The following is a 125,283-nucleotide window of genomic DNA, read 5'->3' as shown; positions in this document are numbered from 1 at the left end:
TGGTGTTTTGCCTCTCTTTGCTCCATCCTCTTCATATCTCTGTGTATTCTAGAAAACATGGGGGGGGGGAGCTAGTCACAACAGGAGGGGAAGATTCCCTGGCTTCTTCAGCAGCCTGCAGCCTTCATTCGGCCTCTCCCCCCCCCCCCCGCTTCTGCCTCTGAGTCATAACTGTGCTCTGCCACAGCCTCTTCCTGTTCAATAAATCCTGTTACCTCTTCAGCTTCTGACACCTCCTCCTTCCAGTCTATTACCTCTTCCCTCTCTGACCACTCATTGTCATCCCACCGCCAATCCCCTGGCTAAGCTTTCTTCCCCTGGGGGTTCCCTTCGGGGTTCCCCAGCTGGTGCCTCCCACCACTCATCCCACCCGTCCATGACATCTGGATAGAAGATGTATCCTTGAGTTACTGAACACAACTGACAGAAAATAGTTGACTTAAGTTCCATTGAAATCAATGGGATTTAAGATGGATTTGACTAACATGTTCCGCTAATTTCATTGAGACTTGAGGACAGCTACGAACCTCTAGATTAAGATGTACACATTCCCACACCAACAGAAACTGACCAAGTGGAAACTGCCATCTTATCTTCTCTATACCTTCTAGTGCTTTATCACATGCGGGAATGTTTTTGCATTTCCCCCAAGCCTGGGATGAGTGTTTTCAATGAGTGAATCAATGCTGAATCAATGTTGATTAAAAAAAAAAAAAAAGAACCAGCCTTACCTTCTCCAGATACCTAACCGAGGGGTCTTCCATGCCCTTTCATTCCTTGCCCATAGCCCCCACCTCCTTTCTGGCTGTAATGAGTAACTCTGGCACATTCCATTTAACTTAAGAAACACCCAGTTTATTGCACAACATATGGATGAACCACGAGAAAAGAAGCTGCCTGCTTTACAGATGGCTCAGGTGAAAAGGTTAATGCAAGCAGCTAGTTACTGTACAGGTGGGGAGGAACGTTATTTACAAAATGGATGAACAGTCTGAGCATCATGCACCCTTGGCAGCAAACGTCTGAGACACTTCAAGACGTCTGAAAAATCTAGTCCCCAATAAGAAATGGCATCAGGGTGAGGGTACATGTGAGGGAGAGAAAGTGCTGGTAGAGCATAGTCTTCAGCAACAACTGGCCTCAAATCCAGTAAACAGATGCAGCAGGGAGGAAAGGATTGTAGCAAATGACTAGATGTGACCCTGGTTTTGGTTCTCCACTGTGAAACTTTCTTTGTATAGTAAGGTAAAGGTAAAGGGACCCCTGACCATTAGGTCCAGTCGTGACCAACTCTGGGGTTGTTGCGCTCATCTCGCTTTATTGGCCGAGGGAGCCGGCGTACAGCTTCTGGATCATGTGGCCAGCATGACTAAGCCGCTTCTGGCGAACCAGAGCAGCACACGGAAACGCCATTTACCTTTCCGCCGGAGCGGTACCTATTTATCTACTTGCACTTTGATGTGCTTTCGAACTGCTAGGTTGGCAGGAGCAGGGACCGAGCAATGGGAGCTCACCCCATCGCGGGGATTCAAACTGCCGACTTTTGATTGGCAATCCTAGGCAAGCTCCACTGCAAGATTTCTATCCATATATGGCATATTCTCGGGTTGACAGGGCTAGTTAAAGCAAAATAGCTTGGCCACCAGGATGAAACTCCTTTGCGCTGAGATGGAGGTGGGAAATGTGCTCTACAATGGAGCGTTGGCAATGAAAATGTAGAATTGGGGTGGAAAGCAGGAAGACTGGATTTAGGGTAGGGTAAAAAATAAAAAAAAATCAGTTCCATGCAACTCATCTTCCTTTCCCCTTCTGGGATCCAGTTTGGAGCCAGAATCGGAATTTGTTTTTAACTGGCATGCATCATAAGGTATTTATTTATTTTTAGGATGTGTACAAACATCGCTTAGGAGCAACTGCATGTGCTTCTGTCCTTTTTTTGCAGGTAAGACAAGTGGGGAAGGCAGGTCACAAGCCACTTAGGCAAGTATTGCACCTTGATAACAAAATAGATACACATTGACTAGTCTTAAGAGACACTTGAAGCCACCAATCTTAAGATGCATGTCCATGAGCAGTACCTCAGAGCCTGGGTCTAAGTTCTACATATCAATGAGTCCAAAGACCTCAAAAAGACTCATCAAGCATAACTGCTTGACAAACCTATCTGTATGGAGCGTGTCTCAGGCGTATTGCCAGATGGACCACAGAGTGCCCAATGTGATGCTATAGGCCAGCACAGCTACTAGGTATGCCCGGAAAAGAAGAACATCCAGGACGTAGCCCACCTGCAGCCATTCACGGGCAATGTCACGGAATTCATCCCGCTTCTCCAGAAACTGGCGGATGGCTGCAATCTCTTGCAGGATACTTTCAACCACCAGTGAGCTCTCCCCTTGTGGCTGGGTCATAGTACCACTTGCTCCTCCTTCGAAGTCACGTGTGCTTTCACAGCTGTAGTGGTTCAGTTTGGCTGGAGAGAGGTAAAGGAAATAGTCGGTAAAGCTGAAACAAATATGAGGGACACACTGGGGAGCTGTGTCCCAGCCTAAGTGCCCTGGATCTGTTCACAACAGCTCCCCACTTCGCTCATCGCAATCATTTCAATAACTTAATATAACAGCAATGATCATTCGGTTAGGAACCTAAGGGTGGCCGCAGCTGACAGACAGCCAATCAAGATAGGTGGCGGTGGAGGAGGTGTTGTCTAGCAACCAGCCAGGTTGGCATGATCCTTGCTAAGGTTCTGATTGGCTATGTAAGGTAAAGGGACCCCTGACCATTAGGTCCAGTCATGGCCGACTCTGGGGTTGCGATGCTAATCTTGTTTTATTGGCCGAGGGAGCCGACATACAGCTTCCGGGTCATGTAGCCAGCATGACTAAGCCACTTCTGGCAAACCAGAGCAGCACACGGAAACACTGTTTACCTTCCCGCCGGAGCAGTACCTATTTATCTACTTGCACTTTGACGTGCTTTCAAACTGCTAGGTTGGCAGGAGCTGGGACCGAGCAATGAGAGCTCACTCCGTCGCAGGCATTGCCACCTGGCTATGTAGTTCTGAGGAAATTTTACCCTGTATGTTTGGTTGCATGTCTACCCCTGCTGTCTCCAAGGCCTATAAATAAGATCAAACCTCTCTGTTCATTTCTCCCCATATTATGTCCTGTTTTTGTTCAGTTTGTCCAGTAAAATATTAGCAGCTATTTTCTCTCTCGCTCTCTGCGCTCCATCTGCTTTCACTCAGTTAGCATTTCTATCCCCAATAATGTACCATTTGATATGGGCATCCGTCTGAACAGAGTGTTCGCATGCTTCCATTCCCATTTAGGACTTTGATCTTGCTCTTACCTGTACTGTCATTGTTTTCCATGTTCCCGGAGATGTCAGAGCTCTGAGTGTGGACCGGACAGAATGTGTTCCTGTCTTGGATGCAGAGCAGGATGGTGGCCCGTTCCAGCACCCAGCGCTTCACCCAGTCAGGTACATGAGGCTGTAGATCTTGCTTATGCACGAGTCGCACTATGAGGATGGTCTCGGTCAAGCTAATGACCAGCAACGCCATGCACACCACAAAATAGACCCCTGTTGGAGGAAAGCCATGACCTTCAGCCAAGTCCATTTCTGAGCTAAGTAGCTCAGTTGGTTAGAGAGTGGCGCTGATAACACCAAGGTTGCAGGTCCCATCCCTGCAAGGGATAGCTGCATATTCCTGCATGATCCTCAGGGTCCCTTTCCCATTCAAAGATTCTATGAGATAAAGCTTCTAGCAGCAGAAACAAGCCCTCCATTTCTCACACCCCCTCATCTCAGCCTTTGGGGCTCCTCAAAAACCCTGTGTGGGGCTGTTGTTCCTCCCTCAGTGAGCACTCCTTTAACATTTCTTAGCCTAGATTCTTTCTCCCTTTCCTCTTTGAGCCGAGATCTGCACCTCAACCACACCTTCTCACACATGGAATAATGTTCAGATGATGCTGTAGGTAGCCCAAGCTGTGCAGTTCATTGGCCATGACCCACACTTCAGGACCGCTTGCAAAAAACCTCAAAAGCAGGAAGGCATACCTAGCAAACTTGCCAATAATCCCCATGGAGCACACCAAGGCTTTTGTATATCCTGATGTATTTAAGCATTTTCAGCCTTTGCTTTTGGGGTTTTTCTGGAACTGAGACATTTTGGGTATGGAAAGCAACTAATAAAAAAATAATAATCATAATATGACCAATGTCATGAGCACATCTGAACCATTTCTTGTTTTATCTCGCAACTGACTGAACACAAGGCACCACCAGCCATGCTGCACAATTCATCTCATTCATGCTTTTGTCAATGGGGCTGCTGTGATCTTACCCAGCCCAGTATACCTGAAGGAGCATCTCCACCCCCATCGCTCAGCCCAGACACTGAGGTCCTCCTCCGAGGATCTTCTGCTGGTTCTCACATTTCAAGAAGCTACAGGGAACCAGGCAGAGGGCTTTCTTGGTAGTGGCGCCCTCCCTGTGGAACACCCTCCCTTCAGATGTGAAGGAGATAAAGAACTACACAACTTTTTGAAGACATCTGAAGGCAGCCCTGTATTGGGAGGTTTTTTAATGCTTGATGTTTTATGTCCCCACCCAGAGTGGCTGGGGAAATCAAGCCAGATGGGCAGGGTATAAATAATAAAATTATTATTATTACCTATCAGTGGGGTCCCAATAGCCGTGGCTGGCAGTGTATCAGAGACAATGATCAGGAAAACAGAGTAGCCCAAGAGCAGGGTGATCTTGAAGGAGACCCTCTCTCCACTGTCAGGAGGCAGGTAGAAGCCCACAATGTCCATGACCATCAGAAAGATGCTGGGAAGCAGTAGGCTGACGGCGTAAAAGAGGGGGCGTCTTCGGATGACCACCTGCCAAGGCACAAGGAGTCAGGCACAGGCTTTGGGTCTAGCTGAGACATGCTCTAATGGGTGGCTAGCTCTCCCTCAAATTCATCGTCCCATTTAATGCTTCCTAAGCTGCTGCAAAGTGGCACAAGCCAAGGGCTCCATTGGCACCAGGCGTCTGGCTAAGCTGGCAGGGGGGCATCAATGAGTCCTTTGGGATGTGCATCGCTGCCCAGTCTTTCCTCCTGCTGCTGAAATATTTATGCCCTTTGCTTGCTGCAAAACTGCCTGTCAGGCAAGGTTAACCCTTCCTTCCCTGGAGCGGTGCTGGCTGATTCCACTGCCCATGGTTTCGCAACACATGGCCCCAAAATGTTCACCTTCATCATATTAGAAAAGCACCAAACTGCTTTTGCAAGGAATTCAGGAAAAGTCGCACTGGGTTTGCAAGACCTCTCCAAGCTGAGTATAATATTTCAAAGTTGGGAATCTGGTGAGGTAAGTGCTTTTTTTTCCTGAGGGTAATCAAGGGTACACAGTACCAGCACCTTCCCTTGCCAAAAAATTGGAATGGAATCCATTCTTACAAATACTGTAGTTGGTTAAGATCTCATGAAGTACAATAACAACCTTGTAAAATATACAGCTTTGGGTGTGTGTTTTTCCCTCCCCCCTTTATTTTCCTTTCTACACAGGTTCTGTTTCTCTTTCTCTCTTTCTCTCTTTTATTTAAGTCTTGCCATGTTTAGTGCACACATAATTATGTACTCTTTGAATTTCCAATAAAGATTAAAAAAAAAAAAAAATTAAGTGTGGCACTTACTGTAACAACTTCAAGGTGAGTACCAGCATCATTTTCCCTTAAAAGATAGCACTGGGTAAGATGATTTTAAAATATATATAAGTTATGAGATATATTGCGGGAAGAGGCCCCATTTTCTCTGAATGTGCATTTTAAGAAAGGAATGCTCAGGGAAAAACCAGGAAGAGAAATTAATGATATCTTAGAAATTCAGCCTTCTAAGAAGTCATCGAACATGATGTTCTGCAGTCCTGAAGCACAATGCCACAAAGCAATTGAATGCTTCTACATGATTTAGTGACCAAGGACAAAAGAGGGAAAATGAGGGTGAGGGTGGATGATGTTTGGCAAGCAGTGCCAAAAATCACACAAAAATTTGGGGGTGCCTTTTGGTCTTTCTGAATGAATTGTTTCAGCTGAGCTGTAGTTCCTGTGGCTTGCCTCCAATGACACACCACACTCAGAGTAGACCACTGAGATTAAGGGACATGGATAACTTAGGCTCATGAATTTCAGTAGGTCTGTGCTGAGAAGAAGTTAATAGGCTACAACCCTGTGCTTCTATAAGGTATAGGTCACAATCTGCAGCAGATTGACTCTCCTCATTCTGATACTGAAGCATCTTTTTCCCCCTTCTGGATTCAGGTAGCTCCAGTTTAGAGAAAACCCATTTCGGGGGGCCACTAGGGGGCGCATCAGAAGATGGCTGACAATAACATCTCTCCGACCCACACGAGGTAATTTGGAGGCTATGATGGGAGTAATTAGCCTCCCTACCCCCCCCAGGATGGTGGGGGGACTGCCCTGCCTGCTGTGCCCTATACCACCCCCGAATTTGTGGGGATGGCGGCACTAGGCACAAAGCCCTCCTGTGGAATTCCAGTGCTCCTGGACGCCGTCCCTGATCCGTCCCTGATCCGCGCCACTAGCTGCAAGAACTTCGAAAGAAACAATTTGGATGAAGGAATGCACATATTTCGAGGAAGGAGTAAAGACTGCTGACAGAAGAGATCTCTGATAAAGCAAGACGAGTCGGAGGAACAAGAGAAATCATGAGAAGATACGCCAAGACTCAGTATGGCAAATGACTGATGGGGGAGGGGGAAAAACTTTCCTTTCTTTCCTTATATGATTAAACAAGAATCCCCTCCCCTCACGAGTCAGAAATGTCGTTTTAAGGACTTAAGCTGTGGATTTAAGGCTGTGTGGAGATAAACTTTCGAACCGAAGCATGTTTTAAGAAGAGCGTGGAATGTATAAGAGCTTTGGAATGACGCAGTTAAAAATGCCGTCGCCATATTGGGAAGTTCTGTCGGAGGACTTAAGTCTGAGAGGAGAAATAGAGAAATAGAGCTGTTTTTATATTGTGGGTGAAACTCCTCAGTGGGACTTAAGAGCGACAGTTTTGTGAGATTAATGATGGAAAGAGCGATGTTATCTATGAAGGCAATGATATATGGAAACCATCTTGATTTGAGGATTGGAAGAACGGAAAAATTCACACAGGATTATTATTGGTGTTTATCGGCTTAAGGAGACTATCAGAAGAGATCATAAAGAAAAAAGGAAAATATATGAACAAGATGTGATGTGGAAACAGCAAGATAAGACTGGATAGAATTATGAACTCTGATTGGACTGATTTGGACTGATTTGGACATTAACGCAGTAGCAAGAAGGTGATCAGAATCCCCCTTCGGATCTTGAAATATGGGTCCCCCCAACAAAATTTAAAATTCGGCTTTGTAATTCAGAATTTATGTGATGTGATTTAATTTGATTTGATTGGCCGGTTAATAAAAAATATTTTTTTTAAAAAAAGAGAAAATCCATTTCTCCTCGTTCCTTCTTTTGAAAACTAGCAAGAAACCTGCAGCAGCAGCTTCTCATAGCCAGAGCTTTGCACCACTCTTCCACCTCCAGCCTTCTTTAACAAATAATATGCACTGAAGATTCTGTTTCTGGCTCCCACCCACCACCCCTGCCCAGGCCCACCAAAACTTCTTACGAAGAACTTCATCTCAGCATAGAAGTCACTGTCACCAACACTGAACTCTCGGAACTGGCTGAGAACGTGCAGAAGCTCCCATTCCCCCTGGTTCATGAAGACACTCTTGTCATGTTTCACTTCCTCTGGGGTCCGCCACAGGGAGATGTTAATGTCCCGGACTGAGGAACAGAAGACAGGAAGAAAAGTAGGATAAGGGTGCCAAAGATATCATCCCCTGCAGGAATCCCCTCCCTTTCCCATGCTACACCCATCTCCAAGTGATTTGTTGACCTTTCTGTGTCCCTTCAAAGACATAACTTTGGACTGATGGCAACACATGAAAACCCCACGATGCGGGTTCCAAAATGAGAGCCCATGATATTAGCCATCCAGAGTGGCTGGGGCAACCCAGTCAGATGGGTGGCATATAAATACTGTATTTTTCCATGTATAAGACTAGGTTTTTTCCCTTAAAAATAATGTCAAAAATTAAGGGGCGTCATACTCTGGACCATCTCTCCCCTTTTCTTAAATCTGAGTCCCCCAAAACAGGGGGCATCTTATACATAGAAAGTCTTATAGATAGAAAAATGTCTTATAGATAGAAAAATCTATAGTCTTATAGATAGAAAAATGTGTTGTTGTTGTTGTTGTTGTTGTTAGTCACTGAAATGCCAGATGAATGGGCCACAACTCAACAAGCTAAGATGAGTGCATGCCTAGCACTTGAAGGAATGGGACCGTGTGAGAATCGGGTTCATTTAAAAGGTATTGGTGGCCATAGAATCTGCCAGGTTGGATCACATAAAAGGTCTGACTTAAGCCACATATACACCATACATTTAAAACACTATGATACCATTTTAAGCAGTCATGGTTTCTACCAAAGAATTCTGGGAGCTGTAGTTTGTTAAGGGTCCTGAGAGTTGTTAGGAGACTCCTTATTCCCCTCCTGGAGCCACACTTCCCAGAGTTCCCTGTGAAGAGGATTTGCTTGTTAAACCACTCTGGGAACTGTGGTTCTGGGAGGGGAATAAGGTAAAGGGACCCCTGACCATTGGGTCCAGTATTGACCGACTCTGGGGTTGCAGTGCTCATCTCGTTTTATTGGCCGAGGGAGCAGGCGTACAGCTTCCGGGTCATGTGACCAGCAGGACTAAGCTGCTTCTGGTGAGCCAGAGCAGCACACGGAAACGCCGTTTACCTTCCTGCCGGAGCTGTACCTATTTATCTACTTGCACTTTGACGTGCTTTCGAACTGCTAGGTGGAACTCCTGCGAGCAGGGACCGAGCAATGGGAGCTCACCCCGTCGTGGGGATTCGAACCACTGACCTTCTGATTGGCAAGTCCTAGGCTCTGTGGTTTAACCCACAGGGATCCCCTAATAGCTCTCAGCCTCTTTAGCAAACTACAGTTCCCAGAATTCTTTAAAATGGTCTCATAGTGCTTGAAACATGTGGTGTGGATGTGGGTGCTCTGTTCAGTGCTCTATTCCTGGGACACCTCTAACAGTTTGCTCCTGTATTTGCTACTTGGAGGTAGGAAGCATATTCATATGATGCTTGTATTTAGCCATCACAATAAGCAGCTATTGACAAGCCTATTCTGCAGGGAGGAGGTTGAGGGGAGATGGCCTCTTCTCCCAGCATGCAACAAGCCACAGGGCAAAAACAACACAACTGCTCACGTACTGTTATGCAGCCAGCTGGTGAAGGTCAGAGAGCAGTTTTGCACATCAAAGGGGAAGTTATAGATGTCCAGGCTGCAGGCAGTGACCACCTGGACAGGCTTGAGGTTCCGCACTTCCCCATGATGGAGGATGTAAACATAGGGAATATCTGGGGATTTCCCCACATCCACACTGCAGGAAACAGAGAGTGGGGGAGCCAAAGTGAGGGGAGAGAACATGAACCATTTGGGCTGCAGTCAAAACCCACCAAGTGATGGAACTCCTCCATCCCAGATTCCAGATGCTGAGCTACAAGTGGTTACCGGTAACAAAACATTGCAGCGTGCTCCCTGTTCAGGATTCCAGCCGCTCCACCACATTCCTCCTCTCCTACCCTAGATTTTCATTTGTCCTCTGGTCTCCTAGATCCTAGTCCAACACTCTGACCGCTATACCACACTAGACACAGATGGACCATAGGTCTGGCTCAGTACTGAACAGCTTCCTATGAATCCTGTAATTCTCCCCCCCCCCTTCTCAATTAGGTTCTCTCTTGTGATGACCCATTAAAATAATGCACCCATTTTCCAATGAAGCTGTTTACCTTACAAACATGAATACGGAAAGGGAATTTTCCTCTCCTCCCCAAAGGGGCTTTCTGATCCTTGCTTAGGTCTTCCAGTGGTCACAATAGAAGGAGGGTGGTTTAGAACAATAACTCCATCCTCCCGCCTTTCCTTCCTTCTTTCCCTCTCTTAGAAGTATGCGTTGACGGCTCCACAGCTGCCCCTCCATTGTCTCTCCCTCTCTCTCTCTCCTCAGAAAATTTGAATCCCACGCCCAACACAGCAAGGGTAATTATGAGTGTTTATAGTTTTCCACTACTGGAACCGTCCCAATTTCTCAGCCTTCTCCCCATCTGCAATATACAGTACACAGAGGGGCAAGCCAGAGGAAAAGCATTGTCAAGAATACAAAGTGGAGAGGTTGGCTTAGGAAGGGAGGAACGGTGAGAGAACAGAAATAAATCCTCACATTCTCTTCCATCCCATATTTTCGGCTTCCACAATGTGGAAAGAGGATGGGGGGGGGGGAGAACCCAAGAAGGATGGTGCACTTACAATTCATTGATAAGAATGTCTGGGACCCAGATGGCTTCCGTAGGGACAGACATCTGGGTGATGTTGTCAAAGTCCCTTGGATTCCACTGCAGAAACTCATCGATCCAGTGCTGCAAAATAGAGGGGAGGATCTGACACAGTGGTAGATGGAAATAAGTAGGTGGGGTGCTGTGGTGAACCACTTGTGGATAGGTGTCAACTATTCTATTCTGGGATCTGATTTGAGGAAAGAATGGCTCTGGAGAGTTGCTAATCTCTTAGACAGCCAGGACTTTCACAGACAGAGCTATACAACTGCGTAACTGTAACTTTAAGACACTTGTTACAGGAAGGTAGCCGTGTTGGTCTGCTGTATTTGAAACAAAATAAAAATATTCCTTCCAGTAGCAATACCAATAACAAGCTTAGTTGGTCTCCAAGGTGCTACTGGAAGGAACATTTTTATTTTGTTTAAGAAACTTGTGGCTGAGTTTTCTGTTCCCCTCCTCCCTGTGTGAACCTGGTTTAGAGGAGAGGAATTCTTCAGTTTCCACCCCATTTCAGTCACTTTGAAAGGGGGAGCAGGGGTACTGAGATTCCTGTGGAGCGGAGAGCCTCAGTGGAGGCTGTGGAGGGCTTTGATCAGCCAAAAGGGAAGGCTGAACAAAAGCTTACACAAGAGGGTCCAGTCTTGTCATCTAGAACCAAACACCACCTTCTTAGATGGAAGCAGACCCACCTGCCCCAACAGAGTGTTTGCCGGCAAACTCAACATCACCACAAGGCAAGCAAGACTTGTGAGTGAACACGCCTTGCCTTGCCTCACCTCATCTTTAAAAGCAGGAGAGGTGGGGGATCTTGTTGGGACATCTCCATCACTTCTGTCTAGTTCTGAACTTCTGGCCCTGCTTTTTGGCTCCTAAATTGTGACTCTCAAGCAGCATATCTGCTGCTGAGCTTGTACTGTTACTTGTCTGAATAAATATATCATCCTTACTTCCAAGTAATAGCCTCTGTCTGTGTTGGGTGGGAGCCAAGATGCTCCCTATCATTCATTTTTTTCTCATTTAGCATGCTTCTCTTTTCTTTTTTCCATTGTAAGATGCAGCCTTCTGACCCACCTGCACCTCTGAGGGTGAGTCCTGTTTTATTTATAAGCTGGTCACATCATGCGCTCTCATCTTCCCTCCTATGCTACTTCATCCCTCAAACATGCTGTGGGGCAAACTTCCTTCTTCCTTTGGTACCCAGAATAGTGACATTCTAAATTGCTGTACAAACCATCAGCGTGCTAGCCTAGCCCAGGCTTGTGCCCCAGGGTCACGTTGGTGCTACTAATGCAGTGGTGTGACTCCTCCCCCAGAGGTGCACACCATTGTCTCTAGAGACAGTTTGATGCCAAAAACAAAGTCTGAACACCAGGAGCAACTTGTATTGGGGAAAATGGGGCTTAATTGCCTCTCTATGCTGTCAAATGCTTAGTGCTTATGGCAGATGCTGCCTAGCTTTCCAGTACAGAACCCCAGCCACATAGTCTGCAGAAGCCAGCACAGCAGAGGGGGACTATGGAGTCCAGTGAATGGAAGGTTGCATCCTACGAATCAAGAGACCTATGTGGTGTCAGTGATGAGAAGCTGCTATGTCAAAGGGGTTGGGCAGGAAAGGAGGAGAGCAAATTGCTCCCATTGGCACAGCCTTCTTACCTGTCTGTACCAGATATACGTTGTCAGGACTTGGTTTTTCTCATCCTGTTGTTGAAAACAGAGAAGCAGAGATCAGGCTAATGAAACCAAAGGGTCGGTTTCACTATTGACCTCCCTATATGGCTGGCTGCAGGAAAGTAAGGTGACACCTTAAAGAATTTGCAGGGAGCCCCCATAAGCAATCAGACAACAAACAACACAGTGCATTCAGGCACAGTAAGAAAGAAGAAGCAGCCAGTCCCAGCACTATATCTCTAACATGCCTATGTTTTCAGACTTTTTTGGTATATTTACAGGGTGTATCCAGCATAGCACTCAGCAGCAACTTCCATCAGAATAAGGATTTCTGCTTGTGCAAAGAAACTTCCCCTCTGTCCTCTCCTCACCCCTTGCACCCCTAAATCTGTTCTGAAAGTTCCCCCAACCCCAGTGGCGTAGCGTGGGGGGTGCAGGGGGGGCCGGCCGCACCGGGCGCAACTTCTGGGGTTAGGGCAAATCCACGGGTTAGGGGGCGCAAATCCACGGGTTAGGGGGTGCAAATCCACGGGTTAGGGGGCGCAAATCCACGGGTTAGGGGGCGCAAATTACTTGCCTTGCCCCGGGTGCTGACAATCCACGCTACGCCACTGCCCAACCCTACAGAGGGAGGTTGTGGGGCATACACAGGAAGAGGAGAAGGGGAGTTCTGCTGCACAAGTAGAAATCCTTGAGCTGATGGAACACCTAAGTTCGGTACTGCCCACATTTTGCATTTTTTTTTTACATGCATAGAAACACACCATGGATGTACCCATCTGGAAAGAGAAAAACAATCCTAAGTGATGCTTTAGAAGTGAACCCCTCCTCTTTCATTAGTCACTTAAAATCAACAGATAAATTCCAATTCTGTCATGTGAATCAGGGATGGGAAGCTTCTGTCACACACACACACACACACACACACACACACACAAACATCCTGACATTGCTGGGATCCAACTCCCATCAGTCTCCCCATCTACCCCAACCAGCATAGCCATTGGTCAGGGATGATGGGAATTATACTCCAGCAGCATGGGGGGCACAGGTGTTCCCCATCGCTGATGTGAAACATTGTGGAGACCAGCTTCTTTAAATGCCCGAAGCAGAAAACCTGGACACGAGCGGGAGGGTATTGTTTTCATTTGTTGCTACGTTATGCATTTTTGTGTTTTTATATCATAAACCTCCTGTGATCTTCGGATGAAGGGTAGTATAGAAATTTAATAAATTATAGTAATAAATAAAAATCTTGTATCTCCCTGGGAGATGGCAAGGGCTACCTAAATTCAGGTGGATCATGTCTGTCACCTTGCCCACAGTGATACATGGGAACAGGAAACCTGGACCGTTTGAGAGAGAGGAGGAGGAGGAGGAGGAGGAGGAGAAGAAGACCTACCACACTCAGGATGGCATAGACCATGACATCGATAGCCACATTGGTGGTCTTCCTCCAGTTCCGAACAGGACGGACATCCTTTTTGTAGTTGGAAAATAAATAGTCAGAGAGCAGACGGAGAGCAGGCTTAGTCAAGTTTGCTTGTTTGCTGGCTGTTTTATGATAAGCTGGAGAAGCTGGAAAAGAAAACAATGTCTGTCATTGACCGTATCTTCTTGGCAGTAAAACTCCCTGAAGGTGTTTTTCTGCAGAGGTGGTTTAAGACTGGCATGACCTGTGCAGTGGCACTAGGCGCTGGACTGCAGAGGGCACTACAACAATGCTGCTGAATGGAGAGAAAGAGGTGGGGGGTGTGTGCCGAATTTTAGCGTCACACAGGGTGCTGCTGATATTTGAGAGCCCAAAGCCTGCCACTGCTTTCTGCATGCAAAAATAAAAATGAAAAAAATCCAATTTATAATCCAGCAGTGGAGTCTGGTTCCATTAGGTGAAGGGGGCACTGCTTCAGCAACCTCAGTCTGCCCTCAGCCACCCAGATTTACCTATCCTAACAAACAATCCTTACACTGGCTGTTGGCTTCCTCTTCTTCCTTAGTCTCAATGCCACTTTTGTAGAGGAGTATGGGGCAAATTGGCTCTGGCTCCATCTACTGTTGGCCTCCTGCCTTACGCCCCTCTGGCCCCAATGAGCACCAGGCACTACTGCAGCACCCCACCTACCCCCAACTCCACAGTTAGACTTGGAAATGCCTCCTATCTGTCAGGAGTGTGTGCAGGAGCCAAGCCCTGTGACTGGTAGGGCCTCGCAGGACTGGGGCCTTCCCGAGTTTGGCCTGGAAGGGCAAGGCGCGGCCACACAGGTGAGGCTTGACAGAAGACTCATAGCACTTGGTGGCAAGGGCCAGGAGGGGTATATAAGACCAGCATTTCCCTCTGGCTCTTTGCCACAGCAACACGCTACCCGTCCAGTGGTGGAGCTTCATGCTCTGGCATTGGGGGCGGGATGCACCACCCGCAGGGGTGGGGCGCTTGTTCTGGGGGTGGGACGCCCAGCGGGAGCAGGGGGCAGCCACGATGGAACCGCACCGGGATCATGCTGCCGGGAGCGGTGCACTCCCCCCGCCGCCCTCTTCCTCTGCCACTGTACCCACCTAGCTGTGCTTCGGCTTCCTGACTCCTGGTTTCCTGACTCTTGGACTCTTGGCTTCCTGACCCCTGGACTGCTGATTCCTGCTTCCCGACCTCTACCCCAGTCCCAACGTACCGAGCCGGGACTCCGACTGCCTGTAACCCAGACCATGACACTATCCTAGTAAATAGGAGGATCCTCCCCCCCACTCACAGCCTAAAGGAAATGCAAGAATGGTTGGGGTGGAGGGTGCAGTTGCGGAGGGAAAGGTTAACCTTCCCATCTGCATGCAATGAGATACCTTCATTGAGAATAGACTATGTGCTACATTTAGGCTTGATGGGTGCTCCAGTCGGCTCTAATTGAGACTGTAAACAGCTTTGTGGTGGGCATGTACACTGGTAAAAGCTTTCTGGGAAATGACATATAATGAATTAAAGAAAATGTTTAAAAACACATTTGTTTAAAAAACCAGAAGCTTTTCTGTAAGGTATGATAGGTGAAGAGATACCAAAAGAGGCTAAAAGACTTTTTATGTATGCAACGAAGGCAGCGAGAATGCTTCTAGCCCAGAGATGGAAGGAAGGAGAAGTACCAACAAGAGAAGAATGTCAGACAAAACTGATGGAGTACACAGAGATGGCGAAACTGATGGGGAACATCAGAAACCAGGAAGATCATGTATTCTTAAAAGACTGGAGTAAATTCGTAATTTATTTAAAAGACCACTGTAAACAGTTAAAATCATTGGCAGGGATATAATGACACTTGTTATGTGGAATTAATTATGGTAACTATAGATATTTAACATATGGATAAAGGAAAAAGAGGCAGAAAATGTTATCTTGAATATGGAACCCATGGAGGGAGGGAAGGAAGTCCAAAGGACTTTTTATTCAAATGTTTAAAAGGGTTAAAGTTAAAATGTATAAAATTATGTAAAACAAAACAAAAAAGTTATATATATAAAAAAGAGAAAGACTGTAAACATCTTGCAGCAGAAAGGCCTGTGGGTTGGTTGGTTGTTTTCTCTCTAGCACTACTCAGTAAGATGCCATGTAACCTGATGATGCTATATAGATAAACCAGAATAAGTAACATGTAGCTCTGCTGATTCTGTATCTAAAGCAGAGGCGGAATCTCTCCCGTGAACCTCTTGATCTTTTCCACCAGATCAGGTTCTGTTCTGTCACGAAACAGTGGACCTTATGAAGACAAAGGCTTGCTACCATCTTGTTAAAATCGGTGAATTGTAATGAATTGATGTAACAAACAAACAAACAAACAAAAGTAGCATCGCCCACCTCTACTTTCATAGTTGCGGCTGTTCCAGCATTAATAGCACCAAAATTTGCCTTTGAGGCAAGCTTATCTTGCAAGGCAGCTCACAATGGGAGGAAAAAAGCCAGGTCAAAACAGCAGAGCTGCTGCTTGCCTGCCTGCCTGCCTGCCTGCCACGTCTCTCCCTGAACATGACTTCCTAAGACTGGGGCACAATTCACACTTTGCAAGCAGCCCCTAATTGGAATAGATCTGCAGGTGCTTGGGGGAGAGCATCCTTAGAGGAGGCTTTTCACGCAGACCCCTCTGCCTTTTCATACCATCCATAATTCCTCTAAGCTAGCTGGGCGCACGAGCTTCAGGCAGCTGGAGGGAGAAGACAGGGAGGGCCAGGCAAAGAGAAGAAAACAAATTAGGGTAGTCTGCTGAAAGCAGGCTGGCTGGGTAATTCAATGGCAGATTTTGCCTTTGTCTCTTCCAAATGACCCTTAAAGATCCAACTGGCATGCAGCAAGGTCTACAGCTGGCTAGGGTTGGCTAAAGGATTAGCTCTTGGGCCTTTTGCCTCTGCTATTGAGGTTTTTTTGGGGGGGGAGGGGGTGGTTTATGTACTCTTGCTAAAATGACAGAGAGAGGATTTGATGGGTTGTCCATGGTCCAGCTATCAGGAAGGGAGGGAAGAAGCTTGGAGGACTCATAGATTCACTGGGCTCTTGAAAACATCATGCCGAAGAACTCAGTCCCAAGATGCTCCTGGATTCTGCAAACTGAGCATGGTGGTGCATGTGCTGAGCCAAGGGCTAGTGGACTTGGCTTGTTCCCAGCCAATGGCTTTGGGGACCTGTGGCTTTAGAAGGAGCAGGAGTGAGGTCTTTGGCACACATTTCTCAGCCCTTTTCAAAAAGACTCCAGCACCTAGGAATAAAACAAGCTTTTCTATCTCTTCCACCCCCATATTTCCTGCATGCAGCAGATGGGAGTGGGATCTGTTTTTTTAGGAAAAAAATAAAACAAAAAAAAGCACATTGGGGTTTGTTAGTTTTTCACATGCCAGGAACACAATGAATGTTGTTTTTCACCTAGAAAGGGCAAAGAGGTGGTGGAATTTGGAGCAGCCTTGGGCTGACTGATGTCTGGCAGGGATGCAGACTGAGGCAAGCAGGGCACCCTCTGATGGAAGGGAAGAATTTCATTCAAATCCATCTTCAAGAAAAGTGGCAGTCATTTGAGGGAGCTGAGTGGTTAAGAATGTAAGAACAAACCCGATGGATCAGTCCAGTGGCCCATCTAGTCCAGCAATCTGTTCTTACACTGGTCAACCACATGCTCCAAAGAGAAACCCAACAACACTCTCCTCTGTTGTGATTTCCAGCAACCGAGACAGGCATACTGCTGTGGAGCTAGAACACAGCCATAATGGCTAAGAGTAACTGGAAGCTTTCTCCACCATGAATTTATCCCAATCCTCTTTTAAAGGCATCCAAGCTGGTGGCCATCACTGCCTCCTCCTTCATCCAACAACTATGTGTTGCATGAAGAAGTCCTTTCTTTTGTCTATATTGAATCTTCTAGAGTTCAGAGTTTAGGGTCTCTCTCCCTCCCTCCCTCTCCTCCTCTCTCTCTGGCTGATTGATCTCTCTGGCTCAGGAGTAGCCAACATAGTACCTCCTACATGTTGTGGAGTCCAACTTCCAGCATCATGGACTATTGCCTGTTCTGGTTTGGGCTCATGAGAGCTGTAGTCCAGAACATCTGGAGGACACCCCATCAGCAAACCTTGTCTGAGCTTCTACCTCACTGGCTGTGTCTTCTTTGAAGGAGAATGTCCTGGGTGAAAATACCTGACACTCTGACCAGCAATGGTTTCAGGTTGAAGGACTGAGAAAAGTCCTTATATATCTGAGAGCCTGGAGAGTTGCTACCAATCATACTGAGCTAGAGCACGATTCCCTAACCTAGTGCCCCCCACAATATTTTGGCTTCATAGTCAGTGGCTGTATACCAGTTTATGGAAACCACAGGAGAGAAGAGTGCCCTTGTGCTTGGGTCCAGCTTGTGGGCTTCCTAGAGAAGGCATCTGGTTGGCCACTGTGAGAACAAGATGCTCAACTTGATAGTCCATTGGCCTGGTACAGCCAAAGACAACCACTCCCATCATCCCTAGGCAGCATGTTCAATGACCAGGGATGATGGGAGTTGTAGTCCAGCAACATCTAGACAGCCCCTAGAATAGCCTGCTGGATCAGGCAAGTGGACTATCAAGTTCAGCATCTTGCTCTCACAGTGGCCAGTGAGAAGCCCAAAAGCAGGACATGAAAGCGATAGGAAACCACTCCTGTGATTTCCAGCAACTTGTACTCAGAGACCTCCAGCAGTATATTGTAAGGCTGGAAAAGGTCCACCAAAATGATGGGAAGGGCTGTAGCTCAGCTGGTAGAGCACCTGCTTTGTATGAAGAAGATCCCAGGTTCAAGTCCCATCATTTTCAGGTAGGAATAGGGGAGACCCGCTGCATGAAATCCCAGAAAAGCACTGCCAGTCCCTGTAGACAATGCTGAGCAAGATGGACCACGGGGTGTGACTCAGCATCAGGCAGTTTCCTATGTTCATCTTGGAAGGATAAAGCACCTTCCCTGCAAGGAAAAGCCAAAAGCATTTTGGGGCTTTTCAGTTGGGCGGGGAGTATCTTGGTGAGGGTGAGGTTTATCAAATTATGTATGGTGTTGAAAAAGTGGATAAGAGAATTATTTATACCCCTTCTTCCATTTTCCTAATACTAGAACTCGGGGTCATCCAATTAAATTCACTGGCAGTAGGTTCAGAACCGATAAGAAAGTACTTCTTTGCACAATGTGCAATTAATGTATGGGATTCTCTGCCACAAGACGGGCTGAGATTCTTCTTAAGGGTAAGTTATTAGGCAGGTTCAGGAGGGTGAGTTTATCAATGGCTACTCAGTTTTGATGGCTGCATGGAAATGTCATGTTCAGAGGCACTCTATTTCTGCATGCCAGCTACCGGGGAACAACAACTAGAGAGGGCTGTTGTTTTCTTGCCCTACTTGTGGGCATCTTGGGAGCTTAAGACTGGCCATTTTGAGAAACTGAATGTTGCACTAGGTGGACCTTTTGGTCTGGCTCAGCAGGACTCCTGTTATGTTCTTATGGATTATTTAGGTAAAGGTAAAGGGACCCCTGACCATTAGGTCCAGTCGTGACCAACTCTGGGGTTGCGGCGCTCATCTCACTTTATTGGCCGAGGGAGCTGGCGTACAGCTTCTGGGTCATGTGGCCAGCATGACTAAGCCACTTCTGGCGAACCAGAGCAATGCACAGAAGCGCCGTTTACCTTCCTGCCGGAGTGGTACCTATTTATCTACTTGCACTTTGACATGCTTTCAAACTGCTAGGTTGACAGGAGCAGGGACCGAGCAATGGGAGCTCACCCCGTTGCAGGGATTCAAACCGCTGACCTTCTGATTGGCAAGTCCTAGGCTCTGTGGTTTAACCCACAACGCCACCCGCGTCCCTATGGATTATTTACAGTATCCCTAATAATTCTGGCCACAGCCCTGCTGAAAATGTGCCCCAATCATGACCCATTGGAACAAACATGTTGTGCTCACCCGACCTTCTTTCCATAGAATCATAGAATCGTAGGTTTGGAAAGGACCACAAGGGTCATCTAGTCCAACCCCCTGCAAGGCAGGAATCTTCTTATCCAAGGTGGGGCTCAAACCCACAACTTTGAGATCAAGAGACTCTAACTCTACCAATTGAGCTATCCCTCGTCCAGGTTCATTTCAACGGGATTTTGAGACAAGGACTTCAAGACAGTTTCTGCCACCAATCATGAAACCACATGTGCAATTCTCGATGGAGAACCTGTGGCCTTCCAGATGTTGTTGAACTATATCTCCCATCAGCCCTGGCAGCCATCATGTCTACAACCAGGAATGATGGGAGCTGTAGTCCACCCAGCAACATCTGGAGGGCTACAATTTCCTCACTTTGTCCTGTCATTCCACATTTTGGTCACTTTTCCAGAATATTAACATTGTGCTAGTTTACATTAAGAGGAGGGATGATCCCAAAATGAAAGCCACGTTCAAACCTGTCTTGGGATGGCAACCAAACAACAGCAGATGTCCACCTGTCAGTATTTTCCAACTCCTCTACATTCTGCTCCCACTGCTTAGCAAACCAAAGAGCCCCTAACTGACAGATGATCATTAGCTAACCCGGTCCATTGTGTTGTCAGGAACAGGAAGCCTGAGCAACAACACAATCATCTGTTCTCTGCACCGTTGCTGCCGTCCAAGGATTTCAACCCCCGCCATTCTGAGCAATGAGTGATACACAGAACTGGGTTTTCCAAGTTCAACTTGGCTCAGGCAACAGGTTCTGAAACAACATGTCCCCACCCCCCACCCCAGTGCTTTATTGTTCTCCGCAGGTCTGTGAATAAATGTGCACTTTTCCATCTCTCCAGTCTCCTCTGCCCCCAGTTAGTTCAAATGATAAGAAACTTGAAATTAGAATAAAAAGTCAAAATTATCTGTTCAAAACTTGGGGTGTGTTTTTAAGGTAGCAAGCCTAAATCATTAAAAAAAGTAAAAAAAAGTTGCACTTTACTTGCAAAAACAAAAGGTATTGTGATTCATCCACACAAATATTAAATATTGCTTTTAATATCCCATGAAGAAAAGCACCTCTTCATCCAGATCCAGCACTTTCTATTAAAAGAATGTGGAAGACATAAATCACTAGAGAACCAGGGGTACCATCAGATCAGAATGTTAGGGCAGATGCCCAAGGACTCTATCAGCAAAACTGAGCAAGAGGAGCCCCAAATACAGCAGGGCTGGGTTACAATATTTTGAAGTTGTGCATACCTGTATTATTGTCATCTAAACAGTGGGGGCATAAGGCCAGTAAGTCTGGAGTCTGCACCAGCCTTCTCAACCTGCTGCCCTCCTGATATTGCTGGACTCCCAAACTCCCACCAGCCACACCCAGTATGGCCAGTGGTTAGGGATGAAGGGCGTTGGGTCCAATCATATCTAGAGGGCCACAGGTTAGGGAGGCTGCTCTAAAATGAGATAAATGCACCACAAAGTAGAAAAGAACCCTGCTGAACTGATGATGCTTTAAGCCGATCATTCTATTTCCAGCAGTGCAATAGCTCACGTGAAGGGCATGAAAACAATTGCTCTCTTCTTCTTCTTCTTCTTCTTCTTCTTCTTCTTCTTCTTCTTCTTCCCCCACCCACTACACCTGGGATTTGGAGGTAGACTTCCTCTGAATCTGGAGGTTTCATTCATTAGCCATCAAGTCTCATAGCCACTAGCAGACCTCTCATCCTCCTGTATAAATGTGTCTTGTGCCCTTTTAAAGCCATCCAAGTGAGGAGCTGCCTTTGCAGCTTGTGGCAGCAAATTCCAGAGTAATCTTTTACAAGAAGGCTTTCCTTTCTCTCTCTCTCTCTCTCTCTCTTTAGTTTCAACTTATCCTCGCCTCCCCTCCCCTCAATTCAAAACTCAGTATTGCCCTGGAGCAATCCAGTATTACTGAACAAAAGCTAGCCATCAATGTTCTTTCATAAACATACAGCGACACAGGACCCAGAGTTCAGATGATTCGAGTTGCACCGCTGTCTTTAATACGAAACATTTGGCAACCGCTCCGAATCGACCTCGCAAATGCGGACAGCACCCCCTGCCCCCCTACAAAGTCTCTCCTTCAGCTCACAGGCACAAAACAAGCAGCCTTTCAAACTTTTGCTCAAGTTTCCTTACCTTTGCACTGCAGCACAGAAGTAAAGAACAGCAGGAGTAGAGAGACTCCCAGAACAGAGGGAGCCATGAACACCTTGGGAAGCATGGAAAGCACTTTATGGCTCAATGTGTCTTCCGATCGCCTTGACACAGCAGAGGAAATCTTATGGTTCCCTCTCGCACCCCTTTCTTCCACTCTGTCTTTGCCTCTGCAGAGAAATTAAATGCAATTAAGGAGGCAGAGCGTACTTTATTCCCCTCCTTTCTTGTTTCCCCCTAACTGTTGGATTTTTTAAAAATGCATAATTAATGTTGCAATCAGTCTCCCTCTGCTGCCTCAAGTTTCAGGCAGAGAGGACTCCAAGATTTTCACCCACCCACCCAAGCTGATGTCACGCAAAGATGCTCAGGGATTGATGCTCATCACTGCTGCATCCCTTTGGTTATGGGGAGGGCAGGGTACCACTGTCTGAGCTCTCTGTGCGAGGGTAAAACCGGAGAGGCCGTGCAGAACCTGAGACTCACTTGAGCGCTGGTCCTGACAAATCGATGAGGACATTTCAACGATAATTTCTGCATTAACGTATCAAGTGCTGCGATAAGGGTGCGGCCGGGAGCAGATAACGTTAGCACAATCTCCGACAGGACTGAAACACCGAACCTCAAGTTACACAGTGCGGGAATTCAAGCCACAGAACCACAAGGCATCCCTCTGTGGAACAAAAGTTATTCAACTCACAATGTGCGTGAGACGCTTAAGACAGACCTAGAATGGCTGCCACATACAACTGACTGGCTATCGTCTGTGCAAGCCCCATCCATATGTGGGAGGTGCTTGGGGTGAGTGAACAGAAGCCAGAGGTCACGTTAAGGGGCCCTTGTCTCATTCCCCTCGACCTCCTCTGCTTTATCCCTATTCCTTTTGTGTGGGGAAGGTGATGGAGGACAAGGCTGAGGCCCAAACCATGAGGGAGGAAATCGGGTATGGGAGGAAACTTGCGCTGTGAACTTCAAAACTTGCTGGGTCTCTAAAGCTGAAGTCTGAAGTATCCTAGCCTTGAAGTAAGAGGCAGTGTCTACCCAGAGCAGAAATATGTGGTAGAATGAGTCCCAGACCCAGAAAGTGTCCCTATTTTCCAGGGACAGTCCGGATTTACAGAAGCCTTCCCAGGTGCAAACTTGATACAGTGGTACCTCGGGTTAAGAACTTAATTCGTTCTGGAGGTCCGTTCTTAACCTGAAACTGTTCTTAACCTGAGGTACCACTTTACCTAATGGGGCCTCCCACTGCCGCCAGGCGATTTCTGTTCCTATCCTGAAGCAAAGTTCTTAACCCGAGGTACTATTTCTGGGTTAGCAGAGTCTGTACCCTGAAGTGTCTGTAACCCAAGGTACCACTGTAATGAGAAATCACGTTGGTGAAAGATGGAACTCCACAGCGCCATCTGGTGTCACAGTGTTATAATGCACATAAAACACTTTTTCTTTACTAATGGTAGCTGAGCCCCCAGTTTCTGGTTTGATCCCAGAATGTTAGGACATTCCTATTTTCATCAGAAAAATGTTGGAGGGTATGGAATAGGATGTCCCTATTTTCACTGGAGAAATGTTGGAGGGTAGGGAGTTATGTGACCCCTGAGTCAAGGAGATAAGTAACTATACAACCATTAGAAGACATCAGAAGGCAGCCCTGTATAGTTTTATTATGTTTTTATATATGTAGGAAGGTGCCCAGAGTGGCTGGGGCAACCCAGTCAGATGGGTGGGGTAAGAAGAAGAAGAAGAAGAAGAAGAAGAAGAAGAAGAAGTCCCTATTTTCATTAGAAAAATGTTGGAGGGTATGAAGTCCTCAGGTGGTGGAATGGACTGCAGCATTGCAAACTGCAGTTTGGAGGACATCATTCTTGAATGTTCCCTAATGTCAAAAACAAATGCCTCTCAAGCAGAAGATCAGCACAGTGAGAAAGGGCTGGGATACAATCTCTTTCAGGTTTGCTATTTGGTGGCTCTGTGGGACGCAGGTGGCGCTGTGGCATGTGGGTGGTGCTGTGGTCTAAACCACAGAGCCTAGGGCTTGCCAATCAGAAGGTTGGTGGTTTGAATCCCTGCAATGGGGTGAGCTCCCGATGCTCAGTCCCAGCTCCTGCTAACCTAGCAGTTCGAAAGCACGTCAAAGTGCAAGTAGATAAATAGGTACCGCTCCGGCAGGAAGGTAAACAGCATTTCCGTGCGTTGCTCTGGTTCGCCAGAAGCGGCTTTGTCATGCTGGCTACATGACCTGGAAGCTGTCTGCGGACAAACGCCGGCTCCCTCGGCCTATAGAGCGAGACGAGTGCCGCAAACCCAGAGTCGTCTGCGACTGGACCTAATGGTTAGGGGTCCCTTTACCTTTTTATCATCCAAAAACAGGAATGCCTACCCACCAGAATGCGGCACATTCTGCCACCTCATGCCCACTTCATTCTGCCACATGTTTAAACTTGCTATCTGGCCCATACTGTGTTATTATTAGTGATAGTAGTAGCAGCAGACCTGTGTCTGTGATACTGGGGAGATGGAATATATCGTGCATTACCTTTTGCACTGTTGCTTCTATAGAGATTTCAAAGCTCATTATTTGGGAGACCTTTTGAGAGCAAGAGTGGGCTGGACCCTGATTGATATTATTTGCAAACTGTTGGTAGACTACAATAAAACCATGACAAATAAGGAGGCCAGTGGCATAGCATGTGGGGAGGGGGGAACCAGGGGTGGTTGCCCCAGGAGCAAAATTGTTAGATCCCTTCTGTGCCTTCTGTTGTGTTTACTAGAGACGGGGAAAGGAAAGGACTTGATGGTTCTTGGAACACCCAATTCGTGTTTTCATCTGCAAAATGCAGGAGGAGAGGAAAAACAGAATGAGCCAGTAAAATCCCAGAGTGATAGACTGGATTCAGTTCTGACTGCATTTAAAAAATAAAAAATAAATCCTTATTACCCTGTTACAGAGAGGAGAAGGAGGCCATGGGCCTGAAAAACAGCATGCAGATAGATGATAGATAGATGATAGATAGATAGATGATAGATGATAGATAGATAGATAGATAGATATAGATAGATAGATAGATAGATGATGATAGATAGATAGATAGATGATATAGATAGATGATAGATAGATAGATGATAAATAGATAGATAGATAGATAGATAGATAGATAGATAGATAGATAGATTAGATAGATGATAGATAGATAGATAGATAGATAGATAGATAGATAGATAGATGATAGATAGATGATTGATAGATAGATAGATAGAGATAGATAGAGATAGATAGATAGATGATAGATAGATAGATAGATAGATAGATGATAGATAGATAGATAGATAGATAGATGATAGATAGATAGATAGATAGATAGATAGATAGATAGATAGATAGATAGATAGATGATAGATGATATGTTGTCGTGATCACATTCCTTAATGCTTCCTTAATACTTTAAAAATAATAATAGTAATAGTAACAACAACAACAACAACAACAACAACAACAACAACAACAACAACAACAACAACCTCTCCCTGCAAGTAGAGCAATTAGCACATCACGGAGAGAGGTGGCAGCCCTTGCTGTGCTAATTTTCTCCTTGCCTGGATTCTCATTTTCCAACTAGAAGAGTATTCAAAAATGTGGGCTTCTCCCTTCCACTCCCTTCCACCACCTTAGGTCGTCCTGGGCTAAACCTCAGGTTAATGGCATATGCCTATTGCTTAAGCATCCTTTCCACTCAGAGCCCCTGCAAGGGCAATGGCCTACAGGAACTGATTATTTGGAAATCAGGTGGAGACGAGCGAACCAAATTGAGGAAGCTTGTTTCTTCCCTCTCATGGTGTTTATTCTGACGCCCTTCTCCTTCCAACAGAACAACAACCAGGTCTTATTTTTCCAAAGCCTCTCCCTGCCACCTCCCCCACCTTGCACCACCCAAAACAGAGATGTCCTATTAATGGAACTGATGGTAAAACAAGCAGAAATTGGAGCCCTCGGCCACAGCGCAGGGGCAAATTGCATCAGATGGCAGCGTGGAGTCACTTAGAGAAGATAAGAAATTAGTGTGGAGCCCTGATGAACTCAGCCCTTGACTGCCAATACTTGTGTCATGGAGAAAGTGAGCGTAAAGCCAGCGCTAATTTGATTTCTTGACTCTGTTAGCAGATGGCAAGCCTCCTCCCCGTGGAAGTGGAGACGGTAGCTCAGAGCCGTGCGCTCTTATTGAATCTTGAGAGCCAGCAGCAAGGAGTGGCTGGCTGACGCGAGGATAGGTCCCTGGGAGGCTGGCGGCTGCCGCCCTGATTGGAAGAGCCACTGTTTGTTTGGCGGCACTGTACTTTAGCAGCCAGAACAAGCTCCGTGGTCGGAGGGGCTTTTACCCAGGGACAGAGACGCTACATAAAACAGAGCTAGCTTCTTCAATAAACACATCATAAAGTGATCCTCCTATAAGGGACGTGGGTGGCGCTGTGGGTTAAACCACAGAGCCTAGGACTTGCCGATCAGAAGGTCAGTGGTTCGAATCCCCGCGACGTGGTGAGCTCCCGTTGCTCGGTCCCTGCGCCTGCCAACCTAGCAGTTCGAAAGCACGTCAAAATGCAAGTAGATAAATAGGTACCACTCTGGCAGGAAGGTAAATGGCGTTTCCGTGCGCTGCTCTGGTTCGCCAGAAGCGGCTTAGTCATGCTGGCCACATGACCCGGAAGCTGTACGCCGGCTCCTTCGGCCAATAAAGCGAGATGAGTGCCGCAACCCCAGAGTCGGTCACGACTGGACCTAATGGTCAGGGGCCCTTTACCTTTAAAGTGATCCTCCTAGTGAGGGTGGCAAACAGGGATCATCACCACTTACAGAGAGCCTCAGTGCCTCCAACACTGCTGAGATGAAAATAGGGAAAGCCTATTCCATACCCTCCAGCATTTCCTTGGTGCAAATGAAGATACAGTTTAGTTTTCGAACAGTTTAGTTTTCGAACGTTTTGGCTCCCAAACGCCGCAAACTCGGAAGTGACTGTTCTGGTTTGCGAACTATTTTTGGAAGCTGAACGTCTGACGGGGCTTCTGCGGCTTCCGTTTGGCTGCAGGAGCTTCCTGCAGCCAATCAGAAGCCACACTTTGGTTTTGAATGATTTGGAAGTTGAATGGATTTCCAGAACAGATTCCATTTGACTTCCAAGATATGACTGTAATTCCCTCCAACACTTCTCCGATGAAAATAGGACATCCTACTATACCCTCAGATATTTCTCTGATGAAAATAGGGACGTCCTAAAGAAAAGTGGGACATTCTGGAGATCAAACCATAAGCCTTTATACTTGGTGGGTCTGATAGAAGAGGGCATCCTGAGTGTCTTCTGTCCATTTGGCATCCAATGGAGCTACATTCTGGGAGATTCAGAACAGACGAAAGAAATGATGTTTTCATGGAGTGCATCGTTAAACTATGGAAGCAGTGATGGCCACCAACTTGTATAGCTTGTACAGTGGTAGCTCGGGTTAAGAACTTAATTTGTTCTGGAGGTCTGTTCTTAACCTGAAACTGTTCTTAACCTGAAGCACCACTTTAGCTAATGGGTCCTCCTGCTGCTGCTGCGCTGCTGCTGCTGCGCTGCCGCTGCGCGATTTCTGTTCTCATCCTGAAGCAAAGTTCTTAACCTGAGGTACTATTTCTGGGTTAGTGGAGTCTGTAACCTGAAGCGTATGTAACCCAAGGTACCACTGTATGGGTTGGAACCATTCATGGGGGATGAGGCCATCATCCCTGATGCACTGGCACCGCCACACATGTGACGCACACATGTGATGTCATGCGCATTAGAAGGAGGCTGCCCAGCAAGGCCCAGCATCACTGTGGGGAGACTCAGAGAGGCCCGGTCCCTTAAGAGTGGGGGGGCTCAGCCCCATCCCAACATACTTGGGGGTTGGCATCTATGCCATGATGGCTTTGCTCTTCCTCCACAGTCAGTATATTTCTGAATGCCAGTTTCTGGGAGCTGCAGGAGCAGGGAGTTCTCTTGGGAGAGGGCCCCGCTTGTGGATTTGCCATAGGCATCTTGGTGGCCACAGTGAGAACAGGATCCTGGCCTAGGTGGGCCCCCTTTGGCCTGATCCAGCAGGCTCTCCTAATGTTCAAGGGACTCTTCTCAAGATGTCCCACATCAAACTTCTGGAGCTGGAAGGAGCTGTGCCAATTTCTTGAAATTCAGAAGTAAGTCTCAGTGACTGACTTCACCCCACACCAACTCTCCATTTTAGATTTTCTACCAGTTTAACCATCATGGCTCCACCCCCGACCCCCCCCCCCAAAAAAAAATAATCCTTGGAACTGTAGTTTGTTATAGGTGCTGAGACTTATGGGCTACAATTCCCATCACCTTCAACAAACTACAGTTCCCAGTATTCTTGGGGGGAAGCAATGACTTAAAGTGCTTATAAAAGTGCTTGAAATGTTTGGTGTGGAGGGTGACTATATATTAATTATGCTGCAGTACACATCTCCAAGTGGCAAGTGACTCCTTGGAATGAAGGTCAATGGAGACTGCAGTGGCTCTAGGATATATGGTTTTATTTGCACATGTATACAACCTGAGCATAGGAGGGGCTCACAGCATTAACACTCCAGCAGATTTTGCCTCCCCATTAGGTTTCTGGAGAAGCTGCAAGCCATAGCTTTGCTTGCTAAATAGAGCAAGACAAGCCTCTGCATCTCCAGCTTGAAGCATCAGCCAAAATTCATACACACACTCTTGACCTACTGTTCTTCCTTCTAGGATAACATGGCAACTAGCCAAATGGGAGGAAGCCCACCCACTTGTCTCTATGGCAACAGAGCTCAGTCTTTTGGCATGTTAATGGTGGTGTTTAACTGGCCTGCTAAGGCCATTACCTTAACGAAAGAGCTGGTTTGACCAGTTAGAGATTCTTACCTCACAGATAGAAGAGAAGAAGAAGAGTTTGGATTTGATATCCCGCTTTATCACTACTGTAAGGAGTCTCAAAGTGGCTAACATTCTCCTTTCCCTTCCTCCCCCACAACAAACACTCTGTGAGGTGAGTGGGGCTGAGAGACTTCAGAGAAGTGTGACTAGCCCAAGGTCACCCAGCAGCTGCATGTGGCGGAGCGGGGATGAGAACCCAGTTCACCAGATTACGAATCTACCGCTCTTAACCACACTGGCTCTCACACAGGACCACAGGCCTTGAAGATACAAAAATGTTGTGTCCAGCTTACATTTTCATAAGCCATGCAAGGGATCCTTTGGGGCGAAACATGCAGGCTCTTAAATAGCTGTTATAGGTTTGAGGGGTCAATCTGGATGATATCCAATTGAGCAGCAAGCAAGAAGCCACCTGTAGCTGGCCTGCCACTCCAGCATCACCCATATTAAAGGTAAGCAATGACCATGTAGTCTTCCCCACTCCAGTCCAGGGAGCATTGCAGCCAGCTGTGGAGGGGCCTCAGCTGTTGATCTAAATGCAGGGATGGGTACCTGTAAAATGAGGCAGCCCTTCAAAGAAGCGGGCGGCGCCAAAAGCAAAAGTGGGTGCAGCAGCTAATGCACAGGGGGTCACTTCTACACACACCCCTCTCCATCCAGATAAATGAGAGGCATGATCAGTGTTCAAGGACACATCTTAGGAAGGCAAACAACAACAACAACTGGGTGCCAAGCAGAGCTAGAAATGGGTGTTGTGGGCCTGAGGAGAGTTCCAAGGGACACAGAGAGAGGACTGAGGGCCCACATTTGGACCCGGGACCTGAGGCTCCCCATTCCTGCACTCAATGTTATGGAGGGGAGAGGAGGCACTGTGGAGCTGGTACTTAATGGCCTAAGTTGGAGACATCATGAATGCTGGTGGGGTTTATGTGCCATCCCTAAATGGAGCTTCTCCCTTCCTCTGGCCCTGCTTATTTTGGATATCTAATTAGCCGGATGGATTGTCGTTTCGTATTACCCTCGCGTCCGCGCCTTTGCCCCATCCATCTCGAGCTGTTAACAGGATGCCTGCCAGAATGGATGCATTCTTTGTGGGCCATCAAAGATAAATTGGCAGCATCCCGATCAGATTTACTTTCTGAAAATGGTATAATGGGATTTTATTAGCTCTCTAATCTGCTGTTCAGTAATTGGTTTTCTGGGAAATCAAAGGAACTTGGTACCTAGAGACTGCCAAGCTTGGTGGAGGCGGGGAGGGTGGAAGGAGCCCTCCTTGAGTCGTGGCAAACTTTGCTCATTTGAAGCACACAACCCAATCACTCGGCAGCATCCTACCTGAGGTGAGGTCTCTCCTCTCTTTATTTTGAATTTTTGGAGGATGACTTGCCACCCATTCCCCATAGTTTAATGGGGCTGTGCTGCAGCTCAGTGGTAGAGCATCTGCTTTGCATGCAAAAGGTCCCCGGTTCAATCCCTGGCAGCAACTCCAGGCGGAACTGGGAGTGTCCCCTGCTCAAAACCTCTAGAGGTTTGCTGCCAGTCAGTGGAGACAATACTGAATTAGATGGACCAATGGCCTAACTTGGTATGAGGCAGCTTTTCCTATGTTCTACCCACAATTATAGCAGGGAGGAGAAAGATCATAGCAAAGACAGTCAGAGCAGAGCTCAGTTGCAGTGCACATGTTTGGCATGCAGAATGCCCCAGGTTCAGAATGTGGATGGTAAAAGGTAAAGGTAAAGGTACCCCTGACCATTAGGTCCAGTCGTGGCCGACTCTGGGGTTGCAGCACTCATCTTGCTCTATAGACCGAGGGAGGTGGCGTTTGTCCACAGACAGCTTCCGGGTCATGTGGCCAGCATGACTAAGCTGCTTCTGGTGAACCAGAAGCTCACAGAAACGCTGTTTACCTTCCAGCCAGAGCGGTACCTATTTATCTACTTGCACTTTGACGTGCTTTCAAACTGCTAGGTGGGCAGGAGCAGGGACCGAGCAACAGGAGCTCACCCCGTCATGGGGATTCGAACCGCCGACCTTCTGATGAGCAAGCCCTAAGCTCTGTGGTTTAGACCACAGTGCCACCCGCGTCCCTTTCAATGTGGATGGTACCTAACTTTATTTCTCTGCTTCATCACATCCAGGTGAAGCAGTGGAAATGTAGGATTCGTGCCTGGCTATCTGTGCACTCCTCTGGTTTGCCAGAAGCAGCTTAGTCATGCTGGTCACATGACCCGGAAGCTGTACGCCGGCTCCCTCGGCCAATAAAGCGAGATGAGCGTCGCAACCCCAAAGTCGGCCACGACTGGACCTAATGGTCAGGGGTCCCTTTACCTTTATCCCACTCCCACATCCCTGCCAGGAGGGCCAATAAACTGAAGCTCAGTTTGGACAAGGCAGGTGGGTGACCTTTCTGAGGAAGCACTGCTCACCCTGCACTTGGTGAGGTTGCACTCCCCCTGAAGGAACAGGTTCAGTGCTTTGAGATTCCTCCTTGATCCACCTTTTCCCACAGAAGCACAAGTTGCTTCTGTGGCAAGGACTGCCCTTGATCAGCTGAGCCCGGCATGCCAGCCTTGACCCACCTGGCTAGAGATAAGCAGACCTCACTTGGCAACTTCCAGGCTAGACTACTGCAATGCACTTTCCCTGGAGCAGCCTTTGAAGACTGGGTAGAAGCAGCAGTTAGTACAGAACATGGCTGCTAGGTCGCTAACTTGGACCGGGTGTTGAGATCCTCAGTTTGGTCTCTGCACGAGGCAAATTTTGAAGTGTGTCCTCACTGGCAGATCTTGAGACTCCTTCAGAAGGTGTTCCTTGAGATGATCAGATCATCGCAATCTGGTGGCTCCTCCGCATATAAGAAGAATTCTCAACAAACAGAAACTCAGCACATCAAGGAGGCAATAGTAGCTCAGGCTGTTCCCAGCTATGCTAGACCCCAACCCACAACCCCGCAACTTCCAGGGGGTTTCTTTATACAAGGGAGGACTTAAAACTCTCTCTCTCTCTCTCTCACACACACACACACACACACACAGAGAGAGAGAGAGAGAGAGAGAGACTGGCAGCCCAAAACCATCAGTTTCTATCTACCAGCTCAGGGCTCTAACATCTTATTCTGATGCAGGGTAGAACAGGGTCATAGCTGCTGTACTATTATTATTATTATTATTATTATTATTATTATTATTATTATTACTATTACTACTACTACTATACATTTTATTCTGCTCCTCATTGTTTCCCACAGGACAAAAGAATAAAGAACAAGTGAAAGATTTTATTTTATTTTTTTTGTATTTTGGCCAACTGAAGTTGGCCTGATCCAGTACAGGAAAGTCTTTGAGTCTTTGAGTACAGACTCCAGCAAATTATTTGAGAACTGGAGGGACCTTTTTATCCTTCACCACCCTTGGGGTTTTGTTTTGCTGTGGATTTTTTGGGGTGGGAGGGGGACTGTTGAATTCCTTGTCCTGAGATGCGGTGACATTTTTCTGAGCGACTCAGGAGGAAGTGGTTCAACCTGATTACTTACAAATGCACAGAGACACAAGCATTTCTGTACATACACATTTTCCTTCTTCCAGCGTCCTTAAGGACTTTGTTTGGAAACCTGCCCCCACTTGGCTTTCCCTCAAGAGAGGCAGGCAAAAAAATATGCATATCATTTCAGAAATGACCCTTCTGGGGTTTTTTTTTCCCCCTGGTTGTAATTCTAATTCTAATTAGAGGGAGAGAGAAATGCAGATGAAAATTAACAAAAGCACTTGTCAGATTTTGCTGACATCATCGCTTTCTTCTCACAGTTTCTTTGTGGCTGTCCTCCTTACCTCATGGCCAAACAAAGCTTTAAGAGCAGGGGAGGCTGGTCTTTTGGGGCCGAAGGGCCGTGTCCACCCTCCCAAAAGCCTTCCAGGGGCCACATGCCAGCGGTGGGTGTGACCACTGCTGGCTTTTCCAATAAAGACTCAAAGCACATGCAATGAGATTTTGTTGGTGCGTCCTTCTAACACAGGTCAAAGATGCTGTTCTTTGGCTATCCCTCATAGGCAAGTAAGATTGTCTTCCATGAACATGGTTTTAACAGTCTGTGACTGGAGGCCAATTCTGCATCCACACGTACTTCCACAGTGGGGACATAGGTTTCCAGAAGGGAGCTGATCACGGTGAGGGTTTGCCAAGTGTGCCTTCCTCTTAGCTGTGTTTCTCCCTTTCATCCTGAGTTCAAGCATCTTCAAAGCCCATGACACCTTTGGTAAAGGCTGTTCTCCAATTGGAGCAATTGCAGTCCAGTGTTTCCCAATTGTCGGTGTTTATACTACATTTTTTTAGATTTGCCATGAGGGAGTCTTTAAATCTCTTTTGTTGACCACCAGCACTATGCTTTCCATTGAGTTCACTCACTGGATCATCACCTTGTCGTGGTGAGTGGGCTTGCACGTTCCTATGAGCCTTGTGAGTGAAGCCATCGGGAGCCTTATACTCCCAGCGGGGTCACCCAAGGTGGTAAGATCAAAGGGGAGGAGCTAGACAAAGAATGATCCAAGAAGTCCTCAATGGCAGAACAGGCGGAAGACAACAAGCAGTATGTTATAATGACTATCAAGGCGGATGAAGGCTGCAGCAGCTAAGAATCTACTGGCCGTTGTGATACTCATGCCATCAGAATTGAGCCTTACTGTGAAGACTGTCTGCTGGTCAGTGTGCACTGATCTCCACACATAAAACAAATTCATGCACAGGCCCATCCTAGACACAAACCCCCAAAGTCCCATGGTGATCGGCAAATGGTAATGGGGGCAGATCAAAGCAATGTTTTGTTGAGTCAACTTCAACTAACTCTCCAGAATTTTGCAATCAGAAAATCTTGGAAGAAGTTATTTTAATTTCAGTGTACGTGTGAGATTTGTGTCATTTTCTATTTTGAACTGTATATGAGGGCAGTACCGCAATCTATTCAGTGTTTAGGCCCTTTTAAGTTCTTAATCCAGCGTTGGGTGTGGCCGTGTGTGTCCACCCCACAAAGGGCACACAAACATACCTTAGGCAGACAGGCTATCACCCTTTGCTGCTCATCAAACGATCGACTTGACAACTGTCAGAGTGGGTGGGTTTGCATCTCCATCAGAGCTCTGTGCTGAGTGGGATATCGCAACTTCTCCACGCACCCCTGGGCTCTCCCCACCACCACCGCTTACATTGAGAGTGGGGGTGGGCTTAGAGTCTAAAAGTAAAGGATATTTCACCCAAGGTGCTGGGGGGGGGGGAGAAGAGGATTCTGTTTTCAAAACAGCCCAATGTGTTTCGGCCAATTACCTTATTTTTTGCTCTATAAGATGCACTTTCCCCTCCTAAAAAGTAAGGGGAAATGTGTGTGCGTCTTATGGAGCACTGCACAGCGCTCCCTCTAGCTGTTCTAGCTTCTGGCTTAGCCGCGCGAAGCCTCCGCAGGGCAGCAAGGAGCCTTCATCCCGCTGCCCTGCAGAGGCTTCACACAGCTATCCCTGGCTTTTGTGGGAGGTGGGGGAAGGGACAGAGCGGTCCCTTGGGGCCATATCCAAACACAAACACCAGTGCTGCTGTTAGTCATCCCTGCTTTGGAGGAATTAGTTGGTTAGAGCATAGTGCTGAAAACACCAAGGTTGCAGGTTTGATCCCCATATGGGACAGCTGCATATTCCTGCATTGCACGGGGTTGCAATGGACTAGCATTGGACTAGATGATCCTCAGGGTCCCTTCCACCTCCACAATTCTATCATTCTTTGTTTCTCCCAGAAATAGTAGGAGAAGAGGGAAATGGCTATTCTTTGAGTCCCTCCCTGAGCTTCCCACATTCAGCTGAGCAGAAGTGACCCTGATCCTGGTGTCATCTGCGAGGGTTGTGAGGCCAGGTTCCCTGTGGCTGCACTCCACACTGCCTCGCCAACATGTCTGAGGTGAAACAGAGGTTTGTCAATGGCAGCACGGCCAGCTATTCCTTTCTTTGATTGAGACAAGCTCCCCATAAAGGCTAATGGGTTTTTGAAGGATATCAGGCACGGGAGGATATGTAGGGCCATTCAGTCTTCAATTTTGCGGGAACTTACACTGCCTTGGGCTTACATTTCCACAGGCTACGATGTTTCCACTGCCACTTGGGAAGTCCTCAAATGGTAGACGGGTTTGGTTGGCCCAAAGGTCAAAAGAGATGAGATGCGAGAGAGATAGCCTCTGATGCTATGGATCTAGAGTTTGAGCCCACAGTAGTCTCCGGTGTCCTCTCTGCCAAGCAGACATCATCCAGGGCAGTCTCTCGGGCCTGTAGCCACTTCCAGTGAGAGCATGAGCAAAAACTCCTGGGAAACCGAGCAATTGACAGTACTTTTCCCTGCTCCTCTGCATCTTAATTCTCCCCTGCCTCTTTCCCTCTGCGGCCTCCTCTTTAATGCATCGCATTCGGGGAGGCAGAGAGCAACTCTCAGTGGGCTATTAACATGGTGCTGTATCAACTGGCCCGGAGAGGCAGAAAGCTTTCCCAGAAGCCCTGGGAGAGGGATTTCTCCCCTCTCTCTTATCCCCAGACCCCTGGGGATGGTGTGGCTGTAATTCACTTTTACTGCGCTGCCCAACGAAGCGCAAATTTAAGTGTGCGTTCTCCCCCAATCCGATCCGCATAAAACCTGGAAGGCTTTTGCCAGCAGGACGCTGAGCTGGGGGTGGGGGTTCTGCTACACACGGCGCTAATCTAATCGCTGTCATGGGTCATTTCAGACACTGATGGGTTTTTTGCTCCCTTGCTAAGAGGCAGGCCGTTGCCAGCTTCCCGGGGCCATGCGTTGTCTTGCTAATTATGAAGCCATAAATGTCTCTTTAGGTAAATAACTCACCATAAATAGAGGTGGGCTGAGAGATGAGGAGCGAAGTGGTGGCCGCCTCAAGGCGGTTACAGTCTTGTTCTCTGGGATGTCAAAGGCACCTGTGCCAGGAAGGTGTAAACCACCCAAAGGGATGGGAGGAGCTAGCGATGGCAGGAACTTGACCCAGAGACCAGTGCCAGAGCTTAGTGCTATGGCCACGTGATACAAAGTTATGGACCCTCAGGGATTTCCTGTATTACAGAGGGTTGGACTAGATCAATAGGACTGCATCAATAGGAGTATAGCCTATAGGAGTATGGGCTGCATCAATAGGAGTATAGCATCTAGATCAAGGGAAGTAATAGTGCCACTGTATTCTGCTCTGGTCAGACCTCACCTGGAGTACTGTGTCCAGTTCTGGGCACCACAGTTCAGGAAGAACACTGACAAACTGGAACGTGTCCAGAGGAGGGCAACCAAAATGGTCAAAGGCCTGGAAACGATGCCTTATGAGGAACGGCTAAGGGAGCTGGGCATGTTTAGCCTGGAGAAGAGGAGGTTAAGGGGTGATATGATAGCCATGTCCAAATATATAAAAGGATGTCACATAGAGGAGGGAGAAAGGTTGTTTTCTGCTGCTCCAGAGAAGCGGACACGGAGCAACGGCTCCAAACTACAAGAAAGAAGATTCCACCTAAACATTAGGAAGAACTTCCTGACAGTAAGAGCTGTTCGACAGTGGAATTTGCTGCCAAGGAGTGTGGTGGAGTCTCCTTCTTTGGAGGTCTTTAAGCAGAGGCTTGACAACCATATGTCAGGAATGCTCTGATGGTGTTTCCTGCTTGGCAGGGGGTTGGACTCAATGGCCCTTGTGGTCCCTTCCAACTCTACAATTCTATGATCCAGTGAAGGGAAGCTTCCGTCTATGCTATGCACAAGTCTCTGTCCACTTCTGTTCCTCCCAACTTCTCATTTTTGCAATCTTAACTTCAGGTATCTATATTTCCCAATCGGTTTGCTTTGGGGGGGTTTTAATCCTCATGAAAGTTCATCAGCAAATTTCTCCTAATAGGTATGTATGTGTGTAGTTTTGACTAACACACATATTTTTTGCAAACAATTTCCCATAACACAATGCATTTTTGTCATTTGTTTTCACCAATATATGCATTTTTATGCATACATTATCCTAGTACATACATCTCTGAACATATTACTTGGCTGGAAAACTGCAAATTTTGAAAGGGGGCAGTGTTTCAGTTTGTGCACAGTTTTGAAAAGTGCAAAAAAAAAAATTGGTAGGTTTGTCTTTGAACAAGAACTGAATCAAATTTATCCTGCACTGGCATGGTGTCAGTGAGCAGAGTCATAGCTTCTGTTTATCATTTTCCAGCTCTTGTTCTTCCACTTAGAGCTTGGGAGCCAAGAAACGGAAGCCAGAATTTCATTTGCAAAAATATTGAACAAGTCAGGAAAACTAGAGAATGTGCTCAAAAATGGAAGCTGAAAGGAAGAAGGAACATGGGGAACAGTGATGCTGTTGATATCATTTATTGAATTAAAGTCCTTGTGTACACTCTTGAAAGTGTACAACTTCCTCTTACTCTAATGGGTGAACATAACAAGAGTCATGCTAGGACAGATCGAAGTTCCATCTGGTCCAATGTCCTGGTATGACAGTAACCAGCCGGATGTTCATAGAGACGCCACAGCAGACATAGAATCATAGAATCGTAGAGTTGGAAGGGACCCTGAGGGTCATCTAGTCCAACCCCCTGCAAAGCAGGACTATGCAGCTGTCCCATACAGGGACAAACCTGCAACCTTGGCATTATCAACACCACATTCCAACCAACTGAACTACACATGAAAGTTAACAGCCCTCCCCTGCTTTTTGATCCACTTTAATTGGCAATTCACAGGTATAGTGCTTCTGGGTATGGAGGTTCTGCTTCACTATCGTGGTTTCAGTCAAAGGCATCTCTTAAATCAATTACATAAGTGGAGGCAAAATCCGCCATCCCCTCTCCCCAGATAATGGTGACCCACAAAAGTTGCCTTAATTTTAAAATCATTTTTTTATCCCAGGACTGGAAGAGGCTACCCTGGGGGGGGGGCATTTAACTCCTTTAACTTTTATGGGAGAGAGACAATGGGGAGAGTGTGCACCCCCTATAGGAGAGGAGGGTTCATTGCATCAGAAGCCCAGTGTGACTTAAAGGAGTTTAATATAATTCTTTTTCTCTCTTAATGTTGAGATATTTTGACATGGTTTTTTTTCCCCTGCTGAAACTCTTGCAAGGATGGAACTCCTCTGTTTCATGGCCTTTGCTATTAGCAATTGCTGGAAAGATCCAGGACGCTGGATTGCCCCCTCAAGCACCTTTCTGCACAATCGAGATTGAGCTGACCCCTGCTTTTTGTCGTTTCCATTTCTTCCGCCTGCCATATCTCCCACTTTCTTAGGCTTTTACGAGGGAGCCTGGCTGAGAAAAGAAGTGCATAATGGCTTCCAAATTTATTTGCACGGCTCTTTGGAAATCGGAATTTATTATAGCGATAAGAAAACTTTCCGAAGTCGCATTCACGTCCTTAATAACAAAAGTGAACAAGGCTAATAAATCACGTGCCCAGGGGGCAAAGCGGGGATTCGAACGGCCGTGGGATTGGAGTAAGGGATTCTACTGTATTTCATTGTTTAATTATCAGCTGCAGCAGAGCCAGCATTGGGGGCATTTAATTCATGCTTTACTTTTATTTCAAAATGCTGTAGAGCAGCCTTCACTAACCTGGTGCCCTCTAAAGTGTCAAATCCCATCAGTTACAGACATAGGAATGTAAGATCTTTCTGGATCAAGCCAATGGCCTATCTAGAACAGCATCGAATTTTCACCGTGGCCAACCAGGTACTTGTGGGAAGCCCTTAAGCAGAAGCTGAGCACAAGAGCAATCTCCCTCCTGTGGTATCCAGCAACCGGCATTCAGAAATATTATTGTCTCCAGCCATGGAGGCAGGGCATAGGCACCATGTCTAGTAGCCATAGATGCCACTCATATCCAGAACAATAATAGCCACTACTGAGTCATCACCAGCCACCAGAAGCAGCAGAGAAATATGTCGGGGAGAAGCAGAATGAGGTTGAAAGGTGAGCATGAGGAGGCAGAGGGTTTCAGGAATAATCAGAAGAGCTTGCCGTAGCCCCCACAGCTCACCTCCTGAAGAAGTGGGATATGGGGGTGGTCACCCATGTTGGTGGGGTGAATCCGCCAGTGGCTATTGGATAGAGAGGAACTAAATTCTAAGACAACCTGATGTTCTCCTGCTGCTTTGGATTACAGCTGCTGGCTGTTGTCTGAAACATCTGCTGATGCCAGGCACCTACTAAGGAGTAGTCACCAGGAGAAGCAGGGTTGGAGACTGACGTGGAAGGAGTCTCTTGGGAAAACCTGTAACAGCCAGGAGACAAGAGGCAGAGGGAGGAGAAGCTGTGGCGTTGGAGAGTGAAGAGGTAAAGGAAAAGGACCCCTGGATGGTTAAGTCTAGTCAAAGGAGACTATGGGTTTGCGGCTCTCATCTCTCTTCAGGCTGAGGCAGCAGGCAATTTTCCACAGACAGCTTTGCAGGTGATGTGGCCAGCATGACTAAACCGCTTCTGGCCCAACAGAACACCGTAACAGAAACCAGAGCTCATGGAAATGCCATTTACCTTCCCACCGCAGTGGTACCTTTTTATCTACTTGCACTGGCATACTTTCGAACTGCTAGGTTGTCAGGAACTGGGACAGAGCAACGGGAGCTCACCCTGTTGCGGGGATTTGAACCGCCAACCTTCTGATCGACAAGCCCAAGAGGCCCAGTGGGGTAGACCAAAGTGCCACCCGCATCCCTAGAGTGAAGAACAGGGGCAGGAGAAGGGAAAAGAGAGAGATAGGTCAGGCAGGTGTGTAGTCAAGGACTTCCACACCACCACCTCCTCCTTTCTCCACCTCTCCTGCTTTGCTGCCTCCCAGGACCAGAGGAGGATTGAAGTGGGAGGAGCAGGTGGAGTCTTTGCCTGCTTGCACACAGCTCGGATAGAGGAGATATGTAAGCCAAGGTCAGGGGCTGTGCCTCTCTGTTGTGGTAACTGCTTCATCAGGTGCACACCTGGGAGTACATGAGAGATGCAGGACTGCAGAACGCACCTTCCCTTAACTTGTAAGTGAAGAGTTAATTTGTCACTCTGGACATTCTGTGCCTGACAGCATGGTGACAGCAGGGGAAAGCCTTCCCACCCAAGTTGGGGAAAGCCATGGTAAAGTTTCTCTCTCTTCCTCCAGTCTATGAAGTCCAAGCCTGTCAATCCAACACCTCCCACTCAGCTAAATTCACTTTGCAAAACGGCCAGTCCAGAGAGACTTCTTCTACCTGCTGCTGCCTCCATTAGTGCTTAGCACTAATTGCCCATGAAATGCTCCTACCACCGCTAATGAAACGATGAGAGCGCGAGGCAGTTTTCAAACCACCTCCACCAAATAATCCCCCCTCTCCTCTTCCAACCCTCCCTTTTCCACCTCCTCCAGCTCTGGAAGAGGAGGCAAGGAAGAGGACACAGAAACCCCTCTCAGGGCCTACTTGATAACAATGATGGGCTCTGTGTCCCTTGTGCTAAGCCTCTGGGAATCACCAGCATCCAGCAATCGATGCAAGCTGAAAACTGTGGAATCTGATACCTCGTAGAGCAATGGTTGCTAAGCCTTCATTTTGGGCTGACAGCCAGATTCACCTTTGATTTCTCCCCTATTCCTCATCATGGCTAAAATCTGAAAAATGGGCAGGCTTTGAGTCCTCAAGGGGTGCTGCTGTTGCATCCCATAATGCTCCTTCCTTATCCCCTCATTTGATGCCACTTCACCTAAACTTCTGATATCCCTATTTTTCCTTCTTTCACCATATCTTCATCTCCCCATCATTTCGTATATCATGTTCCGAGTGAAATATGGAAAACTGAATAGTTGTGATTCCACAGAGATCCAAACCATCTGAAGGGTTAAGGAAGGCTGCCCTATGGAAATCAGTGGAGCTAGTGACTCATGGCTAGCTGAAGTCTCATTGGTTTCAAAACTAGTATGTTTATTGCTATAAACTTATTACAGTTCATTACTGATTTCTGCAAACTGCCCCTGCCAGGAAATCCTAATGAAGTGCCGCTCAAAGGGTCACCTCATTTTTCTTGATCATCCCAAATGCATTTGCATGGATCTTATGAGCAAAATAAGCCCTGGAGATGAGGTTAATGATGCCCCATTTGATGCACTGATTGGATTGGGTTTGGGAATGATACTGCAATCATGACTTTGTGGAGAGACATTCTATAAAGCATGACAGCCGTGGAGTCAAAGACATGGTGCCCACTTTATCCACCCCATCATGCTTTCTCCTGGGGTCCCTGAAGCCCTGCCAGAAAGACCTCTGTGATGATACTAGTTTCCCAGAGAGCTGAAGGCAATATAAGAAAAGAGGTATTGTTGCCCCCATAGCATCAGGAAGGTGTCCTCCAGATTTGATGGACTCCAACTCCCATATCCCATTGATTCAACTGATTGGGGCTGATAAGTCCAACAACATCTGGATGGCAACTCATCGTCACATCCCATTGGTACTACCCACTGTGTGTGGTTTTAACCCTTAGCCCAGTAACAAAAAAGTGGGGAGCTGGAAGGAGAGATGAGACAGAAGCAGCAACTACTGTAGATATGACCTTAAACAAGTCTTGGCCATTAATACAAGAACATAACAAGAATCTGGATGTTGGGTCAGGCCAAAGGCCCACTTAGTCCAGCGTTCTGTTTTCGCAGTGGCCAAACAGGTAACCGGTAACCCTGAAGCAGGACTTGAGTGGCACCTGAGTGCAGGTTATTTTGTGGGGCAATAACACACATAACATCTTCTGGAAAGGAGGGACTGATATTTGGCACTACTGCAGCAGGAACTGAGAGGGGCTTTGAGCATTTCCTGCAGTCCTGAGGACTGTCGCTTCTCAGAAATAGAAGGAAAGCTTCAAATTCCCGCTTCACATCTGCTGTGATCCCTATGATTATTTCATCTATGATTATGGATGCTATCTGCATATTTAATATATATATACGCATGCATGTTAAATTCATTTAACTAGCATAGACTAGTCAACAGAGAAAGCTGAGACAGTGCTTGAGTGCCAAAGGTGATGCCCCACATTTTAAATTGTGCTCTCCAATGCTGTAAGTGGGCATAATGATTTGACTGTGGATGTCATTTAAAATGTCCATGTGGCCATTCTTCAGTGCTATGTTGGACTGCCTTGCCAGCTGCCTCTACTGGGAGCTCCACTTCCCCCAGAGAGAACCCATTGTGACTGCATACACAGCCAGCACTAAAAGATAGGCCCGGAACAGGAGTTTGTCAAGCTTGTTTGCAAGAGAGAGCCAGTCGCCGTCCACTTTGGCAGCAACGCCTAGGGCACGAAAGTGGGAGCTGATGGGGAGGAGTTCTCTTCGGATCTTCTCCATTGGGGGTGTGGCTGTCCCAGTGGCATGGTCTTTTACAGATGAGTGTTCCCAGGACAAGGGTATCCCTGCAGAAAGACAGAAGCACTTCATCATGTTGGAAGAAGAGATGAATGAGGGCTTGCTTCACTTTCGTTCCTTACCCAATCCATTCTTACAACTCAGTCCTGGGCAGGCATAGTTCCTTGTTGACCTCATGCATTGGACTGGATGACCCTCGGAGTGCCTTCTAAGACTACAATTCTAGAGTTTTACCTACAAATCTATGAGGTTTGTGCCTGGACAGTCCTTAAGAACATAAGCAGAGCCGTGGGAGGTCAGACCAATGGGCCCATCTAGTTCAGTCTTTCCCAGTCTGGCATCCTCCAGATATTTTGGTGTGTAACTCCCATCAGTCCATGCTGCCTGGGGCTCATGGGATTCATTGTCCAAAATATCTGGAGGATACTAGGCTGGGGAAGTCTGCTCTAGATTCAAGCTGGTTCCCCACAGATGCCTCCTAAAATCCTGCTAGTAAGGCAGAGTGAAGGCACAGCCATCCTTCATCATTGCTCCTCCACAGTGTTCAAGATGTAGACTGCCTCTAAAGTTTCAATATAGGCACCATGGCTAATTGCTATTGGTAGACCTATTCTCTTTCTTGAAGTTGCTCCATCCTCTTCTACAGTGGTACCTCTGGATGCGAATGGGATCCGTTCTGGAGCCCCATTCACATCCTGAAGAGAACGCAACCCGCATCTGTGTGTCTGCACCTGCGCATGACGTCATTTTGAGCATCTGCACATGCATGAGTGGTGAAACCCAGAAGTAACACGTTCCGTTACTTCCAGGTTGCCGCGGAGCGCAACTCAAAAACACTCAACCTGAAGCAACTTTAACCCGAGGTATGACTGTAAAGACATTTAAGCCAAAGGCTATTGCTCCATCTTGTGGCAGTGAGTTCCACAAATTAATGATGTATTGTGTGAAGAAGGGCTTATGTATGCTTGTAATCCATCAACAGTTAGTGTTACGGGCTGACACACACACCCTCCGCTCCAGTTCTAGTTTCATGAGGTGTGGGTGGGAAGACTTCATTTCTATCCACTTTTTTTATAGTTTTATAATCTCGTTTTCTGTCTCCCATTACTTCTTGGCCTTCTGTACCTGCAGCAGTGCCAGCTGTTTCTCCTGTGCTCCTAGCTGCCTTGGCGTTTTCACCCGTGGCGTCAACAGTGTTCCTGCAGCAGTAAGAAGCAAAGGGCTTATCCCGTGTGCAGTCATCACCCAAGTGGAGGAATTTGATGAGGAAGATGGATTTGGATAGGCTGAGGACCAGCAGAGCCATGCAGATGGTGAAGAAGGCACCTGAGACAGAGGTAAGAGGAGGAGAAGATACTTGTGAACCATTGGCATTGCTATGATCCAGCACACAGAGCCCATATAAAGGGACTTCTCCAATGAGGATGATGACCACAAGCCAAAGGCAATTATCCAGAGACTCTTGCATTGCCCCAAATCTATCAGGTACGGCGGGGGGAGTCAGTGAACTCAGTGAACTGGCTGAGGTGCTTTGTTCTCTGCACTATAGGGCAGCTAGCAAAACCAGCTGGCCAGCTCCTTGATAACGGAAACCCGGACAGGTTAGCTGATCCAGGGAGCCACATGGAGCCCTGCTGCTCTTATCCAACAGCTGCTTCAGGCTTGGCTCCCCAGCAACTCACCTAGAGAACCTGCTGCCCAGCCACCTGCCTGCCTTGGGCTATGTTGGCACTGCTCCATCACCATTGGTTTACAACCTCAGTGAGAATTTTGATGCCTGCTTTCAATCCTTGCTTCCTCCTGCATGCCCTCGTACGGCTCGTACAGAAACAGGACAGGCACACAAGAACACACACCTGAAGCATTGTGGGATATTTCCCAAGAGGGGCTGCCCGTGTTTTGAGACCTACTTTAGCCAAGGTTATTGCTGCAGAAAAGCTCATTTGGCACCCATGCATTTTGCCTGTAGCAGAAGATTGGTTTTCTGCTATGACTTATTTCGGTGCAATCACAACCCGCTCCTATTGTCCTGGTAACAATGCAGTGGCTGGAAGAATGAGCTCTATACCTCCTGGTGCTCCAGTAAGAATATTGCCCCTGCTGGGTTTTCTTTAGGTAAACTACAACCTCACTGCCTCAGTGCCTTCACCTGTAATATGGGCATAATACTATACCTTTTAAGAATTACCCCTTTACACATGTGAAACAATACGAACCCTTGTGCTATTATTATTAAGTTATACTCATATTAGTGCTACCCTGTTTCCACTCACTGATCAGAGATGTGCCAATCCCAGTGCTTGGCAGCTCGTCTGACATGTTGACTTTGAAGAGAGTGTAACCAACCAGCACGCTGGTTTTGAATGTTATCCTTGTTCCAGAATTCGGGGGCAGGTAGAAACTACCCAGGTCCACAAGGAGCAGGAAGATGCTGGGAATCAGCAAGCTGACCACGTAGAGCAGGGGACGTCTGGTGATAACAATCTGGAGGAATCAGATGGAGAAAGAGGTCTGGCAATTAATGAAACTTCAGAGATAAGGAATTTATACTGCCTCTGGGGCAGTGATCTATCTTTCTCTACTGTTCTGCCTCAGCTGACCAACTGGGCCACAATGGTGACACCAGTTTCCTTAAGGGCATAGGAGTTCACATTCTTCTGGAAAGCCTGCTCCTGCTATTGCTCCCTAGAGACTGATATCCAGGGACCTCTGAACTTGGTGCTTCTGTATAATAGCTGTTCCACTTGCTTTTAGTGCAGACAGTACAAGTCAGATGTGGCATCCAGAACAGAAAAGGCAGCATGTTATAAATGTTTCCAATCCATGCTGTTCTGCACTAAATTCAGTTGCTTACACAGATATGCCAAAGTTTGTGATGGAGTTATTCTAGAGAGTTCTGTTCACAATTCTGCTGTTGTTGTTGCTACAGCTGTTGTTACATTTAAATCCCTTCTTGTCTTGAACTGGATCTCAAAGTGGTGTACATAGTTATCCTCAAAACAACCCTGTGAGGTAGGCTGGACTGAGGGATTGGTCCAAGATCACCAATGAGCTTCATGGCTGAGTGGGGGGCTAGCATCGTGGTCTGATACTTTAACTGCACTGGCTGGCCTAGGAAACATGGGAGGGAGGAGAGAGTAATGCTGACATTGGTCACTAGCTACCAGTTCCTTATTTCATTGAGAATTTGAAAAACCACAAAATTAGAAAATTTTGTGTCGATTGAAAGCTTATGTAGTGTCAAACCCGCAAATAGGCTTTGCTTGGCCCTAGACAGCATGTTAAACAGCAGAGACATCACCTTGCCAACAAAGGTCCGTATAGTTAAAGCTACGGTTTTCCCAGTAGTGATGTACGGAAGTGAGAGCTGGACCATAAAGAAGGCTGATTGCCAAAGAATTGATGCTTTTGAATTATGGTGTTGGAGGAGACTCTTGAGAGTCCCATGGACTGCAAGAAGATAGTGAAGCTGAGGCTCCAATACTTTGGCCACCTCATGAGAAGAGAAGACTCCCTGGAAAAGACCCTGATGTTGGGAAAGATTGAGGGCACAAGGAGAAGGGGACGACAGAGGACGAGATGGTTGGACAGTGTTCTCAAAGCTACCAGCATGAGTCTGACCAAACTGCAGGAGGCAGTGGAAAACAGGAGTGCCTGGCATGCTCTGGTCCATGAGATCACGAAGAGTCAGAAATGACTAAACAACAACAACATACTATATTCCTCCATGAGTGGGAGCCTGATTCCTTTGAGAGGCACAATTGTTTTCTCCAGCCAAAACCATTGTGTCTGTCGAATGCTCAGAAATTTGAGATGACCCCACATGGCGATTTCAAATGAGGACTGTGGGGTATGAACCCCTCAATAAGATTTGGGGCACCCTGCATAAAACATCCTCACCAGGAACTGGTATTAGCCAATGGCAGCAGCATGTTCCTTCAGAATCTTCAGCTCTTTTCTGGGCAGGGTTTTGTGGAGGTGTCCATGGTCCTGAACTGCAACCTATGATTCTCAGCAACCAAATCCTTCCCTTCCCATCCTGTCTAACAGGCGATGGAGCTCATTGCCTTTAAATTCCCCAGCACAAGGAAGGAAGCAAAAGAGCGCTTTCGATTTAGTCGTGTTTGCCATTAGACACCCTTCAGGTGCTAGCAATATTATGCCACCATTTCATTATCCATTAACGCCAGGTAATAATAATAAGTACACAAAAGGTATTTGCAGCCCATTGGCGCTAATGAAGGGAATCAATCTCATTCGGTGCCCGTTCAGCAGCTGCAGGCTGGAGATGGAATATTACCCAAGGTTAGGTGCCAACTGTCTTGCTGGCGGAGGACCCCACCAGCACTCAGTCTTGCCTAGCTGCCTTCATGAGGCGAACGGGGGCCGACAGTCAGACACAGCTTTGCAGCTGAAGCTGGCACCTTTCCCTTCTCATTTATTCAACAAAGAAGCACCAGATAATGGTAAGTTTGTAGATTCTGTGCAAAGGTAGCATTTCCTGTGCTGGAGTGAGGAGGGTTGAAATGCTGGGTGTGTGTGCTGAATTTGTGGTGAATGTCCATGTGTGGTAATTGTGTGTGGTTTGTTTGTGCCATGGCCACTGCAGACATGTGACACTTGAGGCTCTCAGCCTATGTGAGTGTGTGTGTAAATGTGCATAGGTAAAGGTAAAGGGACCCCTGACCATTAGGTCCAGTCATGGCCGACTCTGGGGTTGCGGTGCTCATCTCGCTTTACTGGCCGAGGGAGCCGGCGTACAGCTTCCGGGTCATGTGGCCAGCATAACTAAACCGCTTCTAGCGAACCAGAGCAGTGCACGGAAATATTGTTTACCTTCCCGCCGGAGCGGTACCTATTTATCTACTTGCACTTTGACATGCTTTTGAACTGCTAGGTGGGCAGGAGCAGGAACCAAGAAACAGGAGCTCACCCCGTCGCGGGGATGCGAACCACCGACCTTCTGATCAGCAAGTCCTAGGCTCTGTGGTTTAACCCACAGCGCCACCCACGTCCCTTATAAATAGCGGGGTGCAAAACTGGGAGTTTGACCTGGGTGAAATAAGGCCTCTGCAGCACAGTCATCTGAAGAAGCAAACAGGATGAGTGTAGAGGAGGATGGAAGAATTGGAAGACAGAAGCAGAAGAAGCATGAAGAAAGAAGAACCAGGAAGATCCTTACTAGGTGCAAACCAAATTTCTCTTACTCCTAGCACTGAATCACATTACACGCCGATTGGAAATCTTGGGTTCCTAACAATTATCACATCATTGCTGATTTCAAAGTAAAAAAATGTATTTTTATTCCACCCTGTACCCACAGGGCACTCAGAGCAGCTTCACAATGTGAGGATTATTATTTTTTAATCAAATGCAAAAGTGTCGTTTAAAAAACACAACTATAAATGAATGAACAGCAACCATCTAAACTACAATACAAAAACCAGGCAACAGTAAAGCTGAAGGACCAGGTTTAGCCAGGAAGCCTTTGTGAACAAGAGATGAGAACAAGAACAAGAGGACATGGGGGCATTAAATGATGCCATTAAGGGAAGAGAAAGGAAGAGGAGAGGATAGAGTGACCAGGTCACAATGTTCCAGGTACTCACATGAAACCGAATCTGAGCAATGCTCCCAGTCTGAGTTTGCAGGATATGCCGCTCAGAGAGAACAGAGACCAACTCCCATTCTCCATCATTTAGAAACAACTTCTGGTCACTCTTGATCTCCTCATATCTCCTCCAAAAAGCAAGATCCACATCCTGAACTAAAAAGGATGCAGTGGGAAAAAATGACAAAACTATTAGTCATGCACATTTAAGATCAAGTCCAGTGGTGAACAAAATGTTACGTTACAGCCTCACTGCACAAAGATTCCTAGGAACTGTAGTTCACCCCCCACAGAAGTACAATTCCTAGCCCTCTCTGCAAACTAAACTTCCCAGGATTCTTTTCCAGTAATGTGGAGAACTCAGAAGGAACAAACAGAATGAAGAAATTAATTCTCATGATGGAGAGAAGCCAGACTGTGGCTACCTATCTTTCCAAGGTATATCTCCGTGCTCCTTCCCACTCAGAGCCAACTCTTGTCCTGCAAAGTAAGGCAAATGTGAAGCAAAATAAAGGCAGCCTGTATCCAACACAAGAGTCTAGTCTCCTAGTTGTTAGAAGAGCAACCAATCCTGCCCCAAAAACCTGTTTGGGTGCTTGGATTCTCTCTGGTCAGTTGAGAGGCATCTCATCTGGTCTGACCAGACTCCCTGTAGTTCCTCCCTTTGGCCAGCACTGGGTGGTGGTGGTGTTGTAAAAGCAATGATAGAAACTGAGGAAGCAGCCTCAGACTATTGGTTCATCTAGCACAATATTGCCTATACAGTGTTCTTCAACCTTGAGTCCCCAGATGTTGGTAGCCATGGGCTAAGCTAACTGGAGTTGATGGGAGTTGTAGTCTAGCAACATCTGGGGGTCCAAGGTTGAATAAGTGGCTCTTCCAGTCCTACCTGGAGATGCTGGAGATTGAACCTGGGACCTTCTGCATGCAAGGCAGGTACTCTACCACTAAGCTACAGATTTTCCCCCTAATAACACCCAGTCCCTGGGTTCAGAAGTCCTGACTCACCTGTGTGCAAAGCACTGCTGAAAGTCAGGCTGCAGTTCTGTGTGTCAAATGGGAAAGTGTACATTTCCAGGATGCATGCGGACACCACCTGCATGGGTTTGTAATTCTTGATCACACCACTGGCATTCAAGTAGACAAATGGGAGATCTGGGGATTTGCTGGCATCCACGCTATACCAGGAAGAGAGAGAGAGCAGAGGGACAGTCCACGATGTATTGTACATTACCTGGGAACATTACTTCCACTGCTAAATATTGCATTTTTGTTCAGGCATGAGTGACATTTGTAGCCTCAGAGCTTGGAAAGAAGGGAATGGAACAACTCCCCTCTGAGTTACTCCATTCCTTACTTCCCAAGTTCTGAGGCAAGAAATGTCACTCATGAGTTGTCAAATGTCCCCTCTGAGTTGTTCCATTCCCTTCATCCTTTTGGTCCTTCCTTCCTTTCTTTCTTTCTTTCTCTTTACCATATATCTGCAGTAGGCCTCCAAGGAAGCTAAAACCAATAAACCATATTTATTACTATAATATAATAAAATGCCACTGAAAAGCAACAATATCAAAACATATTCAGCTTAACAACTGCAGCCCGAGGTGAAACCTACTTAAGAGGAGTTTATGAGACCCTGAGTCACCATCATCTCAAACCAACAAGGTCCACACTTACGATTCACCAACAATAATATCAGGAGCCCAGATGCGGTGAATGGGCAAAGAGATTTCTTGGATCCCATCATAACGACTGGAATTCCAGGTGAGATACTCATCCTTCCAGATCTGCAAAAGAGAGAAAGGGGCATGTCTAGCTATTTCTAAACTGTACTAAAGTCAAAAGTATCATGATGGAAACTGAGATGCGTCTGTTTAGTTTTTGGTTAGAGAAGTGGGGGGAATGGGTGGAGAGTTGAATTTAAAAATGGGGGGAGGAAGAGAGGGCTACTTGGGTTATTAGGGAGGCCTGGCTTACTAACAATTAATATCTGGAGCACCACCTCATACAGCAAGGATATGGAAGCTGTGGCCCTACAGATGGGGGGGGGGACAACATCAGCCCCAGTCAGTATTGTCTTACCTGCCGATACCAAATGCTTGTTTTCAGTTTTTGATTCTGAGCATCCTGGAAAGGAAAAAGATGTAAATTGTGCAAGACATGCAGACAACAACAATCATTATGATGGAATGCAGTGGAATCAGGAAATTATCATTGTTGCACATTTGCCTAGAGAGTTAAACAGGTTTTGCCTACTGTTAAACAGGATGTTTTCATGTGGCTTCAAATCATCTCCATCCCTGTCTCTCCCATTGCAAATTCAAACAGTATGACTTGTATGGAACTAGATCCACTTATGTGTTCTAGGGACATGGCTCAAGAGCCCAGCTGGTGTTGGACATGGTGGCCAAGCCATGCCAGAGTGGGGTGCAACTCTTTTGCCTCTGTCTCTGGTCAAAGGTGGGAACTGCAGGGAGACCTGCCTGAGATTCTCTTAAGAGCAGTAGGTCAGAGCAGGTCAGATGTTACTTTATGACTTTCCTGCAGGAGGGATAGAGAACCCGGGACCCTCTGTATGTTGTTAGACTCTAACTCAGGGGTCAGCAACCTAAGGCCCATGGGCCACAAGCAGCCCACGGGGTCGTTCAACTGGCCCATGGACCCCCACCGCCCACTTGGTCGGCTCTTGTGCGCCACCCTAAACCGTCAAGGAGTAGAGTGGAGACCGCCTTCCGCTATGCTGGCTGGCTTCCCAATGAGAAGCTGCACACACCTCCTCTGCGCCAGAAGGAGTGCCGGAAATAGCGTTTGCACATGTGTGCGCACACACACACACACTGGCCCACTGTGGCATCTGCGGGACCATAAACCAGCCCAAGCCACAAAAATTTTGCTGACCCCTGCTCTAACTCCCAGCAGCCCCAGCAACTAGTATGGTCAGTACTTGGGGGATGATAGAAGTTGCACCTGGAGATCCACAGATGCTCCTGAACCTTGTTCTGGGTTAGGTTTGTATGCAGGTTTAAGCAATGAAGAAACAGCTTTGCCTGTTTCTTGTGCTGGCTAGAATTATTCTGCCTTATCACTTTGCTGCCTTGCCCCATCTCCAGATTTGCAGGAGCTGCACCTGGAATCCAGCTAAGAAAGAAAAAGGAGAACCAATCAATTTTGCAAAGTGGACAACTCTCTGGAGGCCCATCTCCATCACTGTCTTCTCCTACACCTGGCTGGCGCTGTTTTGTTGACCCTCGACTCTCAGGTACCCCCCTCTGTCTGCTGCTCCTTACAGTAAATTACCATTGACAAAATGGCACACCGCTGCCGGCTGTTGACACTATAAATGAATCACCCATCTCTCCCTCCCTACCACCCTAATTAGTTACTCTGACATTAATCAGGTTGCTAAGAATAATGCATATTCTCTACAAAAGCAGGGCTTGAAAACTGGGCAGCGTTGATTGCCTTCTTCTCTGGAAGGTTCACAGTTTGGAAGCATCCCTTCCTAGCAAGGAGAATAACAGAGAAATAATTGTGGGGGGGGGGGAGTGGGGAGTAAGAGAGATATTTTGCCACTGTGCTGGTGAAATGGCCACCATATCTCATGCATGCTCAGGCTGAGAGGAAAAGGGGGGGGGGCAGCTCAGAAAATATTTTGAAGTTTAAAAATGGTAGTCCCACTTTCTAAGGAACCCTGCCACAGTCGTCCCCCCCCCCACACACACACTTATAGCCTCGCAAGTGGCAGGATGCTTATTCAAGGACACACTTCAGCCCTGCAGAAGCACTCAAGGAGGGCATGAATGGGGCTGGTAAGGGGTGTAGCCCTAGGGAAAGGAGGGGCAGCTTGGGGAGAGATCCTGATGGCCAGACAGAGAGGGCTGAAGGGCTGGATTTGGCTCGCAGGCCTGAGATTCCCCGCCCCTGTTTTAAGTCTTCTTATGCATACCCCCACATTGTATGAACAGCTAATTCTTATCCCCATCTCTGCTTCCAACACCTTTCCTGCTTATCACTGCTGTATAAGCACTCTTTGCTTTGGGCAGCCCATTGGCTGTTGACGTTCCCTCCATCCCTAGTGCCAGAGTTGAGGGAGTTGGGGGGGGGGGTGAGTCAGAAAGTAAAACTTGACTCCCCTTCAGAGTTTTCCTCCATGCCAGCTGGCCAATATAATTGCTTCTCTCGTTGTGCCATTTGAAACTATTCCTTCCTCTCTCGCTTTGGGTGTGCATGTACGGATCCCCTTCCATCTTGCTTGTTAAAAGCAAAGGATATTTGGGAGAATTGGAATTCATTAGTCTCCCTAACATAGGAAGCCTACTTTAGTCTTAAATTGGTGGTTAGCAAACATGCAGATAATTCCTCCGCATTCTTATTTATCTTTCCCCCAGTTCGGCATCCTGTTGGAACAGCTGCCTCGGCGTCTGTCTGGGAGGCTCTAAGTCAGTGGAGTGGAAGACGAAGGTGCGTCGAATTCGGCACTGACGAAACTCAATCTAAACAAATTGGAGCTCTTTCTCCGTTGACTAGATTATCGGTCTAATCAGATTTCCCCAAGGCCCTCCTAATAACTGGAGAGTCTCAGACTGCTCCCCGCCTTTTATGTGCGCGGAACAGGAGGCAAAAGATCAACAAAAGGAGTCGCAGGCGACAAGGAAGATGGGGCGGGAGCACTTTGCGTGCCGCAATGCCTGCCGAATGGCTCCTCTATTAGCGTGCACACCTGCCGAGGCCTGGGAGGCATTGAGCGCTCTTGCAGAGCCAATGGCAGCATCTGACAACAGTGATTACACAGCCAAATCTCTCCTCTGATCACCGGGGGGTACAAATATGGTCGCCTTCCGTGTAAGTTGATCGTACAAAACAAAATGAGCAAAGTCAGTCCCTTGCAAGCTCTGGGCCTTGTGGAGCCACTGTGCTTTCCATCTTATGGGCATGGGAACCTGCTTGATATGGAGCCAGACGAAAACAAAGTCTGCCTAGCTCAGTACAGTGGTACCTCTGAAGTCGAAAGGAATTCATTCCGGAAGTCCGTTCGACTTCCAAAACGTTCAGAAACCAAAGCCGGTGGCAGAGGAACCCTCTCCAGCATCTGGGGTGGAATGCCGAGGGGCAGGGCAAACCGCCCAGTGGCGCACGCACAGTGACCGTATGGACTGCGCATGTGCGGCAATCCCATACGGCCTGCAGATTTGCAGGATCCCGTACAGAGTGTGCATGCGTGGCAGCCCATATGGTAGCCTTGTGAGAGGCAGCCCATACAGACACCAGTATGGACAGCTCACGAGAGCGGCAGCCCTTACGGTCGCCGTGCGAGAGGCAGCCCATACGGTGCCCATTTGAATGGCGTGCGAGAGCAGCAGCCCATATGGACACCGCATGAGCAGCGCCCATACTGACTGCATGCGCCCTCAGCTGCTCTACAGCTGGGGGGAGGCAGGGGCCATCTTATCACCCCCCAGAGTGGGACCCAGGGTGGACCGCCCCCTCCACACCCCACTCTGAACACCCCCGACCAAAGGGCGGCTTCCGATTGGCTGCAGGAAGCTCCGCTGGACATTTGGGTTCCAAAAACGTTCGCAAACCAGAACACTCACTTCCAGGTTTGCGGGGTTTAGGAGCCAAAATGTGTGAGTACCAAGGCGTTCGGGATCCAAGGCACGACTGTATTGTCACTTCTGACAGGTAGTGATTCTCCAGAGTTTCAGGCAGGAGGCTCTTCTGGTTCCAGCTGGAGGTGCTAGGAACTGAGTTCAGGACCTTCAGCATGCTAGGCAGATTCTCTATACTGGGCTCCAGCCCTTCCCTCTTACATAGTGGTCAGGGGGTTGAAGACCCCTTACTGTTGCCACAGCAGTGTCCCAGCCTGCAGCAACTCAATCAGTATGAAAGGGAGCTTTTTAGCAACTATATACTCCAGAGATAAGCATTTAGGAACACTGAAAAAGCAAGGTGCCTCAGTTTCTAGAGAATGGTGTGCAAATTCTATTATGTATGATGAAACTTCTCGGAAAACACAACTTGAGTCACTGTGGAAGGAGATATTGGAGCACTCCAAATCATTTGCCCAGGTATGTGCTTTCAGAAAGGAGGAGAGCTTAAAAGCTCTTTCCATGGCAGGAAAACCTGGTGTGGAAAGGTCTCTCTGCCTTGCTTACCAGGCTCTGGGAAGATCTTGCATAGCCTCTGGAGGCCATGAAATCTCGTATGGCCCTGTAAGATCTTGCAAAGACGATGCCAGACTTTCCCAGAACTCAGTAAGCAAGTCTGAGAGCTTAAAAGCTCTTTCCACACTGGGAAAACCTGGCACAGAAAGAGCTTTCAAGCCCTCAAACCTGGCACAGAAAGAGCTTTCAAGCCTAAAGCTGCAATGGGGCAAGTTAAACGCACACAAGCTGCAAGTCAACTGTACATGCATTTTTGCACACATCACTTAGCCGGAGGCCAACACTGCAAAGTTTGAATTCTGAAAGATGGTTTTGTTTTAGTTTGTGTGTTGTTTCGCAAAGTTCCTTTCCGAGTAGGTTTGCCTTTAAAATGCTGACTGAATCAAATCCCTGGTCTCTGGAAGTGCTGCAATATTCTTCTGCAGGTCTTCCCAAATTGCTGTTGCAGACAGGTAATAATTACAGGGTTCAATTTAATGCAGAGCTACTAGCACCCAACCCACATTTAGACCTCAATGACTACAGAAGCACATCACACATGGGCTCTAGCCCCTGTTTAAAGGTCTTCCCCTTGCAGAGACTTCATGGCTATTCTACCCTGCAGGTCAACAGCTTTAAATGAGCTAGAAGCTCTCTTTACCACGTCCAGTACTGCATGCACAAAAAGGTCAAGATAGACGATGGTGGGCTTGCTCCAATTTCTGACAGGCCTCACTCCCTTGCTGTACTTCTTCAGAAGCCGCCGGGTCAAGCGGTGCAGTGTGGAGTTCCTGGGTCGCTGAGTGGCGGCAGCCAAAGTACCTGGCAAGCAAAGAGACTCAGGTAATTAGGTGTGATGGGAACATGACAAAAAGCTGACAACACTTTCTTGGGAAGGGCTGTTCTTCCTGAAGGGCTTGGACCCTTCAGGATGGGACAAAGAGCCTAACAGAGAGGTATTAACTTAAAGCCAGCAGGCACGTGGACTACCACCTCTGTTGAATAAGAGTAGCAAAAATGCAGCCAATAAAAAGGCTAATCTAAAAGAAAATGTAGTATAAACACCGACAACTGGGAAACACGGGCCTGCGAGCGCTCCAACTGGAGCCTTTACCAAAGGTGTTGTGGGCTTTGAAGACACTCAAACTCAGGACAAAAGGGAGAAACGTGCTAAGAGGAAGGCCCACTTGGAAAACCCTCACCATGATCAACTCCTGCCTGGAAATCCATGTCCCTACTGTGGAAGGATGTGTGGATCCAGAATTGGCCTTCACAGTCACTTACGGACTCCCTGTTAAAACCATGTTTATGGAAGACAATCTTACTCAGCTACGAGGGATCACCAAAGAATAAAAAGAAGATATATATGACTGATGCCCTTCTTTGGAAATTAAACCAATGTCCAGACTTTAACATTCAAAAACTTTACTTGCAGAAGCTGACACTTATAGAGGAATTAAAACAATATTTACAGTCACATGCTTATCCAAGCATGGGCTTACAGTCTCCTGTTTCCAGAGCTCAGCCCTCAGCCATCTGTATCCCAATGAAGCCATGCCTTGCAGGTCCTATGAGAGATTTCCACCTTCTTCTGCATTTTTGCTCTATTTCTTACAAGCAGAGAAGAAACACTTGAACACACTACAGTATTCAACTTAGCAGTGTTCACAGTGGATTGTAAAAAAAAAAGCCATCTCACCTCAGATAAAATGGAGTCTATCCTTCACTAGATACCTCCCATGTGACTAACGTTAGCCAATCACACAAGAACTACTAGAGAACTCTCTAGAATTCCGTTACCAACCATCAAATTTAAACACATAGTAATTCATACATGCATTTACAATTTCAGTGAATTAAATTACTATACTTAACAACCCCCACAGGGTCCTATCCTCTTTCTAGTCTCAGCCAGTGTGGTGCAGTGGTTAGAGTTTTGGATGATGACTGGGGAGATGGGGTTCAAATCCCCTCTCAACCCTGAAGCTCACTGGGTGACCTTAGGTCCATCACTGCTTCTTGGCCTAACCTACTTCTCCCTAAACCACTTTCTCCAACTCCTTGACTGAAATGTGTCGTCTTCTTCTTGGGCAATCACTCATAGTCAAGTAAGATTGTCTTCCATCAACACGGTTTTAACGGTGAGTCCGTAAGTGATGGTGGAGGCCAATTCTGGATCCACCCATCCTTCCACAGTAGGGACATAGGTTTCCAGGCAGGAGTTGATCATGGTGAGGGTTTGCCAAACGTGCCTTCCTCTTAGCACATTTCTCCCATTCGTCCTGAGTTTGAGCATCTTCAAAACCCAAGACACCTTTGGTAAAGGGGGTTCTCCAATTGGAGCGCTCTCAGGCCAATGTTTCCCAATTGTTGGTGTTTATACTACATTTTTAAAGATTTGCCTTGAGAGAGTCTTTAAACCTCTTTTGTTCACCACCAGCATTACGCTTTCCGTTTTTATCTTTGGAATGGAGTAGTTGCTTTGGAAGATGGTAATCAGGCAACTGCACAACTTCACCAGTCCAACGAAGTTGATGTTGAAGAATCATTCATCCTCACCACCGCCATATCTGTATCCAAAGCTGTGATCCTGTGTATACTTAATGATTTGGATGTTATAAATTCCCAGTGAACACAATGGAACTTGCTTCTGCACAAATATACTTTGAATCAGGCTTTGTGATCCTTAAGGCTTCTGTCCCTACCAAGGGAAGCAGAAGGAGTAAAGCTCAGTCTGCTAATTGGATACATTTGGCATCAGTTGTCAGGTGCAGAGGTTGCCTGTGGTTAGGAAAGAGAGTGGTGTTGGTTTGGCCTTTGCACTGCTTTTGCCTTTCTCCTCTGACAGCTCATGTCACCCGACAGCCAGCCGACTGCCTTTCACCAAGCTCTGAAGTCACTTTAATTTTTAAGATAATAGACTATGTGTTTCCAGTTAATGGGCTTTTTCTTTTCATTCAGTGTTCTGCGGATCTCATTCAGGAATCTAGACCACAGAAGTGAATGTGGAATAGGAATTAGCGAACCCCGAAAGCCACATGGTTTGGGAGCTGATGAGATTGTGCCTGATCCTGTACTCAGATAATTTAGTTCTCTCTCTCTCTCTCTCTCTCTCTCTCACACACACACACACACACACACACACACACACCCTCCAACCCACCCACCCTTTCCCCCATATGAGCAAGCTTCTTTACTGGAACAAAAAAATAAAATCTGTTTGCATAGCAGGAGAGAAAAAGAGCCAGGGATGCGGGAGCATTTGGGCGGGGGGGGGGGAGGGAGATACGGAGACCCAAAATTGCATGTGACACATTCCTGAGTGGCCCCTCAGAAATGCAAAAAGATTCTCTCCCCCGCCCCCTGCTCACTGTTCCAGCTGGCCCTTGGGGAGCTCAGCCTCACCAACTCATTGGGCTGAAGCAAATTGGCAACGTGCGTGAGCAAAATCTAATCTGCAGGGTCCGAGATGTACGCTTTCTCCCGCTTGCCGGGCCTCTGATAGCTGTTTTGATGAGCTGCTGAAGGGACCAGAGTTCCAGCAGGAAACTGTAAATGAGATGTCCTCTCTCAGCACGCTGAGGCTGCTTATGTCCATTTTTTATGAAGGATGCCATGTCAGAAGCTGGGCTGGGAAGCGATCCCTATCTTTGATCAATGTCACAGCAACCAGAATGTTACGGACAGGGCTGCAGGTGTGTTATCCTCAGCAGAGCCTGTGGAATAGCAAGCCCTGATTTCATCTCAGCCAGGAGGCAAAAGCATATTTCCTTCCTCCTTAACTGGAATCAGAATGATAAAAGGAATGTTGTAAAGGGGAAACTGGAATCAAAGTGGCCTGAAGAATAAACTTAGTTTCTAAACTCAGGGAATATACCCTAGAACAGGCATGTCCAACAGGTAGATCATGATCTACTGGTAGATCGTGGGGTGTTCCTGGTAGATCCTGGTAGATCTCTGGCCCCTCAGTGATCCCCTCCCCCCAAAAAAAAACTTCGGCTTCGGCTTTCCCAAAAAAGCTTGACAATTATGGCTTTCAAAAAAAACTCCACAACTCTGACTTCCTAAAAGAAGCTCAACAACTTTGCCTTTCCAAAAAAAGTTCAACAACCTCAACAACTCTGGTAGATCACTGCCAGTTTTTTTTTTTATACTGTGAGTAGATCGTAGTCTATTAGGAGTTGGACGTCCCTGCCCTAGAAATATGGTTTGTGTTCTTGTTAAAGACTTGGTTGGGGGATATGGTTAGAGTACAGACTAGGACGAGGGAAACCAGGGTTCAAATCCCCACTCAGCCATGAAGCTCACTGGCTGACCTTGGGCCTGTGTTCGTTAGAGAAAGAGTTATGATATAAATCCATGAATCAATCAATAAATGTGTCAGCTGTTAAGAGAGCAGGTGCTCAAAGTGCCAAAATATTTTATTATGCACAACATCTTTCAAAATTATGAACTTGATTCATTAGTGGCTGTGCTTCCCACCACCAACCTGTAAATATAAACACCTGTGGCTTTCACCTTTGCTGTTTTATACCGCATCGATTGATTTCATAAAATTCAAAAACCACTTGATTATAAGAAACTTCTTTTTTAAAAAAATAATATTTATTAAAGTTTTGAAAGTTACAGAAAGGAAAAAGAAAAAGAATTAAACATAACAAAACCATACAATACAATACAAAAACAAAAATATTACATATACATAACAAAAATAAAACAAAAACAATTTTTAAAAAAAGAAAAAAGAAACACAACCTATACTTTCAATGTTATTAACTTTCTTTTACTTGTTTTAGCGACCTCCTCGCACCTCCCTTTTTTTGTATTCCACGTCGATTAATTGCTTCAGCAAATCCTTTCCATCTTCCTCAAACTTCTGTCCTATCATTTAACTTAACAAATTCTAACATTATTTTTTCCTTTAATCCAATTACAATCTATTATTAGAAACCTCAAAGTGGTTCATATAAGATAAAACAGTAAAAAAATAAATTGTAACCTTACTTTAAAGTACCTAAAACTTAAAATACGAAAACAGATTAAAATTACCTCAACTTTCTTAGCATCTGTGTAGGCTTGTCAAAACAGAAATGTTTTCAGGAGGCACCAAAAAGAGTACAGTGGAACATTGGGTTGCGAACGTGATCCATGCGGGAGGCACGTTTGCAACCCGTAGCGTTCGCAACCCGCAGCGCCGAGTCTGCGCACGCATGTGACGTGATTCAGCACTTCTGCACACAGCGCCGAAACCCAGAAGTAACCCATTCCAGTATTTCCAGGTTTCGGCAAATCCGTAACCTGAAAACGTGTAACCCGAGGTACCACTGTACAGTGAAGGCACCTGCTTAATCTCAATAAGCAGTGAGTCTCAAATATGCACACTGTGCTGGTCCCAGGGGGAGGTTACCGTGAGGCGTGGTCAGAGTCCGGTCCTGGGTCACGGGTCTAGAGACAGTCCACCCAGGACGAAGCGGGGTCCAAAGCAAGAAGCTGGGCGTGGTCGGGAACTCTGAAAGAACAGGACTGGGTGCTGGCAGTAGCAGGTTTCCAGCGACGTTGCTCCCGCAACCTGGGACCGGGCTGACTGGCCTTTATCTTCTCTGAGGCCAGGGGCGGTCCTGGCCCCCAGGTGACCTGCCTCTTCTGGCCTTAAGGCGAACACTCCTCCTGGGAGAAACCAGTTCCCTCCGCCTCTCTGCCCTGAGCCTCTGCAGCTCAGGAGAGGCTGGAGGGTTACTGGACCCAGGGGGAGACTCACCTTCCCCTGGCAGGGCTGGGAGAGGCGCACCTGTAGGCAATGTGTCCTCCATCACCTCCGGAGCCAGAGTGGATTCACCTGGTGCCTGCTCCTGAGGATCCGGCACAGGTGCAGGCGCTTCAGATGCAAGGCCCTGCCCCAGCTCAGCCGGCCCTAGAGGCGGGGACTCCTGTGCAGGCCGGGATTCCTCCGGTTCAGCCTCTGAATCGGATTCCCAGGCCATCACACACACACTACGAATTGCAGTAGTCTTAACTTGGAAGTTGTCAGATGTCTCTGCCCAGGAATGGCTGTAGCAGCTGACTATCAGGCTGCTGCCAAGACTCCCATGGCCCGGTTGCCCAGGAATGTACAAAGACAAGGAAATGTTTCTTACCACTCACTTTTTATTCCGTATTTACAGAGAGAGGCTATAGAACCCAGCCTCTTGGATAATGGCATTGTCCCGAGTGAATCTCCATCCCCCATCTCTCCCACTTCCTCTTTCGTCACTTCTATGGGTGCTGCTACGTGCCCTTTGTCTTTGAGCTCTCTGCTCTCCTACTTTCAAGGCTTGCCAGGTTCTGGGAGGGGGAGTCTGGAATGCTTTCTAAAGACACTGAGCCCATCAGCTGTCGCCCCCTTGGTGCTCCCTCTTCCTCCTCCTCCTCTCCCATGATTTCCCAACTTTCCCCCTCATCTGCCTCTGAGCTGTGACCTCCCTCAAACCCCTGTTGTAATTCTAAACCGTCTTCCGCTTCCTCCTCCCTGGAAGGGTCAAGCTGGGGAGGCAGTCTCCACCATTTCTCCTCTCCCCAGTCCCTGACACTGACACACCAGTCTCATCTGGTAAAGGCACTCTACCACACCTGGGCCTCTATGACAAAGCTGGGCTGAGGAGCACCCCACATTGTGAACCTGATCTTTTGGGACAGTTGTTCCAAAACTCTTCCCATCATGGACGAGCAGAAAATTCCTGAGGATCTTGGAGAACCACTTAAAGATTTTTTTGCCCACCGTAGCAATTGGAGAGCACAATGCTAAATGATGCGTGCTTTTTAATTGTGCTTTTGCAGACACAGACCACCCGACTGAAGCTCACGGACCACCAAGGGTTCACAGACCAGTTTGGGAAGTCCAGCTTCGTGGCACAGACGGGGAATCTGTGGCCCTCCATATCTTGTTGGACCACAGCTCCTAACACTCCTGCCCACTGGCCAGGCTGGCTGGGGCAGATGGGAGATGGAGCCTACCAACATCTAGAAGGCTACAGCTTCCCCATCCCTGCTTTGGGGTAAGTGCTGCCCCATTCATAAATACGGCTGCCCCATTCATAAAATCCGCATCAAGCAGATTTTTAAGCTTGATGCAATCCCAAAAACAGTGCAATGCGTGGAAGTCCTGCTGAAGACTCAATGCCCGCTGTCCTGTGTCCAAAATGGAACCAAGTTAGAGACTTTAACCTGCTACACCGATTCAGAAATCAAAACCGGACGTTTCCATGGGGACAGCAATGCTCGATGGAGTTAATGATGGTGCTAAAAATAAGCCTAATAATGATCAATTGTCGGCTGTGGCACAATATCATTGCGAGCTTTGTGCCCACCTGTCCCCATTGTGGCTACCACCAAGGAACGTGATGCTTCTGGGCTGCGTTCCAGCAAGAGCTGAGGAAACAAGCAACGTGCTTGAGCTAATGTCAGGGACAGAGACGGCTCTCATCATTAGCAGCTGCACATTTCCTTCGGCAGCCTGGAAGCGTTGCAAATGAGGCTCCTAAAACTCAACTGTCAACGGAGCTAAACGAATAGACGTTGTTGATAATAACAACACCTCCCCTGTGTAGGAGCACACAGGGAAGTAAGGCTGAAGTGGCCACATTTCAAAGCTGCAAAGTATCTTTGGGGTATTAGCCCCCTGTAGCAAACATTCACATGCTCTAATCCTACCCTCTTAGAGTGTCAGAAACATTCCTCGCCAGTTTGGCCGCAGCTTGGGAGTTTTGTGCTACTTCAGTGAGGCTCTGGGTTGTGATAGAGAGATACCACCAGAAGCGTGATGCAATCAAGGGAAGGGAGATGCTTACACAAGACCTTGGCATCACTGGAGCAACTTGGAAAAATACTTGCTCCTCATCAAGAACTAGGAATGTCCACTTGGTTTCTCATCCTTGAGATTTTATTTATTTCATAAGATTTATACACTTGACGGAGGATGGGGGGGGGGACCTCAAAGTGGTTTACAGAAAGAATAAAAGGATAAAATTGTAAGCAAGAAGAATTAGCAACAATAATTTAAGACTTTTGAAAAGTTAAAATAACAATAAAATAAAAACAGATTAAAGCTTGCATCAGCTTTCTAAAGATCTGGGCAGGTTTGTCTAAACAAAAAAGTTTCATCAGATGCTAAAAAGTGTGCAGCAAAGATGCCTAATATCATTAGGCAGGGAGTTCCAAAGGGTAGGTGTTGCCCCACTAAAAGACTGAGTTCTTACAAATGCAGAATGAGTGTTACGTGACACCTGTAACCCTACCAGTTCTACCAGTCAAAGCAGTCAAAAGGGAGTATATGGGGTAAGGCCATCTTGTAGGTGCCTGAGACACAAACTAGATTTAATGAACACTCATTTCAGAGTGCTTTGTAAACTGATAGTCATAGCCTCTTATATACTAACCTTTTATGCTCTTCCACTTCCATTTAGTGCTCCTAACCCTTCTTTTAGATTCTTATAGTACCTTCTGTTTTAATAATTTTAGCTCTTCAAAATGTTTTACAGATTTTAAATGATTGTACCCCACCCTATTGATGCTGGTCTATGACCGTAATAAAGATTTGATGATGAATCTTGAAGGTAAACTGGTCCCAAGTTGTTTATATACTAACACCCAGTGCTATTTTTCTAGAAAAAGAAGTGCCAGAACTCACTATGAACACCTCCCTTGTTCTCTTCTAATGGCAATGGCGCCCACCTGAGAGGTGCCGGAATTGAGTTCCAGTGAGTTCTGGCTGAAAAAAAGAGCCCTGGTAACACCTTGAACTTTGCCCAGTACCAAATAGACAATCAGTGCAGGTCTCTGAGCACAGGTGTAATATGCTGACAAGGCCTCACTCCCATCAGCAGTCATGAAGAATCACTCTGCACTAACTGCAGGTTCTGGATCAAGCACAAGGAAAGCCCCACAGTAATCTAGTCAAGAACTAAGCAACGTATGAACTACTGTGGCCAGCCTTTCCTGGGTAACTGTATTCTGCACTCATGACTCCCAGTTGCCTCTGTTTTGTGCAAAATCATGGGTTCACACACACAGAATGTCCTGACTATAATAGTCTTGCACATAGAGAATTTCCTTCCCTAAAGGGGTTGAAATCCAGCATCTCTGCACTCATTCCACCTCCTGCAAATATGTGCGAGGCATGAGTCCTGCGCATGCAAACCTTTCCGTAGGCTGTGCCACTTCAGACTGCAGGGGGAGACTGGCAGTTTCGGATGCCCCCATAAAGAAAACAATCACCCTGCTTGTATTGGTTTGTTTGCTTGCTTGTAGCATTTGTACGGCTGCCCATCATTCCCTGAACAGCTCACAAGCAAAAAGCCAGGAAATGTAAGATGAAACTATCAAGATTTTAAATATAAAACCCAGCAAATGGCAGCATAAATATTTGATCAGCAGAGAAGAGTAAAAAAAACCAGTTCTGCAGCAGAAGTAACAGTAACATGATGGTAAAGAGGGGATTACAAGTGAGATACTAAAATCACAATTTTAAAAATCCAGAGAGAACAACACTAAAAAGTATTCAAGAGGCACTCACGAGGCCAAACTGTAAGCTCAAAGCAAGCCTCATGGGAGTGGAGTAAGGGCAGGTGGATTTTACGACCATCAAAAATGTCTTCTCCTTTGGGTGACTGCTCCATCACCAAGAAAAGAACAATGCACATCACTTTAAAAAGAGGACTAAAAGGAGACACTGATTTGCATGTAAAAAAATTACATAGACTAAGTTATATGTATAGATGTGCATTTGGAGACTCTAGAAATAGAAATACAGTATATCTCCCCTCAGTGGGGAAGGCTAGGGGCAGGTAGCCTGTGTTTATGTTCAGTTTGCTGTCCAGGTGCTGAAATTTGTTGATAGGCAACATCTAATTGCCCCTTGCTCTCGCTCTGTAGAATTCTATAAACTGGGCAGCCCATCAAATAGAGAACTGTCTTCTGTACAGCAAACCACATGGCCACCCTACTTTGGTAGCCTCCTGTTGCACCCCACTTGACAGGACACTCAGAGTAGGGCCTGGGAAGTGGATCTTGAGTTTCAGGTGGAGGTCTCTATGGGAGAAGACGATCTTTCAGGCACCCCAATGCCATGAAGGCTTTAAAGGTGAGAAACAGCAGCTTGGACTGGGTCTGCAGATGGACTGGGAGCCAGCGCAGCTGACAAAGCACAGGAGTCATGTGATCAAATCACCCAATCCCCGCTGTATTATGGACCAAGTACAGTTCAGATACATGTAAAATCCGGCATGTTTGAAAGAAGGGCTCTCACCAGCAACCAAACTTTTTGCTTGCTTCTACACCTCCCCCCACAAACAGCACTAAAGCATGCAAAGTTCTACATTCCAGGTCAAGCATTATTGCCACCTGATTTTGCTGCATGTGTGAACAGGGGCCCTAGTGGCTATAACATCAAGAAGAATTCCACCTCCTTATTACCTTTCAGGGTGGACTTCTGGCTAGCTTGCTGGTTCCTTTTCTAGATCACTGGTTGTTTTGTGTGTATTTTAACCTCTTGCATTAGCTGACACAAACCACCCTGGACTGTGAAAAGGTGGCTCAGAAGCGTGCTAAATGAATAACTTATGACTCGCATATTTGACTGCTCAGGCGTTCAGCTGAGAGTCATCACCAAGTGCCAAGTTACTGAACAAGAAATGTGAGTGTATGAATTGACCCAGAGACCAAATCTTTCCCTCCCTTCCACTCTCTCCCCAAGTACTGTAGTCAAAACTGTAGCCTCCTCAGGGCAAGGACCTGCTTAGGTTGCCCTGAAAGATGTCATGTATACAGATGGCAATGTAATAATAACATACCTGAAATCTTACCTGCAACAAAAATGAAGAGCAGGAATACCTTCAGCATCATCATAGCTACCACCTGGTAACTCACAGAATCTGATTTTTCCCAGGAAAGGACTGATTCTCCAGCATCTCATCAGAGGAGCAGACAATTCTTAAGCAGGAAGTTCACCTTCTCTCTTCTTGTCCGTTTCTTCATTGCACATCAATGAAATGTCCAGCACCACCAGTATTTCAAGCTCTGAAAGCCTTTCTGCACTCCCACGAGATCTAACACTCGCCACCTCTTCTGCTTGGGAAAGTGATCACAGACAGCATTTTAATTCCGCTGACGTGCTGGTGCTAAGTGGCTGATGGCAATTGGTCTGGAGATGGAGAGTTGAGGTTGTGGGGGGTAAGAAATCCTACTCCTAACAGGATTTCGCAGAATGCTTTTACCTGGGAAGCTGTCTTATGCGACGGTCTTTGCAATAATAATAATAGCATCCCAAATAGATCCTCTGCATCAGACTTATGCACCGGCATCTCTGGCATTGACAGCAATTAACCTCACTGTCTTGAATTACCTCGGGTAATGGAAGCTTTCTATTGTCTAATGAAGAACAATCACTAACACCGTAAGCCAAGGAGGAGGGAGGCTGGTGTTGGGAGATCCAGACTGCATGTCATCTTCTCGTCTCAACTCCCTTTAATTAAAAGACATGCTGTGCTGTGATGGATGGGAGAACTTAACAGCCTCATCTCAGAAAGGAAAGGAGAGCCCTCTTTTCAAGCAAGGTTATTCCAGGGGACCTGTCCTCTACCGGACTGGCACTGAGGTGCTGGCAAACACTTTTTAAAAAACAAGGGCAATGTTTTAGAGGGAGCCAGTGACTTGGGGAGCAAATCAAAGGGGTATCATCTATTGCCTCTCTTCCCATGTGTACCAATGTAGGAGCAAAAGACTCTTTAACACACACACCCTTTCCACTTTGATGGACCAACTGTTCCTTCTTATCCACTCATTTCACTTAGATTCTTACAAATGGGGATGGCCATTTTAATTACCGTAATTTTCTTGCCCACCCTCCACCAGTAAGTCCCAGCACAGGTTACAACAATTTAATATTATTTTTTGAAATTGTTTTTATTTGATTTTACAAGTGTAATGTTATAACAATACCAGGTACGTATCCATATATAAAGATTTCTCTGAATCTCGAGACTTCTCGCCATCCCCTCCATGGGTCCTGTTGTCAACATTTTCAACTGCATACTATTTCATAATCTATATTTTGTATCTGCCCATATTGTCTGTAACATTTGTTACATTACAAGCGTTATTAGAATCCTGCTAAAGTTTTCATCTGCTTACAGTGCTCTCCTAAATAAATTATAAATTTCCCCATTCTTTCTTGGAGTTTTGTCTTCTTGGTTCCTGAGCTTTCCGGTGAGTTTCGCCATTTCAGCATAGCCCAGCAGCTTGTTTTGCCGTTCCTCTCTGGAAGGGACTTTCTGTCTTCATTCCATCTCTGGGCTAGAGAAATCCATGTGGCTGTTGTCACATACATAAAAAGTCTTTTCTGCTCCTCAGGGATGTTGGCACCTACAATTCCTAATAAAAAAAGCTTCTTTTTTTACAAAAGTTATTTTGAACATTTATTTTTTTCCAATTCATTATATATCATTTCCCAGAAATCTTTTATTACCTTACGCGACCACCACATATGGTAAAAGGTACCTTCTTTTTCTTTACATTTCCAGCAGGTATTTATACTTGAGGCTACAACAATTTAAAATACAGTATCAAAAACAGTTAAAACAAATGACAGTCACATGAATTTGGGTGGATCCAGAAACCACATATCTCAAGTGTCAAAGACCAGGGCAAAGAGGTGTGTTGGAGGCCTGGCTGAGCCTCTCTGCCAGGTCTGGGGAAACGCAGGGCCAGGAACTGCATGCAGCCCCCAGGCCCTTCTATCCAGGCCCTGGGACTCTCTCAAGACTATGCCTGCTCTCCCTGGACTACATTCTTCACTAGTCCTGCTCAATGTCCTCCTTCAGTTCTTTAGCCTGGCAGGAATGTACCCCTGAATTGCTTCCCGGGATGAAGATTGAGAGATGCACATGTATAGATAAACTTTGGGCTTTTGCATGGCTGGAATTTAGGCTCCTCTGCAAAGGTGGAAGTCACGCCCATTGCTGTGCCCACTTCCGCCTCTGGCCTTCCCTGTTTGATGCGCTTTCCCTCAAACCAGTTTCTTTCTTCTTATATATATAATTTTTATTCAATTTTCTGTTTTGCAATTTAGAATATTCATTTATACAACTTTAAAATATCAATGACTTCCCTTCTTCTCTTTCCATGGTTCATTTTACACAGCATAAATCCTTGCATATTTTATAGAAACTAAACCATTCAGAATTTCATTACAGTCATACCTCAGGTTACAGACGCTTCAGGTTGCGGACCGCCAAAACCCGGAAGTACTGGAAAGGATTCCTTCTGGGTTTCGGCAGTCACACATGCGCAGAAGAGCTAAATCATGCTTTGCACATGCGCAGAAGTGCCAAATCACAACCTGTGCTTGCGCAGATGCGCCGCTGCGGGTTGTGAATGTGCATCCCGCATGGATCACGTTCACAACCCGAGCGTTCACTGTATTACTTCCATCAAAACTTATTTACACTGTTGAATTTATATTCATGCTGACAACATTTTCAAGCGTACACAATCCCCCCCCCCATATATTCAGTGAACATTTTCCCAATCTTCTTTAAAAGAATGTTCTTCTTGTTCTCTTATTCAATACGTTAGATCCGCAAGCTGCGCATATTCCAACAGTTTAAGTTGCCATTTTCCTTTGGTCGGGACCTCGCTTGTTTTCCATTTGGGGGCTAACAAAACATGGGCCGCCTTAGTGGCATACATAAAGGTAAAGGGACCCGTGGCCGACTCTGGGGTTGTGGCGCTCATCTCGCTTTACTGGCCAAGGGAGCTGGCGTCCAGCTTCCGGGTCATGTGGCCAGCATGACTAAGCCGCTTCTGGCGAACCAGAGCAGTGCACGGAAATGCCGTTTACCTTCCCGCCGGAGCGGTACCTATTTATCTACTTGCAGTTGACGAGCTTTCGAACTGCTAGGTTGGCAGGAGAGTGGCATACATAAATAGCCTTTTTTGACACCTGGGAATTTCCATCTGACACTCAAACCAGTTTCTATCTGATTAGGAAGCAGAAGCCACGGTTAAGCCGAGATGTGTGTGTGAGGTTTTTCAGGCAGCCGTTGCTCACGTGTGGATGACAGTTTTAGTGAGCTGGAGTTCATCACAGAAAGATAAATCAGAGAATGCAAATAGGGCGAAGGCACACACAAACACTAGCAATGAAAGAAAGCAATTTGTAATACAACCGGCGGGGTAGGGTGAAGTGACGCCTTGCTGCATTTCTAGCCGCTAACATGTACATAGCCTCTGATCCCGCCAAAGTCAAGGGCTTGGACAGATACCCTTTGCCATGTGCCTGGGATACCCCTGTGGCTCAGGACTCTGAACCATCACCCAGCGGTGGAGCAAGCCGATTGGGCACCTGGGGCAGCATGCGTGCATGCCCTGCGCCCAGGGGTGGGGCCACACGCATACTAGGGTGGGGCCAGCTGCGGGGGTGGAGCTGGGGCAGGGCCTCTGAGGAGTCTGCCTGCCTCCTCCCACTCAGCTGCCCTACAGCGGAGGGGGAGGCAGCAGGCAGACAGTTTGGGGCAGCATGGAGCCTGCAGGCACCCAAGCCACCGCTTCACTCCCAGGAGAGATGCATGGGTCGAGCGCGCTGCAGCCCGGCATTTTGTCACCCCCATCAGTGGTGACCCCCATGGTGGCCCGCACCCACCACAGCCCCCTTCCTCTGCCCCTGCCATCACCTCCTGCACCCCAAGGGAAAAGGCAGCAATGAACCCAGACCAACTCCACAATTAGCAGTGCTGGATTGCCCAATAGGCAGACTAAGTACGTACATGCTTATGGCACCAGCAAAGCAGGGGCACTGAAAAAAAGAAGAGAAAAAATGATAAGAACTTTGTTCAACTTCCTTACACTCCGCTACACACTCTTCCCCAATTTTTCTATTCTGTTTCTAATATTTATTCCCACACACCTGTATGTGTCCTACGAACGTAGATCAAATTAATGTGGGGAGATCAGATTCTGTCATGTGTTGCAATAAATCTTTGTTGTTTTTATTTTAAACTTTTATTTCACAGCTTACTGTTGCTTTTATTTTTGCATTATCTAATGAGGGGGCCCCATATATATATATATATATATATATATTTAGGGTTTCAGCCCCTAAATGTCTTAATCTGGCCCTGGACATTGTAGTGTGGAGAACTGTCAAAAGTTCATCAGACTCTGCTTCTGAAAATGAAGCTTTGACTTTGTGGTTCCCAATGTGGGGCACATGCCCCACAGGGGGGCAATTTGGTTTTTAAGGGGGGCAATTCAAGAATGAGTTATTAACAGTGAATGGCCTTTCAGGCTTCCTCCATGTGAATAGGAGTTCACTTTTTGAATAATAAGAATTATATGTCATGGGGGAGGGGGTATCAGGATTTTAGAGATGCTTAGGCGGGGCATGGCCAAAAAAAGTTTGGGAACCACTGCTTTATATACTTCCAGGATCAGGACCTTGGTTGGAAGAGACCTAATAGAGGAAGCCTTGGTTCCTTTCTTGCTGGTGCAACACTTATCCTCCCTAGTTCCGCGGGTTCTTAACTCTCTTGTGGACAGTTCCTTGGCTGCACCTGCTGTTGCGCCCAACCCCTTGACTCTAGTAGGTTTCCCTACTAGCCTGACAGCTCCCCTATCTGGGTTCCTCAGGCTCCTTCGGGAGGAAGGGCAGGACAGCAGTGGAAGAAATAAATAATAATCCCCCTTGCAAACTGCAACATGGCTGTCTTACCAAGAGCAGAAGTAGCTGGCTGCTTCATAAATCACAATTTTGAAGGATCAAGACAGATGATGAGATCATGCAGCCAGAAACTCCCAAATGAATAATGGGCAGCAGATCAGACTAAACCAGCTTTCCCCAATGTGGTGCCCTCAAGCTGTTTTGGACAGCAACTTCTATCAGCCACAGTCTAAAGATCCAACCCTGGCAATGGAAGAAGAAGTACAGATTCTCTGAACTGTATCCATTTGATCATTCAGCCTGAGTCTACGTAGCCCTTGGGTTGGTTTGTGCTGTACATACAAAGAAGATCAGGATCTGCTGAATCAGGCCATTGGCCCATCTAGTCCAGCATCCTTTTCCAGTGGCCAACCAGGTGCCTATTATTGGAAGCCTGCAAGCAGGACGTTGGTGTTAACAGCAGCCCTTTCCCTACTTGCATTTCTATGCAACGGGTCTTCAGAGGTATATTGCCTTCAATGTTGTGGCTAGTAGTAGCCTTACCTTCATGCAACCATGATTTGGGTTGTCCTCACAGCACCCCATATATATATCTGGTGCCACTGTTTGGAGCAGTGAAATGTCTCGGGCGTTTGGATGAAGTACTAAAAGAGAGAGGTGACACCTTGTTGAAGACCTAGGAAGATTTGAACCGCATTTTGTGGGTTTGCAAACAAGGCCAGTTCAAGACATTTTGCTGCCCACAGCAATGGACAAGGTGGCAACCCCTCCTGGTTCTGTGTACAGAAGCCAAGAGGACTGACAACTGAATCTTCCTTAAGAACATAAGAAGAGCCCGCTGGATCAGGCCAATGACTCACTGAGTCCAACACCCTTTTCTTACAGTGGCAACTCAGATGCCTATGGGAAACCTGCAGCGTAGGAATTCTCTCCCCTCCTGTGGTTTTTAGCAGCTGGTATTCAGAAGCATCACTGCCTCTGACCCTGGAGGCAGAGCATGGCTAGTAGTCACTGATAGTCTTATATGCCATGAATTTGGAACTAGCTTGGTATCATTTACACTCAATGGCATTTCAGACTCTCCCATTGCTACCTGGAGATACCAGGAAATGAACCTGGGACCATTTGCACTTTCTCAAGGCACTTTCTCTGCTCTTGAGCTATGGTCTTCCATCCCTCATCAATATCCTAGAGGTTGAGGCTGCCAAGAGAGGAGTTGGGTGCATGGGGCGATCTCTTCCATTCCCTTCTAGGATCTTCTGTGTGCCTTCTCCCTCTCTCTCTCCCAATGCTGCACCCTTCATGCTGCTCAGTAGGAAAGCAACAATCTAGCCCTGGCCCCTCCGGAATGGCCATCTGAATTATCGAGATGGTGAAAGGTTTATTATGCAAACATAATAAACGTAATAAGGGACGTGTTTATTATGCAAACAGCAACTGAGTTATGTGTCCTTTAAGACTACTAAATAGTTTTTAATTACTGCTATATCAGTAAATCCCATAAATATGCAAATGCAATTAGTTCACAAAATAGGCCCTAAATATCTTTATTCCTCTCCAACAAAGTTCTTTGAAGTTAATCGCCAGCTCCCTTTGTTCACTCCCTTGGCAGCAGAGCCGAAAATGATGGGAATTATGACAGATGTACACATTTTTGGGAGGGGAGAAGTGTATTTTTCCACCCCCCTTCATCCAAATGCCACATCTGGACAGGCAGAGATGGGATATGGAGGAGGGGAAGAAGAGATGGATGAGAAAACACCCCCTCCCAGAGAACAACTTCAGCATTTGGCTCACAGCAAAGTGTTTTGTGCTGTGCACAACAGACATATCACAACAAGTGGGTCTTGCAACAAGATGCAAATGCACATAGTGTTCCCTTTCTGGATTCCAAACAGTTTAATTTCCTCTTCCCCCGGTTTTTTGTTCTCCCCCACCCCCAAAAAAGAGAGAGAAGCCTGTTAGCATCCCATACCCTCCAAGCATGCTCTGCTCACATTGACCCATTTTAAGCACACAGATGGTTGCACCCCCCGCTAAAGTTTTTGCTGTACCTTTGGAAACCTTGAAATTCTCCTAAGTCTCCTGATAGCTCCTGTGTGTGTGTGTGTGTGTGTGTGTGTGCCCATTTGGCTACATAAGGAGCAACACTCAAAGACTTGGGATCATTTCTTCTTCTTTGGTGATCATAGCCAAGTAAGATTGTCTTCCATGAACATGGTCTTAACAGTGAGTTAAGTAAGTGACTGTGGAGGCCAATTCTAGATCCCCACGTCCTTCCATGGTGGGGACATTGGTTTCCAGGTGGGAGTTGATCACGGTGAGGGTTTGCCAAGCGTGCCTTCCTCTTAACACATTTCTCCCTTTTGTCCTGAGTTCAAGCATCTTCAAAGCCCATGACACCTTTGGTAAAGGCTGTTCTCTAATTGGAGCGCTCTCAGGCCAGTGATTCCCAGTTATTGGTGTTTATACTACTTTTTTTTTAGATTTGCCTTGAGAGAATCTTTAAACCTCTTTTGTTGACCACCAGCATTACGCTTTCCAATTTTAAGTTTGGAATGCAGTAGTTGCTTTGGAAGATGATAATCAGTCATTCAAACAACACGACCAGTCCAACAAAGTTGATATTGAAGGATCATTGCTTCAGCACTGGTGATCTTTGCTTCTTCCAGTACACTGGCATTAGTTCGCCTGTCTTCCCAAGTGATGTGTAAAAATTTTCGGAGACACCATTGATGCAGTTTATAAGTGGTCCATGTTTCACAAGCTTACAGTAACATTGGTAGTATAATAGCTTTGTAAACAAGCATTTTGGTTTCCCTGCAAATGTCCCAGTCCTCAAACACTCTGCACTTCCGTTGGGAGAAAGCTGCACAAGAGGTATCTACAGCAAAATGTCACCATACAGAATGCATCAATTTCTGTTCAGCATGCCAGTGGTTCCATCCCATTCCACCACCAGTTTTCCATCCTCTTCCCCCAAACAAGTCAGCATTCTGTGCCCACTGAGCATGCTCAGACCTCATCTGGCTGTTTTGGGTGGGTGTGTTTGTGCACCAGTGTTCACTCCTGGCTACATTAAAATCTCAGGTTTCTCAATTGATTTCTACAGGCAGCATTCACTTGTGTTCCTGGGAATGTTCAAAAATAGCTTCTCAGGCAGGCTGAACCAAAGAATTGCCTAACCAGAAAAGGAGAGAATTCTCTCTGACTTTTTAATATCTGTGTGTATCTCTTCCTCCTTTTTTCCAAGATAGTTGACCCTCTCTTTTTTTGCTCCCCCCACCTCAGTCACCATTGCACAGGCACTAAGTAAACACATTTCTCATTAGGGGTTTTCTTTGGGGCGGGGTGTAACTTCTTAGAGGTTTCCCTCCTGAAACTTTGTTGTAATGGTGCATATAACACCGGTCCTGAAAGACTTACATTGGCTCCCAGTATGTTTCTGAGCACAATTCAAAGTGTTGGTGCTGACCTTTAAAGCCCTAAACGGCCTCGGCCCAGTATACCTGAAGGAGCGTCTCCACCCCCATTGTTCAGCCCAGACACCGAGGTCCAGCTCCAAGGGCCTTCTGGTGGTTCCCTCGCTGTGAGAAGTGAAGTTACAGGGAACCAGGCAGAGGGCCTTCATGGTAGTGGCGCCCACCCTGTGGAACGCCCTCCCATCAGATGTCAAGGAAATAAACAACTATCTGACTTTTAGAAGATATCTGAAGGCAGCCCTGGTTGGGGAAGTTTTTAATGTTTGATGGTGTTTTTAATATTCTGTTGGAAGCCACCCAGAGTGGCTGGGGAAACCCAGCTGGATGGGCTGGGTATAAATAAGATATTATTATTATTATTATTATTATTATTATTATTATTATTATTGGTAAAGGTAAAGGTACCCCTGCCCATATGGGCCAGTCATGACTAACTCTGGGGTTGCGCGCCCATCTCGCTTAAGAGGCCGGGGGCCAGTGCTGTCCGAAGACACTTCCACGTCACGTGGCCAGCGTGACGAAGCTGCTATGGCAAGCCTGCACCAGCGCAGCACACGGAAACGCCATTTACCTTCCCACTATAAAGCGGTACCTATTTATCTACTTGCACTTAAGGGTGCTTTCAAACTGCTAGGTGGGCAGGAGCTGGGACCGAACGACGGGAGCTCACCCCGCCGCGGGGATTCGAACAGCCGACCTTACGATCAGCAAGTCCTAGGCGCTGAGGTTTTACCCACAGCGCCACCCGCATTCCATTTATTATTATTATTATTATTATTATTATTATTATTATTATTATTTAAAGCTTGAGGTCCTCCTGTGTATGCTGGTGCCTTCTGCTTGTGGCATGGGTAGCATCTGTGGCAGGTGCTGGGTGGGGAATATCAGTAGCCCCCTATTTGTTCCTTCTGAGTCCCCTGGCTATACCTTTCTTTCAGAGAACAAAACTATGAGTCATGCAGCTCCAAAAAGCGCCTGCTGCTCTCATGTGGGATGGAGGAGGAGGACAGTGTACTAGTATTGAAATAAGTATTGAAATAACTAGTATTGAAATAACTAGTATTGAAATAACTAGTATTGAAACTAGTATTGAAATAAGATCCAGCTGTCAACCCTGTTGGATTCTGTAAGTGGGCCACAGGTTCCATCTCGACTTTTGTTGCAGTCAACCAAATGCCTTGGCCAGTTCTAATTAGAAGGAGCTTGTCTGCCAATTTAAACTGCAACCCTATGCCAAGCATAATTATGCTGGAGTAAGTCCCTTTGAAAGGGCTGCGGGTGGCATTGTGGGTTAAACCACAGAGCCTAGGACTTGTTGATCAGAAGGTCAGCAGTTCAAATTCCCGCAACGGGTGAGCTCCCCTTGCTCGGTCCCTGCTCCTGCCAACCTAGCAGTTCGAAAGCACTTCAAAGTGCAAGTAGATAAATAAGTACCGCTCTGTCGGGAAGGTAAACGGCGTTTCCATGCGCTCCTCTGGTTTGCCAGAAGCGGCTTAGTCATGCTGGCCACATGACCCTGAAGTTGTACGCCGGCTCCCTCAGCCAATAAAGCGAGATGAGCACGGCAACCCCAAAGTCGTCTGCGACTGGGCCTAACAGTCAGGGGTCCCTTTACCTTTACCTTTTAAGTCCCTTTGAACAGTACAGTGGGACTTAAATCTGCAAAGATGTTCATAGGATTGTGCTATTAATTAGGTAAAATGGTCCTAGGGAGAGGTGTTCCCATGGATCCTCCTGCAGAATTAAATCAGCCTCTCCTAGCATGGGACCTTCCAGATGTTATGAACACCAGCTCTCAAAAGTCCCACCCAGCATGGTCCTGCTCCAATCCATCCTAGCATGCTATAGCTCTATGGGATGGTGCTGACATGGGTTGCAGTAGAAACAATATGAAGGGCACCAGGCTGGGGAAAGCTGACTTCAATTCAAATCTTTATTACGGTCATAGACCAGCATAAAAGGGTGGGATACAGTCATTTAAAAACTGAAAAGCGTTTTGGAATGCTAAAAGGTATTAAAACAGAAGGTGAATATAAAAGTCTCTAAGAATTTAAAAGAAGCTAAAAGAATATGAGCATTGTGGTGGGTGTGGAAGAGCATAAAAGGTTGATACAGTGGTACCTCAGGTTACAGATGCTTCAGGTTACAGACTCTGCTAACCCGGAAGTAGTACCTCGGGTTAAGAACTTTGCTTCAGGATGAGAACAGAAATAGTGCGGTGGCAGCGCGGCAGCAGCAGGAGGCCCCATTAGCTAAAGTGGTGCTTCAGGTTAAGAACAGTTTCAGGTTAAGAACGGACCTCCGGAACGAATTCAGTTCTTAACCCAAGGTACCACTGTATATAAAAGACTTTACTAATTTACAGTGCAATCTGATATGTTCATTAAATCTAGTTTGTGGCACAGGTCATCCTCCAACAAATTTTGAGCGCTGCTGTGCAGAATCTAGCAACATTGTATATTGTAGCAGGATTGGTATCTGAGAGCAGCAGGAAGGTATAGGATTGCCCTGTGCGCCCTGGGTATTTATGAAGTAGTGGGGAAATCAGGCTAATATGAATGTCTCTGTAATACAGGCACTGGAAAAGGACATGCTCTACCGTTAAAGCTTAAAGCTGACTTAGAGAAATGTACTCAGACAGCTGTGAGGCGGCAACACCCTCTAGCCCCATTTATTGATGTGTTGGTCAGTTGGGGGTTTTTTTAAATGGAATTTCTACCATCAGCAGCAACACCTCTTTCACCATAAAACAGCCTCAAGGTGGCATATAATAATAAGATACAATAATAAATAGAATTACAGAGAAAGATAAAATGGAAAAGCAGTAAATAATAAGACAGCACGTTAAACCAGCAGATAAAAGCCAAGGGGAGGTCTGGGGCAGTGCGTGGTGTAAAGGGTTGCTTCATCCAAGTTCAGTTTTAAGGTAGCAATCCCAAAGAAGGAAGAAGAGACCTTGCAGTTGTCCACCTGGACAATGAGAAAACTAGGAGGACTCCACTGGAATCTGAAGGGTAAGAGTTGGTGATGGCATCTGGGGAGAGAATTTTATAATGTGGAGGTCTCCAATAAGTACCCACCTTACATTAGGAGGCAGTGGCAGCTGGAAAAAGCCCTCTGTTGAATGAACCAATGCATGGATAGTGAGACAAGGTTTTAAAGGTCAAATTCAGCACTTTGGAAACAAATTGGGAGCCAGTGCAAAGCTGCCCAGGGGCATATGGAAAGGATAAGTGTGTAGAAAACATTTAGTGGACCTGCTGCATGTTTTAATATTCAAAATATACTCCTGTCCTGTTCAGAATTAATTTGTTCTCCTTAAAGTTTTTGCAAAGCTACTGCTGCCGTGCACATTTTGCATAGTCAGAGTGCCATCTGGGGGCCAAATTGGATTTTTCTGGTGTGTGTGATTTGCTGTCTGATAAATGATGGGATGACAACACAGCATGTCCTGCTTTCATTTTAGGTGCCATTTGTTGTGTGATTTTAATCAGAGGTGTCATTATTTTGTTATTGAATCACTTCACTTGATAGGGGAACCCAGAGTAGGACCCCTGAAGTGGATCTCAAGATTCAGGTCAGTACATGTGGAAGAAGGCTATGTCTTAGATATCCTGGTTCCAGGCCATCAAGGGTTAAAACCAGCATTTTAAAATTGGGCCACAAAAATGGGTTTGAATTTGTAGGAGACATTTTCCCAAAATGGCGGTTGGCCATTCTCTTGCAACCCTGATCACACTAACCATGGTGCCTAAAAGCATATTTATTTATTTTTATCAAAGTTTATGTTTTGGGATGTTTCAATAACAGTCAATCTATTATTATAAAATAATATAATTACATCAGGAAGTACGAAAGAGAGTCAGGGCTTGTAGATGGGGTCTCTTCTAGCCCTGCCTGGGGATGCCATGGTTTGAACATGAAACCTTCCGCATGCAAAGAGAGCCACTACATTGTGTAATGGATAGAGTGTCGGACCAGGATTCAAATCCCCACTCAGCCATGAGGCTCACTGAGTAAACCTGAGGCCAGCCAATGTTTCTTAGTCTAGCCTACCTCACAGGGCTGTTGTGAAGATTAAATGAGGAGGGGGAAACCTCATTCACCACCTTGAGCTCTTTAGAGAGAAAAATGAGATGTAAAAGCAATAAATATTTTTTTAAAGAATGTGTGAGCAATGGCCTGTTCCTGGCAAGATAAACAGAAACACACCTGAGACCTGGTCAAGTGCTGTAGCAGAGCTGCGGGAGACAGAGACGAAGCACTACTATTTAATTCACAGAAGGGATGATAATGTCATCTCCTGGGGTGCTTATTTGCCAGTCCTCCGCATGCCAAATAGATAAGCTTTTAACAGAGAGAAACACACCAAATAAGCTAAGCAGAGGAAGAAAGATAGATTACAATACAGTACATAGCTCTGGGTTAAACTGACATTTATATTTTGGAAATTTCCAAAGCCTCTTTATTACAACCAACAAAATGGTTCCAAAATAATGATAAAGCACTTGAGTCCACTAGAATGCTTCACCATGTTAAGCAAGGGGCAGGGGAAGGATGGATCAACACCATATTATTAATTATTATTTATTGAATTCATATATTGCCCTATACCTAGAAGTCTCAGGGTGGTTCACATAACAAAAACAAACTATAAAACCACAAAATATATAATCAAAATAAAAACAACAGCCCAATAACGCCCCCCAAACCCTACATTTTAAAAGGGCATAGGATGTCATACTACCCCCCACAAAAAGATCTTGGGAACTGTAGTTTGTTGAGGGTGCTGGGAATTGTAGCTCTAGGAGAGGAAAATACAGTTCCTGTGAAGTCGTGTGCTATAAACGGGTGCTGAATGTGCTTTAAACGTTAAGTGTTATTATCTGTCCAAAGCCGCTGGGTACTGAAGCCATAAATATTCCCTGGATCCTTTCCCCACTAATCCATCAATATTTCCCCAGATCCCCCCCACCCCTACTCCTTCGCAACTCTCCAGATCCTTGATCCAGTTTTCCCACATAGGGCTACCTCGAAATGATGCTGGACTCCAACTCCCATTAGCCCCAGCCAGTGTAACCACTGATAGGGCATGATGGGAACTGGAGTCCAGCCACATCTCAATAGGTGGTTGTAGGCTGGCTACATTTGACCCTCTTTCCAAAATGAGAGGGTGTTTTAAAACAGCAATAAGCACAACTCCTGTTGTTTCAAACTGCCCACTGCCCTGAAGGGTCTTGTATTGAATGGAGATATAGAGATAAATAGATAGATAGACAGATGATAGATAGATAGATAGATAGATAGATGATAGAGACACACACACAGAGTCATACCTCGGGTTACAGATGCTTCAGGTTGTGCGTTTTTGGGTTATGGACGCGCCGAAACCCGGAAGTACCGGAACGGGTTACTTCTGGGTTTTGGCGCTTGTGCATGCGCAGAAGTACTAAATCACGCTTTGCACATAAACGCCAAATCGCAACCCACGCATGCACAGACGCGGCACTGCGGGTTGCGGACGCTGCGGGTTGCGAACGTGCCTCCCGCACGGATCACGTTCGCAACCCGAGCATCCACTGTATCTCCATTATTATTTTTGAATACAATTTTTAATTAAATTTTCTGTTTTACAATTTAGAATACTCATTTTTACATCCTTAAGATATCAAGGACATCCCTTCTTCTCTTTCCATTGTTTATTTACATATCATAAATCCCTGCATATTTTACAAAAACTATACCATTCAGTATTCCATTGTTGCATCCACCAAAACTTATTTACACTGTTGAATTTATCTTAATCCCGCCAGCGTTTTCAGGTGTACACAATTTTTCTCCATATATTCAATAAATGTTTACCAATCTTTTCTAAACGCATATTCTTCTTGTTCTCTTATTCTAAGTCTGCAAGTTGTGCATATTCTGTCAACTTAAGTTGCCATTCTTCTTTGGTTGGGAGGGACCTCGCCCATTTTCCATTTTGGGACTAACAAAACACAGGCCCCAGTAGTGGCATACATAAATAACCTTTTCTGCCACCTGGGTATTTCAGTCCGAATTATCCCCAACAGAAAGGACTGTATGTATCTGACATTAGTCATTACTCTGAGGAAGGTTACTGAGAGCAATGGACATGATTTAACTTAGGCCCATTCATTTTGATGTGTTTGCTCCGAGTAGCACTTTGTTGGGATTCAATTCTGCTTTGGGGCGAATAAAAAAGAGCTGTTGGGTGTGAGGCGACTGGAAGGCGTCCATATGGCATTTGAAAAAAAACGACAACAGAAACCAGGATGGATAGAAATATTTTTTTAAAAAACAAAACAGATTTTTAAAAATTTAAATCAGATTTTTAAAATAAAATGCTGGGGGGGGGGATCTATCTAAAAATAGTTTTCTATTTAAGTTACATTATAGTCCAAAGGCTATTCACCAGGAAATAAGGATTTATTTTAAGTTTTTCATGTGTGCTAAAACTGTCTGGTTGTTGTTTTTTTGTCGTTTAACCACATCAGTTAACAAACATGGATACATATGCTATGTTATTGTTTTAGTTAAATAAATTGTTTGAATTGTTATTAAGGAAATGATTACTTTTCTCCCTCCGATAAAGTACAGCAGAAAAGTTGTCCAGTTATAAACAATAATTTCATAATTATCTGTCTATGTATTTCTAATAGTACAGTCATACCTCGGGTTAAAGTTGCTTCAGGTTGAACGCTCCGCAGCAACCCGGAAATAATGGAACGCGTTACTTCTGGGTTTCCCCACTCGCGCATGCACAGACGCTCAACATGACATCACGCACATGCGCGGCAAATCGAGACCCAAGTGAACAGAGCTCCGGAACGGATCCTGTTCGCATCCATAGGTACCACTGTATAACCAAATCAGTAGTTTTTGATATACTGTAACTGTAAAAACTACTCTGAAAATTTATTATTCCAAATATGAAACCTTCATCTGGTTGTAGATATTAAGATTATACCAGCAAGAATGAGTCTTTCTGTGAAAAAATGATTGAAATCAAGTCTCACTGACTAATGATTTAAATCAAGTCTTACTGACTAGTGATTTAAATCGTAATCTAAATCGATTTGATTCACATCAAATCCACCCTGACAGAAACCCATTCTGATGTGCATAAATATTTATTGAACGCAGCGCATTAGAAGAGCTAAAGTAAATGTACCGTTTCTGAGGGCGAGATTTAAAACTTTCGCCTCACGTTTAGCGGGGGGCGGGGGCGGGGAGGATGCGGACTATTACCGGCCTCCTCGAGCGAAGGCGACTGGTCGTCGGGAGCGAAGCGGCCGCGAGGCGGAGAGACCCGCGCGGCGTTCGGCTCCCGCTCAGCCAAAACGAACAGGAAGAGGCGCTAGGCAAAAAAAAGTTATCTCGTGGGCATGCGCACCTCGCTTCGAGGGGAGGGCGCGGCCGGAGGAGGCTCGCGCGCGCTCCTCTTTTCGGAAAGATTTGTTTTCCGTTCGGGTAAGGGGCGGTGTGCGCCGCCCTCTGCCGCGCGCTGATAGGTCGGCGGCGTGGGCGGGGCTTGGCGTGGGCGGCGGTTGCGGGGAGCGGGGAGCGTGGAGAGCTCGCGCCGCCTCTGTGGTGGCTGAGGAGGAGGCGGCGGCGGGCGCGATGACGGCCGAGCTGCAGCAGGCCCAGGAGGGGGGCGCGGCTGCCGTCGAGAGCCAAGGACCGGTGAGGGATTGGGGGCCTGTCCGGGGTGGTTCCTGAGAGAGAGAGAGAGAGAGAGAGAGTCCGAGTTGGGTCGCCTACTTTGGTCTGCCCCCCGCGACGGTATACTGAGGAGAGGGAAGAAACCCGCGCCTCCTTTCCTTTCACTTCTCTGCCTTCTCCCTTCTATCATCCCCCCACCACACAAAAAACCCCAAACCCTACTCTGGGTCTCAGTCTGTATACAATCAGATATAGCCGTTAATATTAGCAATATTCATTAGTATTGCGATTATTATTTATTGCTGTTATATTCATCGCTGGTCACCTATCTATATAACCTTTTCCTGTAAACACAAAATAGTCTGCTGGTTCAATATTGCGTGTAGATTTGTGCTTTGAGCGCCCTAAATAGAGCGCCCTAGATACTTGATGGATGTCAGTGGCAGAAGAAGAGGAGGGCCTTCATGGGTTTACAGGACTTTTTTTTCTTTGTGCGTCTTCTGTTTCCCTAAACGGAAAACTCTGAAAGTAGGGTCGTATCATTAGCAGGCAAACAAAGAGGAAGGAAGAAATTTCAGGTGCTGCGAATCAGTTTATTGCGAGATGAGGCGGGTTTTTTGCCTCCCTTGCAGACACTTTTTCAAAGTGCTATTTTTCTAGAAAAAGAGATGCCATAACTCACCCTTGTTCTCTTATAATGGCAGTGGCAGCCACCTGAGAGGTGCTTGAACTGAGTTCTGGTGCTTTCCAGTGGGGAGGGGAAAAAGCCCTGCTCTTCTCTAAACTACTTAAAGTATCTTAATACTTGCTTGCTGTTTTTTCTTTCACACACCTCAGAGATGTACGTCTTCATGGTGTATGTTAGTTTTGTACACAGTTTTCTTTTGCCAGCTGGGTTTTGCATTTCTCCTGCACCTTTGACATTTATAGATGCGGACCTCCCTTGCTGCTCCTCAGAATCCCCTTTCAGCATTGCTGCATCACTGTGGGGAGGGGGAGAATTAAAATTTATGGCTGCTTTAAATGGATTCTAGATGTGTGATTTTAAGGTGGTGGTCTTACATTGCTCTAGATCTCTTTGAGGACCTTGGGCCCAATGAAAGTAGTACTGTAAAGACTTTGCTTTTTATAGGAAAGTTCAGCTGGGCAAGCGGCAAGCAGTAGGCATGAGCTCGCTCTGATATGTAGGAATATTGCAGATCTGTTGATTCTGCCTTGTGGATTTCAGTGGCAAAAATTCTGCTAAGCAAGATGCACTTTGCACACTGAAATGTGCTGCTGGTGGTGATGCTGTTTGAAAAAGGTAGCTGTGACTTTATCTGTACATAGGTTGCAAACCCTGTGGTTGGATTGCTGCTTGTGGTGGTGATGCCCAGGTAATACAACCATCCCTTAAATTTGTGGAGCATATGACGTTTTTTGCTCCTGTTAAGACTGCCTTTGTTTCATTTATGTCAAGATAAGGTGTCTATACACTTAGTGGGAAAAGTGGCTGCTAGGCTGCTAAGTGGGGCAGCCCAATTGGACTATGGGGTCACCAGTCCTGAATATGCTACAATGGTTGGCAATGACCTACCAGGCCAAATTCAAAGTATTAGTCCTTGCCTATGAAGCCTGTCCACCATGTCTGACCCTACAATTGGCAGGTGAGACCTTATTGGTGGTGGTGCCACTCAGGGCTGCCTGGTTGTTGACCTTTGATAGGGTCTTTTCAGTGTCAGTTCACCATTTTTGGAATGTCATCCCTAATGTGGCACTTCTCTATCTCTTATCATTGACTTTCAGGAGAAAATTTAAAACATTCCTGTTTATTTGGGAATGAATATTTATTCAGATGACTGAAATACACTGCTTTTGGCCATGCCAAGATCGTTGGAAGGAACTGTTTTTAGATTGCTTTTTAATGTTTTATCATTGTTTTGTCTGGTGTCATGGTCTGCTTCAGGAGACGGGCATGATATAAATCAAATGAATAAAATAAATAGTTAGATAAAACATACAGGTGATGAGCAGGATTTGTTTTTGGCTTGGCAACCCATTTTGTGGTAGCAAATGAAGCTTGTGAATCTGATAACTATAAATATTTTTTATTTATTTGAACTTAAGATGTTTCCTAGTCACCTCAATGGATCTAAGTTGAAAGAAAGAAAGAAAGAAAGAAAGAAAGAAAGAAAATTGCTATAGATTTTAAAAAGATTAATTAAGCCATATTTGGGTCTGGCCTTCATTCTTCTAAACAGAAGTACTTTACATAGTTTTCACTAATAGCAACTACCAATGTGGTTTGACCAAACAGTGGTAGGTCAACTTATCACCGAACTTAAAATAAAACTTACTAAACCTCTGGGTAATGAAATTCCTTTCACAGTTGCTTGTTACAGTGAATATTAATCATAGTCTAATACTAATTTTAATTATCTGTCATGATGATGTCAAATTATTTTCTGAGGAGCAGACAGCTTTTTGGCAGGCTTGTATCATCTTCACAGAATGATGGTGTTCCCAATATTACAAAAATGACTTGCTGTGTGCCATTCAATGTTGACCAGTTGTGTGTGACGCTCAGTGTATTATATTCCTGTGATTAGGATTTTATTGAGCTAGATGCTTATTTAGTGGTGATTTTAGTGTTCTGTTCTGATATTTTTTGGAAATTGTCTTGATGAGGATTTCGGCCCTTAAGGACATCTTATAAATATTTCAATTTGTTTTTTAAAAAAGAAACCAGTTCCTGACAAATAATTTAACAGGGTGCCTTAGGGACATAAACTGATCTAAATAGGTTGGAACTTGAATGATGTCTTTGCATCTGGATTATACCCTTTTTGGGGGAGAGGGGTTGGGTGAACATAGTGAGAGTGGGATAATTATGTATAATGTAATGATTCCTAAACTGTATTTTATTTTCCTTCTGGGACTCTGGATGCGAGATTCATAATTGCCAGTATCTGAGTAAGGGGGTTCCTTACCAGTCAGTTTGTCTTTACCTGTTTTCCTTGCTGTTTAAAAATGTTACTCGAATACCCACCCTTTCTGAAAGCTAGCCAAACTTTTCTGAAAATCAGCTATTTGATCTCTGGTATTTGGGCCCAGCTTGGTTTGTTAATAGGTGAATTTGCATGCCTTTTTCATATTTTGATAAAAAGGACCAGATTACTTTTTAGACCTTGGGAATTAATGAGACCTGGTTCCTGACTTTTCCCCCCTCATTACCTGAATGGAAATTTATCAGTGTGGAATATTATACAGTCACACCTTGGGTTAAATGTGCTTCAGGTTGAGCGTTTTCAAGTTACGCTCCGCGGCGACCCAAAAGTAACGGAGCGCGTTACTTCTGGGTTTCGCCACTCATGCATGCACAGATGCTCAAAATGACGTCATACATGGAAGCGGCGAAACGCGACCTGCGCAGATGCGTCTTACGTTCTACTCAGGATGTGAATGGGGCTCTGGAACGGATCCCGTTCGCATCCAAGGGTACCAATGTATTTTGGGTAAAATTTGGAGTAATTTGACCCTAGATGCTGCTATGCAACTACTCCTTAATATGCTTGCCTACTTCATAGAACCTCTAGAGTGAAGAAAAGCTGTGTTGTTGTTGTTGTTGTTTAGTTGTGTCTGACTCTTCATGACCCCATGGACCAGACCACGCCAGGCACTTCTGTCTTCCACTGCCTCCCACAGTTTTGTCAAATGCATGTTAGTAGCTTCGAGAACACTGTCCAACCATCTCATCCTCTGTCATCCCCTTCTTGTGCCCTCAATCTTCCCAACATCAGGGTTTTTCCAGGGAGTCTTCTCTTCTCATGAGGTGGCCAAAGTATTGGAGCCTCAGCTTCAGGATCTGTCCTTCCAGTGAGCACTCAGGGCTGATTTCCTTCAGAATGGATAGGTTTCATCTTCTTGCAGTCCATGGGACTCTCAAGAGTCTCCTCCAGCACCATAATTCAAAAGCATCAATTCTTTGGCGGTCAGCCTTCTTTATGGTCCAGCTCTCACTTCCATACATCACTACTGGGAAAACCATAGGTTTAACTATACGGACCTTAGTCGGCAAGCTTATGTCTCCGTTTTTTTAAGAGAGAAAAGCTAGATCATCCTATCTCCACCAGCCAACTGGTTACAGGGCAGTTTGGAGAGGGTCTAGCGTGCTGTATATCTTTGGCACCTTGTTGTAAGTGAGAAATGACAAACCTAAATGGCATGTGCAGCCAGCTTAAAATAGCTCCTCATCAAACCCCTGCAAATTCCTGGACTGCTTATGTCTGATAGCATATGCTGCTGCTTTTTGGTAGAATAAATATGTAGACTGCTGGTCCCTCGCCCTGGTAAAGGGATATTTGAACTGGTATTGCTTAGGCCTGGCTATAATTCCTCCTTTAAAGGGCACATGCTCCTTTCTAATAAGGAGCTAGCTTTCACTGAGGCATAAAATGGAATACCTACGGGTATTTGGAGAATATGTAAGCTTTTGAGTTGGACAGAATGCTTAATGGTATGTCTAGGTGATCAAATGTCTGCATCTAGAAAGGTCCAGAAAGGTACATTGACCTGTGGAGGCAACCATTGAACCTTCCCTTTTTGTGTTTCACGCATAGAGCCATTGTTCTGCCCTGCTTCCTTGTATGCAGAAGAAACAAACCACACTTTCTGGCTTAGCTGCATGTCCAGCCTAGGTCTTGATGTGTTTTTCTCAAACTGCAGTTGATAAGCCAAGATCAAACCCTGGCTACAGTTCATGGTTTAGGAACAAAACAAAAAAACAAAAAACAAAAAAAACCCATGGTCACTGGTTTTGGATGTAAATCTTGATTTAGGGATTGTAATTTTTTTCTTCACAGTTCAAGCTTAGGCGTATGCATGGTTATTGAATCATTAGGTCTAGCTCATGTGTGAACTGTGCTGATGTTTCTACTTTCCCTAGCCTGGTACCCACCCTCCAGATGTTGCTGGACTCCATCTTCCATCAGCCCAGCCTGTGTGGCCATGGTGAAGGCTGATGGGAGCTGTAGTCCAGCAACATCTGGAGGGCACTGGATTGGAGAAGGCTGGTTGATATTGCCTCACTCTGCTATTGTTATTCCCTTATTGACACGTACTTTCTTTGTCCCGTGTGACTGTAGAATGGCAATGTGCTCATCAACCAGCTCAGAGAGATCACAGGCATTCAGGATCCTTTGTTCCTCCACACAGCCCTGAAGGTAAGTATTCTTCTGCCACTGATTGTTGCACTATGAATGTCATACCTGCCCACCAAGCACCTTTCCTCTGCCTCCTCCTTCACTGTTGGGTCCTAATCACCCTCCCCTTAATCTCTGCTGCCTGTGTTCTAGCTGTGCTCTTGGCACTCTTTGTGTTGACCCCGTAGAGCCAGCAGAGGCAGCCATGTTTCCCCAAAGGGATTGCTTCAAGCCAGGAAAAACAACAGTATAAAGACAGCTGTCCATGCTGCCCCTCCTGACCTTTAAAAGCACCATCTTAAACATGTCACATTTGCTTCAAGTTAGAATAAGAAGGATGTGCAGAGAGAGCTTTTTAGTGGGCATTATCTTTCACTTGTATTGCACTTCCAGAGAGGATCACCATCATTTACTGAGCCTCTCCTAGCTCAGGATATAATAGTACCCTTTTAGGAGCATGTATGAAAATGTGGTTCCTGTTTGAAATGCTCTTTTCATTTTTATTGCCCTTCTTTAAAGCTGGACCCCACATCTCTTTAGAATAGTGTATAGACAGAGCAGGATAGGAATTGTACTGTACTTTAAATCTTATTTTTTTCCAGTGAGTGTCCTGCATAAGCAATTGTTGACCTGAAATACTTCATCCTGTACATATTTTCTTCCCGTGTTGCACAAATGCTTTGTTTTTTGTCCTTAGGCTGCTGATGGAAACTTGATTCAAGCTGTTAGTTTCCTCACAGAACACCACGCTAAAGAGTCAGGGCAAGAAGCTGTTGCTGCAGAACCATCTGACAGTGAAGGAAGTGCAGTCGGCAAAAATCAGGCAACCAGTAGGTGACTTCTTGCCTTTACCTGAAATATTCTTGCCACAGTTGGATGCATTTTTTGGGGAATGCTATATATAGGTTGTGAAAACTTGAGCCATAGGCTCAGTCCCATTTATAAAGAGACACTTTGCTGGGGTTAATGAAAGACAAATATGGACCCATTAACAGTTGGATTAGATGAAGAGGCTTGATCATTCCAATTTCATTGTTACGATGATGGGGTGAAGGGGCAATAGATTGAAACGGAAACATTGCGATGAGATAGCAATAGGAACAGTGTTTTTGTAATTATATGCTTACATGGATGAGAGCACATTAATTCTGTTAGATGGGAAATGAGCTTACATGTGGCTGGCTGCAAGCCAGGACCTCATCTAGAACTCCAGACACTTCAGTTGCACACAGTCCTCCAGTCAAAATCTGGATTAAACTGCTTTGACCATCTGTGGGATGTGTGTCCTCATCATTGGAGTGAGTTTGAAAACCATTGTCTTAACATGACCATCCAAGTTTAATTGTCCATAGAAAGCCTCTTGTTTGGGTGGTGTTTGGAGTTTGTCTTTGCCAGTGCTTTTGGAAAGCATCAGTGTGAAAATGCCTATGCAGTGTTTTGCTTTTAAACTGTTGCCTCCCTGTTGGAAAACCAGTAAAATGCTGTGTCTTGGACTGGCTTTGTGAGGGGCACCTTCACTCTACTTAAATAGTGATAGCCACTTTGGTTTCCAGGTCCAGCTGAAGCAACAGAAGATGATGACGCTAATCTGCAGGAAGCTGTTTCTTCTGGAGCCCTTGATTTTCCAAGTGTTCAAGTTGTAGAGAAAGATCCAGATGCAACAGCGAATGTGTATGCTGTGCTCTGCCTTTTTCTTTTCTTTGTGCATGTTATCAAATTCCTATCCTGCCCTTCTAAGGATCCATGGGCAACAAACAACCAAACAGTAAAACAATACACCAGTCAGCACAGAAAGGGCAGCAGATACCCGTGTCATCGCCATATTTACTCCCTAAGTATCTGTGAAGCGCCTTGGACTATATTTTATTCACACTGTGGAAGAATGGTCTTTATTGACACTGTTTACCCAGGTTGTGTTCAGGTCAGCAAGATGTTCTCCTCTTGTACATCTCCCACACAGTCTGGTCCTCCACCTGCCACATTCCATTGTTATCCCAGATAATGTAATCTGATCCCTACAGAATATGATCAAAAGTCAGCCCAAAAAGGTGTGCCCTGCCACAACAGCTCTACAGCTGACCACAACAGCCTATGCTGTTAATTGGGGGTGGGTTAAATATAGCTACTCTTCAGTTTTGCAGTTTCCAATCAGAAGCATGGGAAGTTTTGTGTGAACACAACCCGAATACAATGTAATTTTTGTCACTGACTTGTTGATTTGTGTTCCCTGGCAGAGTTTATGAACCAAGTGTGGCTGAAAGCAACAATCGGTCCAAACGGAAACGGTGTGATGTCTGGGGAGAGACTGCTGCCCAGAGTGAGTGGAGGAGAGCAGGCGACTGGCCAGTAGGGATGAAAAACATTGGAAATACTTGCTGGTTCAGTGCAGTCATACAGGTAAGATGGCGCCTCTAGTTCTTGAGTGCCATCTGCCAGGGCAAAATGGAGAACTTGTGGCCCTCTAGATGTTGCTGGACTCTGAGATTACTTGGGCCATTGGGTACATTTCAAATTGTGATTGAGTGCTGTGGGCACTAGTCACAAACTGACTGCCATAAGGGCATGGTATAACACAACTTGACTGCACTAGGGGGGTATAGTATAGCATAGCACACAATTAGAGTGAGTAGAGTCATTATTGCTCTATTCCCCTGCCCCAAGACTACCTCATGTTTCCTATAGGGAATCAGCTATTTCCTGCTGGTCAAATGGTGGAGTTAAAGGCCCAAGAATCCTTGTACATTCTTTCCCTGATCCATAAAATTGGATGCTGCTTTTATGATGTTTTATACTATTTATACACTGCTTAGGGTTTTGGTTTTTTTAAAAAAGTGGCTTTGAAGTACTTTTAAATAAACCATCCTTGACCATTGGCCATGCCTGCTGGGGCTGATGGGAGTTCCAACCCTACGCTAGGGCAATGCTTCTAGGGTATTTGATACTTTGTGTTAATTTAAGGTTGGTTGTGGTCAGACATATTAATCCATTGCATTCAGCATTCTCTTTAATACCTATGTATTTAATACCTATGGTGTGATGTGTGAAAAACAGGTAAGCATTATTATGGCTTCCACTTGCAATTTACCAATTGGTGTTTGAATTCTAGGTGCCACATATATGGCACATCGCGAAAAGCCAGAGATCAGGATTCTGCCAGAGACTTGTCTTATAATGGGGGTGGGGTGCAGAGGGTACTGCACACTCATTCTAACAGGGGTCCATGGTAGTTGGGCAGTACTTTTTAATATAAGAGTTGGTGTGTGAGAGAGTGAGAACCTGGCCGCCTTATGGGAGAAAATGGTGTCAAGCTCTCTCCGATGCCTATTTGCCATGGGGTCCAGTAATAATAGTAATAATAATAATTAATAATAATATTTAAGTATTTATTATTTATACCCCGCCCACCTGGCTGGGTTTCCCCAGCCACTTTGGGCAGCTCCCAACAGAATTAAAAGCACAATACAACATCAAACATTAAAAACCTCCCTAAAGAGGGCTGCCTTCAGTTGTCTTCTAAAAGTCAGTAGGATTGGGAGTGCTTTGTATGTTTCACTGGCTTTAGTGGGAGAGCTGAGCACATGCCAACATCTTTCTGTTACAATGATTAAGGTCTACTTCAGAGCAGCAGTTTGTCTCTGCACAGTGTACATGCTTCTGTGACATCAAAAAATGTGTAGGAAACGCATAGCCTTTGAACTTATCATGAACGCTGGCCTACAAAGAGTGTTGTGTTCTGAACTGAGATCCAGTTACAGTCTTGCTTTGATCAGATGAGGCAGTGGTTTAATTTAAGGGTTTTTGTCAGTCTCTCTTCCAGCTGCCAGAATTCCGCCGGTTGGTTCTTAGCTACTCCCTTCCAGAGAGTGTACTGGAAAATTGTCAAAGCCAAAGCGTAAGTGCTGTCGGAACAAGGGCAGGTTGCTCATTTTCTTGTAGTTGTAGTGTCTAAAATTAGAATGAACCTGGCTGATTTTGATAAGTTTATGAATCTAAAACATGTACTTGGTTTGAAACTGGCTTCAGACTTCATCAGAGTTTGAGGCTGGTTTGTTTTGCCACAGCTGGTATCATGCTTTCTTCAATATCTAGTTTATTATTTCAAACAGAGTAAGGGACTGTGTATGAATATTCTTAAAGATTTTTGCATTGTAATACATTAGGCGTTCTCTAACTGCTTACTTTCAATGTTTCCAAACCTCTCAGCCTCCTTGAATATTGCCCTGAGTACTAAATGGGCAGCTTCCCAGTACTTGTCCTTTTCTTTGTTTATACCTTGCCTTTGCCATCAGCAATCTTGACCTCTGTGCTATTTCTGTTGGTAAAATGCTACCTCCTGTTACAATGGATTGCTCAGGTTGTCATTTCTGCAATTCATTGTGCTTTTTCATTCAGAAAAAGAGGAACATCGCGTTCATGCAGGAACTTCAGTATCTCTTTGCTTTAATGCTGGGAACACCTTGTAAATTTGTAGACCCTTCCGCAGCCCTGGACCGTCTCAGATGTGCGTTCAGTTCACCTGAGGAGCAGCAGGTAATTAGGATGGTTGTGCCACCAACCTTGATTGTGATCTATAAAGTGGGTGTGTGACTTTAAAACAAAGCAGAGGCATCTCAACCTCTCTCCCTACATCTTAGATGGGATGTTTTCTAGTCCCTGTGCCCCACCATGAAGACATGCTTAAAGTGGCTTGGGGCAGGAGGCTTCCCTTTGTCTTCCCCCTTTCCCATCTATTACCTTATGAGGATTCTGGGAATCATCCCGGACCTATTTGCTTGTGCTTGAAGAGAACCTTGTCAAAATTTAGTTGGCCTCTGCTAAAAGATCAGAGTGGTTTGTGTGTAGCTAACTAGTGTTGTGATGATGATGATGGTGATGATAATAACAATTTTATTATTTATAACCCGCCCATCTGGCTGGGTTTCCCAGCCACTCTGGGCGGCTCCCAGCGGAATATTAAAAACACAATAAAACATCAAACATTAAAAACTTCCCTAAACAGGGCTGCCTTCAGATGTCTTCTAAAAGTCAGATAGTTGTTTATTTCCTTGACATCTGATGGAAGGGTGGAACACAGGGCAGGCACCATCACCAAGAAGGCCCTCTGCCTGATTCCCTTAATCTCATTTCTTGCAGTGAGGGAACTGCCAGAAGGCCCTCGGCACTGGACCTCAGTGTCTGGGCTGAACGATGGGGGTGGAGACACTCCTTCAGGTATACTGGGCCAAGGCTGTTTAGGGCTTTAAAGGTCAGCACCAACACTTTGAATTGTGCTCGGAAACCTACTGGGAGCCAATGTAGTTCTTTTAGGACCAGTGTTATATGGTCTTGGTGGTCACTCCCATTCACCAGTCTAGCTGCCGCATTCTGCATTAGTCTGATGGCTCTTCCTGTGCATATGTGCTTTGAAATGCCTCTCTTTATTTATGCATGTATTCAGTCAGTCTCTGTGTTACAGCTCACAAGAGTAGGAACAGTGGGTTCTGTTGCAAACACAATGCAAAAACAGTAGGTGCTAAAAACAACAGACTAAACTTGCTGGTAATTAGCATTTTGGCATTAAGTGTCTTGTCTTTCTTCTAGCAAGATGTGAGCGAGTTCACCCACAAACTTCTGGATTGGTTGGAGGATGCTTTTCAGCTGGCTGTGAATGTTAAGTGAGTCTGGAGAAACTTTAGTTGAACAATAAGTTTGGTATATGACACATCATTGAATACCCTTTCCTTCTTTCCATTGAGAATAGGGTAGCATTTAACATTGTGAGATTATAGCAATATTTCCTACCATGTGCTGCAGCTTGTTTAGGTGGTGTGGAAGACATCTTGAATTAAGCAAGAAGCTCTAGTTCATATTTCAATACATGATAAACTTTCTAAGCAAATGGGGCATTCCAAATCATGTAAGTTGCCTGTATTAATAGCTCCCTGTTCAACTTCCTATGGCTCTAGGAGCTTGACATAGTTGGCTTTTGTAGCTAAACTGTCTGTTGAAACTTGGGAAGCATCATTTTCATAATAGCTAGAGTCAGTATGGCAGAATGTAAGTATCTGAAACAGTGTTTGAGGCTCTGAATATTCCTGGCTATGTCACTTTAGACTACAGGAGAAAGCTCACGGGATGAAATGCTTTCTCATGGGGGAGGGGGACGAGTTCCCTGCCTGTAGAAGACTGGTTCATCTGGGGAGAACAGTTCTAGCCTGCCCTCCTTGGTAACACGCTAGTTTTGGGTGGAGCATGGTATCTGTTTATAGAGGAACATTCCATCACATGATTCCATCATCTGCAGCCTTGGCAAAGGTCTCCTGTCTGAGTGGGACCTAGGCCTAAACCATAGTTTTCTAACAAACTGATAACTGCATATTTCAAGTTCATATCCCCTGTCCTTTTATACAGGCCACCTGTCATTTTATTCCATTTTCAGGCACCTAAGGATTGTTGATAAAAGCCTTGGTTTTTATTTTATCTTACTTTATTTAAAAAAACACTTTGTATTCCTGAGTCCAATGAATTTGTCATGTCTTTATTTGATTGATTGATTTCTGCAGTGGTAACTCACAGGACAAATCTGAGAACCCAATGGTTCAGCTTTTTTATGGAACTTTCCTTACTGAAGGTATTCATGAAGGTAAGGTAGAAGGGTGTTAATTTAATCCTCTTTACATTGATTTGTGTCCTTAGCTGGACTCTATCTGGGCACTGTTGCAGATAGGTCTGTTTTGGCCGCAGTCCAAGCAAAATTAAGCATTTGCAGCTCCCTCTTATGTCAGTAGTGGGACATTTAAATATCCACATTAGCTTACTATTGAAATTAATGAAAGTGCTCAATTACCATGGTTATGAAGATCCTTTCCAAGGGATAGAGCCTTGAGCAGGAGCACTCCAAGGAATTGACGGTGGGTTCACAGCAATATTTTGTTCTTGTAGATTTCTACTTCTTAAATTCTGAAGCAAGCAGTCATGCATGCTGTTCACTCATATGCAGAAATGTGTGAGTCTCCCTGCCTTGGAAGGTTCGGTGAACTGCATCACTAGGAAGTTTATATGTTCACGAGAGAACTATCACTAATCTTGACTATTACAAAAAAAAAAAAATACCAAAAAATACAAAACTAATATCCTCATATGTTATCCACATGTGATGAGAATGTAAGGAATACTTGCAATATTCCCAAATTTGTTATTAATATTGGCCCTAAATCAGGAAAAAGTAGGAAAGAATAAGAATTATTATTTTATTATTTATATGCTACTCATCTTACTGGGTTGCCCCAGCCACTCTGGGCAGCTCCCAGCAAAATCTATAGAGCCATTACACTGTGTTGAAGGCTTATTAAAAACTGTAATATGTTTATATTGACCAGTCAGTTGGAAAAAAAACAAAACCCTTGTTTGGCTTAGCTTTAATAAAAACCTCTTTGCAATATCTAGATATATCTGTAAAGAGATATTCTGGTGTGTGCTTGGTTTTATGAAAAGCTGGCTTTTGACTTTTCTCCTTTCATGTTCAGGCAAGACCTTTTCCAAAATAGAGACATTTGGCCAGTACCCCCTGCAGGTAAATGGTTATAAGAACTTGCATGGATGTTTGGAAGGCGCCATGGTAGAGGGGGAGACTGAACCGTCGTCATCTAATCAGTCAGTGAAGTATGGGCAAGAGGTTAGTTCTACATGACTCATCAATTTTACTTACAGGCAACAAAGAAAAGACAAACATGATCCCAAATGAGAAATTGTAAAAAGTATTGTGAAGCTCACATTTTACGTGGGAATAGTTAAGTGTACAGTATTTTGTGGCTGACATTTTCATCAAAGCTAGCATGCTTGGGTTGTATAATTGCTGACTTCCCACATAACCTGTCCAGCATTTACCTTGCAGTAAAAGGGTCTGCTTATTATGTGTAAGTGTGATAAAGTGTTTCTCTTTCTATTGAAGCCTACCCGTACCCGAGTAGGGAGGAACCACTGCCTCCATATTTTCGGAGGGTAAAAGTACAGTTCTTAACTTTATGGTATGCTTTTTTTTGTAATTCATCTTTTCCCTCTTTGTGTACACTACACTTTTCATTTTCATCCTAAAAAAATTAAAAAATTAAAAATCTTCTGCCTCCACCTATCTTGCTCTTTCTGCTTTTTGATTTAAATCATGACCCAATCATATGCTGCTTAGACATATTTGAAAGCTGTTCAGAACTACTTTAAACTACCTAAAGCATCTCTCTTTATAAGAATTGTTTATGAACACATGGCAAAGAATGAAAAATAAAGTTTTGCATTCTGGCAGGCAGTTGAATGAAAGGAGACTCTGCTGCTGTTTAAGGTCCATCTGTGCAATATTGGTACCAATCAATCAAACCTTTATTGCATTAGCATACAGCCATAGCAGGATAAAACAAAAATGCTATAGACAAGCAACCGAACAAAATTCAAAGTGATATTACTGGGGTTATGACATTTAAATTACCCTAATTTGTCTTAGGGTAATATTGGTACTTTCTTCTGCAGCATGTGATGTTCCTTGATAGAGCTGATTGGCTCTATGTTGAAAATAATGTCAGGTTTTCTAAATTACCCACCTAATCTCCCAGGGCTTCACTGTAAGGCAAATCATCTTGAGTGATTTCAGCTCCGTAGTTTAGGATCCCAGGAAGCTTAAAAGCAAAAATCTTAGCCAGAGGCAATTTTTTACTTAACCCTTTAAGTCTTTTTTGTATATCTCCAGCCATCTTAGAACTGCATCTTAAATCGGAACCTTTCTGTTCACATTGCGAAGAAGGGCTTTAGGAGGCCGATGTGTTGGGAATAGTCAGGAATGCTCTCACTCTGTTCAGTTAATAGGAGTTAGTTCTGCTTTCTCGTCTATAGTTAAATTATCAGGTTTTGTAGGATTAAAGAATAAGGATTGCTTTTTAAGAAACATAGAATTATTTTTTTTAAATGTCCCTATGTTACATTCAACTGCCAAGGTAAAAGTTGTGGCAACTAGGATAACTTTTAAAAAGTGCATCAGGCCAACTAATTACAAATAGCTCTAAACAGAGGGTGTGATTTATTTATTTTTTATTGTGCAAGCTTTGTCTAGCTCTAGATGCCAGAAGGCTATTAAAAGCTTAGAAGATGGAACCATTGGCAGGATATTTCCATTGTGGATTTTAATATCAGCAGCTAGAAAACTCTTCTGCTCAGTGTCTATTTGAAACAGTTTCCGACTTGGCAGTTTTTAGTTGTGATTGTAAGACTTTTTTGGGTTGCTCTGTAACATTAAGCCTTTGTACACACCCAGCAATTTAAGGTGGGCTCAGCTTGACTTTAAAATCAGTATTCAGAAATAGCTTATAACTAAATGTACAAAATAACATACATTGATCACCCCTTCCCCCTGGGTATGGCGCATGACTTCCTATGGTCGATAGATATGGTGAGATCTCTGGTGTCTTACATATTTTCTGTAATTAAGTCCTGCTTGAAGCTGCTTGAAAATTACGTGAAGAAAGTCTAGTATCCTTCTCCTGCCCTAAAACCTTTTTTTGTGTGTTCCAGCGCTGGTTTACAAAACTTCCTCCCGTGTTGACTTTTGAACTTTCCCGTTTTGAGTTCAATCAGTCGCTTGGGCAGCCAGAGAAGATACACAACAAGCTAGAATTTCCACAGATAATTTATATGGACAGGTGAGATGTTAACTGGTAGTATCATATGCAAAAGCTCAGAGCATCAGACTTTACCCTCAAGGCCTGCTAGAGTAATATTGGCATGACTGCATCAGTCTTCATAATGATTCATGTGTACTTTTGAATGGGAGGATTGATGCTACAAAAAGAGACCACACAAATAAGTGTTTCTCCTTTAGGTTCCTGTATGGTAACAAAAAGCTTGTTCAAGCCAAAAGAGAAGAGATCAAGAAACTGAAGGATCAGATAACGGTTCTACAACAGAAACTGGAAAGGTAGGTGGTCAGCTTTTCGAACTACAAAACTTCATGTTTCCATATTCAGACTGTTATGTATGGTGGTCAGTCCATGATTAGAGCAGCAGTGTCTATATCACCTTTCCCCCCATGTAATTAATATGAACGCATTGGACTGGTGTGTTTTTCACTCAGTTTGGGATCTGTGAGTGCAATCTTGGCAGGAGCCTCCACATCTCTCCAGTCATTTCAGTGATCTCTCAGAGTGGCAAGGAAAAGCTTTCTATGACTTCTCCTTATTCTCCAGCCCACAAAGGGTCATATGACTACATACTGCTTCTATCTAGCCACATTTATTATAGCTGCTGGATGTGTCCAAAGCAAATTTCCTGAAGAGGGCAAGCTTTTATCCAGCATTGGACACACACACACAAGGACATGGATTGAAGGCTTGGCTGTTAAGCTTCTCATGGCTGAGTAACAGTAGCTTGTAGTTGAGACGCAATAAGTTCCTTAACTGGTCCTTGGCACTCCACCATGAACAATAACTTTTACTTTATATTACTGTTGGGTAATATAGGCAAATACTGCACTAATTAACACTGCTTGTTTTGGGGCCCATCTTATGTTCAAGGAAGTGGTCTCCATGCGTGTTGACTGACTTTTAGAAAGGCCTACAAACAGATGCCTCTTCCTTCTTGGGTTATTATGCCTGACGTTACAGAATCCAACTTTCAGTGGTAGTTTATCATGCAGTTATTCTTGGTAGTTAAAATTTAAATTAGATTTACAGTAGTACTTGGGCATATGCCAGATATTTAAAGGGAAAGCCCAATTGGTCGCTAATGCTTCCTTAAATAACTATTGTAGCTTTGATCCCGTTAGAATAATTTAAAGTATACAGGGATTCAATAAACTTAATTGGTGTTTTTATAAAGTAGGATATAAATAACATGTCATAATTCTCTTTAGGTACACAAGATACGGTTCTGGTGCCAGCCGCTTCCCTTTGCCAGACATGCTGCAGTATGTTCTTGAATTTGCAGGTACTAGGCTGCCCGGGGCTGCCCCCTGCACTCAAGATTTGACACCAGTAGCTGAATGCCAAACTTCAGAGACTCCTCCAACACAAAGCAGGTAAAGAACTGATTTTCTTAAGATATCATTTGCAGCCTCACCTTGACTCCAAAAATCTTGGGATCCTTTTATATATCCTTTCCATTTCCTTGCTTTCCATATTTCCAATGAAGGACTTGGTTGAAAGCTGAGTGATGCCATTCTGACAGAGGTTGGTTTTCCATCGGGGTTGATTTAAAATGAGAAAAATAACATGCTAGCGATTCAAATTGTTGTAACTTGATGTATGCTTCTTCTTTTTTTGGGGGGGGGGGGTCTTTGGCCAAAAAAGCATCATACTATAGCCAATTAGGTGGCTGCTGAGTTCAGAGAAGTGTTGGTTTCCATTTGCTGGGAACTGTAGCATTGATTATCTTTCTATCCTTCTCTTAATAGGGTGACAGTAACACAAGCTGAAAGTGCCAAGGACGTAGCCTCTGCCCTAGCCACATCTCACCAGGAACCAAACAACAAACCCCTCCAGTTTCCCAGACTTCCTGTGAAGGTGCCAGAAGGCCATGTCCCTCGTGAGATCACAAAGGATGAAATAAGTCTTGTTGTGGCCTGCCTGCAACGATGGAGAGAAGAGGTTGAACAAGACATAAAAGGTCTGTTCCCAGATAGTGCCCTCCCTATTACAGTGGTACCTTGGTTCCCGAATGGCTTAGTTGACAAATAAATCGGCTCCCAAACGCCACAAACCTGGAAGTATTCCAGTTTGCAAATGCTTTTCGGAAGCCAAACACCCATTTTGGCTGTCGGTATCGTTCCCGGGGCTAATCAGCCAATCAGAAGCCACACCTTGGTTTTTGAATGTTTTGGAAGTCGAATGGACTTTCAGAATGGATTGAGTTTGAGAACCAAGGTACCACTGTATTGCATTTGTTTTTTTGTTTTTTAAATTGTAAGCTTTTACTGTATTTTAAATGGTCCTGGGAGCTTATGGTGAAAGGTGGACAGAAATTAACAACAACAACTTTCAGTTGGAGCTAGAGTCACTGACTTTCATTGGGTATGTTCAGGGCTGTTCATTCTCTGCCCCATGCCAATGCAAAATAAGCAGTGTCAACTTTCATGGAAACATGCTTATTCTAAATTCAGTTATTTCACCTGCTTGCTTCATTTGACGTTTGAAAGCTTAGTAAGTGTTGGCATATTGTAGGATGCAGACTCTGAGCTGGAGGAGCCTGTATCCTATTATATGTGATGCAGTTTTCACTTGATTATCAGCTGCTTTAGAGACCTGCTGAAAGGCAAGAAATAAATACTTTAAATGCAGCCTGCTCTTAATCTGCCTGCACACTTTTGCCTATTAAACCTCCACAGCAATTGAGACTTCTGCAGGTAACCGTATTCTTCACAAAACATCAATAGCCTTGGCAATTTTCATGATTATTGTCTTTATAAATGGAAGTAATTTCTAACCCATTCTTCATTGTTCACCCAATCCCAGAGTGGGATGTGACATTCAAATACAGTAAATGTGAAAATGGACAATATGCTAACAAAGCTACAGCAGCTGAACCAAGGGCACTCCTTTAGTCAAATGCTTGGGCGAAATCATCACCCGGTACCTTTGTGTGAACAGAGTTTTGGAAATAGGAGCTGAACTACTGTAAATCATTGCTTTCAACGTCATTCTCTGAAGCTTCTCTTGAAGAATGGTGTGGTTAGTAGTATCAAAAGCCACTGAGAGATTGAGGAGAATCAACAGAGCTGCACTTCTCCATCTTTCTTCTGATGAAGGCCTAATTTCAGGCTGGAGTGGGTCTTCTAGATAATCAGTTTCTTCCAAGAATGTCTAGAGTTGAGAGGCCCCTCCCTGTTAATCACTTCCCTAAGGAATGAGGCATGTGGGCTTAGAGTTATTAAGATTGTCCAGGTCCAGGGAGAACTTTCAAAGAATGGGTGCACTGGTGCCTCCTTCAAGGCAGCAAGAAACTACCTGTCATGCAGCAGTGCATGGATTTGAATGTGGGTAGATATTTGTGTTGTCTGTGTCCTAGAAATGCTTAACAGTTAACGCAAGATCAAACATAAGTATTGAATTGTTTTGATTAACAGACCTGAATGCTTCTATTGCACTGCTTTCCCAATCTATTGACCAGATGTACTCAGATCCTTTGCTTCATCAGGTAAGATATTTTGTCTTTTCATTGAGATTATGCTTTTCTGTTCTTGTGCTAGCACTGGTACATGATGGCAGTGCATGCTGTTAATTGAGTCCATTTACAGTTTTCTTGAAAGCAGTATCATCTTATTGGGAGATGGGGCATATCTGCTGTTGTTGAACCTAAAGTAATTCTCTGATCTGTCCACGTAAAACTAGTTTACTAAAACCCAGCTTTTTCAAGCAGGCGTTTGGATTCTATATGATATCCTGCAAATAATGAAATTACCTTGCTGTGGAATGGTATTGCTGATGGGATTCATTAAAACTTGTTCTCAGACACAGGCACTTTCCATTTTTCTACCTTACACTATTTCCTGTACTTGTTTCAGTGAGCTGTAGATGCTGTTGTAAATATTAATAACTGGTGGAGTTGGTTCAGTTTTCTCTCCTTATCCCTTCAAAATACATTACTAGGACTGCTGCTTCTTTCATGCTTAGAGGTGTTTCTGCCCTTTTCCTCCAGCACGTAATGAATCAAATGCTGGGTGTGTTCTGGATTATACAGTGTCTGCCTCTTGGCTCCTCATCTTAAAAGGCTTGGGTTTCAAGATTCTGCCATCATATTAGTGGAGTTACGTTGTATAATCTTGGTTTTTTTCCAATAAATGGTTTGTAATCCTCTGTGTCAATCTGCCAAGTGATTTCTGGGTAGTCGGGCTTTGACCCTTAAAGTTCACACTTGTCACAGTGACTCTGAAGCACTGCTTTCTGCCAACTAAAACCATATTACTCTGGGAAGAAAATAATCTGTTCCTCTCTGTGTGAAGCCAGGATTGTATGAATGGATAGTTCTTAACAGGCACAACAGCTGGGAATGTGCCTGGCTGAATCTAGCCTGAGGTCATGTTACTTCACCTGCTAAAAATAAGCCTGTTGTGTATGTGTGTGCATATTTTGCAGGTCCCTTACCACTTGCATGCTGTCTTGGTCCATGAAGGCCAGGCCAACGCTGGCCATTACTGGGCCTACATCTACAACCAGCCCCGAAAAAGCTGGCTCAAGTATAATGACATCTCTGTGACAGAGTCATCTTGGGAAGAACTGGAGAGGGACTCTTTTGGAGGCCTGAGGAATGCCAGTGCCTACTGCCTGATGTACATAAATAAAAAGCTACCACACTTTGCTGCTGCTGGTAAGGACTTTGAAATGCTTACTTGTCTGAGTGATCTTGAGCTATTGGTTCTGTAAGCACTTTTCTGCAATGCACCCAGTCCCTGGTTGTGGCTCATGGTTGATTCTTGATTGTATAGGAAGGTATGTAGGGACTTGGGGTATGGGCTAAGTGATCTCTTCTAAGCAACTGTTTTTCTAGACGCATCTAGTTGTGTATAGAAATGGTACAGTAAAAAGGGTACAGTACTGAAGTGTAAGATGTCTAGCCTGCATTTAATGCTGTTTGAAATCACGAGAGAGAGGATGTCTTGACCTCCTTCTGCAATGCAGGAGTGAATGCTGAGAGTGATCCTAACTGGGCCAAAGTAACAGCCAACATCCATATGGGGACAGAGATGTTGGCTTAGCCCAGCACATTCTTCCTTCAGGTTGATGATATGCTCTATTCAGATACCTGTCTTCTGGAGCAGTCTAGAAAATTAGCTTGTGCAGGGTAAAAAGATGAACAAGTAAAGAACATGCAGGCAAGCAGTTGACCATTGCCATCTCTCATGGCATCTTCCTCCTTTTCTCTGGAACACTGAAAAGACATCTAGTCCATTGGGGTTTGGGAGGCGGTGTGAAGCACACCTAAGTAGTCCAGCTGATCTCTCACCGTCTTTGCCCTGAATGCTGGCGGTTGGAAACCATCATTGGGTGCCAGTTGGATTGAAATGAGGTATTTTATTTTCCCTACTTCCTACATGCATCCCCCATCTTTGCTATAAGGAGCTCCGGGTGTCCTATATAGTGCTCATCCTTCCATTTTTAACCTCACAACAACCCTGTGAGAGGGGTTAGGCTGAGAGACCTAGTAACTGGTCCGAGATAACCCAGTTGATCTTCATGGTTCAGCTGGGTTCTGAATCCTGGTCTCTCAGGTCCTGCTTCTGACATTCTTTAACTATACTGGCTCTAAACCCCAAAACAGTGGTGCTTGTTTGGGATAGAAGCAGCTTCAGTTTATTTGTATCTCCCGTTCAGGATTGTTCTGGATCAAAAGGCAACACAAGAGATCATCTTAATAAAGTTCCATTCCAACCCTACCCCAATTTAAATTTAGATATGGACCAGGATAAGCATAAGGATTGATAAGAAGCTGAAAGAATCCTCCAGGCATTGATGGGTTGACAGAGCAGAGGAGTAATAAATTAGGAGCTAATGGTTTGGGAGGAGTTAGGGCTTTCCCTAGGTCCCTTTATGCATCATTTGCATTTTGAGCCTTAGCAGTAGGTGTGTGGATGTGTAAAAGGTAAAGAACCCCTGGATGGTTAGGTCCAGTCAAAGACGACTATGAGGTTGCAGCGCTCATCTCACTTTCAGGCCGAGGGAGCCGGTGTTTGTCCACAGGCAACTTTCCAGGTCAGTGTGGGAGCAATACCTATTTATCTATTTACATTGGCATGCTTTTAAACTGTTAGGTTAGCAGGGGCTGGGACAGAGCAATCACTCCATCGCAGGGATTTGAACCACCAACCTTCTGATTGGCAAGCCCAAGAGGCTCAGTGGTATAGACCACAGTGCCACCGCGTCCCATGGATGTGTAGCCCCCCTCCCCAATAGGGTGGTGTGTGAACCCAAATCTGTTTCTATAACTGTCTGCAACTTCTATCCAAGGTGCTCTGATAAGTAGGGGTGACCCATAGTATTAATAAACAAAGGTTTCATTGTAGGCTATTCTTTCACAAAGTGTCTTGGTTTAATAGTGAGCCCGACAAGTATTCAGAGGTAGGATGCAAGGGGCAAATGAGCACCAGCACCTTCTGGATATTTTCCCTTTGATTAGATTATGTTAATGGGCAGACCCAGAGAGAAGTGGAATCTCTGCCTCTGGAGCTCCAGCACTACATCCAAGAAGACAACTGGAGGCTTGAACAGGAGGTGGCAGAGTGGGAGGAGCAGTCGAGCAAGATGGCGCAGATGGATCAGTCATCACCAGCAGAGTCTCAGGACCTCTCTTCTGACTTGGGACAAGGTGAGAAAAGCAGTCAGTCTTTTTGCTTGCCTCTCCCAATGCCGGTTGTTCAGCCCTCTGACTTACTGGATTGCTGAGAGTGATGAGACAGTCCTGGTGCTTAAATTTCTATAAGAAGCCCTGTGTGGACTTTACCTCCCATATTGACTTGCCCCATGTATTGAGATGATTTTCAGAGGTTCTTCCAAAGCCCATGCCATTTAGAGGTAATGCAGATTGGTTGCTATCTGTAGAATTCCCTCACTGGGGATGATCTTTGGCACCAGCCTTGTTATCTTTTTATTCTTCCAGATTTATTAATGCATTACTTATAAGACATGGGCTGCTGTTTTTGTCCCGTTCATTGAAAGCATTGTTCAAAAGGTAGAATAAAAATCTTTGCCCTCCTACACTAGCTGTACAGCTGTACACTGAGCTGTAGCTCAGGGCTAGGCACGACCCAAGTTCTAACATTTTGTCTACTTCTATGTTTTTCTAAATGTCTTGCTGGACGTAGAGAGTAAATTGTGCACTACGCTTATTCTCTCTCCTCAGAAAGATCTTGTTCCTCCAGCTCTGAACGGATGGCACATTCCCTCTCCTCCGAACATGCCATGATTGCCAAGGAACAGACGGCTCAAGCCATTGCCAAGACAGCTGATGCATATGAGAAGGCTGGTGGATTGGCAGCTCTTGACAAGGTGAAAATAGCAATTGTTGGGCTTCCGGACCTTTGTAGCCACCCTTTTCCATGCCTCTGCTCCCTGCCTCCTCTTGCTTGAACCTTTTTTTGCTTTGCTAGCTTGCCTTTCATTTCCCTTTCTGATTTCTTTCTGTTTTCTTATCTCTGTGTGGCAACAGTCAAAGGAGGAGGAACCAGTGCAGCACCTCCCAGAAGAAGCAAACCCCACCACTCAGGCAGAAGAGCCACAGGCTGCTATGGGGATGGAGCTTTCTGCCCCACCTAGCTCACAGATCTCTGAAGTGGATATCCCCAGTGTGGGAAAGATTCTAGTTAGATCAGATGCAGATGGATATAATGAAGAGGTACACAGCTATGTGTCTGTGTGTCTTTTTTGCAGCAAGCAAAAATGTTGGGGATGAGCATCTTTCATTCTGAGGCATTGCGAACTAGGGAAGATGCCAGACACTGCCCTCGCGGGCTGCATCTTTCCCATTTCAGATGGGTTGTGCTTGGAAGTAAACATCCCAGAGCTGTCTCTCAAACAATCCAAATGGTGGTTATTAGGATTGCAGACTTTCCCACCAGTGGTTTGGTTTCTTTGACACGAGAGTACTCCCCAAGGTTGCTCACTTAAAAATAAAAATACTAAAGCTGTTTTGCCTCTACCGAGGTCTTTTTGCCATCCAAGGCCAAGGCCAAGATGGTGAAGCCACATAACATTCTGAAAACGTAGTCCTAAATTTTGACTGCTCCTCCTGTGCATGGAAGCAATCCCGACAGCACCATCATATTTGTCTCCGGATTGAATGAACAGTATGTTTTAGGCCTGGGGGTTTTCAGCATGTGAGTGGGGACTGATAGGTTAAGTAAGCCAGTTGCTAGCAACCTGCTGTGGAGTAGATGGACCTGCACATTATGTCATCCATACAGGAAACGGGCAATGGGTTAGGACTTGGGTGATGTATCTCTGCATCCCCTTAATTGCCCTTAATTCCTGCTCATCTTTCATTAGACCCTCTCAACGCAAATGTGGACACTTAAGTCATAGTTGGTAGAGGGGCACAAATTTGAGGTGTGTCTACAAATGTGTGAACAAATCAAAGTAACTTAATAATCATGAAGGGAAGTCTTCAGCTGGCTGCTTCCATGACCATACTGGTTGGGGCTGATGGGAGTTGCAGTTCAGAATTCAAACATCTGGAAGACCCCAGGTATGGAAGAAGGTAGAACCCTGACTCTGGACTCTGCATGTCTTAGTTCTTGCCTGTTCTGACTCTTTCATCGTGTAGCATTTTGCATTTTTCCTCTCTCCATCTTTCTTTTTTCTTCTTTCTGTCAGATGATGCTCAGTCCTGCCATGCAAGGTGTGATCCTGGCTATTGCTAAAGCCCGTCAAACCTTTGATCGGGATGGGTCTGAAGCAGGGCTAGTTAAGGTACTATTGTACACATTGGCCTCTTGGCAGTGGAGAAATGCAATGAAACATTGGCTACGGATGACAGGTGGCTGTTCCTTACTTCGTTTTTCCGCCCTGCGATGTCTTGATTGCAGAGATCATTTGTTCCGTCACAGGAGGTTGATATCCTCTGACGTTGTTTGCTCCCCCATCCACTTTGAGGAAGCAGGTCTTCACTGATTTTTGAAGTTTCTCCTCCCAGGAGTCTTCTTAATATCTGTCTTCCACTGAGATAACAAGACTGCTGCTGCTCTTAAAGCATAAACATTCCACTCTGAGTAGAGGTTTATTGGATGCACCCCAAAGTGCAGCTCCCTCCACTACTGCTATTGGATATATATATTACAAGATGTGGTCTTCTCATGACCAAGGGAAGCACTGGATTGGCTTGTGAAGCTTCTTTCTAGTCCTAGAGAGGGTGGCATCCTGATTTTCCTTCATTCATCCTTCATCTACATAAGGATGGCTTCTCCCTGTAGTTAGAAAACTTAGAACCTAGAGATAACCATTTATCCTATTCTGCTTTTTCCCCTGCTTGGGGGTATTGTTAGGGGTTTGGGGGGGCAGGGATTGCTGCTTTTATTGATTTTTTTGTATATTTATTTTAGATCTTATGATTTATGTGCAAATTGTTTGACTTGGTTGTACTTTTTGATTTATTTATTATTTATGACTACTTTTGTTACGTTTGTAATTGTGCGGGGTTTTTTTTTTTACATGTTGTAAGCCACCTTGAGTGTGGTTTTAACCTTGGAAAGGCAACATATAAATAAAACGATGCATGCATGTATGTATGTATATTGTTAAGAAATCTTTTGTCTGGTATCCATTGAGCCTGTTTCTCAGCTGTAGAAGTCTCCAAATGAGGACCCGTGTTGCTAACTCAGGTTCTGGACATCTCAAATCTTTCTGTCTCAAAGTGGATAGGTGGAAATTGCCCATCTTTCAGGAAATCCTCTGAAAGCCCAGACAGCCTAAAGTGCCAACTGCCGTCAGAAGCAAAACTTGCATTATATTATTATTATTATTATTATTATTATTATTAATATTATTATTATTATTATTAGTTTATTGAATTTATATACCGTCCTATACCCGGAGTCTCAGGGCAGTTCACAGAAAAGATCACAACAATTGTAGAGATCAGTTTGTTCCTGTTGTTGTTGGAGTTGTGCGCTGAATAAAATCCTTGGTATTGCTGCACTAGATCATATGGCACTAGCTTTTGCGTACCAATTCCAAGGAGCTACTTTGACATGGTTGGAGCAAGGCCTCATGACAGTCATCTGCAGAGCAAAACAAGACCTTGCAGTTGCTTGGCTTCATAGGACTTTAATTTCAGCACATCCAGCTTAAGTTGGTCGTGAGCAGCTTACTGATAAGAATGTCCCTCAAAGTCTAAGAACTGCTTGCATTATGGATTCATAATTGTCAGACTGATATTATTCCAATTCTTGGCTTTATTAGGCATTCCATGAAGAATACTCCAGGCTGTACTCGCTGTCAACAGAGACTCCAACACCACAAAATGACCCCCGGCTTCAGCACGTCCTAGTTTACTTCCTGCAGAACAATGCGCCAAAGCAAGTGGTGGAACGGACTCTTCTGGAGCAGTTTGCAGACAAAAACCTCAGCTATGATGAAAGGTTTGTTCAGAACACATAAGCTGGAATGTCTTCTGTGTGAATAAAGGAAGGGCACAGAATTGTTTTGAAAGTGCTATATGGGGGCTTTGTTTGGTAGGAGTGGTGTTCAGTGACTTTGGTAGCACTGATCAGTATTAGATGGTTAAAGAGATTTTTATTGTTCTGTGTTTTAGCTCTCCATTTCTAACTTGCATTTCCCCCTCAATGGGCCAAGAAGGCAGCTTCCAGCAAGTCCGCGCTGCTTGCATTTCTAAAATATATAGATGTAATATCAAAACAAGCTAAATCATAAGAGATGTTTCAGTTGACATTCTCTGGCTTTTGGGTGTCCCTTCACTAAGCTTTCCCCTCCTTTCCGTGAACAGATCGATTAGCATTATGAAGGTAGCTCGAGCTAAGTTGAAAGAGATTGGACCTGATGAGGTGGACATGGAAGAGTATAAGGTAAGGAGCCTCAGCCCTAAAGTTTTAGGTCTGGTTTATATCTTTGTGTCAAAGCTGCAGCCTAATTGTTAGGTGAGCAAATTCTACTCTTATGACCAAAAAAGTAAAATTGGTTTCCTTCAGATAAGTGGTGATCACTTAGTTTCTTCAGAGTTGTGTTTTGAGGGTCAGTTGCTCTGTCTGAGATGTCTATATTTCCTCTTGCCCTGTCCTGTATCCTGGATAAAATCTGTTCCATTCCACACATAAACAGTAGCAGAAATAAGAGTGCCCTGCCTCCCACGCCATCCCATTTAGATATTATGGTAAATTTAGTAGCACTCTGTTCATCCATTTTCAGTAGAAATGAGTCTACAGCATTTTTAAAGCGTCTGGCTTGCTAAGACACTACAGAGTGTTTCAGGTGCTCTCTTTGCTATCTTGTAGAGATCCTGCTTCACATTCACTTCAGGATTCATCTGAATCCAGCGCACAGCCTTACTGCATATGCCCAAAATGAGGGTGAAGTGCATAATAGGCATCTTGTAATTAGTAAGTGGGCTATGATTCCTCTCTCCACCAGGCCCTAGGGTGGGGCCTGACAGGCTTCATAAGAACTGCTGCTTCTGCAGCTACCCAGCAAGGACTGGGGTATTTTGGGGAAAATTTGTCAGGAGTTTTTGCTGTTATTGATACAAATTTTTTGTATACTTTTATGTGGACATTGTTCAGTTTGGTTATGTAGTCTTGATGTGTTTTATTTTCATGACTACTTTGCTATATTCGTAACCATAAATCTTTTCATATTGTAAGCCACCTTGAGTGTTGTTTTAACGGTGGAAAGGTGGCATTTAAATAAAATTATTATTATGATGATTACCGTATTTTTTCCGTGTATTATACGAGGTTTTTTGACTCAAAAATCACGTCCAAAACCAGGGGTCGTCGTATACACGGATGTGGGGGGGAGAAGTGGCGCACACACGAGCGCAACTTCCCACGATGCCGCTGCACGTGGGAAACGATCTAGGGAGTGTTTTCTGCCTGCAGCTGCATGGGGGGAGAAGCTCAACAACTTTGGGCCATCTCCCCTCATTTTCTTAAAATTGAGTCCCCCAAACTGGGGCGGGGGGGTCTTATACATGGGACGTCTTATAGATGGAAAAATGTGGTGTCCAAAAGCAACAAGAGAAAAGGAGCAATATGAGCAAAGCCAGGTGTGAATAAAGTGGGACTTACTGAACCAATAATGGATTGTGACCATTTTCTTTTTCCGGCACAGAAATGGCACGAAGACTACAGTTTGTTTCGCAAAGTATCTATTTACCTCTTAACAGGCTTGGAACTGTATCAGAATAAACAGTAAGTTTGTGTAAATTGCTTCTAAAGGTTGTGATGAAGATTTGGAAGGTAGCTGAGGATTGGTGGATGTATTCTTAGTCCCAACGCAGAAGGTTGAAATATGTGGTGGTGCATCATAGCAAGTAGAAATTAGGGACGACTTGAGTGGGGAAGTACTGCTTTTCCACTGTGTATAATCATAATCATAATCATCATAATTTATTATTTATACCCCGCACATCCCCGGGCGGCTTCCAGCAAAATATTAAAATATATGATGTTGCCACTTCTGCATCTGTATCTTCTCATGAACACTTTGGCTCAAAAGGTTTCATTAGTAAGGTGAATTAGTAAGACTCCAGCAAACTTGGACAAGCCGCCTTCTAATGGACACAGGAGTGTCCATAGTCTATACATAAGGATGGTGAAGAAGGGTGGTGCTAGGATGCTTGTGGTAATCCCTCATGTACTGAGCAGGAACTTCTGAACAGGGTACAGTTGTGTTCTTGTGAATTTTGGTCAATGTGATAGTTTGTGGGCCAGCTCTTACTAGGCAGCTGTCCTAACATCTTCCCAATTCCTCTACTAGATTCCAACTCCTACTTCACACATTAAAACACTCACTTCCATCTGAAACACCGTGACAGGAAATGAGGCTGCTGACGGGAGTAGTAATGGAACTGACGATTCACCATGTTATTCAACAGAACTGACAATTCACCGTGCTAGAGAAGAAACTAAAAATTTTAAAATTTTTGGTTTCTTCCATTAGATTCACAAAATGTTTAGGGGTATGTGTTACCCCAGCATACCCCCAGAAAAAAAGCACTAGGTATAGCCATGTATCCCAAGCAAGTATAAGAGCTATGAATGGCTGCTGTAGTTTGCAGTAAATGTTTGCTTGTACAACCTGTTTTAATTCCGAAGATTGCAACTCTCACCCTCTTTCCTGTTCTTATAAGGTACTATGAAGCTCTGACCTATCTGGTGTATGCCTATCAGAGCAATCTGACCTTGCGGAGGAAGGGAGCCAACAGAGGCGCCAATGCATCTTTAATTGCTCTGTACAGAAGAAAATGTCTCTTGGTTGGTATTAACCCCTTCTCCCCTCCTACCACCCCTTCAAGGAGCTTGCTGGTAGAATGATCCACTTTGTTTTCAATCTTCGTCTTATTCTCATGTGCAGATCCAATTCTTTATAGAAATGGAGTTCACTGCTTTAATACACTGTTCTCCTCACAGTGCCATTGCTCTTCCTTGCATAGTTTTAATTTTCTGGTGGTCTTGGCTCTTATATGGGTGCTGCTTTCTCCACCCCTTCACGTATTGACTTTATAGTATGCTAAGGGACGCGGGTGGCGCCGTAGTCTAAACCACTGAGCTTCTTGGGCTTGCCGATCAGAAGGTCGGCAGTTCGAATCCCCACAACGGGGTGAGCTCCCATCGCTCTGTCCCAGCTCCTGCCAACCTAGCAGTTCGAAAGTATGCCAGTGCAAGTAGATAAATAGGTACCACTGTGGCAGGAAGGTAAACATCGTTTCTGTGCATTCTGGTTTCCATCACGGTGTTCTGTTGCACCAGAAGCTGTTTAGTCCTGCTGGTCACATGACCTGGAACGTTGTCTGTGGACAAATGCCGGCTCCCTTGGCCTGAAAGCGAGATGAGCACTGCAACCCCATAGTCACCTTTGACTGGACATAATAGCTTAGGGGCCCTTTACCTTTATAGTGTGCTCTATCTCTTGGTTCCTGAATGGATTAGTGAAAACCTCGCTCAGGTTGGGGCCCTTTGCAGAGAGGGGCATATCTGGCAGATGTTTGGGCTCTTTTTTGCCATGGCAGTGTAAAAACAAGCAAACAAAAACCCCTAAATGTTCAGCTGCACTCTCAAACTTGCCACAGGAAGCATTGCGGAAAGTGACAGACACCAGGCTGAGCTGTTGCCAAAGACCCATAAATGTGTTTCTCATATCGCTTTGCCACAGAAGTTGAACGATGCTGCAGCAGCTCTGTTTGAAAGTAGCAATGAGTTGAGCGTGGATGAAGGTGTGAACATCTTGAATGAGCTGATAATCCCCTGCATGCACCTCCTCATCAGCAATGATACCTCAAAGGATGACCTGGATGCCGTTGAGGTCATGAGAAATCGTTGGTGTGCTTACCTGGGAAAGGACATGAATGGTAAGAAAGGGGGTCCTGAACCTCTTACTCTGTGCTGCTATCATCCTGTCTCTCGCTTAGTATTGCTAGTCTTTGTGTACCTTCTGACTGTTTTTCTAAAGACTGTCAGTAAAATGCCCTTGCACAATTCAGATAATCCCCAATATTTGCATTTTGCTTAGCCCTGGCAAAATGTTGCCCTCCAGATGTCAGCTGGACTACAACTCCTATCATATCTGGCTATTGGCCTTGCTGGCTGAGGCTGATGGGAGTTGGAGTTCAACAGCATCTGGTGGGCTACAGCATCTAAAGTTTACTGGAGAGACTGCCTTCTTGAATTACTAGATCTTTGTCTTCAAAATATGGGTTTTGATTCTTTCATTTCCCCTCTTGTTCTCAAGCAGAAGTAACACCTGCCTCTCAACAGTCATACTTGCATGAGGCGTTCCAGTTATAGCAGCTTACTGTGTACGCCAAGCAGCATTCTCCTGGGGTGAGGAATGATAGAAAATGTTTTGTTGTTGCCAGAAATTACTTGTACATGTTGCTGTTGGGTTTCAGAACTTACTGGGTTAATTTTTGTTCTGAGTGTGCCTCCCATTCTCTGACGTTTCGGAAGAAGGAGGGAGGAGTTCTACTTGTTGTTCTCTCTGTGTCTCTGAGAGAGACGGACGGAAGCCATGAATGCTAGCAGTCCAGGAGATTTTGGGAAATGCTGAGCTGTAAATATTTGCTGCAATAAAGAACTGATGAACACACAGTGCTTGGTGTGTTTGGATCTGAAGCAGACTGCAATAGTTTTGATCCGCTGTGTTTTTACTCTGCTAGACGAAACCGGAGAAGAAAAAGGTCTGCGCAGCTTGGCTGGGAGCGTGCCGGACCACTGGGGCTAATTGGGGCCATAAAGCAATTAGATGGCCAGTGCAATTAAGATCTTATCAGATCTTCACAGGTTATGGAGGACCTAATTACCGCTAATAAAACTGTTGCTGGGAGTCTGCCGGTGAGCTTTGAAGTCTTGAAGTCAGCTTGGCAATAGCTGGAAGACGCTACTGAAGCAGAGCGGAGGTCTGCGTTCTGTGTTTTGCCTGCTGCAGAGAGGCAAGAGTTGCTGAGGCAGAGAGCTGAGAAAGCAGCTGAGAAATCGGGTGCCGGAGAGCTGACTGGTGAAACGTGAGTACAGCAGCTGGGGCCCCGGGGAAGAGGAGAGAATGGCGGACAGCCAGGTCTTTGAGGACGTTCCGCTTGAAAAGCTCACTTTAAGAAGTTGGGCAACCTGGTCCAGAAGAGTAAGGGGTTGGTTCCTGGTTACTGGGCTTTGGAATGTAAGCCAGAGAGAACCACTTCCCTTGAATCCAGGTCCTGAAGGGACGGACATTACAGGCTTTGAGGCTGCGTTGCCTGAAGAAAGCCTGCAGAGAATGCAAAGAGAGCTTGCTATGCTAAAGGCATGCGTACATGCATCACTTTTGCCCAGTTTGGAGGGCGTAAAGTCAGCAAGGGCTGCCTGGGAGGTGCTGAGAAGTTTGTGTGAAACTTCAGCAGGAGGCCAGGCCCCTGGAGGAGTCATGGAGAGCCTGGAGATGGCTGTAGCCCTAGTCCCTGAGGTGCAAGTCGGGGGGGCTGAGAATTCCAAAGGCAAGTTTCAAAAGTTTTCCACTGTGAGTGCTGAAGTGAAACGCAGTTTCAGCGAGGGCAGGGCTGGCACAGAGTGCTCTTCCGGAAGAAGGGAGGCCAGGCCAGCTGAAAGGAGCCCTGGGCAGTATTTTTCCACTGGGGATTGTCGTCGTCAGCCAAAGTCTGGGAAGCGGCGTAGAGCTAGGTGCTTCAAGGTCAGCCACCTGGACAAAGTGAAGATAAGGCCTAAAGAGTCGCGTGGGAACGCAGAGGCCAGGCCGGTCTCCAAGGCAACGGAGGAGGCTACTTCTACGGAAGCTGCCAAGGCCCTGAGCAAGGGGGAGTTGGTTGCCAAGACAACCAGACAGAACTGCTGCAAAAGCCCAAAGACAGGGGGCAGCGGGACGTTTGTTGCCAGTATGGCTTTGTTTGAGAACAGCTCTGAGAGACACACTAATTTTCGTTTTTTAATCGACTCAGGAGCTAACTGCCACCTGATCCCAGAGACCCCTGCAGTCGAGATGTGGAATTGCAAGGCAATTCCGGCTGGGAAAACTGTTCAGTTTGCAAGTGGGGAAAAGAAAAATGTGAATAAAATTGTAAATGTGTTGTTTTCTGTTTTGCAGGAGCAGATGGAAGTTTGCATTGTGCCAGGAGTGCAGCACTGTATTTTATCTGTGCCTTATTTGTTGAAAAAGGGGTTTAAGGTTTGCTTTGAACACGATGTTTGTACAATCTCCAAAGGAGGGAAGCAACTGGTCAGAGTTGCAAAGGGGCAGAATGATCTCTTCATTCTTAAAACGTCCCTGGAGGGTGAGGGGAAGGTTGAGAAAGCACAAGCCCTGCGTGCTACAGTTCCCACTCATGTTTCATGTTCGTGTGTGTGGCATAAGAAGACAGCGCATGCCTGTCTTGAAGAACTACAGGTGCTACCTGAGGTTTCCAAAGGCTGTAGAATTGCGGAATGTGCAAGAGTCCTAGATTGTCAGGCTTGCAGACAGGCAAAGGTAAGAGGGTGCAGTTACCCCAGGGTGGAGAGGGTAACCACAAAACCTTTTGATCTTGTGCACATAGATCTGTTGGGTCCCATGAAGGAACCAAGTTTGGGAGGGGCCAGGTTTCTGCTGACAATGCAGGATGATTTTTCGCAGAACACCTGGACACATGGTCTCAAGTCCAAGGAAGATGCAGCACAGCTGATTAGTCGTTGGATTGAAGAGGTGGAACTAAGGTTCTCCACCAGAGTCAGGGAAATTGCTAGTGACAGAGGTTCACAGTTTACTGGGTCTGCTTTGCAGAAGTTCTTTCACAAGAAAGGGATAAGTCACACAGTGACTTCTCCTCAACAGAGGGGGGTGGCAGAGCTCAGAAGTGAGGCTCTGGTTAAAGCTGCACAGGTGATGCTGTCAGATTCTGGGTTACCTCCAAAGTTTTGGATGGAGGCAGTTAAATATGTGAGCTTCACCTGGAATAGGTCCTACAATTCAGTGGTAGGAGACACACCGTTTTTCATGCTTCACGGGAGGAAGCCACAGGTTCACTTCCTCCGTGAGTTCGGATCAACGGCCTCGCTGCTGGTGCCTGAAGCTTTGCGAGGGCCAGGTGAACCCAAGTTCCAGAAAATGATCTTCTGTGGGTATGAGCCAACGGCTCGTGCATGGAGGTTTGCGTACCCGTCAGGTGATCAGAGTAAGCTGCTGATCAGTAAACACGCTGAGTTCTGTAAGCAGGAGGAAAGGTCAAAGACCCCTGCCAGACGCGATATTCTTTCAGAATGTCTTTCTGATTCAGAGCAGGAAGGTTCTGATGAGGAGGAAGGAGAGCCAGGGGCTGAGTCTGCTGATGACGATCAGCTCGCTGACCAAAGTCAGGAGCAGGATGGGGCATCTCCGCAAGTTGTAAAAAGGGAGCCCAAGAGTGAGCCTAGTTCTCCTGTGAGGGTAATTCCAAGGGTTCGAAGACGTGTTAAGTCAGAGGGGGAATCCCAGGATGCAAGGAACACACCTGCTGACCACAGTGAGTCAGAGGAAGTGCCTGAGTTTGTGCCCAGGCGGTCCAGTCGCACAACGAAGGGAATTCCACCTGAGAGGTATCAGGCCACAGGTGCGTGGATAAGTTTCGCACAGTGCGAATCTGAGAGTTGTGAGGATGTTCCACAGATGCCTGACAGGGACGCCAGGAGAGGGCGCAAGGCATTGGGGAAGGGATTGATCTCACAGAGGTCTGCAAAGGTACATCCACAGGTCTTGTCAGGAATGGAGGCAAGAGGGGGTGTTGGGTTTCAGAACTTACTGGGTTAATTTTTGTTCTGAGTGTGCCTCCCATTCTCTGACGTTTCGGAAGAAGGAGGGAGGAGTTCTACTTGTTGTTCTCTCTGTGTCTCTGAGAGAGACGGACGGAAGCCATGAATGCTAGCAGTCCAGGAGATTTTGGGAAATGCTGAGCTGTAAATATTTGCTGCAATAAAGAACTGATGAACACACAGTGCTTGGTGTGTTTGGATCTGAAGCAGACTGCAATAGTTTTGATCCGCTGTGTTTTTACTCTGCTAGACGAAACCGGAGAAGAAAAAGGTCTGCGCAGCTTGGCTGGGAGCGTGCCGGACCACTGGGGCTAATTGGGGCCATAAAGCAATTAGATGGCCAGTGCAATTAAGATCTTATCAGATCTTCACAGTTGCATCTGTACCTGGCACATCCTGTGATCAGAGGTACACTGATCAGAAAACTTACTTTTAAATCTTCACGTGGCATGTCAGTCTTTACCCCAGAGATTCCGGAGGCAGGGGGCAGAATGGAGTAGTAAGAGGCAACAATGTGTGAGGAATTTATTATTATTATTACTGAACATATCGTGAATTAAAATAAGCACACATGATCTGGAAGTTAATCTGTTGTGCATTTTTCTTTGCTAGATTTTAATAAATTGGTTAAACTTTGTTCACTTCAGCCAGCAGGGGGTGTCAGGAAAAAGTATTGGCCCTAAAATACTATTTCAAAATAGACAAAAGCTCTGGTTTCTACAGTTGAGTTTTCTTGTGTTCTGCTTTCATGAACTTGTGAAAAAGCTTTTTCACATCTGCAATTCAGACTTGCAGATAGTTGCTTACGGTGAGAAATATTTCCTTTTAGACAAGTGGCTTATCTAACCAGTACCACCTTGTAAAATGCAGGTGGTTGTGAATTGGGTACAACTTAAAAGGTATCTCTTACTGTGCACTGAGAATGAGGTGCTGTTGTTAAGTGTTTGCAAGTTGGGTTTGTAGACATCCGTGATGTCTGCAACACTGTCTTCATGAGTGTTTATGGGAAGTGCTTGGTGAAGTTGTCAATAAGTGCCCTATTTTAACTTGTAAGTGCCATTATGTTGCTTTGAAGGAGTGGGAGAAGGGGGAGCATCATTGAGGGAGCTTCCAGATTTGCATACAGATAAGCATTCCAGAGTTTTTCTGCATCTTCTTACATTTCACAATCTTAGTTTCAGCAAGACATCAAAGCATAGATTGCTATTGCTATTGGGTTGTTGTTGTTATTTGGCTCTTCTTGTTTTACAGAGGACCTGCAGCTAAAACTGAGTGAATTCCTACCCCGCCTGCTAGATTGTTCCTCCGAGGGCATAGTTCTGAAAGAACCACCCAAGATCCGCCCCAATTCTCCCTACGATCTCTGCAGCCGATTTGCAGCTGTCATGGAATCTATTCATGGGGCCTCGACTGTCACTGTCAAATAAAAACTGCCGACTGTACTGCATTAAGCTCTGGAGACCACAGGCCCACCAGCATGTGGAATCCAGCTGCCGACCACCTTTTGGAATGGAGCAAGGAAGAGAGATGCTATGTTGAGACAATCCACATTCAGACCTAACCAAAACTGTGCTTAGAAAAGGGCTAAATGGGACATGACATCCTCTGGTGTGCACCATATATGGGCAGCCACTAAATTAGAACATATCTTGAGGTTTCACTATTTTACATTGCCTATAACTGCGTTTGCCTTGGCTTCCTACAAGAACACGGTAGGAAGACACTTTTTTTTAAAACGGAAATTTTAAACACAGCATATTGTACATATATACTTCTGTTGTGCTCAATTCGTATATAGTATACAGTGGTTTGATATGCTCATTGTGAGCATTCCATGCACACTCTATTATATTTTGAATGCACTTGCCACACATGCTGGTCTATTCATGTGTCATAATGCCAGCAGTATGTTATCAGTGCTGATAGCTGTTGTGCTGTCACTGCATATGACTGGGCCAACACAAGGGAGTGCATTTAAAGCACAATGTGGAGCATGTAACCTGGAGCCTGTTTAAACTGGACCTCAGTGACATCAAAGCAGGACTGATTCAGGGAATAAGCCAGACAGTCGTAGGTAATTTTAAGAGCAATAATTCACATTCACCTTTGTCGTGGAAAAACACCTTAAAATGGGAGCCTATCAGTTGAGGCCCTTTCCATCAGAGATCTCCTGATGTGGCGGTAACAGAAGAACCTGGTAGCCTGGGTTGTAAAAAATACAGGCATTCGTGCACACTGCGTTTGTGTATGCTAGCAACTCAAAACACAGTTGATGCCATCAGGAGAAATGGTGATGGCGGCAATATTTTACAGTTGCTACAGAATTGCAAAAGTCATTCCAGGACAAGAATGGAGATGCAAAACAAAACCCCTAAGGAAACTGCTTTCTCTGACCTCCCAAAGCATATCTCCTTTATTACCAATCACTGAATTTTCATTATCAGGCTAGTATTGGCAGTGACAAGGGCTCTGAAGTCAGGAATAATAAACCTTTATAAAAAGATCCTGCTTAACTGGCAAAGTCTACTGCCAATATTTTTAAGCAATCTTTGTTTTACTGGAATACATTGGCAATCGGGATGTAAATGGAAATACATATTTGAGAAGCCTTTTTCTGTTTTAATTAAATGTGCAATAAAGAATTTTACCCTATTTAAATTTGTAGTGGATTGCTTTGTTTCTTTTGAGTGTATAGACCAGGGGTCAGCAAACTTTTTCAGCAGGGGGCCGGTCCACTGTCCCTCAGACCTGTGGGGGGCCAGACTTTATGGGGGGAGAGAACGAATTCCTATGTCCCATAAATAACCCAGAGATGCATTTTAAATAAAAGCACACATTTTACTCCTTTTAAAAACACACAGATTCCCAGACCGTCCGTGGGTCGGATTTATAAGGCGATTGGGCCAGATCCAGGCCCCGGGCCTTAGTTTGCCTACCCACGGTCTAGACTTTATCTTTCTCCTTTTCTCAACTGTGTTTGAACACTGGGAGTGTTTGCTATTGGATAATTTTTGCAAAGGTCACCACTGGATTAGTCATATAACATGACCTAGTCTGCATCCTACTTGCTTTGGTGCTAAGAATAGATTAATTGCTCCACCACTTCCAGTTGTGGTGTGCCTCATTATTTAGCCTGTGATGCTGGATCCTTGGTCAATCTAAAACATTGACTGGTTAGTTTGGGGTGGACTGCTGTTCACATAGGCTGGGCCCCTATGATTACATAGGTGTAAGGTTCCTGGAAAAGACCCTCATGTTGGGAAAGATTGAGGGCACAAGGAGAAGGGGACGACAGAGGACAAGATGGTTGGACAGTGTTCTCGAAGCTACCAGCATGAGTTTGACCAAACTGCGGGAGGCAGTGGAAATCAGGAGTGCCTGGTGTGCTCTGGTCCATGGGGTCACAAAGAGTCGGACACAACTAAACAACAACAACAAGGCTCCTGGGGAAAATGCTGCTTGCCTTTACTTTTGACATTTTAGATTTGGGTGTTGCCAGGACTAACCAGGAGCCTAAGATGAGATACTGATATTTTAACTCTGCCCTGGGCCTCTTAACCATCCAAGTATTTATGCTGTTTTTCCTCTGATTAACTTGTAGAATTCAGGAAAGAGACTTATAAAACTCTTTCACCCTTCCTGCCCCCAAATGAGAGCATCTGCATTATCAACAGAATCAGGCTTGCAAGTGATCTAGGCCTACCTAACCTTTCCTTGAAAGGAGTTATATGTTGTTGATGAATGCAACTTAAAGGAGCTTCTGCCAAAGTTTCAATCTAGAATTACTTTCTTGAAGTTCAAAACCATTGCCGTGTTCAATGTACTCACCTCACCTGCTTCAGTGCACAGGTAGGTTGAACGGTAAATTGATCATCTTCATTCAACACCATATGGATCCTAGGTTGCAAGCCTTTGCCTACTTGCAATGGAGTAAGACCCATTGAGCTCGAGGTTGTACTGGGCTTCTAAGCAGACCAGTATAAGATTGCACCATTAGTAGGCGAAGTCAGTAGCAGACACCACAAATAATGAAACTGTAATTCACAAGGTCTTTTTCTCTATGCTTCATGCTTCTATTTGAGAAGTTTCCATTTAGCCATTTCCCCCAAAACTCTATTACTGTATTGTCTCAAAAGACAGAGATTTCTGATCCATGTGAAAAGCAAACAAACGGTTCATTATTTTTTTACAGTGCAATTAAGTACTCCTTAAAAGGTTTGACAATGCCTGTTGAATAAAACTTGATACCTTGCTATTGACATTGGATATCATAACTACAGTCAGTCTCCTTGACAAAAAATCTTTCCAGTGAAGGGGTATGTCATTAAACAGCCACTTTCCTGATTGTTTAGACTGAGGAAAAATTAGTCTTGCACAGGAAAGAACAGGGATTCTAATCCTGCATCCATTCCCCCTGTCCCCATCTTAATATATTAATAATACTCTAGTGAATTTTGAAGGAAAACAATTTATTTCTATGCATTCATGTTTAAGTTTCCCACATTGCAGTCATTGTGATGGGTATCCCTGTTGCCATTGAAAATGCCGCACAACATGGTATGACACATGTAAGTACAGAAAGTTTGCTTTCCCAAGCATATTTTTCAAAAAAAAAAAAAGTGCTCCATAAAGGATGCTTGGAAGGATCCTAGACAATAACCCAGTTTCCAGCCAGTTAGATATAAGCCATTCTGACCATTTCAAATGGTTCTCATGAAACCTGTAAAGAGACTTTAGCAGGCAGCTCAGATTACAAGGTCTGCATTTTTAGGTGGCAAGTACTGATGATGACTTTGTAACCTGGGATCCTTTCGCACTTCTGGCTTACGGTGGACAGCAAACTGCTTGGACTTTGTTTGGGCTTGTAGGAAACAAGCTGAGCAGATCAGAAGAAACCCACCTAGTATGAGGAAAAACCCAGCAAACCAGCCCAGGAATAATGCTTCACCGAATCCCCACCTTGGGACAATCTCTGGCACAGTTTTATCCCAGAATTCTCGCACTACGTTGTAGGCAACCCAGGAGACGGGCACGAGGGTTGCCATTCCGGAAATGCAGAAGAGAATTCCTCCGGCGATTCCGAGGCGTTTTTTCAGTCCCAGGTTTTGTTCCCTTATCTTCAGACAGTTCAACCCCAAAATAGAAATAGAGAGGGCAAGGAATCCCAGTCCATTAGAGAGAACCATTACAATCCTAGAGATTCTGAACTCCAAAGGGAGGGTTAAGAGGGAGCCATAGCTTTTGCACTCCATTATGTTTTCATCTTGAATGACGCAGGCATGCCAAAGTCCTGTGTTCCAGGTCTCCAATTCATTCAATTCCAAGTTGAGGTTCTTCCAAAAAGGTATGGAAGTTGTAACACAAGAGGAGACCCAGCCGAAGAGCGAGATAATTAATCCCCCCAATTGGCCTATAGTACTGTAGTGCCAAGCCATATTTGGACTCTCAACCAGCATACAAAACTCTCTGCCTTTGAATGTTCACTATTCCAGATGAGCTTGATTCTTGCGGCAGAGGTTTTGATAGAGCTACAGTGTCATCAATATGCTGTAGGTTTCAATGGAGCCCATCTGAATTGGTGCTAGTTTTTTAAAAGAGCAGTGGAGGAGGAGCTGAAGAGAATACCACTCATTCCAAGGTGTGGCCAAGCTTTTCACATCTGGTTGGTTTTGCCTTTATCTGGAGGGGAAAAAATACAAATCCTAATTCAGCTTAATTCATGTGCAAGGCAGAAATGTCAATGTTAATTGAATTGATGCAATCGACCAAGTCCCTTTCAGCATGTGAACGGGCATAGATGAGGCTGATAGAGCAACTTCTTCAAACAGATTCACCGAAATGTGGCACAAAGATAACTGTAAGTTTTGCAGTTTGAAATCCCACTATGCAGGTGTTCATTTCTACAGACCCTTTTGTGCAGAAACACTTTGTGCAGTACCGCCTCTGCAGAATTACCATATTACTGGCAGAGCATGTTGATCTTTTCACCAATTAGCCGGGGGGGGGGGGGTTAACTCATATTTTGCTCGTCTCTTCAAGTTAGCTGGGACAGATGGTCTCTATTATGCCAAATGCTCCATTGTCCAGAAGCTCTGGTTAGGAAATAAGGGAGATGACTATAGAAGGAAAGTTACCGATAGGTAGCCATGTTGGTCTGCCATAGTCAAAATTAAGGTGCTACTGGAAGGAATTTTTTTATTTTGTTTTGACTATAGAAGGAAAGGAAAAACATGGATGGGAGATGAGTTGATCTGGATAATGGGGAAGGAAGAAAGAAACAAACCAGTGTCTCTGTGTCCCGTGAGAAGTTCCAAACCATAGCTGGCAAGGGTAGAAGACCAACATCTACCAATGAGCCCTTGGACTGAGGAAATGTGTCTTTAAAATGAGCTTTGAAAGGTTCTCTTGAGTGGTGCTTAAGCCTTTTTTCCCCATTGCAGAGGGTGGAGTATTCGTCATTTCTCAGATTTTCCCCTCAAAACCTGGCCATTCTCCAGATACTGAGTAAATACACAAAGCTCAGAGAAAACAGCTGTGTATAGATTGCGATTCTACTTAAGGATCCACAAGACCACTCAGGGGTCAGAGGTGACAGGCCCAGTTTGCTCAAGGAGCAGCTTACGAAGGTCGCTTGCTGGAGAACTTTTGCAATCGGTGTAATGCACAGCCACCTGTCTTTTCAAGTAGCTTCTTGGGACCCATGCATTAGTTAATAATAATAATAATAATAATAATAATAATAATAATAATAATTTATTATTTATACCCCGCCCATCTGGCTGGGCCTACCCAGCCACTCTGGGCGGCTTCCATAAAAACCAAAAATACAGTAAAATATCACACGTTAAAAACTTCCCTAAACAGGGCTGCCTTAAGATGTCTTCTGAATGTCAGGTAGTTGTTTATCGCTTTGACATCTGATGGGAGGGCGTTCCACAGGGCGGGCGCCACTACCGAGAAGGCCCTCTGCCTGGTTCCCTGTAGCTTTGCTTATCACAATGAGGGAACCGCCAGAAGGCCCTCGGCGCTGGACCTCAGTGTCTGGGCAGAATGATGGGGGTGGAGACGCTCCTTCAGGTTGTTGGAAACAGTCCGTTCAAGGTGGGAGCAATCAACTGCAACCTTCCCTGCTTCTGTGTGGGACTGTGTACGCACACAGTGAACTCCTTTTAAGTTTATAAACTGCTAACTTTTTTTTTTTAATGAGGAGGGAACTAAATATAGAATAATCTTGCTTCCTGGGTTGCAATATCGGTTCTTCTGCATGCTATTAGCCAAATGCTGACAAAACCGCACTGCAATAATCAGTCAACTCATCTCCTAAACCAGCCTTCCCTAGCCAGGTCCTCTACACATCTTGGACTGCGTGGAGTGCTGGCTGGGGTTGATGGGAGCTTTTGCTTAATATAGACAGAGCCCTCTAAGGCTGGGGAAGGCTACCCTAACCAAGCACATTCCAGCCTCCAAACATCCTTGGGGGTTCATTCAGCCACCCTATATGATTTCCCCATCTGTTTCTCCATGTGTGGATTTGTCTAGTATTGAGATTTATCATGTTTATTTGCCCTGTCTCTTCTTACTCGTCTGCCTACTTTATTGTCGAGTAAAGTACAAGCAGTCAATGCTGATAAATTTCCACATCTTCCAAAAGCTTCACTTTGGCCTGGACTTAGCACTGAAACATGGGCTGTGTCTTCAGAGCTCAGCCCTAAGATGTTTATGTACGTATTAAGAATAAGGAACCTCTAAACATGTAGGAGGGGACGCAGGTGGCGCTGTGGGTTAAAGCCTCAGCGCCTAGGGCTTGCCGATCGAAAGGTCGGCGGTTCGAATCCCTGCGGCGGGGTGCGCTCCCGCTGCTCGGTCCCAGCGCCTGCCAACCTAGCAGTTCGAACACCTCCGGGTGCAAGTAGATAAATAGGGACCACTTACTGGTGGGAAGGTAAACGGCGTTTCCGTGTGCTGCGCTGGCTCGCCAGATGCAGCTTTGTCACACTGGCCACGTGACCCGGAAGTGTCTCTGGACAGCGCTGGCCCCTGGCCTCTTAAGTGAGATGGGCGCACAACCCCAGAGTCTGTCAAGACTGGCCCGTACGGGCAGGGGTACCTTTACCTTTACCTTTAAACATGTAGGAACATCCTTCTTTGTTAAGCAAGGGGTGTGGATTTGATTATCCTCCTGGTTCCTTTCCAACTCTACAATTCTTTGATTCTAGGATGAAGTTACCTACTAACTCCGAGACTGCGGTCTTTCTATAAATCTGCTTTTTACAAATCAAACTATATTGCATTTTTTATTATGATGTTTTAATTTGTTGGAAGCTGCCCAGAGTGGCTGGGGGACCCAGTCAGATGGGCGGCATATAAACAAATTGTTATTATTGTTTCAGGTGACAGCCTTGCCTTTCCCCACAAGCTTTCTTGTTTCCTCCTAGTTACAAGACAGAAACACTCGTGTTGTGGTTGCTGCAGAGGTGTAAGTTATTTTAAGCAAAGTATACAGCTGGAGTGAACAGCTAGCAATTCCAGTGAAATCTACCACAGAGCTCCTCTCCCATTGCATCATATACACACTCTCGTGAATTTAGAAATGGTTCTCAAGAAATTCACAGGAACAAAAATTTTGTTTTACTGAACTGAGACCTAAAGATGCAATAGACTGCAAAGTCTGTTTTAAAACATCTAGATCGGATTCCCTGTGGTTGTGCTGTGCTGCCCGGGGCTGATTGGAGTGGGAGACCAGTAGGTGCGGAAGGCTAACTTGAAAGAACATGGCTTCATCAACTTTATGCCAAGATGCATCTTCAAAGGGGACATACCATTCCAGTTTTAAAACAAGATAAAATTCATTTTGCTTAAAACAGCCATTGCAAAGTATGCCAACAGGGTAGGCACTTAGCAGATCATTTTGGACTCACAGCTGTCCATGGAGGCACAGGTCAATTCTGTGTCCAGGGCAGCTGTCTACCAGCTCCATCTGGTACGCAGGCTGAGACCCTACCTGCCCGCAGACTGTCTTGCCAGAGTGGTGCATGCTCTGGTTATATCTCGTTTGGACTACTGCAAATACGCTCTATGTGAGGCTACCTTTGAAGGTGACCCAGAAACTACAACTAATCCAGAATGCGGCAGCTAGACTGATGACTGGGAGCGGCCACCAAGACCACATAACACTGGTCTTGAAAGACCTACATTGGCTCCCAGTATGTTTCTGAGTACAATTCAAACTGTTGGTGCTGACCTTTAAAGCCCTAAACGGCCTCGGTCCAATATACCTGAAGGAGTGTCTCCACCCCCATCGTTTTGCCTGTACACTGAGGTCCAGCACCGAGGGTCTTCTGGCGGTTCCCTCACTGTGAGAAGCGAAGTTACAGGGAACCAGGCCGAGTGCCTTCTCGGTAGTGGCGCCCACCCTGTGGAACACCCTCCCATCAGATGTCAAGGAAACAAACAACTATCTGACTTTTAGAAGATAGCTGAAGGCAGCCTTGTTAGGGAAGCTTTTAATGTTTGACACACTATTGTATTTTAATATTTTGTTGGAAGCCTCCCAGAGTGGCTGGGGAAACCCAGCCAGATGGGTGAGGTATAAATAAATTATTATTATTATTATTATTATTATTATTATTATTATTATTATTAGGACCACATCAGGGAGGCTGGGGTGTGTGTGTCTTTTCATCTGGATAGCACAGGATCTCCATACACACTGCTTAGCTTCACACCCAGAGATGCACTCCATTGTCTCTTGAGAATAAAAGTAGCAAAGTTTGTTCCCAGACTCTGGAACTCCCTCCCTAGAGAAGTTCAATTGGCTTCCTCCTTGTTGTTCTTCTGATGGCAGATGAAGACTTCCTTGTCCCAACAGACTTTGTGGAACTGACTGCTTTTAATGAAAGGGTTTGGTGCCATACTGTTTTTATTGTAACGTTTTAATTGTTTCTGTGTGTTTCATCCCCCCTTTTTTGTTACCAAAAACATCTACTCAAAAGTTACAATACATCTTTATCCACTGCCACCATTGTATTAAATTATTGATTTTAAAAAATCTTTTGGCTGTTCTTATTTTTATCTTTAAGCCACTTTGACTCCCTGTTGGGGGAAAGACAGGGTACAGTGGTACCTCGGGTTAAGTACTTAATTCGTTCCAGAGGTCCGTTCTTAACCTGAAACTGTTCTTAACCTGAAGCACCACTTTAGCTAATGGGGCCTCCTGCTGCTGCCGCGCCGCCACTGCACGATTTCTGTTCTCATCCTGAAACAAAGTTCTTAACCTGAGGTAATATTTCTGGGTTAGCGGAGTCTGTAACCTGAAGCGTATGTAACCCAAGGTAACACTGTATAAATAAATATAGAATAATATTAAGAATGATGCTCTAATGTCAAAAGAGGAGAGCAACATAGTGCAAGGCCTCAAAGGGAAATATTTGTACATGAATGAACACCTTAGGACTTTTAGATTAAAGCCAATACTTTGAATAGCACCCAGAAACATACTGAATGGGTTACACAAAAGCGGAAATGTTTTAAGTACCAGTGATCTATTTATTGTTAGCATGGTGGGTCCTGGTTTGAGGATCTCCACGACCCTTTCCTTGCATCAATACATGTGCCATGCATGCAGATTAGGAAAAGAGGGAGACTGCATTTATCCCTGAAACCACAAATGCAAATTGCTGTTGAAGCAGATGCCTCTAGACATCGTTTACCTGAACTCTGGCAGTAAGCAACTAAGTGATTAAAACCTTCCATATGTATTAATAATCCTCGAGCCGTTTACAACACTGGCTAAGTAGTTATTTATAACCAACAGGTTAACCATTGCTATTTTTAACCCGCCCCCCTCCCTGTGTGGCTGGAGACAGGTTTAAATGTAGTCTGCAGATTTTCCTGGCTTTTATCCTCTCCCTGTCTCTGGACTTGGAATATTTCATAGACCATAAAGCAATTTACGATTCACTTAGTACCACTGCGGCCTCAGAGCTGGGTTGAGAATTTTTCCGTCCCGGTGCAGTGAAAGGGTGTCCCTTTCAGTCTCTACATAGAAGGCGAGATGGTGTCTTGCAGGAAGAGTTAAGTGTTGTACCATTCTGTGCATCACTGCAGGGCTGTGGTGGTCATAGATGAGGTTCTCAAAAACCTTCTCTAACCACAGAGTTTACACTGGGCAAATGGCACCCTCTTAAAGACTTTTCATGAGGAATGGGATTGTTTTCAGTCTACCAGGCAAGTTTTATTCTGAGGGTGATGATTGCTGTAGGAATAGGAAGGGCAAAGCTTACTGGAAAAATAAGAAATCAAGATAACAAACTTTTAATAAAAGAATGGAAACGGTTTATTGTATATTTACAAACAAACTGTAAACAGATAAGAACACTGGCAGGATTGTTGTAATAATCTGCAGTTTTATTAGAGTATACATTTAAAGTAGATGAATAAATGGTTAAGTTAATTTGGAATAAGCAGGAAATATAAAAAATAAATTTAAGG

General features: G+C 45.3%; 4 protein-coding genes across 10 annotated transcripts; 1 reads left to right on the top strand and 3 right to left on the bottom strand.

Moving 5' to 3' along the window:
- Nucleotides 1-833: 833 nt before the first annotated feature.
- HTR3A (5-hydroxytryptamine receptor 3A) lies at nucleotides 834-22,134 on the bottom strand. 2 transcript variants are annotated; one of them, XM_079956088.1, is made up of 9 exons: nucleotides 21,752-22,134; nucleotides 13,545-13,720; nucleotides 12,128-12,172; nucleotides 10,446-10,555; nucleotides 9,347-9,516; nucleotides 7,673-7,833; nucleotides 4,676-4,886; nucleotides 3,349-3,582; nucleotides 834-2,470 (listed from the first exon to the last, which is right to left on the bottom strand). In XM_079956088.1, exons 1-9 carry the CDS (start codon nucleotides 21,834-21,836, stop codon nucleotides 2,181-2,183), a joined length of 1,482 nt encoding a protein of 493 aa, XP_079812214.1. In that variant the 5' UTR covers nucleotides 21,837-22,134; the 3' UTR covers nucleotides 834-2,180. The 2 variants fall into 2 exon arrangements, with proteins under 2 accessions (XP_079812214.1, XP_079812215.1); XM_079956089.1 differs by having other exon boundaries at nucleotides 13,545-13,711; nucleotides 21,752-22,133.
- Nucleotides 22,135-40,760: 18,626 nt separating this feature from the next.
- HTR3B (5-hydroxytryptamine receptor 3B) lies at nucleotides 40,761-65,385 on the bottom strand. 4 transcript variants are annotated; one of them, XM_079954804.1, is made up of 9 exons: nucleotides 64,671-65,385; nucleotides 54,585-54,657; nucleotides 49,775-49,819; nucleotides 49,370-49,479; nucleotides 48,704-48,873; nucleotides 47,694-47,851; nucleotides 44,358-44,568; nucleotides 43,210-43,410; nucleotides 40,761-42,131 (listed from the first exon to the last, which is right to left on the bottom strand). In XM_079954804.1, exons 1-9 carry the CDS (start codon nucleotides 64,778-64,780, stop codon nucleotides 41,872-41,874), a joined length of 1,338 nt encoding a protein of 445 aa, XP_079810930.1. In that variant the 5' UTR covers nucleotides 64,781-65,385; the 3' UTR covers nucleotides 40,761-41,871. The 4 variants fall into 4 exon arrangements, with proteins under 4 accessions (XP_079810930.1, XP_079810931.1, XP_079810929.1 ...); XM_079954805.1 differs by having other exon boundaries at nucleotides 54,572-54,657; nucleotides 64,671-65,383; XM_079954803.1 differs by having other exon boundaries at nucleotides 54,497-54,657; nucleotides 64,671-65,381.
- A 15,178-nt stretch (nucleotides 65,386-80,563) lies between these two features.
- Nucleotides 80,564-116,451, top strand: USP28 (ubiquitin specific peptidase 28). Of its 3 annotated transcripts, XM_079954647.1 has the most exons (26): nucleotides 80,564-80,712; nucleotides 85,815-85,892; nucleotides 86,569-86,701; nucleotides 87,425-87,542; nucleotides 88,106-88,268; nucleotides 89,677-89,763; nucleotides 90,264-90,401; nucleotides 91,452-91,525; nucleotides 92,414-92,493; nucleotides 93,377-93,525; nucleotides 95,406-95,533; nucleotides 95,713-95,808; nucleotides 96,742-96,906; nucleotides 97,282-97,493; nucleotides 98,950-99,020; nucleotides 99,959-100,190; nucleotides 101,997-102,185; nucleotides 102,720-102,865; nucleotides 103,026-103,211; nucleotides 104,189-104,284; nucleotides 105,773-105,951; nucleotides 106,317-106,395; nucleotides 107,657-107,736; nucleotides 108,678-108,801; nucleotides 109,700-109,895; nucleotides 115,045-116,451. In XM_079954647.1, the coding sequence occupies exons 1-26, from the start codon at nucleotides 80,650-80,652 to the stop codon at nucleotides 115,218-115,220; spliced, it is 3,438 nt and encodes a 1,145-aa protein (XP_079810773.1). In that variant the 5' UTR covers nucleotides 80,564-80,649; the 3' UTR covers nucleotides 115,221-116,451. The 3 variants fall into 3 exon arrangements, with proteins under 3 accessions (XP_079810773.1, XP_079810774.1, XP_079810775.1); XM_079954648.1 differs by lacking the exon at nucleotides 103,026-103,211; XM_079954649.1 differs by lacking the exons at nucleotides 103,026-103,211; nucleotides 104,189-104,284.
- A 1,792-nt stretch (nucleotides 116,452-118,243) lies between these two features.
- On the bottom strand, nucleotides 118,244-119,622 carry CLDN25 (claudin 25). The gene has a single exon (XM_079955988.1). It carries the CDS (start codon nucleotides 119,247-119,249, stop codon nucleotides 118,539-118,541), a length of 711 nt encoding a protein of 236 aa, XP_079812114.1. The 5' UTR covers nucleotides 119,250-119,622; the 3' UTR covers nucleotides 118,244-118,538.
- Nucleotides 119,623-125,283: the final 5,661 nt, after the last annotated feature.

This window comes from Podarcis cretensis, assembly GCF_951804945.1.
Source record: "Podarcis cretensis genome assembly, chromosome: 15".
NCBI classification, from domain to species: Eukaryota; Metazoa; Chordata; class Lepidosauria; order Squamata; family Lacertidae; genus Podarcis; species Podarcis cretensis.
This window is presented reverse-complemented; position numbering and strand designations above follow the sequence as displayed.

Excerpts from the sequence above, each read along its gene's own strand:
- HTR3A (XM_079956088.1), bottom strand. The coding sequence starts at position 21,836 with ATGCTTCCCAAGGTGTTCATGGCTCCCTCTGTTCTGGGAGTCTCTCTA. Across the intron at positions 4,887-7,672 it reads ATGCTGAGATGAAGTTCTTC|GTGGTCATCCGAAGACGCCC; the intron begins GTAAGAAGTTTT and ends GTGCCTTGGCAG. Across the intron at positions 2,471-3,348 it reads GGAAAACAATGACAGTACAG|CCAAACTGAACCACTACAGC; the intron begins GTAAGAGCAAGA and ends ACCTCTCTCCAG.
- HTR3B (XM_079954803.1), bottom strand. The coding sequence starts at position 64,713 with ATGATGATGCTGAAGGTATTCCTGCTCTTCATTTTTGTTGCAG. Across the intron at positions 49,820-54,496 it reads TGCATGCAGTACTGGACGTG|GATGCTCAGAATCAAAAACT; the intron begins GTAAAGAGAGCT and ends TTTCCTTTCCAG. Across the intron at positions 42,132-43,209 it reads AACAGCTGGCACTGCTGCAG|GGATACCCTTGTCCTGGGAA; the intron begins GTACAGAAGGCC and ends GTCTTTCTGCAG.
- USP28 (XM_079954647.1), top strand. The coding sequence starts at position 80,650 with ATGACGGCCGAGCTGCAGCAGGCCCAGGAGGGGGGCGCGGCTGCCGTC. Across the intron at positions 80,713-85,814 it reads CCGTCGAGAGCCAAGGACCG|AATGGCAATGTGCTCATCAA; the intron begins GTGAGGGATTGG and ends GTGTGACTGTAG. Across the intron at positions 99,021-99,958 it reads CAGATCCTTTGCTTCATCAG|GTCCCTTACCACTTGCATGC; the intron begins GTAAGATATTTT and ends CATATTTTGCAG.
- CLDN25 (XM_079955988.1), bottom strand. The coding sequence starts at position 119,249 with ATGCTGGTTGAGAGTCCAAATATGGCTTGGCACTACAGTACTATAGGC.